A 139,008-nucleotide genomic window follows, 5' to 3' on the forward strand; every position below is an offset into this window, starting at 1 on the left:
AAGCAGAGCTATCCAACAAGTGTCTCAATGCTTCTGGGGCTTTTTCTATCATAAAAATCCCATCAGACTGCAATCCAAGGGAGGTCTCAATAGCAAGGACTTTGCAGACTGCTTAGTGAACAGACAGCTTTGTGATTTTCTTGCATCCAGAAGCAGTAGATGAGTGCCCTGTTTCTCAAGTTTGAAATATTTCTGCTCCAGGAAGCAGAAATTTAAATCTCAGCAGCACTGACTGAGCCCTCCATCCTGCAAGTGCAGATAGCATACAGTGTGGGGGTATCTTGACGTGAGGTGGATAGGGGTCCTGTTTGTTCAGTATGGAGGGAGAGACTACATGATACTTTTCATGGGATTAGGGATTTGTCCTCCCACCTTTTTAATTATTTTTAATTTAATTAACCACTGCTTCAGATGAACAACTGCTAAGTAACACTGCTTTAATATCCAATGGCATGTCTACATGTGCACTTAAATGCGTCTAAATTTAATGTGCATTAACTTACTGTGCATTACGAGGGTTGAGACAGGCATCTACATGTTCAGCCACTAAAGCGTATTACCGCTGTGTGTGTAGACTGACTTGGGACTAAAGTTAGTCCCAAATCAGGCTACATGCAGTGTTAATGCACTTTAATGGATTAACATTCATTAATACGCCTTAACTATTTGCACCTACATTTGATACCTGCATTTGCAGGTATCAAATTTAGGTATGAAGAGCCTAAATCTGCCATTTTAAAAGTGTATTAGGGGTGTGCATGTGTAGACACATGCCCTAATGCTCCTTAAATTTAAACTAATGCACTGTAAAGCGTCTCATGTAGATACGCCCTATGATAAGCAGCTGGAGACACTGCTGAATACCTAATTCTTCTTTGCCAAAGCTGCAGTGAGAGAAGTCCTGTTGTTTCCAGCACTAAGGGCTTTATCCTGGAAGATGTAGAACACTGCTTGTGAGATGCTAAGTGCCTCTGCTTCTATTCTTGTCTTCCTTCACCTCACAGAAGCAGGACTGAATATATAATGTGAGAGGTTTTATGTGGGTGATATCACGTATTGAACCAACCACATGATTGGGATAGACTTAGGGAAGCCTTTGAGTGAAGTCCATTCTTCTTTAGGTCCTAAGGACTTGAAGACATCACCCACAAAAATCCTTGCCTCTCACGCATTTCCTAGATCAGTGTTTCTCAGCCCATGGTATGTGTACCCCTAGGGGTATATGAGACATGGGCAGGGGGTATGCAGGTGCCGTGTTTTGAGTCTGGCCCTCCCCCCTGTTCGGGCTTGAAGTTCCAGCGACCTGTTGGCCTGTTCGGGCTTGAAGTTCCAGCGACCGCCCGTCCTGCTGCGACCGGTGCACCGGGGCTTTCACTCCCCAGCGCCAGTGTACTGGGGCACAGGGAGGGAGGGCCCCGCACAGGCTGCTTTGCCTCAGGCCGTGGTCTGCAAGGAAAATATGGGACTCGGCTCATGGCGGCAAAACCAGAAGTGCCACAGTGGGACTTCTGATTTCGCTTTTGCCACATTGATTGGCAGGTGGTACGTAAGGTACCAAAGGCTGAGAACCACTGCATCCTAGATCATAACAGCTACAACATCATTTAAACAGTACCACTGAATGTATATTTATTCATGGAATCAGGAGAATATGCCGTAGATGTTTCTGCTGATTTTCTGTTATTTCCAGGTATGATACATCAGTCTTCAAAATAAAGAAAGCTGGTGTGTATTTTTAGATTGGGTGCTTTACATCCATGTTGTTTTGAAGGCTAGATGGATCCAACAGCAGAGGGAGCTCTATGAGAGGAAGAAGAGAAAAGAAAATGGAAGTCTGCCAATGGCATTTTAGATATATGGCCTAGAGGATGAAAAGAGAGGACAAGGAAGTGGGGTGAGCAAAGTTGTTACGAAGAGCAACTGAAGCATCACCTAGAAAGTCTTTAGAAAGCCAAACAGACAAATAGAAAAAAGTAGAGGAAGGGAAGGGAGAAGTGCCAGCAATGCAGCCAACATATAAACAAATATATATTTTTAATTATTGAAACATATAAACAAAATTCCAAAAAAGGATTTTTATCAAGTAAAGTTAAAACCATGAAAGAAACCATGGGAGAGCAGTGCCAAGGTGTTACCACTCCAGTGAGGTAGAAAGGAGTCTTGAGTTGATGGAGGTATCAGAAGGTGTCTAGTTCAAAAAGAGAAAGAGTGATTTCCTAGTTTTGCAAGGAGCTGCTCTACTGTTTTTGTTCTGTTTAATGTTATAAATTTCAGTATTCATTTTTAAATGGTCCCTGCAATAAACAGCCACTTTTCCTCAGTACTAACAATACATTCACGCTTCATGGACTTTCACTATAAATCTGACATTTTAAAAAGATCATATGCTATAAGCATTCAAATCAAATATTTGAAGCACTGAATATGTGAGCACATTTATGTTCAAAGGCAACATAAATACATAAATGTTATAATTTATTGGTCAATTCTGCCCCAAACTAGATAAACCAACAAGGCTCACTTCTAATTCTCTCTTCTGCCAGCACTCTTTTTTAGCTCAAACAATAAATAGCGCTGTGCTTTTAAAGTAAGAAAATCTAAATTCTAGCCTTAGTGTCACTATGAAGTTCACACTGGGAATGGTCTTAAATCAGCGATTCTCAACCAGGGGCCCTTGAGATCCTTCAAGAGTGTTGCTGTTAGGTGTGCAAGAATGATTCACAAGATTAAACCCAGAGATGTCTAATAGGAATCCATACTGTTAAAAATATTCTGGCCTGTTGTTTTCTTTTTGAGCTCTTTACAACAAAAATGCTTTATTATTTTTCTATAGTTGAAAAACAAATGAAAACTAAGAGCTAGCATTTTCCAAGGGGTGCCTTGAATTTAAAAAGGTTGAAAATCTGTCTTAAATGGTTAGATATTAGTTATAGTTCTCTCAATTGTCTGTGTGATCCACAGGAAAATCTAGTGCCAATTTCTTTTTCTGATGTTTAAAAGCCTATTGTTAAGCTATAAAACCAAAATGTAACTTCTGGTTGCAGCATGATTCAATTTTTCTCATGCTACATTTTTCTTACAACAATAAAATAAATCAGGATACCATTTTTTCTTTTTGTTGATGCTTCTTTGCCTGTTGCTGCTTGTTGAGCTGACACTGTGCTCAGCACTTTGTAATATACAGAAATTAGGATAGTGCTTTCCCCAAACAGTTTCCATTCCAAAAACAGATATGCTGTAACATAGAGATGGAGGTCATTCCATTCCTGTCTTCATAAATTAACCCAATATAAATATACACACTCTTGTGTGTGTCACTGAAAGGAGGGGTACTGTTAAGTACACTGGGGGCCAACCTTTTTAGAAGGCTTGCAACAAATTAGTCCCACCCCCTCCACAGGTGCCACTCCCAACTTCTTGCCCTGCCTAAGTAGCTGCTCTGCTTTCTATTCTCTGCCCTGTGCTCCCTGACCAATCTGCTGCTCTGCTTTCTGCTCTGACAGATTTGCTGCTCTGTTTTCTGCTCCTTGCTCTATCTGCCTCTGCGTTGCCTTTCCCCTCCCTGGTCTGTTCTGTGCCACACAGAGGTTGCCTATGCCACTTGTGGCATAAGGCCTGCAGGTTGGTCACCCCTGGTTAAGAGGGTCATGATTGAAGAGACAGGGTGGTTTGACAAATGGGGATAGGGAATTATATGAATTTATAATAAACACTGTTAGGGGAAGAATGAATACAATACATATGCCAATTTACCAGTGGGTATTTCATTAGAGTAGCTCTAAGAATTTGAACACTGTTGTTTGTTGTTATTTGAACAAACACCAGGAAGAGGATTTATCTAGACTAATTATTTCCTTTCATTGCTGCAGTTTGCCTTGAGTAGAGACTCCAGAGTCAAGTCATGATTTTGTTTGATCTATAGTATGCACGCATAAAAAACAGAATGAACTGTGTCTTGGCACTAGATGATAATATTAATCTAGCCACACCAGATGAAGTTGACTTGTCTCAACAGATTTTAACTAAAAAAATAGCAAATTTAGGAATCTGCAGGCTTATGAATATAAAGTCAATAAATCCTGTTGAAGCTGTTAAGACATTGAAACAGGTGTTGTAGACTGTGGAGTCCTGAACTTCACAGCCTCCAAAGAAAGCCTCCCTCTTGCTAAATGAAGAATATTTGCTCTATGACCATGTACCATACTAGTTCTTTTGATTTTACTCTATCTTAAATGACAAATAGCAAGAAAGTCTGGGAGCTGCAGCATGTGAAAAAATAAATGATATTCTCCCTCCTTTTCCTGTGGCATTGTTTACTTGGACCTTTCTCTTTGGGCTCAGGCCTGCCCAAGTGGACTGTCCTCATGCTTAAAAAATTCACTGAGACACACTCAGCACCTTGCAAACTCCAAGTCATTGAATTTTGTTTGCAAATAGACCTTTACCTGCTCTTCCTCTTCACCCTGCTTTTTCTTGCTGCTCTGAAAGTGCTGCCCAGCTGTGCCTTTCATTACTTACTTGTGGCTGGGCTATTTTTAAACTTCCTTTAAAAAAAATATCAAATCAAGGGTGCTTTAATGATTATAATTTACCTGCTTAAAGCAAAAGTTGGTGGGAAGTAAAGGTTAAAAGCTAGCACAGCAGAGGTTAAGCACATTGGAAATCTACAGCTGGCTGACCATTTCTTTAAAAAACACTATTTCTCCTTAACAATGCAAGGCAATTTATTTGTGTGTCATATTTTTCGTACACAATGCCCCAAATACGTTATAAAGAAAGTCAATCATAAGCTGAAGAGGAAAGGTTTGAGGCAAGAACTGAAGAAGTGAACAACCGACTCCAAATTCTAAGGGGAAGGCAGGCAAGCTTCTTTGGGTAGATGTGATATCTTTTATTAGACATCTTTTATTCAGGGAAAGGCAGACAGGTGAAACCCCTTTATACATCACTTCACTGTAGCCATGACAGTGTTTAAATTTCATTCTTTGTTTAGCCTCTGTAAATGGTGTGTATTTGGATTGGGGTATTGGTGAAGGACTTCAAATGGTTACGATCTAGAAGATGGTACAGCTGTCAGTAGGTAAAATTGCATGATTAAAATGAGGTCCCAGTCAAGCCTGCTGCCATGGGGTGTTCGGCGTTCACAAATCCCTTTAACCTCAGTGGGATTTGAGAGTTCTCAGCCCCTCTTTGGTGGTATGCAACATGTCACGAGATCTGGCCTTTGGCAAACTGAGAGTGTGCGCCTTGGGGATGTGACCATGTACCAGATTCTGCACAAACAAAGAAAGAGCTTCTGCTTCAGATTGAAATACAGAAATCAAAACATTACTTCTCTTCCTTAGACAGAGTAACACCTCTTCATGGTTCACAAGGCAGCAAACAACAGGGGCAGCAGTGAAGAATGGGACAAAGACAAAGAAATGGTTTGCAACCTGTTGTCCTGCCATAACTCCTTCTCATGTCAGGTCACCATGTGGATTTTTTGGAATTTTTATCCTTTAATTGGTGAGTCTGGGACTTCAGTTATAAGGTCCTACAGGCAAAGGTAGGGTGTGTGTTGTGTGTGTATCTCATACTGTACAATCTCAATCCCATACATGGACCTCTAGCACAATTATTAGTAAATCATTCATCATTATCTTCAATATGCAAGCATATAGCCCAGCTAGTTAATTAGGGAAGAGTAAATTGGAAGCAGTATCTGGAGCTGATTACTGAAGAGAAATTCTCAACACATAGCCCCATTTCCTCAGGTGTACCAATCCACACTTGACCCTAAATTGAGTGTTGGTTAAAACTTGGAAGCAGGAAAGTACTAGAAATTATTTCTGTGAACAGGATTTTTTTTGCCTAGTATTATATCTGTCATTCATTTTCTCAAGTGCAGGATCAGCACCTAAACTTCTTTGACCTTTATTGGTATGAACAGGATTTATATTCTAGACTTATTTTGCATTGTACTGGTGGGGCCAGGGTTATTGTCACCTTTCACTTTCTTTGCATCAATAACAAAGCACAGGGTGTTTTATTAAGTAGTCAAGTAATTGTTAATCCATTGTAATTTATTCTTTAGCTTTCTGTGATTCTTTGCGTGAATGCTGTGCATCATAAGGTAGCATGAGGAACTTTGGAACTGTGTTTTTTTCATAGCTGTGGTTGTTCATTAACATAAGCTGACTTTCAAATGTATTCAGTTCACATTTCTTTCTTAAAAGAGAATGGCCAGTTGGTAATATGTTTCACAAATATTCATTACAACAAAAGTGAAAAATGATGAAACCTATTTGTTCTATATAACTAAGAACAGAGTAGATATATTTGCTTTCTGGCATCTCTAACTTCATTTGAAGGACTTTGCTACCAATTAATCCATATAAAAATAATTGTTTTGCCTCTTATTTTGGGAAAGATTTAAAAGTTAAATATTCATAATAGTGAAATTTCTCATTCCCAAAACTTTCATTACTTTTTCAAAATATTGGATTGCACATTGAGCATGAGGTTTTAAGTCCAGTTTAGAAAAAAAAGTGAGAGAACCTGTGGGTGTTTCACAGAGTCAAGGAAAAAATAGAGAAGATCTCACAAAATTAGGAGTAGAGACGATAATTTCTTTGAAATGGTCTTTATACCAGATTATGTTGTGGAGATGCTTACTCTTTTCAAGTACACGAAGGAGGTAGTGTGATATGTACTGTGTACATCTATGAGCTCTGAAGGAACTTTTTATTGGGCTTCTAAAAATATATGCCATTTCTGACTGATATTGGTTACTTTACCAATTATCCATTAGTAATTGCTGGAGGCTAGTACATGTTGTATCTGTCTTTTAAAAAGGCAGCAGTGTCATCATCCTGGAGATTACAGAACAGCGTGTCCTCCTTTACTGCAATGAAAATTGGTCAAAAGAAAGGTTAAAAAAATACAAAACAACTAGCTGGATGTGATGTGATAAAGACAAGCTGTCAGCATCTGTACAAAAGAACTTAGAAAGACCACAAGGTCACAATGTGCTTTTGTGATCCACCAGAATTCTGTGACTGCATCAGTAAAATAGTAGCTAAAGGAAAGCTGTTTGACCTAATTTAGTTGGTCTTTCTCAAAGCTCTAACAATGTATCACATTTACCAAGCAAGCTCTGCTCTAGAGCCTTTTTCCTCACTTTTGAATGCACCTCTAAATAAGAGGCCTGGATTCCTACCCATCTTAAAAGGTGGAACCCTGTAGTCTGACCACACTTAGGCTGAATCTCTCCATAGGAGCCCCACTGTTTCCCAATTTAGTGTACTAAATAAGTCTAATTGTGGTTGGCATCTATGTCCATTCTCTTTGGGAAGTTATCATTGTGCCAATTCAAGTGACCCAAAAGCAGCGTTTTAAAAACTAAACTTTACTTAGTACCCCAAAGGTACATATCATATAGTAAATGGTAAAAACAAAAGCCTATGTTGATATTTCCCCTACTTAAACAGTAATCTTTCTTCGCAAGCTCTGGCACATGCCCTTCATTTCAACTACAGTATTTACTTGAATAGAAGATGATCCTGATTATAAAATGACCCCTCAATAATTAGATTCTATATATGAAAAATGTATATATTTGTTATTTTCCAGGTGTAGAATCTAATTATTGGAGGTTTGCCTTGAATTTGTCCCTGTCCCACTGCTACAGCAGGGAAAATGCATTGGGTGGGGGGAGTGTTGTGATCAAGAATCCCTTTGCTTTCCATGTCCCACCATCTTTTACACTAGCAGCTCTTTCCCATCACTTTACTATCAGACCCTACTCTCCCTGCACACAGTGAGGAAAAAATTTAAAAACAATTACCTTGAAATTAAACAATGAATTTATGAAATTATAACAATATGCATACAGTACCCATAGAGTTGGTTCATCTAGAATTGATGCATGTTACCTTGTTTTGAAACTGGTGCTAGTTTTAGCACAGATGCTCCATAAACACATTTTTAAGCAACACTTTGTACCTACTTATATGTAGTACAAACTTTTATTTTTTGAAAAATATATCTATCTATATCTATTTATATATCTACACTCTTCATATCACACCACAAAAAGAAAAACCTTCACCTGTTACAAAAACTGCACCCGCGCACCTGTACAAAGGCTCGCTAGCCACCTGAACCCGTTACAATATCCACATTGCTCGCAACACACACAAAACAAACAAGCACATCCTGGTGCCTCAGACCAGGCAACTCTTCCTTTCCATCCCTGCTCCGCTTGTGGTGTTACATACTCAGTTTAAGTGTCCTCTCAATCTTTGTCACTCCAGCTCCTGCTGGAGGACCCACTGCTGCTGTCTCTGTCCTCTGTTCTGCTTGTCCCTTCCTCTTCTTAGCTGCCACTGCTCCCTTCTCCATTTGGGGGACGTTGGATGATTTGTGCCACATGTCTCTGTGCCAGGTGACTTCGGCCACGTCCTCTCCATCCTCCACTACTGCTTTTTGGTAGTAGGTATGGAGTTCACTCAGAGCCATTTTCACACAACCCACTACCTCTATGTCTGTGTGCTTGTACAACAGGAGGTTCCTGGCCTTCCACAAGACACTCCTGATGCAGGACGCAAACTCGTCAGAGCAGGGCAATGGGGTCCCTTGGTGTTTGGTGAGGTGCCCGTACAGCACTGCTCCTCTGGTTAGCCGGCTGACACCAGTCACTGCTTGGCAGAGCTGCTTCACCCTTTTCCATACCTCCTTGGTGCAGGTGCAGAGCCAGAGGAGGGTGATCAATTGTTTCAGTGGCCCTGTGGCAGTTGGGACATGGGCACCTGGGTCTCCCCAACTGGGTCTGTCTCCGGGCCCTTACTGGTAGAGCTTGGTGGGCTATGAGCCAGTTCAGGTCTTTGTGATCTTTGCACAAATCCTCGTGGTGGATGCACTCTCACATGGCATGGCATGCATTGCCTGGGAGCAGGTCCATGAGCAACGTGGTGTCCCTTAGTCTCACTGACTCCTGGATCTTCCTGTGGTTGTCCATGGTTGCTGGGCCTGTGCTCTGCAGGCCATACAGACTGCAGCACTGGTTCAGGGTCTCATAGAGCCATGGTGTACCCATGATCCACAGTCTATGGTTAGTCAGGGTGAATATCCCCCAGTGTCTCAGGATGTGCCCTGCAAAGTACCTCATGAGGCAAGTGGTTTTGGATTCTGTGTCCACCGTGAGCTTGCGGAGCAGGTTTGTATACTTGGCCCACAAAAACAGGAAGATGTCTGGCATGCCCTTGCCTCCAGCCTTCTTGTCTTTGTACAAGGTCTTCCAGGTGACTGTTTCCCATCTGGAGCCCCAGAAGAAGACACAAATGTCCCTCTGGATCCTGTGGGCAACACGCTCGGAGGGGGGGAAGGCCAGTGTGGTGTACAGAAGCACTAGTAACAACACCACCTTCACAAGCATGATGCATCCCCCCCATAGAGAGGGAACATGTGCGCCACAGCCCCAGTTTCTGTCTTCTCCCACACTGTCCTGCTGCTCAGCTCAGGGTCGAAATCTATCCCAACTATGCATGATATTAGTCCAAAGCTGCTTAGGATTTACCAAATAGTTTTTTGGTCTGGGATCCACCAGAGTCAACAGCATTTCGAGCCATGGTGACCCCACAGTTCAGCACTGCTTAGTATGCATATGTATTCCAGCTACCACCCCCCAGCACACAAAGAAGCCACGTGTTAATTAGCCCACACTCATGTCTGGAACCAGATGTTCTTTTCGAGAGCCCTGGGATGCTCTGGGGTCTAAAGCAGTTATATGCAGCTGTGGTGCAGGGCAACCTTGTCTGGCTTCACCTGGTGGAGAATGGGGCCACACTAATCATATATGTCAGGCTGAGAGATGGCACAACAGAAGGCTTCTGAGTGAGCTGTTTGGGTTCCTGTTTGGTGATATTTGCCAGGCATTTAAGGTTGGTGAAGAAACAGGGATCATTGGAAATGGGAAAGAAAGGCACAGCTCAGCTGTGGGAGTGAAGAGGAAATAAAAATGTATTCAATGTAGTGGCTTACTATGACTAGAAAAGAGTCAGTGGTGAGGAGGACTACTCTTAATGGGCACTACCATATGTTTTATTCAGAGGGGTTGCACTAACCTATTAATTCAGAATGGATTTGCCCTGGTTTGGCTTAAGTTACAAAATTACAAAAAAAAAAAAAGAGGAGGAAAAAGTGGTAGGTTTCCATCAGCATCTTGGCCTTTTTGGCTAAGATCAAATATAGCGTTTTTGGCACCAGGGGGAGGGTGCTGGCCTGGTATTAAAGTATCTGCAAGGCCAGTGCTCATTCCCTCCTGAGGGAGCAACTGCCTGTTTTTTTAAGAGCCACACACACAAAAACAGTTCCCATCCCAACTAGGGGAAAAACCTTTATCATGTATTCTGGTAAATATGGGACACGCATTTCTGTGGCTGTAGTAGTAGACTGCCCTGCTATGTTCTTTTCACCTTCTTCTGTCTCTTTTGACACCTCTTGCCTGGGTAGTTGTTTGATAACCCATTCAGCCATCCATTCCTCCCTCATGCAGCATCTCTAGGGTTTGAGCATCAGCTTTGATCCTAGCTTCTGCTGGAGTAAACTGCCAGCCTAGATGGAAGCAAGCCAGGGGTATCTCCCAATTAAAAGCTTCATCATTTTCCCAAGAACTCTTAGCTTTCTCTTTGAAAGCATCTTTTCCCTATTTTTATATTTTGGGTGGGTTTCCACCATATTCCATCCTTTCACTTAATTCTTTACAGCCAGTTGGGACCATGCCATGCAGTGCATTTAAAAAACAAAATGAAGCAAAACAGATATTTCATTCTTTCTCTATGCAGTGTCTGTTACAAGAGGCTCTGAAGGAGGTAAACAGTTTTTAGGTGAGAGGTAGAACATCGTAATGACTCAGAAACTAAGAATAAATAGTTAATTTTTAAACCTGGCAAAAGACAGAGTTCTGGAGGGCTTACATTTTAAAACTTATTTACTAATGATACTGGAATATTATACAAAGCAGAAGGACGCAGCGAGGAAGTAATTTTTGTGGATGGCACAAAATTATGCACATGGAAGTAGGCTTGAGAACCAGACTGATTAAATTGCAATTGTAAAATAAATGGAAAATAAACATTTTTATGCACTCTTATTTTATTGCTTGCTGTTCATTCATTAATTCATTATGAAACTCAGCAATCTGCAATGTCTCTTCTAGCCAGAGGTGCAAAATTGGTAAAATTCAACTACATTCTTGAACATAATGGGCCAGCTCCATTCCACTATGGAGTGTGAGTGGATGCAAATAGTGCCTCTTGTTTTGTTTCTTTGGACAGGCCTTCTTTACCTTGAAGGCTGCTCTAACTTCCACTTATGTTGCAGAGGCATTCTACTGTAGAATATTAACATAACTGGAGCGCAGGCTTGCCTGTCCAAACAGCCAAGTATCCCTTCCTGTCCACATATATCATCTACCTTTTCCTTCTCTCATTCACAATGCCCCACTTCTAGAGACAACACTGCCAGGTCTGCACACAGTATAAGGCAGTGGTTCTCAACCATTTTTAAAACTCAAGGCACCTCTTAAGAACAAGTCTTCTGTTACAAAGAACTCAGAAAGACCACAACAGGTCAGAAATGTTTTTAACAGTATGGATTCCTTTTTGAAATCTGGGTTTATCATATGAGTTACATGTAAGTGTTTGAGCAGCACATTGAGGCATCATCCTTAAAAGGACCTTGTGGCACCCTGGTTGAGAATCACTGGCATAAGAGCTCCTTATCTGGGAGTGGTGCCATAAAGCAAGGAGGAATCAAGCCCAAACCTTATAGTTCTGAAGGCAGAAGTTACACTGAAAACTAAGATAATTATATGACTTGCCATGACAGGAAAGTTTTAAAATATGAGAGGGAAAGAGAGGTTTTTTTTTAAGTTATTGTGGTGGTGAGACACCACACAGGCTCCCAAAGGGGAGAGGGCAGTCCCTGCAGGTCCCAAACCCCACAAACAGGCCCCCCGCGGAACCGCGGCCGGTGTTACACAGGGAACAGCTGAGCCAGTTGCAGCAGCCAGAACGGCTGCTGTGGGAAGATGTAAAAGCCCCACCAGAACCCAAGGGGCGGAGGAGGAGGAGAGGGAGTACACTGGCATAGAGCATACCAGATGTGCTGAGGCTCCTGCAGTAGAAAGGAGCAGCGCAGCTGGTTCAACGCCAGCAGGCAGAGCAGGAGAGACATTTGAGCCTCCTGTAGGAGGCTGGGGGAAAAGAGGCAACTCCACACCCCTCTCCTCCCCAGGGGACTATTATTTTTGAGAAAAAAAACAAAAACGAGAGAAGAGGCTTAAGATCAAAAGCACCCTACTCAGAGGTGCTGAAGTACGTGCCAGCCTATGCACGTATAGCTTGCCAGTCTCTAGGATGGGAAGGCTACTCATCGAAGTGGGTACAGCCTGACAAGTGCCAACAGAACCCACCCAGATATGGGGTCCCCCTCGAGGCAAGCTGAGGTAGATCAAGCATGATCGAACCACCATTGCTGGTGCCCATCTGGTTGGCGAGTGGACGGGGTGTAGGGGAGGTGGAGCCCCATGGAATATGGCACCCAAACTGTGAGTACTGCCATCCCTGGGTCCTGCCCCAGGAAGAAGATCTCCACTGAACCCTCTCTTTATATAATAACACCAAGTCATGGCAGGAAAGTTGAGGGGAGGGGCCCCACGACAGATGGATAGTGCATCACTCAGGGAACCCCACTTAAGGCACCTTCCATCACAGTGGTGCATTGGCTGGGAAGTTTTCAGCATTAGTGGGTCAGAGATCCCGACCTGGGGGCAAGCAGTGATACAACTGCCAGCGATAGCTCATGCAGAGCTACTCACACAGGCTATTCAGGCTATAGGGCAAGTGCTGGAGGTACAACGTTACAAGGGGCACACCAGCAAGAATGGATGCAGTGTAATGCCGCTCTCTTCAAGATGCTGCGTATGACACGGGAAGATGATCCTGAGGCATACATAGAATAATTTGAGAGGACTGCTATCCAGATGGTGTTGGATCGCAGTCAGTGGGGCTACCAGCTAGGCACCTTAGTGATAGATCAGGCCCAAGCCACCTACTGAGCCCTGTTGAGGTAGGACGCCCAAGATTATGATGCTGTCAAGGCAGCCATCCTCTATAGGCTAGAGATTTCCTCAGAAAGTTACAGACAGGCATTTTGAGCACAGAAGCCAAAAGAAGCTAAGCGGCCCAGTGGCTTGTTGCAGTCTCTTCGGGAGGCACTTAATAAATGGCTACCTGCCAGCTGGTTCGACTGGGAGGGGGTGAGGGACCAGGTCTTATTAGAATGATTTCTCTGGCACCTGGAAGAAGACACCCAGTGGTGGGTACGGAGACACCAACCTTGGACCAGCGAGGAGGCCCTCTGCCTGACTGAGGCCTTCACAAACTCAGAAAATGAGAGAGGGTATGGGCGAGGCCCCCGGGCCCCAAAGGAGAACCAGGCTAGTGAAGGGGAAAGGTGGACCAGTCCATGAAGAGGGGCATCAAGAAGTGTTGTTGTGTGCTATCGGCGTGGTCGAACTGAGCACATCTCCTGGGAATGCTGTCTGGGCCTGAGCGAGCTGGGCTGCGGGCCAGCTGTATACACTCTGGCCCGCGAGAGGGGAAAAGAGACGGAGGGGGAGAGCCCATGGACTGTAGTTTTGGGCTCATCACACAGGTGGGAGGATGGAACTGACCTGTGGTGACCGCCTGGATTGGGGGCAAGGCAGCCAGAGCAACCCTGGACACTGGATGTTCCCTGTCCCTACTCCACACAGATCTCACCCCGCGGACAGGGGGGAAAGAGGCCAGACCCTTAACGATGACATGTATACTGGGTGGTGAGATGCATTTTCAGAGTTGTTATCTGCATTTAGGGTGATGGACTTCTGTGACGAACTGCTGGTTGGATTGGCACCTGCCTTAGCCTGTGAAATGATCCTCAGAAGAGAATGGGAACTGTTCTACACGGTGCTCAAATGGGTATGAGCTATGGAGGAAGAAAGGAAGCAGCTCTGAAGGGAAGAAGACTGGGCTGGCGAGAGCCCACCTCACCAGAGGGAAGTGGTATTGGGCAGCATTAACCTGGGGCAGGTGGTTAGCACAGCACAGTTCCATCAGGCCCAACAAGAAGACCCGGAACTCCAGCAGCTATGGACCAAAGACCCCAGGGAAGGAACATTGCGGAGTCATTCCGACTTTGAGATAATTGGGGGTTTATTATATTGGGTCCAACGGGGCAAGGAGGGCACATCGAAAGGGAGACAGTTTAGTGGTCCCATCCTCACTCCACCACTTTATTTGGAGATTGGCTCATGACTCCCCAGTGGGAGGCCAGCTGGGACGCACGAAGACCCAGGCGAGGCTGGACCAAGAATTCTTTTGGCCACGTCTACAAGAGGATGTGGAAAGATGGGGGGCTGCTTGCCTGGAGTGCCAAGGAGCCCAGGAGTGGAGGCCACACAGGGTACCATTGCACCCCATGCTTATAATAGAGACGCTGTTCTCCAGAAATGTGCTGGACATAGTGGGTCCCCTCCTGAAGTCGCACAATGGTTATCAATATATGTTGTTTTTAGTGGATTATACCACCCGGTTCCCAGAGGCAGTCCCACTCAGGTCCATTATAGCAACGTGGGTAGCGGAAGAATAACTTAAATGGATAACACGGGTCGGCATACAACGCAAAATACTCACCGACCAGGGGACAAATTTCATGTCCAGTGTGATGAAAGCTCTGTGCAAAACCCTTGGTATCACCCAGTTGAAGACATCGGTGTACCATCCCCAGATGAATGGTCTAGTGGAAAGATTAAATGGGACGATCAAGTGGTTGCTCAGGCGGTGCTTGCAGTAAGACCCCCAGAGGTGGGATACCATCTTAACGCCGTTGCTGCTTGCCTTGAGGAATGCCCCCCAGGAGTTGACGCAGTATTCCCCATTCCAGTTAGTATACGGCCACAACCCTAGGGGGCTGTTACAGGTTGTCAGGGAAGAATGGGAATGACTCGTAGGGTTAGGAATATCTGTGGAAAGATAGCACCAAGAATTGCAGGACCGAATCGGCAAGGCCCAACAGATCACCGGCCAAAATTTGAGGGCCGCCCAAGAGCAACAAGAGGCCCAATATAATAAGAAAACAAGAACCTGGACCTTCCAGCCAGGAGATATAGTTTTGATTTCGTTCCCGGCATCCTTGAGCAAGCATCTCACAATGTGGCAAGGCCCGTTTACAGTAGTTCGTCAAGTGGGGCCAGTGGATTATGAATTGCTCAAGTCGGGCCACTGCTGGGAATGCCAAATTTATCATGTGAACCTTCTTAAGGAGTGGAAGAGACCACAGGGCTGGCTGGCGCAAAAAGAAGAGGTGGGGGAAGAACTGGGACTGCCTGTCCCGCTTTAAGTGAATCCACAGGGAAGGAGTCAGTGCAAATGGGAGAAGAGCTGGATAGCCAGCAACAACAGGAGCTGTTGGACTTAATAGAGCCTTCCGGGCAGTATTCCAAGAAACCCCGGGATGAGCGAGGAGAATTGAACATGAGATTAGAACTCCCCCTGGTGCGCTGGTTAGAGAAAGGTGGAGGCCGATACCCCAGTGTTGGCAGCAGGAAATACAACAGGAGATAAAAAAAAATGCAAAGACAGGGAATTATACAATTATCCCAGAGCCCCATTGTGCCAGTGGCCAAACCTGATGGATCACTGCATCTGTGTATAGACTTCAGGAAGCCAAATGCCTTGACGACCTTCAATGCCTTCCCTATGCCGCACATTACCCACCTCATTGAGAGGATCGGCGAAGCCCAGTACATATCTACCCTCAACTTTGCCAAAGGGTACTGGTAAATCCCGATGCACCCTGCAGATAGCGCCAAGACTGCTTTGGGACCCCTTGGGGGTTATTCAAGTTTATACGGATGCCCTTTGGGCTGAACACCACGGCAGCCACCTTCCAGAAGCTGATGGACACCCTGCTTGCACCACATGTGTCATATGTGGCAGCATATATAGATGACATCATTATCTTCATTCCCAGTTGGCACCAGCACCTTAAAGCCCTGAGGGCAGTTCTGAGAGAACTCCAAGCAGCGGGTTTGACTACCAATCCCAAGAAATTGAAGTTAGCAGGACGAAAAACTGCATACCTAGCGTTTCCGGTAGGCAGGGGAACAATACGCCCCCTGACAGACAAGATCAAAGCCATATGACGATTTCAGGAGCCACGTAACTGTAAACAGCTGTGCTCCTTCTTGGGACTCGTTAATTATTACCAGCAGTTCATACCACATTTTGCAAGCCTCTCTGCACCCCTGACAGATATGCTGGGAGGGGGACCAGCAGCGCTGCTGAAATGGACTCCAGAAATGAGAAAGAGCTTCAAGGAACTAAAGGAGGCGATACATCGTGATGTCTGAGTGCACATCCCTAATTTTGATGCCCTTTTTATATTGCAGATGGATGCATTAGGCAATGCCCTGGGGGTGGTATTACTTCAAAGATGCGGGGGCAAAGAGCGCCTGATTGCCTTTGCCAGTCGTAAGCTCAGCTGCACCGAGACCAGGTATGCCATGGTCAAGAGGGAGTGCCTGGCAATACATTGGGCAATAGAATTTTTTAAGTATTACCTGATAGGATGAGAATTCGTGGTAGTGACAGATCATGCCCCGCTGCAATGGCTAACCCAGAAATAAAGTGTTAAACGCCCGGATTACTCACTGGACCTTGGCGTTGCAGCCCTTTAAGTTTAAAATTGTGCACCGCCCAGGCAAAGATAATTTTGTAGCTGATTTTCTCTCCAGATGAGGTAGCCCAGACAAGTCGGCGGAGGAAGCACGCCACACTCATGAAGAGGAGAGGAGCATCAGGCTCTGCAAGAAGCCACACGAGGGGTCCAGACACCACAAGGCAACTTAATGGGGGAGGTCTGTGGTGGCGAGATGCCCCCACAGGCTCCCGAAGGGGAGAGGGCAGTCCCCGCAGCCCCAAAACCCACAAACAGCACCCCTCCACTGAACCCTCTCTTTATATAGTAACACCAAGTTGTGGCAGGTGAGTTGAGGGGAGGGGCCCCATGGCAGACGGATAATGCATCACTTAAGGAACCCATAGTTTCACAGTTTCATAGTTTGTAGGGTCGGAAGGGACCTGAGCAGATCATCAAATCCAACCCCCTGCCATGGCCGGAAAGAGTACTGGGGTCAAACGACTCCAACAACGTGATTGTCAAGCCTTGTCTTAAAGACCCCCAGGGTAGGAGCCAGCACCACTTCACTTGGAAGTTGGTTCCAGATCCTAGCCACTCTGACCATGAAGTAGTGCCTCCTGATGTCTAATCTAAATTTACCCTTTACCAGCTTGTGACCATTATTTCTAGTCACTCCTGGTAGTGCTCGGGGAAACAGCGACTCCCCCAATGCCTGCTGGTTCCCTCTGACTAGTTTGTAACAGGCCACTAGATCCCCCCTCAGCCTTCTGTTGTGGAGGCTGAACAGGTTCAGGTCCCGTAGCCTCTCCTCGTAGGGCCTGCCCTGCTGCCCTCTGATCATGCGAGTAGCCTCCTCTGGACCCTCTCCATGTTGTCCACACCCCTCTTGAAGTGCGGCGCCCAGAACTGGATGCAGTACTCCAGCTGCAGCCTGACCAGTGCCACATAGAGGGGGAGGATCACCTCCTAGGACCTGCTTGAGATGCATCTGTGGGTGCATGACAAGGTGCGGTTGGGCCTTCCTGACTGCATCCCCACACTGCCGGCCCATATTCATCTTGGCATCAGTGATGACTCCAAGATCCTTTTCTGCCTCTGTACTGATGAGAGAAGAATTCTTCCATCACAGTTATAGTTACCTTTGACTGTACGTGACTAATAGTGCTGTAGGAAGTGAGCCTCGCACATGTCAGACCTGGGTTATAATTGTAATTTTCTGGTTCTATGTGTTTCCTCACTCCTGTTCCTGGATCACATTTTTTTTGATCAAGATTCCCTTGATTTAACATTGAATTTTGTGTATCCAACTAGTTCTTAAAAATTCTGGCACCCTAAAAATCGTTTATTTTCCTTGGTTGAATTTCTCTGCCAGCTGCCTGCAATCATGATTTTCCAGCCTGACTCTTTTTATTATCTGTCTTCACTTCATTTGATGTTTACCAGCATGAGCTACTTTTATCTCTGCTAATCCTTCATGGGCATGGAGACCCAGTAGCAGAGACCCCACATAGCATAACCCCTGTGTCAGAACTAAATAATAAAATAAAACAAGTTACACTACCAAGGAAACACTTAGGAGACTTTTTAAATTGGCCAGAAATAACATAGGTGATGATGATCTAAGATAGAAAAATAACTCAAAGGCAGCCTAAATTTAGTCAAAACAAGACTTAAACTACAATTAAGAGAGCTTCTGTTTAGCATTATTAAAAACATAGCTGAAGTAACTTAAATTGATGAAAGCAGCAATGAAAGTGGTATACTGTTGGCTTGATTTTCCTCTGGTTTCTGGGGCTGGTGTTGCCAAGGAGGTTGTTCAGCAATAATTTTAAACATATACCTTAAAGGGCTTTAAACAGAGAAAGTCAAGTTAAAAAATAAAGTCTTAAAAGGCAAAAGTCTAGATCAATCAGTCATAAATGATTCATAAAGCAGCCTTAAGCAGGCAGTTGGGGGTCCCCAGTTGTACATTACCCCCTTCAAGCTTCTCCTGTCAATGAGTATGTGAGGGTGGATATAGTTTTGTAGGGGTGACCAGGCTGTGCAACAGCTCCTAGGGGTTGTTGTAAACCAGGGTTGTTCAACTGCAGAGCGGCTGAGTGCCACACAAGTCGTGGGGCCCTGGACCAGACCGCACAGGCTGTAGGTTGCAGTGGCCACACAGGCTCCGCAGCATCCCTGCTGTGTACAGCCCCCACTGCTGTGGCCACCAGTTCCCATCCCTCCTTCATGCCAGCACTCACCCCCCACTGCCACTGCTATGTGAGCAGCACAAGCCCCCTGTCCAAGCTCCTGTGCTGCCACCAGCATAAGCGATCTCCCCCCTTCCCCACTGCCACCACTGCACAGGCAACCCCCCACCACTGCTGCTGCATGAGAGGTGCAAGCCCCCTCTGCTCTGCCCCCTTGCTGTAACCACCTATCCTCCCCTGCTCCCCTGCTGCTGCTGCACAAGCAGCTTAAGTTCCCTGCTGGAGCTCCCCTACTGGTGTTGGCATGTGGGCAGCAAGCTTGCTAGACCTCCTGTGCTGGTGCCCTGCCAGAAATCCTGACTGTTGCCCCAAAAGCCAGAGCAATGGGAGCAGTGGGAACACAAGGGCTGCATGTTAACCATTCTCAGGCCAGATTCACCCAGCCAGCTAGACAGAGCTTCTGCAAACCAGCGTACATTAGAACAGCCCCTGAAAGCCTGGGGACTGGGGAAAGGACAATGGGAGCATAAAGTTACCTTGTGACCCTCTGGCTCTTGCTTGGACTTGAGCTGAGCACAGCATGGGTGGACCCAATGGATATTACTTTTGTGCAACTTAATCCTTTGGATTATTGCAATGGAAAGAACAGGAGAATTAAAATTCTGCTGTTCACATATTACCTTTCACTTCCCTTGGACCAGGTAAACAGCTGCTTGGTTTTGCTTACAGTTGTTTTGGTTTTGTGTCTGGCATAGAACAGGAGTGGGATGCCGATGTTTGGGCTGTAATGCCAAAGGAAACGTTCACCTCCAGGCAAAAAATCACCAACAGTGAAATCAGTTGTCTTTATAATATTTATTCCTTCATTTCCCTACCTCCAAGACTTAAATACTGAGCCTGGAGTTCCTGTCTGCATCTTGACAAACTGAGGGACCCCTGGAAAGTTGCCTAGGGTCAGGCCAACCTGTGCAGTAGACATCAAGAAAGTCCCTCAGAAAGGTTAATTTTTTAATTTTTTTTTAAGGAAACTTTTTCATGTCTCAAGCCAAACCACGCAAGCCAATTCCAAGTCCGTGAGTCACTCAAGGGCAAGCATCAACCACCCCTGCCTGGGCCTTCAGATGCTTCCAAATCCTTTGGCAGGCGTCCTGTGTGCAGACTCAAGCCCAGAGGCTTAGTGTTCAGACGCTCTTGAGTTTTGCTTGCCCTCAGCCCTATGGCTGCAGGAGCATGCTAGGGAGGAGTGTCCCACTTCCATGAAGTCGGCATGTATCTGAGATCTTCCCACTGGAAGTGAAAGCGGGAGGCTAACGATGCATTATCTTGGTTACCCCCTGCCATGTTTGTGGTTTTCACTTGTCAGTTGGAAAACCACCTTGGTGGTCCATGTATAGGCCTCAGCCCTGCAAACGCTTGTGGGGATATTTCACTTCTGACTGGTGGGTTCTTCCCATTGAAGTCAAACATTCCCAGTGAGATTATTCAGGCAGGGAGCCTTAAAAACCGGTGAGGTTCTGAGGGTGGCCATCACGGAGGATGCTACCCTCTACAGATAAGCCACCCGATGCCTTTATGCCCTCTCTTTTTCTCTTCGAGAGACATAAAGCTGTCTGGTTTCGCATCAAGACAGGACAGCTTAGTCTGGCCCAAACCTAGGGTGGGTGGCCATCATAGAAGACAGTCCAGTTGTCCTCTGTCCGCAAATGACAGCAAACCCAAAGCCTTTATGTCCTCTTTTTTTTGTCTTGAAGAGGAAAACAGAGGACCTACAGGCGTCGGGTTTCGTATCAATAATGACAAGAGTAGCAGAAAACCGGACTGTCCTCCACAACGGCCCCCCTAGGTTTGGGCCAGAGACTGAGCGCCTTCCCGCGAGGGTGGAGGGCAGGGGGAGCCGGCCTGCACGCTCTGCCGCGACCTCGGCTCCCAGGAGCGCCCCGCCGGCCTACCTCGGCGGCGGGCCTCGGCCGGAGGTGGCGCCAGCCGCGCATCACTGGGGCGGGGCGGGGCTGCCGAGGAAGCGGCGGGAGCGGCCAGGAGGAGGCGGCCCCGGCACCTGGCGCCACCTGCACGCAGCGCCGGGCAGTCACGTGGCGGCCGCGCCGCCGCCGCCGCGCCATGTGCGCCTAGCGCCGGCCTGTGCGCGGCTGCGGAGCGCGGCTGCACGGCGTCGCCACCCCGGGGAGCTCCGCCCGCCGCCCCCGCATGGCCGCGCCTGCCGAGTGACTGCGGGCGCAGCTCGGCCCTGCCCGCCGCCGCCCAGGTGCGTGGCCCCGCGGGGCCGGGGGGGCGGCGGCGGGAAGGCGCGGAACCGCCTCAGGCCGCTGTGCAGCTCGGAGCCGGCTGCGCTGCCCGCGCCGGCAGCTGCGCGCTTCAGCCCGGCCCGGCTCGGCCGCCGGCTCCGCGCGCGGCGGGGGCGGGGGCGGGTGCAGAGCACGGCACCGGGGGGGTGTTGGTTGCTGTGGAGAATAAACCGATTTGTCCAGAGAGGTTTTTCTCTTCAGCATCTCAGCTTCGAAGTGTGAGCGTGCAATAGTGCGTGTGTGTGCCTGTGTGCGAGTGTAATGGTGCGTTTGGAATAGCGTGCGTGTAATAGTGTATGCATGTGTGTGTATGTGTGTCATTGTGTGTGTTATCGTGTCACCCCCCCATCTTGTGAGCCCGTGTGTGCAGGTAATAGAGTGTGTGTGGAATAGTATACGTGTGTGTGTAAGGGCCTGTGACACTGGTGTGATCCCCAGCTGTGGAAGTGCAGTGGGGTTGATTCCCCTGGAAAAAGCAGAATGTTTTCCTTGAGTGTCCAGGGACTCAGCATTGCGCTGTTAAATCCACCTGTGTGGCTAATCCTTTGTGTTTCTTCTGGTCTGGGCTATCTTGGTGCTGCCTTGGGCAGTACCTTTTCTGGTGTAAGTCGGCATCCTTGCAGACCTCTAAATCTACTTTTTTCAAGAACCCTTGCGAAGAAGTGGCAACACAGCAGTGCTTTTGGAGTGTCTGTTTACTGAGGATCTCAAAGCACTGTATGCTTTGTCAGGCTTTGCAGCTCCTCTGTGAATTCATTTTATTAGCCTGACTGTAAATGTATGAATCAAAGCCCTGTGAGCCTGTGACTTGTCCAGCATCTGATAGGGAAGCAGCAGGGAAATGAGCAAGATGTAAATTTGTAATGCATTAGGTCCTGGTGGGGTGGGCTACCCCTGGAGACTGCTTTAGCACACAGTAATGGCAGTATGGCTTACTCTGGTGTAAGCAGCTGTGGCAAATTGACCTATTGTTTGAGAGAACTAAGTCTCAGGACTATTTTCTGTCACAGGGCTGAAAATGGGTATAGGAGCAGCTAAACCATTTTCAGCACTGGTTTAGAGTCCCTGTTGCTGATGACCATTGTCAGTGGTGGGGTTTTTATGTATGGACGTTTCCTTTTTTGCCATTCAAACAGCATTATATCTTTCAGCCATAATACACTGTCATGTAATTTCAGTTTCCTCCCTGTTCTTTGAATCTGAAGGGGAACTGTGAACCATGGGATAGAGGACTGCAGTGCCCTGTGAGGTGGAGGGAGGGAGAGGAAGCACTGAGTTTCTGGAAAACTTAAGCCCTTAAGTTTTGTCTCTTACCTTATAAGTTCGATGGTTGTTATTGCAAATCCATTAGCTGTTTTTCTGTTAACTGTGGGTCTCTGCACACTGTGTCCCTGGGCTTCAGCAGTAAGCAGCAACTGGGGTTATGTTTATTCATTCATTGTTGCAGTCTTGGATCGGTACAGCCAGTCTTGTTCTGAGGCCAGCAGTGAGATATCATGAGTTATATCAATTCTCAGCAATTTATATCTTGGCCGTAAACCTTTGGTTATTGAGTTAAATTTGATTTACAGGGTCTTGGCCTAGGACTAGTTACTCTCTCTCTTTGTTTCTGTGGTGTGAAGCAAATGTCTCAAAGGCAGTGCAGAAGATGTAAATGTTGATATTAAAAATCATCCAGTGCTTTGCCTTCATCTTGGATATCAGACTGCAGGTAACCGTCTTCCATGCAGGACAAAAAAAAGAACTTCTAAACAGATACTGTTACCTGCTATCAAGATTGCTTTGATAAGGAGCCAGAATTTACCGTGACAATACAGGCTAAGTTGGAGGATGGGGGAAAAATACAAGAAAGGATTATTTCATAAATCCAGGCTTAAATTTTACATATATGGTTCCAGTTCTAAAGCTCATTAAGTGGGGCAACATGTTCAGACTGCAACATGTTCAGACAGGGAGGAGATATTTTAAAGCAACAGCACTAATAATAACACTGCTTGCTGCTACCTCATGAGGATAATATTAATAGGAACGAGTCTTAGCAGTGCTCATGTTAAGAGCTAAGTAACACAAAGCTTAAATATCCATTGTATCACTTAAGTCATCTGAACGTTCCAAGTCTAATTCTTCCATTATTTCCCACTCCTTAGTCCTGCTAAACGTCCTCCTGCATGACGCATGCAACTTTGAAAATGCCAACATTACTGAGGGCACATCAAGTTCAATTTCCTATCACTCTGGGAGAGCCTTTCTATTAGAAGTAGGTAATATCCAGGAGATGGCCATACACAGGATGCAAAAGTTGGCATATCTCTCCTAATTCCATTTTGGGGAAGTCAGGAAATGCATAGGGTGTTGGGGACGTGCTTCTAAAGATTCTTCCCAGCAGCAGGAGAGTAAGAAGTCAAACATAAGGCAGTTATCAGAAGAAATGATACATACTGTAACCTTGAATAAACTGGTCCTCCCCTTGCTGTATTATGAGCCTCATCCAGGATCTACTGAAGTCAGGAGAAATTGATTTCATTTTTTGATTGGAGTCTGTGTCACTAGCTGATCTTTACTCTCTCCTGCTAGCATCAGTTGCTGTGTCATTTCCTCCTTTTGCTGTAGGGTAGTGGGTGGGTTCAAAAGTGCTGAGTCAGCACCCTATCCCAGTGCTTTCAAGCAGTCAGTCTTCCTGGTACTGCACCTCTGCTAGCCACAAGGGAATGTCTTGGTTTTAATCCAAAGCACACTGATCCACAGGACACTGGCTAATCGCCATGGATTAGTGAGTATTGTGAGGATGAAGGCATTTAACTAGAAACTAGGGCTTGCTGACAGCCATTTTGCTGAAAAATGGCATTGCTTGTGAAACAAGCAGTATAGGAACCCAGTGGCTCTAAATTGGTTTCCAAGCTGCATACAAACAAAAGAAAAACTTAAATTACTTGTTCAAAGTGTTTCCAATGTAAAATGCTAAATTGATAAGGTTTTCTTCTTCCTGACAAAGGAACAGCCTTTTTTTTGTTTGTTTGTTCTGATTTTTTTCAAAAAATGTTCCTTGTCATCATACCACTTTATGTAACACCACTTTACAAACCTCAACTGCTATTAGCATCACCAGTAAGGAACCCAAATGCTAACATTTAGAAAACAGCATTTCTGCTGTTTACATTTTGCTGTTTATTTCAACATTGAAACACCTTGGTTTTGCTTTTGTTCTTAATTTCACTTCCTGATTTTGCTGTTCACAATACCAGAAACTGCAGTGGGTTACATCTGAACACAGCTTTAAAAAATGCTCCCAGAAACTTTTGTACATAAACTCAACTTTAAAGTCCATAGAGGTATTTTGTTAATTAAAATCAGTAGTAAGGCAGGCTGAAAAGTGGGTCACAGTCTTTGGACCCAATACTGCAAAGACATGCACATGAGTAATTTTGTACATATACAGTCTCATAAGGCTGTTTACATTTATAAATCTTTCTTGGATCAGCTCTTTAGGACTGGATCCCAAAATTACTTGCTATTGGCCATAGTGCTTAGTTTTCAGGGACTTACATTTGTTAGTGTGTTTGCAAAAGTGGACTTTTAAGTTGCTCCTGTGTTGTCATAGCATAAATGACAGTTTTCCAACAAGATAATGGCCTCCAGCACTAGGTTCAGAAAAGTCAGTTGTAATTAGTCTTTTTAAATGAATATGTGCCACAATTTAGTCATGGTGACAAATGCTTCTTACTTTCTGTGGTGTAACTCCCTCCAGTCTTTCGGAGTTACATTAGGGATGCCTTTGACTCATAGTCTCCTGTTTTGAGCAAAATGGAGGAAGCTGTCTGCTAAACAGTTGAGGGGCAGGTGGGGGGGGGGAGGTGTGCTTTGCAATCAGTGACTACTTCTGTTGAGACTCCAAACAAATTTAGTAAAGAAAAGCTAGCTTTCCCAACCTTTAGCTTGTTGAGAATCATCTTGTTGTTTTTTTGGCATTTTAAAGAGCAGGCTGCATCACAAGTCAAGTTGGCACTTTCTAGCAGTCAGCAGCACGCATTTCCACATCATTAATTTTAACTCAATCTTTGTCTACAGCTCAAAGCTTCTTCCATGAAAAGCACCAAAGCTCTTTTGACGTATCTTTGTTTTGGTGACTATATTGTTATAGTCTTCCAAACTGGTTTCTCTTTTCCTTCAAAAAAATATCCAAAGAAGATTCTTTGAGGACCCACACCTGGCATCTCTGTGGCCTGAAAAGACGCTCTGAAGGATAGACTTTGTTTTTCAGAACCCAAAAAATAAGAAACCGATTTTATTCAATGTTAAGGAAAGGAAGAGATGATATTATTAAAGAGGTATCTCTTCATCAAGGACCTGCTTACTGTCAGTGCTCAAAGAGATTGTTTCACTTTACTCTTCTCTCATTTCACTCTTTGCCCACCTTTACTATCTGTATAAATGAGGCTATGCAAACATGGTTTGATGCACTTAAAACTGTTTTTACTCTTTCTACTTGAGCTTACCCCCCCAAGCTGGCCTGAAGAGCCATGTCATCTGGCTTGTGGAGCATTCCATGGGTGGGAAAATTAGGCAGTGGGGGAGTGGTGGCAGTGTTACTTGCCACAGCTGTGGAAGCTGTAGTGATTAAGGCTGCCATGGCTCCCCTACCATTAAATTTGCAGACCCATCAGGAGACCTGTGGGCTAGATAACATGGTGATGTGTGCTGGGTGACACTAATGCACGGGGCCAGGCTAATATGCATGAGGTCTCTCTGAGGCCAGATTCAGCTTTTATGGGGTTGCTCTCCAGCTGCATTTGGCATGTATGAGTTCGCTCTGTGGTCATATTTGCCAGCCCAGTTCCATGATGGATCTGGTGTGTAGACCATCCCTGCCTGCACATTCTGTCCTGCAAACTGACCCTCTACCACTTGTTCAGTCCATGGAGCTAGAAAATTCAGCACCTCTGCTCTAAGACACTAAAGTCTCCAGCCTGTACAGATGCATGGGATTGTTCTGTCCTAAGTGCAGAACTTTGCACTTGTCGTGATTGAACTTTATGAGAGATCTTTTGGTCCAATCCTCCAATTTGTATAGGTCTCTGAATCCTAGCCCTCCAGCATTTCTGCTAGTCCCCTCAGCTTGGTATCACCTGCAAACTTGCTGAAGGTGCACTCCTTCCCATCTTCCAGATCATTGATAAAGATATTGAATAAAAGCAGCCCCAGGACTGACCCCTGGGGCACTCCACTTGATACCAACTGCCAGCTAGACATCAAGCCATTGGTTACTATTAGAGGTGCACCGACTGATATATTGGTCCAATATTGGATCAGCACTGGTAAAAAGAAAATTGTATCAGAAATAGGCCTCATATGGCCGATAAATGGCCCATGTGTGTGCAGTTGTATGCAGCGCGTAAGCGGTGAGGAGCACAACCCGGCAGCTTGAAGAGTAGTATTCAGCTGGTAAGTCTGTTGTCGTGGGAGTGTGGGGAGGGAAGGGGCATAGGGGGACAGATCAAGGCTCCTGTGGTAAGGGAGGGAGCGGGGATGGAACTGGGGCAAGCTCTGCCCAGCTGGGGCGGGGTGGGTGCAGGATGGAGCCATGGCTCATTCAGGGTGCACTGGGGGGGATGGGGGTGCAGCTTCTGTCATTTCTTGTCTGTAAGCCACTTGTCCAGTGGCACATCTGGTGCTTGCCTGCTTGTCCGGTGACTCCTGCCACTGCTCGCTTGTCCCCCACATGCCCTCCTGGATATGTGCCCCCAGATCTGTGTGGGGTAGGTGGGGCCAGAGCTGTGCTGTGTGACAGTGGTGCTACGAGGGTGGGTTGGGGGGACTGCAGCCACCCCAAAATTTACCATAGCTCCCCACCTCCCATAGCCTTGCTCTAGCGGCTGCACTGCCTGCCCCAGCCACAGCCTGGTGCAGTCCTGGCTTGCCCGCCCTGCACAGATCTGGGGGCACACATGCCCCCCACCACCCCTCCTGGACGAGTGGTGGGAGCAGCAGCAGGAGCCGCCAGATGAGCAGGTGAGCAGCGGACAAGCAACTCCTGGATGAGTGGTGCGCAGCAGTGGGAGCTACCTCTGCACCCCCTGGACGAGCTGCAGCTCCGTCCTGTGCCTGACCCACTCTGGCTGGGCAGCGCTTGTCCCAGCCCCACTCCTTCCCTCACCATGGGAACCTTGATCTGCAACCCCAGGCCCCTTCCCTTCCTTTTCCCCTTCCACGACAACAGACTTACCAGCTGGACACTGCTCTTCAAGCTGCCAGACTGGTATCAGAAGTTGGATTGGTATTGGCTGATATGCCTCCTTAAAAATCAACTATTGGTATTGGCCCTAAAAATCTCTATAGGTACACCTCTAATTACTACGCCTTGAGCCTGATGATCCGATCATTTTTCTATTCACCTTACAGTTGATTCATCCAACCCATACTCCTTGGTTTGCTTGCAAGAGTGTTGTGGTAGACAAAGCCTTGCTAGTTAAGGTATATCATGTCCATTGCTCTCCCTGCATCCGTAGAACCAGTCATTTTGTCATATAAGGCAATCAGATTGGTCAGGCATGACTTGCCTTTGGTGAATTCATGCTGACTGTTCCTGATACCGTTCTTTTCCAAGTGCTTAGAAATGGTTTCCTTGAGGACCTGCTCCATGATTTTTCAAGGGACTGAGGTGAGGCTGTCTAGTCTGTAGTTCCCTAGATCCTCCCTCTTCCCTTTTTTAAAGATGGACACTGTATTTGCCCTTTTCCAACTGTCCAGGACCTCCCAATTGCCACAAGTTTTCAAAGATAAAACCCAGCGGCTCTGCAATCACATTGGCCAACTCCTTCAGCACCCTTGGGCGCCTTGTGTCCAGGCCCATGGGTTTGTATACGTCCGTCTTTTCTAAATGCTTCTTAACTTCTTTTGCCACTGAGGGCTGCTCACCTCCTCCCCAAACTGTGCTGCCAGGTGCAGTAGTCTGCGAGCTGACCTTGCCTGTGAAGACTGAGGTAAAAAAGGCATTGAGTACCTTTTCCACCTCATCTGTCACTAGGTTACCTCCCCCATTTGGTAAGGGACCCACACTTTCCTGATCTTCCTCTTGTCGCTAACATACTTGTAGAATCTACTCCGGCTACTTCTAAGCCGGCATCCTACATCATTCCCAGATTTGGGTTCATGAGTGGGAGTGAGTGGGAAGAGAATGCTTGATGGTATCAGTTCTGGATGCATAATGGAGACATTGTAGACATGTCCTTTGTGACCTTTCTTACTGCTTGTTGTTATAAAGAGGGCTTAGAAGGCTGAAGTGTTCTAGTTTTATGTTTTCATTTTTCTCTTGCAACTTTGTTTTTTTTTCTTATGCTGTAGGTGTTGGTTACACTTGGTTCTCCTCTGTCACTTGTCCCTTGGAAGATAGCGAAACTGATATAGGAAACTTTTTGGCCCTGATTCAGTGGGGAAGTGGGTGTTTGAAATATATATATTTTACCAAAGAGCTTCTCTTCCAGTTGTTTGTCATGCATTGGAATTAAAGAGCATGCACAAAAAGCTCAACAAAAGTTTTAAGCAGTCTCACTGAAAGTGGTCTGACTTGCTCAGGTTTCCACTGTCCCAGGATATGGCTGGACATGCATTCAAAATCTGGGCTCTGAATCCTGGAGCCCTTCACATTCAGTGTGTTTCAGCACTGTACAGATGTGTGCACCTTCCTCTTTTGCTACTCAAGTGCTTCAGAATGGCAGCAGAGGCAGTGTCACTGTTCTCCCTGTATGCATTCTGGCTTTAAGCCTCCAAAATAGTGGCTCTCAACCCTTTTAGGTTTGAGGCACCCCTCAGAAAATGCCAGCTCTTAGTTTTCACTTAATTTTAACACTGCAGATTCCTATTTGAAATCTTGGGTTTTATCTTGTGACTCATGTTTGCACACCTATCAGTGCTAACATTGTATGCCACCCCATGGCATCCTTAAAAGGATCTCAGGGTACCCCAGTGTATTGTGGCATTATGGTTGAGAATCACTGCTCCAGAGGTTACCAAGGATAGCATAGTGCACAGGAAAGTGCTCATTGGCTGTCAGTGATGGGTTAGAGTGGGATAGAGCAATGTGGGATGCAGGAGGACCACTGAAGCATGAAGACATTTCCAGAAGTCCTTCGAAATTTAAGCATTTCAGAGATGTTCATCCTTTTGAGGGTTGATTTTTTAAGTGCTACTTTAACCATGAACATCTGTTTTCTTGCTGTTTCGAGTGCTTCAAAGGTACCCAAGTACAGACAGTCAAAAAGCCAAGGGCTGAATCAGTTCAGTCTTTGCAAGTTAGTTTAAGAGAAACAACTGGACAGACATTCATTTTTGATTCAGGAAATGCAGACACATACCTGCAGTGGCTCAGGCAAGAAGCCAGGTGGGGGTGGGTGGGGTACTAGAGCATGGTTTTCTGGCCAGCCTGGGATGTGTGTTTGCTTCCTCTTCCTGATGCCTCTGAGGTCTCTGGGATTTTTAGTCCAGAACCATAGCAGCAGAACTCTGCAGGGTTGCTCATCACTTTCCTTTTCCTGCTTCCAGTTGCCTCTGGGATTTGTAGTCCACAGTCGCAGCCAGCAGTAAGTTTTCAGCAGGGCAGTTCTGTACTCCAGAAGGGAACTCCACTCCCTGGCCCCAGACCCCTGCTGTGGTTTGCCTGGGTGGCAGTCCCTGCCTCTCCCCCATCCCCAACCCTTCTCTGCTGCAGCAGACAGCACAGCCCAGTCCAGGGCTGGAAAGCATGCTAGAATGCTGGGGGACTGATTTAACTTGAACCAGGAAGGGGCCTGGGACAGAAGTTTCATAAACCTGTTTGACCCAAATCAGTTAAATCTGATACTGCATTCAACCAGGTTTATCTTAAATCAGTTTCAGCCATTTTGAAACTGGTTTATGTGCTTCTGTTCTGTTACAGGTTTAAACCAGTTTCCGATGACTTAAACTGCTTTATATGTAACTTCTGGCCCTAGCCTTTGAGCGCTTCAGACAGCACATCTGTCCAAGGCCTTAGTGATATTTTCTGTCACTTCTTAAGTCTATTGAGACCTAGCTTTCTTATGTAAAGAAACAAGCAGAGGGGGTAAAAAGCAAAACAAAAAAAATGGGCCTTTTTCTGCTAACATAAAGAAGCAAAAAATTCCCAAACCAAAACAAGCCCACAGACAATTGTCTCTTTCCCTTTTCTGATATTTGCAGGCCAGCATTAGGACAGGCTTCTAATTGCTTTTGGTATCTCTGCCCTAGCCTTGGCTGACCTCCTGCTACTGTTTCCAAGCTTGAGTAATGGCTGCACTTTTACATGCTCAGCTGCAGTAGTGTTGAGTCAGCATTATTGTTTTGATTCGATTTTGTTGCTTTAAGGATGTACCTTGAATGACTTCTGCAGTGACGGGAAAGTTTTATGTAGCAAATTTATGGTAATAAATAGAAAATGAATCACATGCGCACATGCATGCTTGTATGTCAGCTGTACTGTATATAACAGCTATTTTCCAGGGATGGAGTTAAAGGGGAGATTTTACATTAGTCGGAAGTGGAGCTGGATTGGGAGTAATAGACTTGGAGCAAAACAAATAAATGATTGGAAGATTGCTTGTGCAGACCTACTAAAACAAGGTATGTGTGTGAGCAATGTGAGTTTGTAAATGTCAGTGTCTCAAAGGAAGAAGAGGGTTGATAGCTCAGAGGAGTCCTTGAACATAGCTTTTGGGTATTTTATCAGATATTTATGTTAATAAACAGTGGGTTGAGAACTGCTTGTAGATTGTCTACATTGAGTACATTGATTAGCAAATATGTGGTCAGTTTGAGAGGTTTCCGCTGTGCATTTCAGTGTATTGTACAAAAATGTTAATAGACCATTTTGTCCTGCTTACAGTGCCTTCTATTGACATTACTTTTTGACAAATGTTTCTCTCTTTAGCTAGTCAATATAAATCTACTATGGTAATGCAAATTGTGGTGAATGATTAGAAAATATTCACTATATACTCAGTCTAGTTTTGCACAAATTGTCTAAAAGGAGAGTAAAAATTATTTGGGTCTGATAGTTTGTATGCAAAAAGGAGTGAAAAGTGGTTCACTGCCTTTCCTGTTTGCTTATTTTTCTCATTTGTATGGCTGCAAATAAGTTCTGCATGGATTACCAATAGACTTAATCAAACATACACAGAGAAACCCATCTTAATGCTTAATCTAATTGCGATTTAAAAATACAAAACCAGAAATCTGCATGCAGAGTTCTTCCTTCCAGAAATTTTCATGGAAAAAAAAAATCCTAATCTGTCTCAATTTAAAAGGACTAAAACAAGGGATATGACATTTTTTGCTCATTTATAAAACTTGCAAAATCATCTGTATCAGACTTATTTCATGCAACTAAATTGCATAGGTAGTAGTGGAAGACAGAGGATGGGCTTGACAGTACTGTTTCTCCTACTTCCCTGTCTCCTTTCCCTTTCCCACTGCAAAAATAATCCATTTCATATTTGAAGGAAGGGAATGGGGGATGTAGAAGCATACACACTGAATTGTGTTACACAAGTCATGTACTTAATTTCACTTACAGTGGAAGCTGCTAAAAGAGTGTAAGGACACTTAAACTTGTGTGATGAATTTGATAAGGGATTAATTGCGTCTGCATCAGGAGCGATTGTTTTAAGGAACTGTTAAATTTAATATGTCCATGTAAGGGCCTTTCATTGGTTTAGCTAATTTTTTTAATAAGTCTCTGTGAAATCAATTCAGTGCTTGTCTGCAAATCAATCCTGAGTTACTGAAACACAAGAATAGTATATAATGTGATGCATCTAGTAAATAAAGATAGGCACACCATTAAAAAAAATGAACTCAGAATCTAATATGGCCAATGAGAATCTGGCAGGATATGTGGATAAATCTAGAACTAAATCACAAATGGTTAGATCTTGCCATTCTGTAAGGGGAAGTTTTGGTCTTTGGACTGAACTAACATCATCATTGGAGATAAGGGGCCACTGTCTTAGGAGTAATCTAAACCTGCAAGGTTTTAGGGTTTTAAAAACATTAAAAAACCCAAACTGAATTAAGGTAATGCAAGCCCACGTGTTGATATACACATTGATTTAAAACAGATTATATTTGTTTAGCTTGTGCCTGTAAATTTACTGATGCAAGCTAAATCTGTCAGGTTTAAACTGAATTAGGTGTCAACTTGGCATTTTGCACTTGTTTAACTACATTAGTTTAGTTTAAAATTGCACATTCAGTTAAACAAGTGCAAGTGTGTAGGTATGTCTTGGTCAAAATACTGTTGAGGCAATGTGAAGAAACAGGAAGTGCTGCTACTCCTCTGTTTCTTCTGTGTATAAACAGAGGGTTGCAGAGCTCAGAACTTAAGGGTTGTTAGCTGTAGCGGAGTTGCCGCCAGTCTGGCTCTGCTGGGAGAGTCTCCTTTGTGGAGATAGAGTTTTTCTGCCAGCACAGCTACACCAACTTTACAAATGGCATAAGCTAAGCCAAAAAAGCCTTCCTCTGTCACACTCAACAGCCTCCTCAGAGGTGTTTGTAAAAGGGTGTTATCTTTCTCACATGCACAGTTATGCCAGCAAAACTCTGGAGAATAGGCCTGGGATGTCCCTCTCATGGGCACCTTGTTCATTTTTTTTTTTTTTTTTATCAGCTTCATAACTGAAAATGATGCATTTGTCTGAAAACTATCTGCTTGTTGACCAGGGACTTGCATTCAGCCAGTCTTGTTCTGTTTAGATGTAGCATGGTAACAAAGCAAGAAGGAAAATAAGCATCCCCTGGCATCAGGTTCGCAGAGCTAGCACCCGATACCACCATAGTAATTGTCTCTAAGTCACTGAACCGGTTAATAATGGATGTTAAAAACCTTCCAACATAAAAGTACCACACTTCTCAGCTCTACTCAGACTTGTAGCATGGTTTATCCTGTTAGCACCCTGAATGTCTTAGTTATTGCTGACCATGCTTATATGACCAACTTACTGTTCCTGGCAATGGTACCATTGAGCATTCCATACTGCTTTACACTGGCTGTCTCCTAAACTGGAATTAGTGTAGTTGTGTCTGAGCAGTGCCTAAGGAAGGCTAATTGGCATGTGAATCAGCAATACTAATTAGATTATCCAAAGTGATGTTCAAATGCAGCTATGCTGTTTTCAGTTTAGGAGCAGCCTGTCTCAGGCAGCACAGTATGCTTGCCAATTTCACTACTGATATGAGAGGAAATTGAGAACTCTGATACAGGGTGGAAGGGGAAAAGGAGTGTATGTAGAGCCCTCAATATGGGGGAGGGAGTTGCTGAAAGTCCTTGAAATAGAGGGGAGTAGAAGGTTGTCACACAGAAGCTAGCCCTCGGTAACAGAGACTTCCAGGGAGTTCCTGATATGCATGGTGAGCTTGGTTCACAAAGTATGCAGATCACCAAATTGCAGAGTATACATGCATCATACATCAGAGTGTTGAAGAGTGGGTGTTGTTCTGGTTTGCTTATGCTATGCATTTGGTAAGTGTATTTATAATAGTTTTATTGCTTCCTCTGGACAGTCGGTTTTCCTTGTCTGTGTAAATCGGTGGTTCTCAACTTTGTTAGGCTCAAGGCAACCCTCGGAAAAAGCCAGCTCTTACTTTTCATTTATTTTTTGACTACATAAAAATAATAGAGCAGTTCTTCTATTGCGAAGAACTCAGAAAGACCACAACAGACGGAATGTATTTGACACTGTATATTCCTCTTTGAAATCTTTGGGTTTATCTTCCAATCATGTTTGTAAATCTAATTATGCTAACATTGCATGGCACTCCTGAAAGGGTCTTATGGCACCCCAGGGGACCTGAGCACCCTGGTTGAGAATCACTGGTATAAATTTTTCATGGAGTGAGAGAGAGGGACTGCATTTAGAACTTGATTGTGAAGTCACTAATGTTGGTTGGGGCCTTGCAGAGAGAGAGACCTGAGAGTTTTTACATGCTGAAACTTGCTTTTGAATTAGTGTTACTTTTATAAAATATTTTTGGAATGTCATTCCTTTCACTGGAAATGAAATGTTTCTTCACTTCTGTCTCCTAAAATGGCTTTATTTATATTACAAAATCCGTTCTTACACCTGTATAGCAATTGTTAGTACCGGTTGTTACACAGTAAACAAAACAGAAATAGAAGCGTTTTTGATGGGGGCGGGGACACAAAAATCCCAAACCAAGTCACTATCTCCCAAAGAAGATAAGGAGGCAGGCAGTTTTGTAAAGGACACTGTCATTTGGAGATGGCTTGTTTCATGCCTGAAGCACTGGAGGTCTGGATGTGTTTCAGATAAATTTTCTGATGCAGTTACACTAGGACAAATATGAAAAACCTTCTCAGTGTTGAGAGGACCTGAGAAAGCAGGGAAAGGAATAAAGGGAAAAAAAGTCGGAATGAGAGCTCAAAGAAGTTGAATATATGTACTTCTTATTTAGTGATCCTTGTGCTAGCTATGTGAAATACACTGGTTTTGCAGAGTTAGTATTGTGTACAGGTTTCTGTTGATTTATGCGAGTTCAGTTTATGTAAATTTACTCTTATGTGATGACCCTTTTGTACCTGAAATTCATTATATGCAAGGTAAATTCACATATATGTGATTGGCATAGACTGATCTTATGCGATCAGGATAGGTGTGCTCTGCCCTTCCCCAAGCAGGTAAGTCTGAGTTTGTGAGGGGAGGGGAGGGGAAAGGGCTGTGCGGCCAGGCCCCACTCACCTGCCCTTGAAGAGCCTGGTGCTGCTGTTGGCCTGAGTTTGCAGTGGGTGCTGGCCCCAGCTTGCTGTCATCCTGCTGCAGGTAACTGCCCACGTGCTGCAGCCCTGGCAGCGGCATGCAGCCGCTAGGCAGCACCGTGCCCTGAACCCCCGGCATGGTGAAGCCCAGCAGCTACAAGGAGGCAGCTCCCAGGGCTGCAGCAGGGGCTGCAGCAGGGGCAGGAAGCTGCCTGCAGCCAGACAAGAGCTCGGGCTGCAGGCTTGGGCTGGCGGCTATACCAGGCTCTTCCTAGTGCTCGGGGTAGGGTGAGTGGGGCTGCTGAGTCTGCTTGTAGCTTCCAGGCTCTGCCACGCCAGGAGGTTTGGGGCATGGTGCCCACGGTGCCTCAGCTGCCAGCAGCTGCTGGGCTCCTCTGTCCCCAGCCTGCTTTTGTCCTGCTGCAGGAGGCTGCCCTCTGCTGCTGAAGCCCTGGGAGTGGTGGATGCTGCCTGTTTGCAGCCGCTGGGCTCTGCCATGCTGCGGGGTTTGGGGCATGGGGCCCCGGAGGAAGCAGAGCCTTGCGGGGCTTGGGGCACAGTGCTGCCCAGCGGCTGCAAGCTAGCAGCGCCTCCCACTCCCAGGGCTGCAGCAGGGGTGGGCAGCCGCCAGCAGCAGGATGAGAGCAGGCTGGGGATAGTGGCTGTGGCAGGTTTAGGCCTGCGCTTTTGGTGGGGTGAGTGGGGCTGCTGCCCACCCCGAGCATCATGAAGAGCTGGGTGCTGCCCCTGCTGCAGCCCCGGGAGGGGCAGATGCCACCTGCTTGCAGCCACCATGCCCCTTTCCTCATCTCTTTCCTAGCCCCAGCCTCACTCCCTCCCTCCTTCACTGCCCTGAGAAAGCATCCCTATCTGTTTCATTGTAAAATGGGTTCGCTTTATGCGAATTTGATTTATGTGCTGCTCCCTGGGAACACATCTACTGCAGAAATTGAGGGAAACCTGTATTTCACTTATTGCAGTGGGGAGTTATATAAGTAAGACATTATGTTTTGATTTATTTACACAAAGCAGTTACCCATTGATTAAAATGGAGTAGGGAAGAGAACAGAAGAGTTTGATGGAGAGGAGGGTTCAAATAAAATTTGAAATAAGAGTCTTGAGATTAAGGAATCCAGGAGTGTATTTATGAATGGCAAGAACTACAGGGAAAGCTTGTGTACCAAGATTTGGCTCCTAAACTGATGCAAACACATGAGAATTTTGGTTTGTCTTTGTTTTAAAAAACAAGTAATAAAACCAAACCAGTTCTCCTTTGAACGACTGTCTTTGTGTATGTTCTACAGTAGTTGTGTGTGCATTTCATGCTCTAGCTCCTGGGCCCTGCCTGTCCTTATGTCTTGCCCAAAGAGCAGAGAAGTGGTGTACACCTACTGTGCCTCAGCTTCTCTTGGCTTGAGGCAGAATTTGTGCTGTCAGCTACAGGTTGCAGAAAACTCCTTACTATTTAGAAAGTTTAGGTAATTCTCTTAGTTATGTCATAGGATCATAGGAAGGTGGGGCTGGAAGAGTCCATGGGAGGTCACTTGGTGCAGCTCTCTGCTCAAGGCAGGATCATCCACAAGCAAACCATCCCAATCATATCTGTCTCGCCTGCCCTTGACGATTTCGGAGGGTGGAGATTCCATTACTTCTTTAGGGAGCCGGTTCTAATGCTTGACCGCCCTCATAGTTAAAAAGTTCTTTCTAATCTCCATACTTCCTCTGTTGGAGTCTGAGGTTATTGCTCCTGTTCTTGTCCCCTGTAGCCACAGGAAAGTCTATCTCCATCCTTTTTATAATTGCCCTTTGGGTATTTGAAACTATTTTCAGATTCCCCCTTCTTTCTTCTTCAGACTAATCCTAGTTTTTTCATGTCACCCTCTAGCCATTTTTGTTGCTTTCTGCTGGACTCTTTCCAGTATGTCCACATCTTTTTTTTGAAGTCAGTGGGGATAATGTCCATTGGCAGCCGGTATTTTGAAAGAATAGGAAAGAGAAGAAAACAAACAAACTGATGCAGAATGCCTCCTGTAGTCATCTGTCTCCTGGCATGCCTCCTATAGTCATCTGTCATGAACCAAAGCACCTCCTTCTGCAAATTCAGGACCACTATCCTCCCTGAAGCTCCTTATATCACACAGCCTGGACAATGAATGGCTCTTGGAGGTAGAGTGAATGGTCCTACTTCTCACTACACCAGGTATTGGTAACACATGACTTACAAGCTGTATCCGGTCCACAAAGCCACTGGATCTGGCCTGCCCAGCTGGAAGACTCTGCTTTGCCTGCACCTGTGCTGGGCAGCAAGGCTGTGCCTGCATTGCTGCTGCTTCTCCCCACCTCCTGCTCCCCAGCTGGTGGGGGATGGATCTGGGGCCTGGAAGCTTTCAGTTGCGTCTGAGCTAAAGCTGGAAGGAGTGGTGCATGGAGAACTGGCAGTATTGTGGGCACAGTTTTCAGCTGCCCAGCTCCTCCACAGCTCCCCCTTGGGTGGAGGTGCCCAGGCAGGGGGAGTGATGGCAGCTGCATGGATGATGCAGTTCCCAGCTGCCTGTCTCTGGCACAGCTCCCCAGAACTGAAAGCTGCTCTTTCAGCTCAGCCAGGGGTTTAGAAAAGTGGTGCTGGCTCCAGCACAGCTCCCAGCTTCTTGGCTCTGACACAGGTGCAGGCAACATCCCCCCCTTGCACTTCCCTTGCTTCTGATCCACCTCCAAGGCCACCCGGCTGGCACCAGACCAGAGCCAGGTTGTTCCAGCCCATGGTTTGAAAAGGTTGCTGGCCCCTGTCCTAGTAGGAAAACCTCAGTGAGACAGGCTTGCTTGCAAAATGGACAAGATGTTCTTCCTGATACAATACAAGGATCTAAAACTATAAAAGAGATTAATATGTGGGCCTTAGCAGAGAAGAATGAAGGAGTTGTCTTTTCCACCCACCATTTACCAAATGTGTCTCTGATTGTTAGGATAGGCTAAGGTATAGACCCAGGTGCTTACAAGAGCACATTCTGCTATAGCTGAAGCAATGCTTGCACCTTTGATGGAAGCAATCCATGGTAAGCATTGGCAAAGTGAAGACAAATATTTGCCAGGCATTATGCCATCTCTGAAGTCTCTAGTTGCATGCTGCATTAGTCAAAGCAGGGCTTTAGTTGCTCTTCTCCTAGGACTCCTAGATCTCCCTTTTTGAAACAACTGCTGCTTTGGAGTCATCTTAGTAGAACGGGCATATAGAGCAGGGGTGAGCAAAATGGCAGATCGGGCCTGTGGCAAACTCCATTTCCCAGCAGCCCATGTCTGCATTGCTGTGGCTAGTTTCCATGGAAATCCCAGAAGTGGCAGAGCCTGATGGCACAGGCCAAGGTTTCCATGGGGAGCTGCTCTGGGGCCGGGGCTGGGATCGTGCAGCAGCGATGGGGTGGTCCAGAGCCGCAGCAGAGCTGTGATCGGCTGCCTGTGCGCCCCTGCCTGGAGCCTATGGGCAGCAGATTGCAGCTCTGCTGCATCTCTGGACCACGCTGTCACCGCTGTAAGATCCTGGGCCTGGAGCAGCTCCCTGCCCTGCCACATGCCCTGCCAGCACTGCTGGGGTTGGTCTCCATGGATACCCTGGCCCTGGCTTTTTTGGGGTTTCCAGGGAAACCAGCCACAGCGACAAGAGCAGGGGCTGCTGTGAAGTGGAGTCGGCGGTGGGGAGGGCAGACTTTGTCCACCCCAATATAGCCCATGGCTGGAAGGAGAAAGGGAAGTTGGGAGCAGCTGGAGTTCTTGGAGATGAGCTGCCGGGCCCTTGTACCCTGCTCTCCATTCTCTCTCGAAGTCCTGTGCACGGGGGTTTCCTTGGCCAGGGGACACGGAGGTGCAGCAGCTCTGCCAGGGTGTAGAGGGCGTGAGCAGCGGCAGAGACCGCATGCCCTGTCCTGGCAGCAGCAGCCGGTGTGTGCAGCCCCCAACTCCAACCCGAGGCAGACAAAGCAGCCGCTCCTTCCTGGCCGAGGTGGGGTGAAGCATCTCAGTGCACTGAGAGGGCCTGAAAATGAGAGGACTAAAAGCACAACATAGGCACAAGCCGAAGAGATTGTGATTGTCAGGGTACCTTTTCCTTGGGTTTTTCCCTCCGTGGTTCGAGCTGGGGATACGGGGAAGGTGGTGAACGAGGAGCTCAGACTGGAACAAACGCCGGGCAAAGAAAAGGCGAGGAGTGGGCGCACTTAGAGATGCAGAAGCGGGACTTGGGACCGGAGAGGCCCAGCAGTGGCTGCCCCGGAGTAGCCGTGGCTGACCCGGCGGACAGGCAGGGCACGAAGGCGGGCGCCCACAACGCCGCTCACTCGGGGCCAGGCCGGGCAGGAGCGCGGGGCCCCGCGGACGAGCCGAGGGCAGCGGGTCTCGCAGCGGCGCTGCGCTGGGAGGCGACAAGGGCTGGGGGCAGCGCCGGGCCAGGGCTTCGTTCCTCCTGGCGGAGCCGATTGTGCAACGCGCCCGGGCCGGGGCGGGGCCGGGCTGCGACTGCTGTCCCTGCGCATCCTGCTGCCGCGGGGGCGGCGCCGCGCGGAGCCGGGCGCGCCGCGCTGCGCTGCGCTGCGACTCGGCTCCTTGCCGCCGCCGCCGCCCTTTGTTCCCGCAGCCTCCTAGCGCCGCGAGCGGCGGCTCGGATGGCTCGGAGCGGAGCCGGGCAGCGTCGCGGCCGCCTCCGCGGGCGCGGCAGTAAGTGACCTGGGGACAGGGGGACCGCGGGGCTGGTGCCGCGGGGCGGGGCGGGCAGGGGTCGTTCCGCCGCTCGCCCGGCCGAGGAACCGGCGTGTCCCCGCGCGGTTTCTGCAGCGCTTGGGGAGCCCAGGGGTGGCACAGCCCGGCGTTTGGCTGCCGGGAAGGAGAAGAGCCCGGTTCCCTCCTGTCCTAGCAAACAACCCACCAGAAGAGCCAGTCGAGGGGCACATGAAATGTGGGGGGGTGACTTGCTTTTCTGGATGGAAAGTGTGTCTGTTGCTAGCCTGGTTGCTGTATGATAGTGGAATTGTATGTGGCATCTCTCTATCCATGTGCTTTGTGTATTGGAGGCCATGACTGCAATGCATGTTTGTTGCTGTTACACGTGTTGGGGTGTGGAGAGGGGGCTCTGGGTGTTCTCCTTGAGCTGACTCATCACTTTGCAGACTGCCTGCCTTTCCTAAATGACGCTGGAGTAAACCACCAGCCCACAGTCTTCATTTGTGGAAACGCTGGGAAGAAGCAAGCAATGAAGATGATGCCTCTCATAGCCTAGTAGTCACATCGCTAGGTCACGCGTGGCCTTTGATTAGGTGTTCCTCCAGGGCATTTTATGAGGTTTAACAGGATTAACTCATCAGCTGTTTTAAAAGGTTGGGTTGTGCAGTGCTGTATAGATGCAGTCAAGACAGTTGTGCAGGACACTTGAAATGCTGGAACTTGCATGAAGGTGCGGTTTGTTGTTTTGTTGTTAGTATAATTCACCTGCAGTCTATCAGTTGTGGTTAAAGCAGAAAGATGGAGTGCACAAGAGGAGGTACGCTAGAAATGAGTATTGAGCATGGATTTGTAAGGAGCTTGGTGGTATGCATTATGGATTATGTACCAGGTTTATTGTAATTATTGTTGGATTTCTCCTGTTTGAATAAGGGTAGAGCCTAGATTATTGGAATCCTTAAAATACCATATTTTCTTGCATATATCTGTACCTTTCCCCTGAAACCAGCTGGGGAAAATTGGTATGCATGTTATGGGTTGAAGAAAAAGACTTCTCGCTGGTTTGGAAGTTTGGGAGGGAGGGGTGGAGCAGCAGTAGTGTTAATTGCCATGGCTCTGGGAACCAAGGCAGTTAATGCTGCCACCACTCCCTGCTTGTGCCCCCTCACCAAATTTCTGGACCTGCGAGGAGTCCCCCTCCCAGTCACTTACTGGATTGGGACTGTGCGCAGGGTTGATCTATAGCTGGACTCTGCATCTAACCCAGCATGTGGCATGGGTCGGTTCCAGAGCCAGTGAACAGTCCAAGTCTGGGACCATGAGTAGCCCTGGAGGCAGTGTGCAGAACTGAACCAGGTACACAGACCTGGAGCCTGCATACTGGATCAGGCCCCACCAGGCAGTATAGCCCAGCACTGGTGTGCCAAATTGGGGCCCTGCCACAGTGTGCTGGGTTAGGACCCACCCCAGAGACCCCAGACCTCTGGTACTTACCCAAACTGCAGGGTAAGATTTTTTTTGTTTGTTTGTTTCTCCACTTCTTGGGGCCTCCCAAAATTATTTGGAGGCATATTATACACAAGAAAATATAGTAAGTAGAAGGACAGCAGCAGAAGAGGTTGTGCAGGGTGTTGACAGTGTGTTTAATTTGCTGCAGAATGGCTTTCCAGACAGCTGTGATATGTTGACACCCAGGTTTTCAGAAGTTTATTTTCTTTACTTTCACACAGGAAGAGCCCAGTTGTCTGCAAGGCTGGCCAACATGAGAGACTGATTTTCAGCAGCTGGATTTGCATCTCCCTGCTCCCAAAGCCTGTTGAAGCCCACGCCAGGTCCAACTGAAGCCAGAGGAGGAAAGTGTACAGCCTGATCAGGTACAGAGTGCCTTGGGGAAAGAAAAATTGTCTGGTTTTCAGATGCTGAAAACCTTCAGTGCCTGTTTGAATCCTGCAACCACTTTTATGCATATAGTTTTTTCTATGGAATTGTTGCTGTCCATAGCCTTAAATATAAAGCTATGAAGTATTCTGGTGTGTAGATCTCTAGTTTTTGAAGAAGTATCTTATTAAATCCACAATGAGGTTTTTTCCCCCCATTCCATATGGTGGGGGAAAAAAACCCTTGTATTCAAGTACAAGGGGGAGATGGGGGCAGGCAGCTGCTACGCTTCAGCTTCAGCCCTGAGCTCGGGTAAGAGCATGGGCGACTGCTGCCTCCAGATCCTCGGGGTGGGGGTGGGCATGAGTGGCCAAAAGCTTTTGAGGTGCCACAAAACACGTGTGCACATTTGTCTGGATGCACCCTATATGTGGCGAATTATAACAAATGTATACTTTTTTCCATATGTAGAATCTATTAATTGGGGTGGGGGAGGATCATCTGTAGATTTGTATAAAAATGGTATTTGCTCTGTGTGCATGTGTGTGAATCTGTCGATATCAATATATATAGATATATGTTTTTTTAGAAGGGGTCCTATACCTAATAATATTTTTGGTCTTGTGTACTTTTTCTATGGTTTTCCGAGTATGTTTTAAACATTTCGGTGTCTATTTTTTCATTTATGGATTTGTTTGTTGTGAACATCTATGTTCTATTTGTCAAAGACTAACCCTTATGTTTTCAGTTTAATTTACTCTTAAATATAATTATTATACTTGCGTGTATAGGGACAGAGAGGCAAACTTCTTTCTAGTCTGCATTGAGGAGACTTACTGGAAAGAAATGGAGAAAGCTTGATTAATTTAATTGGTGAATTATGAACCAGCATTCATTTGATTCAATGATTAGTTTTCTGCCTTTAAAGGGAAGAAATAATTGCTAATTCTCTTAGAAGGGTTTCTCCTGTGGAGGGCCTTTGTTATGGAATCTGAAGGAAGCTAGTAGCTCTTTGTAAAATAGGTGCATAGTAGGATGAAGGGGATTACTGAAGCATTACTAGAAAATGTATGTCTATAGTTAAGGCCTTATGTACTCAGCAGACAAGCTGACCTAAATTTTGCAGCAATGAACCCTAGTTTCTACAAATTGAAAATTCTGTAGCAGATTTGGGTAAAAAAATTGAGATTAATGTTGAAAGATGTTTAGTAATGCAGCTTATGTATTGATTTTTTTTCATATAAAAATCAGTTGATTTTACTCTGTCCTTACATTTTCCATTTTAAGATATACAAGTTATTGTATAGATTAAGGGGTTCTGCATTATGGAACCTGTCACTGGAAAAGCATGAAGCTTTTGATGCTAGATGAGCAATACTTAGCTCTTCTTACACCTGAGTAAATTTGGGATTATATTTATTAACATGTTTTGTTTGTTAATTATTGCACTGGTCATATTTTTTTTTAACAGTGTTGATACTTAGTTCTTACATCCAAAACCCACATTTTAATAGCCTGTTGAGATGAGTGGATTTGGGAAGACTGTGTGCAGTGACAAATGTGATGCAAGAATCCAAATACTCAATTGGTTTATACTGTTTCATAGTTGTGCTGGTCTTATACAGATTTTTTTTTTTTGTACTGGTTTATCTGTTTCAAGTGAGAGTGTGATTTCTTATCGCATGGTTACACTGGCACAACGAAGTGTGGTTCTAGTTATACTAGTGCTGATTTATTCCTTTTCACATAGTGAAATAAACTACTGATTCAAACCCTTATTCTGGAGATACCATTAATATTTAAAATAGCATTCTTTTGCTGGTATTCGCTTAAACAAGTGAACTGAATATAATAAGCTATACTGGCAAAAGAACTACAAAACAGCACCGAAAGTAAACATTTGCTGGTATGCCTGTGTCATTTGGTTGCTAGGCAAAAATCATACCTCCACTGGTATAGTTCTGCCAGCAATGCTGTTTAAGTACAGACCTAGCCTTATGCTGATACAAATGATCTGAGTGGGACAGGAAGGAAGGGAATGGATATTATTGATATAACTATATTAATATAGCAGTGATATAAAATGGTAAAACATGGATATATAGATGAGACGGCGGGAGGTTTTTCCTGTAAGCATACAGGCTAGAAGTGCATATTTGTTTAAAAAGAGCTTCTGTGGCTGTAGAATTGTGAAACTCCAGTGGAAATAGTAATATATTCAAACTTAGGCATATTTTAATTGATACCACCTTTTAGTGATGGTCTCTTTTAATATGGCTTACAAAAAAAAAAAAGGAGCTACCCAGACAAATCTATATGAGTCATTTGTTTTTATTTCTTATTTTCCCATTTTTTTCTATTGTGACTTCAATGAAGCCAGTATGCAAGTAGTTCCTTGTTTGTTTGGTTTTTTCGTGGCATTTTATTGTCAAAATGTTATTGTTCCTGCCAAGGAGAAAAATAAAACCTAATAGATAGATCTGCTGGTTCATCTGCTATTTCCACCAGTCAGGCATAAAAGCTTATCTATAACCAACTTGAAGTAACTGGTATTCTGAGTCAGCCTCATGTAATCTGTTTATGTAATACCAGTTTTAGTATTGATGGGCTATTTTATTTCATGTGCTTGAGCCATGTGAATTTATGGCTGCATGGAAGAGTGGAAAAAAAAAAGTGACTGTCATTTGTGTTGGGGTGTTTTGCTTGGAAAAAAAACAAAACTAAACTAAAAACTACTGTCCTTGGTGGTGTTGATGCCAGCTGTCAATGAGAGGGAGAGGTAGCAGTGTTAAAGATGCGTGGACTTAAAAGTAAAGTTTCTCTTAATCCCTGGAAAAACATGTAGTATATCCTGAATAGATTGCAAATGGCATTTTTTTAGACTCCTCAGGCACTGGTGGACTTTTCATGTTGAAACAGGACTGTGATGTAAATTCAAGTTGCTTTGAAACTGGCTTTGCCTTTACCTGATGTAAAAGACCCACAAAATTATGCAAGATAGCTAGTACCTCTGGTGTAAAATCCTAGTGAAAACTTTACACTGAGTTGTAGCTGTGTCAATGTAAAAGTATCATTTTTAAAATAATACGTAACTACTTTCTGTCATGATAAAATATAACATTTGTTAAATGGAATTTATCTGTGTTCCTGTTGTTAAACAGAGTTGAACTGTGGCTACTAGGGGTGCACTGATAGATATTTTTTTGGGCCGATACCAACGGGCAGTTTTTAATGAGCCGTATTGGCCAATACGCATCTGATTGCTGATATGCAGCCGGGCAGCTTAGAGAGCAGCCTCCGGCTGGTAAGTCTGTTGTGGAGGAAGGGGCCAATGGGAGGGAAGGGGGGTGAGTGTGGGGGGCAGATTGAGGCCCCCCCATGGTGAGGGAGAAAGTGGGGCTAGGGCAGTGCAGAGGCAGGCGCTGCACAGCCAGGGTGGGACGGAGGACTGAGCTGTGAGCAGCTTGTCTGGGCAGCACGGGGAGAGGTGGGTGGCTCCTGCCACTGCACTTACCCCGGGATGGCATGGGGGACATGTACCCCTGGATCTGTGCTCAGAGCGGGTGAAGGTGGCCTGCTGCTGTGGGCTGGGTCTGGGGTGGTTCCAGGTTGGGCTGTGCTCTGGGTGGGTGGTGGTGGTGCAGAGAGAAGGGCTATGGGGCAGGGCTGCAGCCACCCCAAAATTAGCTGTAGCCCCCCTCCCAGTGCTGCTGCCACCTGCTCCAAGTGTGGCTCAGGCCCAACCCCACCTCTAGGAAGAGGCTGGCACCACTGCAGCAGCCCGCCTTCACCCTGTCTGCAGATCTGGGGGCACCCTCCCTCCACCATGCCCTTCCAGGGTGTATGCCGCAGTGGGAGCTGCATCCCCTGGACAAGCCATTTGCAGCTCTGTCCCACGCTCTGCTCTGGCTGTGCTGCCCCGTCCCACTCCCTCCCTCAATGTGGGGGCCTCAATCTGCCCCTCCCCCCCATACACACACATGCCCCTTCCCTCACAACAGACTTACCAGCCAGACCTGCCTGTTCTGCATGCTGCTGGGCTCGGCTTCTGACTGCCTACATGCTGCGCTACGGCTGCATGCGTGGACGGGGCATTTATTGATGACATCAGCAAAAAAAGCTGATTGTTGATAGTGTCAATATTCCTTATATCAGCGCTGATCTGATACGGCAGTGGTTCCCAACCTTTTTTTTCCTGTGGACTGACACGAGCAGGATGGGGTGCATGGAGCCGGCTGCCTCCCTCCTGGAGGCTGCCCTGCTCCTCAGCTTTAACCCCACATGCCCCAGAAGCTGCTCACCTGGGCAGACAGATGGGGGTCTGAGCAGGGGGCTTGTGCTGCAACCCAGCAGCCAACTGTTTACGGCCTGGTGGAGGCTGTGGCCTGCTGGTTGGGAACTTCTCCAATATGGGACCGATGTATTGGTGCACCTCTAGTGGCTACTTGTTTTTTGTTTTGTTTTGTGTTTTTCTTTCTGATGCCTCTTTGGATAATTGAAAATTCATAAGTATTTTCATGACAAAGTTGACAGATCCCATGCTTAAGAAGGTAGATATAACCTTCACCATTTTCTCTCGATTTGCCCATCATATCTGCCTAATTAGTCTTATCTGAGCTGAGCTTTATCCAGGCAGCTAGTTCTTTATGTCTAGATTTGGGTCAACCGCTGGGAAACTATACTGACTACAGCATGAGATGAGACAGGAACATAACTGTCATCAGCAAACTGACGGTGTCATGTCAGCATGTGCTGTGAATCAAAATGTGTCAGTTCTCCATCTTTACTTGCATATAACACACCCCTTATATTTGAACAGCAGAATGAAGAAGAAAAAAGTCCTTGAAGATACTGGTATATATATTATTTTCACAGGGCAAATGCAGGCAGCTGCAGTTGTGGGGGAGCAAAACTCTGTGGCTACTCCGTTCCCATGTAGTGCAGGATACCACCAGTGCTCCTGGCTGAGCCAAAAATACCTAACCTCTATTCTCTTTTTGAGCTTAGCTGCGTGGGCAGCCAGCTGTGCCTGTCAGCTTCTGAAACATGAGCTTCTGCCAGAGTAAAATAAAAGTGTTCATAGTCAGCAGCTAGGGAGCCCCCTATGCAGCACATTCAGTGGTACTTTCTCTTTTCCCCAGCAGAAGAGAATGTGCAATAACTACTGTTACTGTAATTTTTCATTTAAAATGTTCATCCTTATTTCTAGCATCTGATTTTTGGGGACAAGTTGCCCGTTGTATGTAAGAAAAAATACAGTAATTCTACCAGTGTAATTGTGTGGGGAGCCCTTCAAAATGTGCCTGTTCACCCCTAATCCTCAGCGTGATATAGTTTTAAAAAAATAGGTATAACAAAGGATGTCAAAATGTGGTAATTCTTTCAAATTTTGCTCCTGGTATCAAGAAATGTATTATAGGGTATGGGGGCCATCAGAATGTGTCCTCTTTGAGGCCAGAAGTGAAAATTCTGGGGCAAATTTTGATGGACTCCCCATACTTGTCAACATGAAGCCTTCTCAGGGCCTGATTTATGATGGCTGAAATAGAGGGCAAAAGGCAGGATAAGAGCAGGGGACTCTCAGGGTATGTCCAGATGAGCGCGCACATGCCTCTTGCCCTGCCTCAAACCCCTTTGAGGCAGAGCAACTGGCATGTGCGGGAACGAAAAAATGTTCCCCACGCTGCAAACTTGCAGTGTGGGGAGAAAATTAGACCCCTGGATATTCAGGGGTTTAAAAAAATAGAAGTTAAAAAAAGTGAAGTGGACCGTGCCCTGAGGCAACTGGAGGCTAGGTCCTCCATTGAGATGCTCTGGCTGCCAGAGCATCTCTGTGGTTGGCCCTTGCCCAGGTGCTGAAACATGTGGCGGGCCAAGCCACATGTTTCAGCACCAGGGCTCCAGTGCTGGTGAGTAAGGGGTTGGGGGGCTGGAGAAGGGGGGGAGGGGACCATGGTCGGGACCTCCGATGGCCCAGCCCCCCAACCCCCTGCTGGAGCTGGCCCCTCCTGGTCCCCCTGACCCCTGCTGGGGCTGGCCTTTCCCCCTGCCCCCCCCCCCCCCCCCCGCTTAAAAAAACTCCGGCACTTACTTGTAGTTCAGCTATGGTGTGGCTGCCTGGGGCTCCCCCCACACAGTGCGGGGCAGGCTGACAGCCCCAGTGGCTGCAGCCTGGGCCCTGCTGCCCCCCCTGTTGCCCTGTGATGCCTGGGGTGCTCTATCAGGAGTTCCCGGAGACCCCTCACCCCTGCTTCAATGGTAAGCAGAGGCTTTTTTCCACCATTTTTTCCTGTTTATTTTCTCTCAGTTTTATGATGATGTCTGAAGTTGTGGGGTTAGTCATGGGGGGCTGGGGGTGCGATGGCTGCCCAAATATTGGGCAGGGAGCACACATGTAGTACCGTACAGAGGCCAACCCTGCAACCACAGTTCACTGGCTGCTGGCCCAGAGGGGCAGATGCCTCTACTGGCTCTGCAGTCCTCATCTGAGTCTGGCTGGTGCACAGCAGGTCACAGCCAGGCAGCAGCCCCCACTGCTGCAGTGGGGAAAGGGTGCAGGGAACTCTCAGGGCTGCTTCAGCAGTCCAGCTGGCACAAAGTGTAGTGTCCCCAGGTACCAATTGGCTGGGCCCCAGAAGCTCCTGATAGCTGGTAGCCCTGAGCTACTTGCCAGGGTGGGTTTTTATACTGCTGGGGCCAGGACAGGGCAGCTTTTTATACTGCTGGGGACAGCACAGGTTCTGGCCCCAGGCTCTAGCTCCCCCTGGCTGATGATCCGGGAGGAGCCAGGCAGGGTTATTTTGCCCCCAGTGGCACAATTTGCTCCGCAACAAAGTGCACGTCCAAGCATGTGCGCTGAGGCAAAAAGCCCCGGCTCAAATTTGCACTTCTATTTGAGCTGCTTACAAGTGCACGTGCTTGAATGTGTGGATGCACTCTCAGAGGTTTCTTTGTGCATGGGCACATTCAAAGGGATTAAGTTTGCGTGTATTCTTTAGCAAGGGAGGCATGTTGTGATTTGAAAAATGAGGGGATTGGGAAACTATTGTGGATTTTTTGTTTTTAGGTAGCAGGCTAGCATAGTTTTTAAAAGAATATTTTGATGATGTTGGAATTCTGTTATAGTATTATGTATTTAATATATTTAGAACCATGTTACAGGAAACTCTTAAACATTAATTTAATGAACATGCTTTTCTCCCTTTTTATTTATTACTTGAAGTGCTAGTATTTTTTTTATTGCAACATTGTGCAGCCTGAAGCAGTTTTGATGCTCGTAATCATTTATCTGAACTCTTAAGTGCTTAACAGTCACAGTGTCCATGTCTTAATTTGTGAAATATCAAGTCAGATAAACAAAAGATCTCTCTTACGTGATGTTTTACTAAATGTTTATAACACTGACTTCTAGGACCGTTAAAGTTTTACATTGGTCTAATCAATTAGTTCCTTTTTCTATCGCTTTCCTTCAGCTCACTACTTTCTATAGAGTTCAGAGTTAAAATAAGTTATGGTGTGTTCAATTTCTGCCACCTTTCATGTTCAAAATGTGATGCCATTCAAACTAAGAATCAGAAAGACATATTTGCAGACACAGTATGTTAATCATCATTATGATTACTTCTCAGTAAAGCATTCTCTACTTGAAACTTCATAAAAGCTAGAGAGGCCTGTTCTGAAACTCTCAGCAGTTAAAGAAAAACCTGTCTGTTCTATATGGAAATCACTCTGCAGGAATAGCAAATTTAAAGGCACAAGCGTTTTGGGGGCTTGAGCGGAAAAGCAAAAAAGAAGAGAAAATTAGATCTGTTTGAAATGGCTATCAAGTATGTGGATGCTAGATTCACCAGACAGGAACAACTATTATATTCCTGGTTTCAGTGCTTTCACTTAATCCAGTGTCCTTCTGATTTAAATAAAATTATTATTATTATTATTATCATCATCATCATCATCACCATTGTTGCTGCTACTATACTGCCACTTCAGTGGTTTACTTGCAGGACAGCCAGTGATATTTTAAACACACACATAGATATTCTTTTTTAAAAAATCATTTGCTGTAATGCAAACTTTGAAATGATCTTTCTCTGTGAGCTGTTCCCTGTATACATGTGGCACTATACTGGCATTGGGATCCACCCAGATGTAGCTTGTTGCAGAGTGAAGGCTTTATTAACTATCCTCCCTGTTGAATGAGGCATACAGATTATACTAGTTTGTTGTCAGAAACTTTTTACACTACAGTAAGTTATTTTAGCCTTCTAGAGGTCATTTACACATTCACAGTGAGGGAAGCTAGTGCAGAACTGGAGTGGTTGTATGTTCTTCTCTAAGCATTCTCAAAACTGTTTAGAACTTCTCCATTTTTTATGGACATTACCTGTAATTTATGTTGTGCTCTGCCCTCTTAATACAGCTACCTGAAGCTGTTGAAGCATGGCCTTTAGTGAATATTCTTGTCTTTATTATCGATATCTGCAGCTCTGGCGAGTGCATCGTCTCTCTGGATATAGTTACTGCAGCTTAAATTGAAGGGAGGGTATGTGTGTGAAAAAATGTTACTTTTGCTAATACAATTGTATGCATTAGGTTATTGATTCCCAAAGGGGATGCGGTAGTATGCTAGTGTGTCATCAGTGATGGAAGTGTGCTGAGAGATCCCCCTGTGGGTGAATGTAAATTCTCTCCTTCCCCATCTGGCGTGGTGTGCCTACCCTAGCTACTCCAGGAGCACCTGCGGCTGTTCCTTTGGGGGCTGCCAGTGCTGCTTCTGCCTTTCCCTGCCCCTAGGCATCCCCTGTTCCTCCTTTGTCCTTTTCTCCTCCCCTGCCACGCTCCTGGCGTCATGTTAGCTTGCAAGCAGACTTGCATACAGAACTCAGTTTGTTGCCTCCGCTCGTCCCGTATTCTCAGGGCTGGCAGTAGGGGCCACAAGGGTTGTTGGCAGTATGAGAAACCCTGTTGGAGTAGTCTCGGCGAAAGGGCTGCATATGTGCCCTGAGGTGCAGACCACGGGTCAGGAGGGGCAGACAGTGGAAAGAGCAGGGCACAGCAGGGTGAGTTCCTGGCCTTGTTGCCTTTAAGTGGCATCTAAAATAGTGATTCTCAACTTTTTTAGCCTCTGCGCCCCCTCCATATCTTTTCTAAATTTAGATTTATCTAGTAATTTTCACCCAGGGTGCCACAAAACTGAGAAAAGTTATGGAGGAGGCCTTGAGGCTGAAAAGGTTGAAAACAACTGGCTTAGAGACTAATTCTTTGTTTAAAGAAAGATGTATTTGGTGCCATTTGTAACAGTACATCTCACCACTGGTATGATTTCCTTTGGCAGGGGAGTGGAATATAATCTATGTATTGAAAAATAGGAAAATAAGTAGGGTTGAAAGGCAGCTCATGATCTATTCCTCAGCCCCCTACTTGAGGCAGGATCATCTCTGAATAAACCATCCCAGCCACATGTCCTTCTGATCTGGTTTTGAAAACTTCCAAGGATGAAGATTCCATAATTTCTGTAGGTGGCCTGTTCCAATGCTTGACTGCCCTGATAGTCCGAAAGGTTGCCTAATCTCCAACCTACATTTTCCCTGCTGAAGCTTGAGGCTATTGTTCCTAGTCCTGTCCTCTGTGGTCATAGAGAAAAGCCAATCTCCATCTTCTCTGTAATTGCCCTTGATGGATTTGAAGGCTCTTATCAAATTCCCCCTCAGACTCCTTTCTCCAGGCTAAATAATGCTGGTTCTTTCAGCCTTTCTTCGTAAGTCTTGCTTTCTAGGCCCCTAAACATTTTTGTTACTCTTCACTGGACTTCTTTCTAGACTGTCCATGTCCTTGAAGTGTGGGGCTCAGAACTGGACACAGTATTGCAGGCAAGGCCTCACCACCCTTGAATTGTACAAAAACAATCACTTCCCTAGATTTGCAAATGGCACTCCTGTTTGCCAATACCATACTGGATTGTATTTTTTGCAACAAGAGCATACAGTACTGTTGATTTGTATTCAGCTTATGGTCTACTATAAATCCCAGGTCCTTTTCTACAGTACTGCAGTTTAGCTAGTCTCGCTCAACATAATATTTATACACCCTTCCCCCACCACTTTCTGGATGTAAGAGTGAACTATGCAGCCAGTTGTAATGCAGAGAAATGTGTCTCAGGTATCAAAAGTTTGGGAAACACTGTTATGCTGTGTAAGGGAGTAGAAGAGCTCTCATTGTTAAATCAGGCTTGTAATGATGAATGTTAGAGATGCTGTTTCTACCTTTCTGTTAAAGGAACCTGTTCTGTTAAACCTTCCATCTGAAATGTTAGCTAAATTTGTTACAAGCAACAATTAAGAGGTTTGCTGAAAGAAAAAGCATTTTCTTTTTTTTCCCTTTCCATTTTGATACCTTTATGTATAGTATATTGGACTGGCTTTTTTTTGCAGTATTCCATTTCCATTGTTTTTATGGGCCTTTTCACTAAGCACTGTGGTAAGGAGAAAGGAAAATATGAGGAGGAAGGAACTTTTTTTTTGTTTATTATTTTGTGCTTGTTCTGTGATATACAGAATGACCTTATTGCAGACTCCAAGCCTGTCTGTGATGTGAATGTTTAATAATAATAAACCACAGAAAACTGGCAAAGAAGCTTTGTGGGCAGGTGTAATGCATGAAATAACTTCTAATTCATTCTTTGGGATTGACTAGATTTCAAGGTGATAGTGTTCCTTTCAGTTTTAGTTCAGATATTTGCAATCAAAATGGCATTTTATGCTAATATGTGTTACTAAACATCCAACATTTACTGTTACTTGATCCATGTTTTCTGTACATTAATGCTGCATATGTTCTTCATGCATACATTTATTTGTTTTTAAATATTAATATAATTTAAAATAAACCCCAGTCATAGTCCTAATTCCTTTAGGAATGTTAATCTCAATTTACACCCAGAAATGCTGTAGCAGAAAAAGGTCTGTAGCCTGGTGAAAGAGAGAGCTGCCCGTAATTAAGGACTTGTATAAGATGGTGTGGGGAAAAAACAGTTATCAGAACTTGACAGTGATTCTTAAACTGTTCAACAAAACAGTTTCCTTCCTTTTCTCTGAATAGGTGACTTATATATTCATTATATATTCTAAAATTGTAATGCCTGCCTCAAGTGGCCTTGAGGGGATGAGGGGATTCTTGGCTTTTGAGGTTTATTAATCAGAGTTGATGGAACTAAGCACAGCTGTAGGGTCATGGATTTTTTAAAGAGAGAACCTGTTAACTATAATCTAGATGACCTTTTCTTCAGTTCTGGTTGACCTTAAGATAAGCTATTTCAAGTGATCTTCTGCCAGTGAAACCAATTATTTTTGCACTTTAAATAGAGTGGGCATGGATTGATGTATTGAGGGTTAAAAGATTGTGTGCAAGTATGTGCTGGCTGAAAATGTTTTTTAAAATTTGAATGATTTAATAGCTTATTGTTACCAGAGTTTCCTTCATGTCTCTTGATGTATCATCTGCCATATTAAAGTGTACATAGGGGGTCTTTCTTCATTTGGTAGCATTGTACGGCACACAAGGAATATACAGCTTGTTTTCAGAACAGGCCATTGCTGTCTGCAGTAGCTGACTCATGGCTGTTTTGCAAGCAGACTTGCCTGTTCTTTCATGCGGTTCTGTTTTTCTTGGGTTTTTTGTTTTTGATTTTGTTTTTTTCTGAATTCTTGTTAATTTGGGTGTTTCCTTGAGTTGTACGGTGCTTTGGTGACAAAAACTGGTTTGTTTGGGTAGTGTCTAATCTCTTATGCATGGTTGGTATTCAGCCTAATTTGATATCATTAAGCATGTAATATTTGCTTGCTTTGTTCCTTTTTTCTTTGTGCCACTTGTTTATAAGGTAAAGTGTTGTGCATGAACACTTCTCTACAACTACTGTTTTGCAAAGTTCATAATATTTGGGGCTTTTTAGTTAGTTAGTTATTTTTGTTATTTGGTTAACTTTTTCTGGTTTTGTCAGCTTCTCCTTTATTATGCACAAATTGCAAAATATTTGATTATCACCTATGTTGGAGGTTAATTGACTTAGGTTTTTCATTTTGCATCTTACCCATATCATTCCTCCAGTGATTCGGGGAAAGCTGTAGAATGGGGTTTGAAACTGTGTGCGTGGGGAAGAGCTCAGAAAAGGAAAAATTAAAAGCACAGTCCCTAGAGTTTGCAGGACTCTATGCGTATTTTTTCATAATAACATTATTTGCCCATTTCTAATACAGCACTTCCCGAATTGTAAAACTGGAATTCTAGTACAGGGTTTTAAAATCCAGGTTTACAATTTGATAACACCTGGTCTTTGGATGGAATGTATATCCCTGTGATCAACTGGTCTATTAATCCCAAAGCCTGTAATTTATACTCTTTAACATTGCTTTAATACAGGCTTTAAAACTTCATTTGCATGGCTTTGACTTTCCTTTTCATCCAAAAAAAAAAAAAAATCTGGGGGTCTGATTGTGAAAATAAATTTTCAAACATGCTCTGGATTGTAATTCACTACAGGTATCTTGACTGTGCAGATGTCTGGTACTTCTGCTCTGCTGTGTCTTCTAGCTTGTAAAAGCAGAGCAAAATTAGTAAATTTGGTTAGTTTCAGTGATGTTATTGAGAATGTTAGGGGCAGCTGTGAAGCCAACAAGAATTGTTTAATTTCGTGCTGTTGCTTGAGAAAGCTATAAGTAGCAATAGGGACAGATGCTAAACTTGTTTACAGGAAACCTATGAACTAAAAAACCTGATAAAGAAACCTAGCAGTGGCCAATCTTCTCCTGCTTCTCACCTTTACCTATATCTACAAAGTGGAGAAGGTAGTAATAACAAGTATTGGAGACCACTGTCTCATGAGAGAGACTATAAAAGAGGGGTGACATAATGCTGTCTCTTTCCTTCCTCACCTCTTCCTTTCCTTTCTTGTAGCAGTGGCTTAACTACAATAGGGTGACTAGGGTAGCTATGACTTAGGGTGGGGCAGGGAGAGAAGATAAAAAAAAAACAGTTGCCATCACAGCCACATGATCATATCATTGATGCCTGGAAGTTGCTGCTGCCCCTGTGTGTGGTGTAACAGGACCTGTGCCCCAGTGGTGGCTGCAACACCCCCTGCTGGCTGCTGCACTTAGTAACCAAATTTCTAACCTAGTGCTTTATGAATTGATTCATAGATTTCATAGACATTAGGGCTGGAAGGGACCTTGGGAGATCATCGAGTCCAGCCCCCTGCCCAAAGGGCAGGAAGTCAGCTGGGGTCATAGGATCCCAGCAAGATAAGCATCCAATTTACTCTTGAAGGTGTTCAATGTAGGTGCTTGAACCACCTCCGCTGGCAGACTGTTCCAGACCTTGCGGGCTCGGACAGTAAAGAAATTCTTCCTTATGTCCAGCCTGAAACGGTCTTGCAGGAGTTTGTGACCGTTTGACCTAGTCATCCCTTGGGGCGCTCTGGTGAACAAACGTTCCCCCAGATCCTGGTGGTCACCCCTGATAAACTTATAGGTGGCCACCAGATCACCCCTGAGCCTGCACTTTTCCAGGCTAAAGAGTCCCATGGCTCTCAGCCTGTCATCGTAAGGCCTGTTTTCCTGACCTCTGATCATGCGCGTGGCTCTTCTTTGGACTCTCTCAAGCTTCTCCACATCCTTTTTGAATTGTGGAGCCCAAAACTGGACGCAGTACTCCAGCTGCGGCCTCACCAAGGCCGAGTACAAGGGGAGAATGACGTCCCGGGATTTGCTCAAGAAGCATCTATGGATGCACGCCAGCATTTTGGTCACTTTACTAGCCGCAGCATCGCATTGCAGACTCATGTTCATCTTGTGGTCAATGATGACCCCCAAGTCTTTTTCTTCTGTAGTGCTAACCAACGTAGCACTGCTGAGCCTATACGGGTGCTGCAGGTTTTTCCTCCCAAGGTGGAGAACCTTGCATTTTTCGGTGTTAAACACCATCAGGTTCTCGTCTGCCCATTTGCTGAGCTTGTCCAGGTCAGCCTGGATCACCCGCCTATCTTCTGGCATGGATGCTTTGCCCCAAAGTTTGGTGTCATCGGCGAACTTGGCCAGTCCACTCCTGACTCCAATGTCCACATCGTTAATGAAGATGTTGAACAGTATGGGTCCCAGGACAGAGCCTTGAGAGACCCCACTGGTCACAGGGCACCACGATGAGTGACTGCCATCAATCACAACCCTCTGGGTCCGACCACGAAGCCAATTTCCCAGCCAGGGGATCGTGGTGGAGCCAAGGCCACAACTGGGCAGTTTTTGCCCAAGAGGTGATCATGGGATACCAGATCAAAAGCTTTTTTGAAGTCAAGATATATGACATCAATCTCTTCTCCCTTGTCCAGGTGATAGGTCACCTGGTCATAGAAGGAAATGAGATTGGTCAAACAAGACCTATCCGTAACAAACCCGTGCTGGCTATCCCTTAGAATGTTAGCCTGGGCCAGTCCCTCAAGGATGGCCTCCTTAATAAACTTTTCTAGGATCTTCCCCAGGATAGAAGTCAGGCTAATGGGCCTGTAGTTAGCCGGATCCACTCTCCTCCCTTTCTTCAAGATCGGCACCACATTGGCCTTCTTCCAGTCTTCGGGCAATACACCAGAGCGCCAGGAGTTTTCAAAGATCCGTGCCAGGGCCTGGGCTATGACACTCGCCAGCTCCTTGAGTACCCTGGGGTGCAGATTGTCAGGGCCAGCTGACTTGAAGATATCCAGCTTCTCAAGATGTTCCTTCACGAGGTCAGCATTGATGGAGGGTAGGGGATTCCCCTCACCCAGATTTCCCTGTCCCATAGCAGGCATGGGCATCCCGTGTGACTGATGAAAGACTGACGCAAAGTACCTGTTTAATAGGTTGGCTTTTTCCTGCGCGTCAGTTGTCAGTTGCCCCATCTGGTTTAGCAGGGGTCCAACATTGCCCTTGCTTTTCCTCCGGCTCCCCACATATCTGAAAGGACTTTTTGTTGTCCTTGATGCCTGAAGCTAGTTGGAGTTCAGTTGCAGCCTTGGCTTTCCTGGTTTGCTCCCTGCAGGACCGGACCAGCGCGGAGTAATCCTCCTTGGAGGTGAATCCCGTCCTCCATCCTTTGTAGGCTTTCCTTTTTAGCCACAGTAGGTCCGCTAGGTCTCTGGAGAGCCAGGGGGGCTGCTGTGCCTTCTTGCTGCCTTTCCTCCGTGTTGGAATAGATTTAGCTTGTGCACTGAGGATTGCTTCCTTGAGAAGCAACCACTCTTCTTGAACTCCCATCTCCCTGGGGTCATGGTCCCTGAGGGCCTGACCGACTAGCCTCTTGAGCTTGTCAAAGTCGGCTTTTCTGAAGTCAAGGACTTCTGTGTTGCTGACTGACTTGCCAGCTTTACGGCGGATGGTGAAGGTGATCAGCTCGTGGTCGCTGTCACCCAACTTCCCATCAATCACTAGGTCACCGATTAGGTCGTCCCCCGTAGCCAGTACCAGGTCAAGCAGCGCTTTGCCTCTCGTTGGCCCATAGACTTCTTGGGTCAGGTAGAGGTCATCCACGCACGAGAGAAAGCTTTGCGCCCGCTCAGATTTAGCTGAGTGATCTTCCCACGAGATGTCCGGGTAATTGAAGTCACCCATGACAACCAAGGTCCTGGAGCAAGCGGCCTCAGTCAGTTCCCGTGCAAACTCCTGGTCAAGCTCAGGACTTTGAGAGGGAGGTCTGTAGTAGACTCCCACCGTTGTGTCCCCTGTGCCGAATTCCCCACGAATTTTTACCCAGAGGGTCTCTAGCTGTCCATGCCGGTCGCCAACATCAGCTTGCAGGGACATGTAGCTTTCCTTGACATAGAGAGCTACACCCCCGCCCCTTTTGTCAACAAGATCCCTCCTGTATAGGGTTTAGCCCTCTATCCCCGTGGTCCAGTCATGGGTGGAGTCCCACCAGGTCTCCGTTATCCCAATGACATCATATTTCTTTGCACTGAGCAGGAGGACGAGCTCATCCTGGTTGTTGCCCAGGCTCCTGGCATTAGTGTACAGGCAGGCAAGTGTGCCCTTGGGGGCTCTTGCCTTGCCCACAGATTGTGCCAGGGCTGGGGCAGGGGTGAGCTCCCTTAAGTGCCCCCTTATGTGCCTTGGTCCGCTGGCTTTGCAAGGGCCATTCAGCAGGCCAGCAGGGGCAGTAGTCCCCCCATCCCCCAGCAGGCTTAGTTTAAAGCCCGGTGGAGCAGGTCAGCCAGCCTGGCTGAGAAGAGCCTCCTCCCCAGGGGAGAGAGGTGGAGGCCATCTCTTCCCAGCAGCTCGCTGCCTCTCTCTCCAAAGAGTGGGCTGTGGTCATGGAAACCAAAACCTTCCCGATAACACCAGCGCCGCAGTCTTTGGTTACCGTGTGGATCCTCCTCTCCCTCTGCCCATAGCCCGAGACTGGGAGGATTGACGAAAACACCACCTGAGCTCCCAGACCCCTAAGCCCCACTCCCAACTCCCTGTAGCGCCTCATGACCTGGCTGGGGGTGCTCCAAGCCGTGTCATTGGTGCCCACATGAATAAGGAGCATGGGGTAGTGGTCTGTGGGCCGGAGGAGCTGCGGGATCCTCTCCGCAATGTCTCGGATGCAGGCCCCCGGGAAGCAGCAGACTTCCCGGGCTAAGGGGTCGGGGCGGCAGATTGCCCCCTCAGTGCCCCGCAGGATGGAGTCTCCCACAACAAACACCTTACGCTTTGTCTTGGGGAGAGCGGGGCCAGTAGCTGCGGTCGAGCCTGGGTTGCCTGCGGGAGCTGGCAACTGCGCGGGCTCTGCTGGGGCTGCAAGAGGTGCGAACCTGTTGCTAAGCTCCGGCGGGGCAGCGGTCTTGGTGCGGCGGGCCTTGGGGCCCTTGACCACCTTGGTCCATGCCCCTGACTGGGCAGAGCGGGAGGTCCCAGAGTCCTCCTTAGTCGCGGAGGGAGACGGAGGTCTCCCCTGCGGCTCCCGGGGGAGAAAGACTCCTACTGCCAGGCCCATCTCCTGCTCACAGTCCCTAATGGCACGCAGTCTCTGGACTGTGGCCTGGAGCTCCTCCAGTTGATGCAACACTCGGTTTATTAATAGCAGAAAGGCTTGTTTTAATAACTACCAACATGTTACAAAACTAAATAACAGAAAAAGACTCTTTCCCAATATAAATTAAGCTATTAGTCCTTAGTATTATTTTGGCTGCACAGAGATCTTTACCCAATGGAGGCAGGAAACAGTTCTTGTACAGACTCAAAATGTGGATCCTTCAGCTGTCAGCTGGGTGGCAGGATGGCTTGGTCTGGACTGCACACGCTTTGCTGGCTGGCAGTTCTCTCTGGTTCTTATATGGTTTAATTGTATAGCTTCAAAGCATTTTTCCTTGATGGTTAATCAATTAGTGTAGGAACAAACAAGGAGGAAAAAGTTGGTTATCATAACACAAGTGTTAATTCCCTGGCTCCTGTGTTGGATTTGTCTAGGTGTGAAAACTGTTTTTTTTTTCCCCTGCAGCCCCTGCAATTATAGGTTAATTTACGGGTTATGGGTCTCAGTGGTCCACTAGGATCCTTAGAGGTGTCATCAAATCTGTCTTTGGGTATTTGCATATCAGTGGGGCAAATTTGCAGTGGTTTATAGTGGTGATTAGTCTGTTTACAGAACTTCAGTGAATGATTGAAACATTGTAACACCTTAGAGTGACTTGGATGCCTGTGTTGAGAAAAATAAGGATGTCACGTAGGGAACATCCTCCTCATTCCTCCATATTCAGTGCGTCTTTTACAGGTTTCTTTTGAGATGCATATTTAGCCTTTTATCTTTAGCCGCTAGGTCAGTTGACATGCATATGTAGTTTCCTTGCCTTCACTGGCCCAGCTTTTTTTGGGCTCTTTTAGCTTGGAAATGCACATGCGATGAGCATGTCAGGACTCTGCCAATAGTTTTAACTACTTTTATTATTTTATGGCATGGGTCTGCTATCTGGTACTGCAAGCTCCACTGTCTCAATGCCTAATGGGTATTGTCTCAACTGTCTCAATCCCTCTGGGCATCCAGAAACCCAAATCAGACAGAACTCAAAATCATCCTGACCCCAGGGTTAATGAGGCAAAGTAAAAGGAAAGGAGGCTCTGGTTTCACAGTAGGGCTTTCCTTACTATGCCCAGGAGGTCCTTGATGAGACTGACTGCTGGCCTGAGGGTGGCTGTCTTATACTCTTTAAGTCCTGCCTCCCCTGGCCAGTTCACCCTATTGCACTGCACACACCCAAGGTTCTCTCATTCAGGGGCTCTGATGTACCTGCTGCACAGCCACTGGTGGCTGTGGAAACCCTGTTTCCACTATATTGTCTCTGCTTGCAGTTTCACCTCTCTGAGCCACAAGGACTCTCCCCTTTAAAGCGTCTTTGCATGTCCTACCTGTACCCCATCTTTTCCCCAGTAACAGAGTGAGGGTTCCCTGCTACATGTGGCTGCTCACCTGGGCACCTAGCTGTGTCCTTACACCTGCCTCCTAACATGCAGAAAAGGGCAGGGTAATCATGACTTTTTCATAGTGGAGCAGCTGTGAAGCTGTAGTGAGGGCAGAAACAACAATAAGCTCCTTGTTTCCTGGGTAAATTTTCCTAATTAACACCTGGCAGTAAACTGATAGAAGGGCAGCATCCTGGTAGAAGCTGCAACCCTTCTAGCAGCAGCTGGTCAGGAAAAATAACTTCAGGCTGGGTGTTGCTACTGGATATTGGAGGTGTGGAGTGTTTCACCCGTTCATTTAGCATTTACATTTGGTTTGTGTCTTCAAGTTGTCCTCTTGCTACTGAGAAAAATAACCAGTGTGGGACGTATCTGAATGCTAGAACTTATTTGCCTAATTTTAGTGCAGGAAATGAGAAAGTTGCTGTCACAGCTTTCCAAAATTGGGCTCCAGTCCTGCAGCTTTATTCATCTCAGTAATCATATTGTCTCAAGACTGTTCTTAGAAGTATGAGCTTACAAGATCAGGCCCTTTAATTAAAAAAATCTTTAATCAAGGCAGGCATTATTGAGGCGAAATCCTTAAAATCGATGACCCTGTCTTAGTGAGGGTAACAATTTTAGGTCCTTAGTTACCCACAAGGGACTAACAACAGTTCCAGTGAGATGAAGAAATCATCCTATCCCTTTCTGTGGTCCATTGTGTCATCGGGAAAGTACAGCCTTCTGCCTTGTGACTGGTGATGCTACAAATCACTGTTAAGGTGGAATTTTTCTGCTTGTGCTGTTACTAAAAAATATTGAATTACAATACTACTTTGATTTATAGCTTAGTGTGTGTATGCACATGTTGGTTGGAGGGGGGGTATGCTCACTGGTAATGCAGGATTTTATTAAAATAAAATGAAGCTGCTTTTTTCACCCTGAGGGTTAAATATTAGTCTCAAGGGTGTCATGGTGGTTGAAATATAGCCCTTTTATACTAGTAGACTTTGGTAAAGCTAGTGACTCATCAGAGGAAGTTAGACAGATGAACAGCTTCATTAATAATTAATAGAAAAAAACCAAGAAATCTTCTACCTGTGACATGTTCCAGTTTCCAAGGGTTCAAACTATCATCAGAGCTGTACATTTTGAGTAATAGTGGCATGCTCATGTTTTCTCTTAAGTTGCAAATGTTGCTTTCTCCATGTATGTGTTTATATATGATAAGGACATAAAAGTTGGGTTTGGTTTTGCAGTGCTTTGAAGGTGGTATTATAGTGTTTTTAAATAATTGACTTATTCTTACTTGATAGAATGGTTAAGTTATATTTCAGGTGTTAGCTTCTTGTCTCTTACTGGTTCCAATTCATATATTGACAAATTGCTCAAATTACTGACACAATCATTCATTCTAATGTACTTTCTTGTTGAGCATATGTTTTACTGGCAGTCTGGAAAACCCGTATGTTCTAGTCTTCTTTCGCTTTTAAGAGCAGGTAAAAGAGGAGTGAAAATTTGTAATGTTTTTAATATGGGGTGGTTTCAGCATTTGTGAAGTTGCTTATATTTTCTGATTTGGCTGGCCCTTGAGTTGCTAGCTCATGAATTAAATTATGGCCAAGCAGGTTTCATGATAAGGTATGTCGATAAGGAGCTGGCTGTCTGATATTTTGCACAGTAATGTAATTGCAACCTTGCAGTATTTGTATTTATGGCATCACATCTTGTCAGTTGCACAAGAGTGCATCATCCAAACCTTGCACTCTTTGAGGGCTCAGACTTATGAAGAACTGCCTGAATCATCTGGGTTGGAGACGGAGATGCACTTTGCCCTACTTTAACCCTGACCTTTTATTTACCTTCGTTCACAATTTTAGATTTAGCTGCAGTGTAGTATGAATTCTTTATTAAGGCATTGCTGGCGTTGACGGACAACTGCTATTATTAATGGTGATGGGCCTGTAAGATCACTTTGTGAACCTAAAACAGTAGTTATATCTGGATGGTATTGTCAAAGTAATTATTTTTCTCTTTGACTGAAATAGAATCATAAAGAAATAGGGCTAGAACTCCAGAGGTCATCTAGTCCAACCCTGTGTCCAAAGCAGGATCAGCCCTATCTAAACCATCCTATACAAACCGTAATCTAAACTCGACATAACCCTAACATGGCACAGACCTAGAACCCTAACCTGCCACAGGTAAAGCAGGGGAACCACAGCAGCCAACATCTTTCTTCTATGAAATGTCAGTATCCACTTGAGATCCCAGGTAGAGGGCCATGCCATGCCCCCTGCTACAGAGGAAGGGAACCTCCCCCCACCCCACCCCAATCTATACCAAACTGACTATTTAAAAGGAAAAATAATTTAAGGCACCATTATAGTACTGCTGTAGATCCTCTGTAATGTAACTTTTACTGACTAGCCCTGACTTGGTTCCTGTGCATTGTAGAGTTGTTTATATGTTCAGAGTATGCCGGTGGCAAGGAGAAACAGGAACATCTTTAATTTGATGCAGCTTGATGTTTACTGGAGGAGGCCTTAAGTTTGCACGGAGACCACATCTTTATTGTCTCCTATATACCTCGCCTCCTGTTCAGAGTTGTTTAGTGTTCTGGGGATATTATGATACTTGCTTGGAAAGTTAAGAGTAAGGTATTTTGCACTTTCCATGTTATTAAAAACATTGAAGTTCATTTTTATAATGTGCTATTGTTACTTTATATGATTGTCTGTTGAGTAGTAGAAGTCTTTAGCCTTCTCCAGACCTACCCAGTTCCAGCTACCCCTTCAGGCCTGTGTTTTTCCTCTGCAGTGAAACAACAAAAAGTAACCAGAACTATATATAAGCCTTTTTATTTTATTAAAATAAACCATCCTACTTCCATTTTTACTGCTTTTGTTTTGTTTGTTTTTTAAAGTAAAAAATAAACATCTTTTTACTCCATTCCCAAACTTTTGGTGGACAGAGAGAGATGTTTGTGCTTGATTTGCTTTTAAAGAGCATGCATTGAATCAGATCATTACCTTGTGGAATCTAAAATAAACTTCTTGTTTCAGCCACAGTCCTTTCTCTTCCTAGTATTGCTAAAGAGTCCCAAACATTCTTATGGTCTTCTTCCTACAGTTCAGTATACAGTATTGATTTGTGGTCACATAAATTGCCATTTGATTTCACATCATTGAGCTTGTACAGTTATTTACCAGAATTTGAGTTTTTACTTAGTTGGGGGGGTGGGGGGGCCTGGCTTACCAAGGGATGCTCAGGGAAAGTGAATCCAGATTAATAGAAAATGAGAATTTAAAGGGGCTTAATTAAACTGCCTTAAACTACTATGTGTTTACTTTTGAATCAGTGTGGGCTTAATTTGATTTAGCTTGGAGATGAGGCAAGCTACATCAAAGTAAACTAAACTGAACCAAGGGTGCTTTGTTCCTATTTGTCTTAAACCTTTTTAAGGAGTAAGGCACTCTATTTTAGAATAACTATGTTCACACATGCAGTTATTTGGGAATATATTGCATTTTATATATTCCTCTTTTAACTGGATTTATCTTTCCAGTGCAGACAGTCCCTGAGTAAACTGACACAGTGGTTTCCAATCTGGTACAGGTACCACCAGTGGTATGCAGATAGCCTGCCAGTGGCATCAGATTTATTATAATTACTTTTATATGACAAATATTTGCTGGTGGTACTTAAGGTTGTATTGTTTTAAATTGGTGGTGTGCAATCTGTCAGAGTTTGGGAAGTACTGAACTAACGTGTTTACTTCAGAGTAGACAATCTCCAGATGGTCTGAAACAATAGCTGGAAGAACAATAGAGAAAGGTATGGACTTGACAGGCTCTTCTCACTGAGTTAATGCTGGAATCCTGTGATGACACTGATGTAAGCATTAATGTGCCTAACCTTTGAGTTAGAGATGGTGGCCAAATTTAGGGTAGATATAGTGGGCCAACTCATTCCTTCTGCTTTTGCCCTGCAACTCTTGAAAAGATTCCCAAAAAATTGTAATAATCTGTTTGGGCCTGAAAGGAGGTTTTTCCCACCGTGTATTAAAGATCTTTTTAGATAAGATGTTGGGGAGGACTTGCATGTTTCATAGGTGCTAGGAGAAAGGTGGAGGTTTTGATAGTTGAGGCCTTGGCAGCTTTTGCAGTACTCTCTGCAGTCTGAGGCACTGAAACCTCAAAATTTTGACAGTGTAAAATGACACAAAGAATATTATATATGGATTTGGGCAGTTTGAATATTTCTGGATTCTTGCTACATAATATAGGTATAATGTGATGCATAAGACAGTTTTGCCTGTAAATTTGCTTTATTTATTTTATTAAAATAAACCATCCTACCTACATTTTTACTGCTTTCTTTGTTTTTTAAAAAAGGTAAGAAGTAAATATCTAAAAAAAAAATACACAGTTTTAATCATATAAAGTTTTGCACAAAACAAAGCTACAGATTTCTTGATGAACAGTGTGTTCCAGAGAGTTGTCTTAAGCCTGTACATTTTCTCTCAAGTTTTTTGCTGAAGTTTAATAAATATAAGTTGTATATCATGGTTTTTGGCCTTGATCCTGCAATTACATGCATATAGGTGTATCCTGCCAAGGTGCCACTGACTGGCACGAGCCTTTAGCTATGTGGAGGAGACAATCAGTGTAGACTGAATTTGAGGATCAGGGCTATAGCTTTTCTAGGTTGAGTCTTTTTGTGGAATGCTGTGTATAATTTGTTTAGTGGGTTTATTGTCCTGTGAAAGATTCAGCCCTTGATTCAAAAAGATAAGTCCCTATTTCTGCATAGAGCAGGACTCCTATCTGATTAGAGAGGAAAGTGTTTGCAGAGTGTGTCTTTTGAGTTGTTTGGCTTCTCTGCTGAGAACTCTGAATAGCGTTGGGGTTTTTGTGAAGTTGCCACATTAGGCACAGAACTGAGAGCATTCATTTTGCCTGATTCATCAAACAAGCAGCAGATGGTCAGCAGCTTGCGCGCACTCCTAACTGGCCTAGAATCAAGCTGGTGAACAGGAGCCTGAATGTCTTCATTGTCCAAGCTGGCTGACTCAGGCAATGGGTGACTGTGAAATGCCACAAATATATTTCTTTTATTACCTTTCCACTAAAGGAGGGAAAAAAACAAACTAGCAATATTTTTTTCAGCTCCCTCTTAAAAACCTGGAGTGGCTAATCAACAGGTATAGTAGTTGCTGGAGGCAAACAAGCCTTTCTTTATATTTCTTGGACGTCTATTTTTGTCCAAGGCGAAGGTGTGGGTGTTCAGTGCCTTTCTCACTTTAGTGCCTTTGTACAGGGCACCACTCATGTTAGATCTACAGGTGAGGTAATTATTTGCAACTGCTTTATGATAGCAAAAAGTTGATTCAGCCTTGGACTGGAAGTTGGTGTTTGCTCAGTGTGCAGAGATCATGACCTCATTACATTTAATCTGGGCAAGTACAGGGAGGGTCTCAAACTAATACATATTTGGTATTTCAGAAGAGAGAACCTCTGAAGCTGAGGAAAAGTTAGGAGTGAATTTTGACTTGCAAAAAATAATAGAAAAATATGAATAAAAATTGGGGATTCTGTAAGAGGAGTTTGAGATGCCTGTGGAGGCACAACTTCCCAATCCAGAAAGAGGACAACAAAATGCATGTCTGGTGACCAGGCTGAAGGTAGCCATCAGAGATTTAAGGAAAAAAATGTTATTTCTAACAAATAGGAATCAACATAATTTAGAGGTGGTGAAATGTAGAAATTTGGTAAAGGAAGGGAAAGACTGCAGACAATACAGAGCTAAAATAAACAAAAGAAATGTAACATTAGTATAGGCCTGTTAGTTGATGGAGTTGGTAAAATAGTTAATTATGCGGAAAAGTATTCAACATGTTTCTGTTCTGTATTTGTAAGGAATGATATAAACATTATGTGAAGATACAGAAGTATTTTTAATTTATTGGTAAATAATGACTATGATAACTACTAGGGATAGACCGTTTTAAATTAGCAGGGCCATACAAGTTGTAGTTGAGTTATAACGGTTAGCTAAAGAAACATTTGGCCTGCTAATGTTGATGTTTAACAGAACAGGGAAATTCCAGAAAACACGTATGTTGTGCCACTGTCCGGAGAAAGCAGATAGGGTGGCAATGAGTAACTGCTTACCTTGAAATCAGTCCTGAGCCAAGAAAACAAAGAAAAAGTTGCTATGGAATTCATTAGCTAAAGGATTAAATAATAAAAATACAGTAAAGCCATACTGCGTAGTTTTCTGACTAATAGACTGTATCAAACAAACGTAATATCAATTTTTGGGATTATAAATGTACTTGGTAAAGGTAATAGTGTAGATATAATTTTCTTAGATTTTGTAAGTGATTTGAATTAACACTGAAGGATATTGTATTCAAAATTTTGCACTACAGAGGATCTTTTGGTAAGCCATATGCAGTCAAACAATTCATTTTAATGGAGTCCCATGAAAGATCATACATTGAAGAATAAGGAATGCTGGCATGCTGTGTGGTTCTGGTTGCAGCATCTTAAGACGGAAGCTAAAAAGCTGGAAAGATTTCTTAGAGAAATCTTAAGACCCCCAAAAGATCTGAGAGCTAGAGAAAATACTTTGAAATAAGAGATGTGAAAACTGGGTGTGTTCAGTGTATCAAAAAGTTGATTTAGAGGTGACTTGATTATAGTGTGTGTACTGGATACAAAGAGGCACTCCAGTCCAGAGGAAAAATGTGTAACATGAGCCAGTGGCTGGATGCTGACATTTCAAATTAGTTTTAAGCACACATTTGTAAGTGTGCTGCTCATTAACCACTGGAACAAATGGCCAAGGAAAGTTATGGATTCTAACTTTTGATGTCTTGGAGACTAGATGCAGATTATATTTTAGCCAAATACAAAGGATGCTTCAGTCTTAACTCCACTTACTGGAATAAGTATAGGGGCAGTTGGGTGAAGTCTAATGTCCTGATAGATTTAGAGGTGACTTTAGGGTCCCTTCTGGCATTCACCTTTGTAAATCAGGGGTGTCAGTCTTGCCCCAGGCCTCAGGCTGGATTGGGACTTCTTGGCTCGTCCTGGGTTAGATCTGCAGCACCAGTGTTAGCTGTAGTAGGCCTGGTGGCAGTCTCAAGGGTCTGGGGATAGCAGAAGGGGATATGGCAGTCACAGATGAGTGAAAGCTTTACCTGCACAGCCCTTGCTTGCTGTCCTGCCACTGACAGCCATGTCTATCAGGGCTCAGTGGCCTTGAATTCTGTGACAGGCCATGCCCCTAGTCCCATCCCCAACTTCTGGTGGGCTGGATAAAATGACTTTCTGGGCCGGATCTGACATGTGGCCTATGTGTTTGGCACCCCTGTATGACCTTGTTTCTTTATCCAATGTTGTAGTCCCTGATAAAGTTTCTGACCTTGCTCAAAATGTCCAATGTTTCAATTTTACTTGAAGCAGATTATTTCTTATATCTGAAAGGTTTCTGCTTTCAGTAATATCGTGATAGGCATATCCTCCATCGTTACAAGAGTATGGGGGGTGGGACAGGGGCTGGGGTGATGGTGATAATGATGTAACAGCTTTTATAACATAGACCTGTCTTTCAAGGCCAGCAAAACAGAAAGTATATCAGATATATTGCAGTGAATAGTTCAGCACAAATCTTCTTCTGATTAGAGTATATAGCAACATGCTACAAAAAGCCTGTAACATGATGGTACTGCTGCTTAGCTTGGGATACTGAATTCAGTTCTTGTTGACCCATTTCAAGAGATATCTCAGAAACCAGAGTCCAGAGGCAGCTGCCAAAAATCATTCAGGATATATGATCATTCAGATGTACGGGAAAGCTGCTATATGTGGAGAGAGTGAAAAGCCTCAAACTGTTTAATGTGACAAGGCCAGATAGGATAGGATGTGATGGAGTCGTTTATAATAATGAATGGTATAAAGAAGATACTTTATTTAATCAATTAGATGATGAGGCTTCCCTGCATTTTAACATGGGGACAAAGGCACAATTAGCCTCTGGAATTCTCTGCTACAGTATCATAAAAGAGGTTAGACTTCACAAATGGGTTACACATTTTAATAAATGAAAAAGATCTGTAGTTAGTATAAAAATAAGGAGATAAACCCTCCCTTATTAATAGAGTTAGGAAGTAGCTGACCTTGTGGGACAAAGTATTCCTTAATTGTCTAGGAGGAAGCTGCTTTTGAAATATTGGGTAGTGGTTATTTTCTGAGACAAATTGGTGGATCATTAGTTTAAGCCAGCATGCAAATAGGTTCTTAAATGTAAAACATAGAAGAACTTTTGCTCATGGTATTTCAACAGCTTAAAAATAAACATTCACTTTGTCCTCTTTGCAGTTTTTCTGTTGACTTGTGCACATTCTGACTGTGGCAACACAAAACATTATTATATCAAAGAATCAAATCTATTATATCAAATATTGTAAATTTGCCAGTGATATAAGAAATTAAGATAGATGGGCGTTGTTAATTGGACAAGAGAACTGTTAATTTGCTCTGTCAGCTGGGTATTAGTGTCATTGAAGCAACAAACAAAATATAGGGTTTGGAAAAAAATAGTTCTAATTTTACAACATTTTCTCACATACTGCTCATAACTTTTCTCCAAAAACCAACCCTTTTTCCTTTCTCCCAAATTGGGGTCTCTCTCAAACGAGGAAGCTGATTTTTCTGCCTAGACTAGAAGTACCCTGCTTCAGTTCCTGCTCCAAAACCAACTACCTAGCAGCAGCAGTGGCATTTCTTCAGGCAGCTGGGAGGACTGAACTGCTGAAACACTTATTGTTCTTCACTCCCCAGGCATTAACAATCATCTCTTCTTTGTAATGGTCTTGATTTTCTACTAATCCACCTAATCTTTCTTTTGGGAACGTTGCTGTCTGCTCGCTACTCCTGATGTCTGCAAGGCCACAAAATAGAAAAAGAAACCTTTTAGCTCTATGCAGGCGTAACTCTGCCTTTTGAAAAGCAAGTTGTGTATCTCATTCTGAAGCATGCAAGAAACAATAGAAGTTCTACCAAAACTGAAAGGTGTCTTCACGTTTTTGTCATATCAGAGTTTTACACCCTCTTAAATTTTACTTGGGAAACACCTTTTTTGGGGGAAGAAGTGAGACTAGAACTTTTGTTTTCTAGTTTGCCAGTTACTAGTTATTTCCTTATACAGAAGAGTATGTTGATAAGAACATAGTCTGCTTGCAGAATTTAAAAAAGGAAAAAATGAAACGAAGTGCTTTATTTGAAACTGAGTGTATTCCTGTGCTGAGCCCCCCGCATGCCTAGAAGGGGCAACACTTAGTCGGACCTAGGTTGCTCAATGTCTGTATAGATCAGGTGCTTTAGTGGGACTTTATATCTAATTGCTGATTGAATCAGCCTTAGCTAAAAGCATCAGAAGTCCTGCTGAAGTGCCCGAACTATACAGCTGCTGCAGAGCTGGGTCGAAATAATTTGTGGCAGTTTCCAGTAAAGCACAGTTTGGGTTTTTATTTATTTGTTTTAAGGTGTGCAAGCAGCCATGTTGTTTGTGTCGCTTTTGGAGATGCTACTCTGAAGTAGTAAGCTAGAAATTAAGCAGCAGATTCAGCAGGTCCTTGAGGACATGTGCAGTCTGTTAGGGTGAGTCTGAATTTTGAGCAATTATTATCTAAACACTACAGAGTATGTACAAATTATGTCTTTCTGTTGCATGGAATTTGGCCCAATCTGCACAGGTTTTCTCAGAGAGAAGGTGAAGCACTTTTCTGGTGTTGGGCCAAGCCAGTCCCAGCTGTGATTGCATTTTACCTTCCACTTCAACACTTTGAGGACCTGTTTAAAAAATATAGTTTTAAAATGCTCCATAAAATATTAAACCAAATGGACACTTTTTTCTTGCTAACTTCATTTACAAAAATGATCAACTTTCACTGAACTTTTTGAAAAACCTAGTCCAATCTGACAGGGATAGAGAGTATGAGCCATAGAAGTACTATTGAACATGGTTAGAAGCTACTGAAAACAGAGGGTTACAAGGAAAGATGGTGAGACAGTCTTACTTTACTCTGTGTGTAGTCTTTTACTAAGAAAAATGGGTTATAAAATGAGTTAGTCTCAGTACTTTTTTTCTTTCTTTCCCAGTACAAACAGATGTGGGAAATACTACTTCATTGAAATTGGGGTAGGGGCTTTTAAAGCCTTTCAGAGCAATGTGTAGTTAAATGGTAGCAAAAATGCTTCTGATGCTCATGCTTACAACATTGGCAGGGCCAGTGCGGAAGCCCTGACTTGGCTTGCATAGTAGGCCTGTGCAAAGTGGCTACTATTTGCTTCAGATTCGGATTCGGCCAGTTCAGGGGACAGTGATTCAATCTGGTGATTCGAATCCCTGTCCTTTAAGAAAAAAACAAAACAAAAAAACCCCTAGACTCGCTGCTCCTGCCAGCAGAGAATGACCCTTGCTGCCCCCCCCCATTGCCCTGTGCCACGTGATAGGCTGTGCACAAAGCCCCAAGGCCGCTGCAGGAGCGGTGAGTCCTGGGGCTTTTCTTGTGTGTTTGTTTTTTGTTTTTTTTTAAGGGCCAGAGCTGGCCCAGGGAGGGTACCCATGGGGGGCCAGGGGAGCAAGGTGGGGGGTTGGGGGGCTCGTGTTGCAGCATGGAGTAGTGGGGGCAGTGGGGATTGCTCCTCTGCCTGGCAGCACCCAATGAGCAGTGGGGCTGCTTTTTTTTTAAAGTACTGAGCTGGGGTGGGCAGGGGCAGCCATGTGGGAGACTGGGGGGTGGAGAGGACTGGGGGTTGGGGGGGCTGGTAGGGGTCTTCCCATGGTCACCTCCCCCATGCCTACTTACCAGCTCGGAGTCGGCTGCAGCTCCCTGCTGCAGCCATCAGGGACTGCCCAAATCATCAAAGCTCTTCAAAGCTTTTCCGAAGAGCTTTGAATCAATTCTGGCCTTTAAATTGGTCCCCAGATTTGATTTGGATTCGGCCACCGAGTCTCCTCCAAATCAGATAACCACATGAAGCTTTGCACAGGACTGCTGCATAGCTGTACCTTGAAGAGTCTTGTCTAGGCCAGAATTTTGGCATTGCTTCCCCCAAGCCAATAGCAATACAGTACTATATAAAACTTAGTGTGAAAGCCTTCACACTCCCTTTGGATCTAGCTAAACTTTGTGCCTAGACTTGGATTTCCTGCATTACTGCTTTGCCACTGTAGTGTCTCCCTTACTCACCCTTGGCCTTTTTCCCCCCTCCTTTACGTGCTTCACCTTTTTTGTTTCTTGGAGTCTCAGAACAACAGAGACTCCTTATGCCTGAAGAAGGGTGATTGGGCCCAAAAGCTTGCTAAGAACTTTTTTCCAACTACTCAGTTTGTCTAATAAAAGGCATCACATCTACTCAAAGAACCTTGCAACGAGCACGCACAAACACTGAGGCACTCGGGTTTCAGCCGTTTAACTAATATGGACTCTTTTCACTTGGGCTTAGCCATTCTTAGCTTGAATTTTGTCTCAGTTAAATTGAATGTCTCCAGGATTTTTTTTAAATTACTAAAGGTCACTGTTCTTTTGGGCTAGTACTTAGATCTACTGACTGCCTTGTCCCAGAGAGAGATGAGCTGTTTTTGTATACAGAAAAAAAATAAAATGGTACATTATATATGTATTCTTTTTACTGCTCTTGGATAAGGAATTTGGACCACAAGGCCAATTTTTGATAACATTTGGGTGCAGTATGGACAATCAGAATTAAAAGGTGTTCAGGGACTTGTGGCAAAACTTCATCTAAAGAATATCTGGTACCAAGATGAAATAATTTACATATGAATTCTGGTGTCCTAAAGTCACCTTTCCTCAAGCTTGATTTTTTTTTTTATGACTAACTGCTAATAAAAATACTATTCTCCTTATATATATATATTATAAAATCTAATTGTGTGTGTATATATATGTGTATGTGTAATATGAGTATAACACCTAGAATGCTAGTTTGGGACCAGGCCTCTTCTGTGCAAGTTGGATAAATGCAGAACAAAATATGGTCTCTGACCCATGGGGTTCCTAATCTAGGTGCTGGGAAAGGAGGAAGATGTCTGAAACAGTGAGATGGACAGATAAAAGAAATTCCTTCATGTGCTCAGAAGGAATCACTAGAATGGCCTAGGATGTTTCTAAACTAGATAAATCTGTAAAATATACCATAAGTCCTAGTGGAACAAGGCTGCAATTTCCCATGATTCCTAAAAGAAATCCCCCAAAAGACAGTTATTTTTTTGTGACCAGGTGTTGAGAAGGTTCTCCTTTGCCCAGCTGCAGACTAAAAATAACATCGGGATATATTCACCTACATATGTCAGGACAGTATCCAACTTTGATAATCCTAATGAGGCTGTGAGATCCAGAGCCAAAGTCATTGCAGTCAACATGGATATTGCAGTTGCTTGGGACCAAAACTGTTAACCCAGATACAAAACTCCTGGTGCACTAGCATACACTGTACGCAAGTTTGTTTCATCAGTTTGCTTCTATATATTCAGACACTAAACTTTGGGATTGTGTATTTTCTTGAACCTTACATCAGATTTCCTATTCCTGCACTCTCAGTTTCTGAACCCAAGTATCTGTCTGGGGAAAGAGAAGCTGATGAAGGACATAGATGATAAAATCTAATTATGTTTGTTTGTGCTCTTCAGTCTAAACAACAGTTACTGCTTTCTGGGATTTGATAACCGTGCTTGTACAAAAAAGTTACTTGAGCCATAATTTGATGTGCAGGTTCTCAGTCAAAGATAGAGGGGCTGTTGCAAGACTTTAGTTAAATCAAACATACTATTTTGTCTTTGTTTTTGTCTGCTTTTTGTACAGCATGACAAAATCTAAACTTTTAAAAGGAAGGTTTATAGGAACTTAGTCATACATATAAAATTTCTGCACGCCCACATTTGCAGGCATTAGTCCAAAATGTGTAGATGAGATGATGATAATAACATAAGCAAGTAGCTGGCTAGATTTATTTTAAATCTCATTTCAAGATTAGATCCTTATCAAAATGAAGCCAGTCCAGTTTACAAATAGAGGGAATGTATGCTAGGTGAACGAGGTTAAAAGCAAGTAGATACTTTGCAACCATTGCATGAGATGCTTTTGTGTTTGTTGGGAGCTTGCCTTAACTTTATTTAATGTTCCAAGAGCTCACCGAGTTGTTTCTCCTGGGCTGGGGACAGACATTCAAAAAGCTGGAGCCTGAGTTGATTCAATCTTTGCAGGTTAGTCTAACCTGCAGAGAGTGAATGGGTTTGCAAGTGGATAGATATTCGGCATATGCTTTCAGTGGCTCAGGCCAGAAGCCCAGGGGCTCTAGAGCAGCTTTGAACAGGAAAGCTGAGCTGATTGGGGGGAGGCCACAGCAGGCCTGAGTTAGACTGAGGAGGATTTTAAACCCCTACCTTGGCTTGCAGGATTCAGAGGGTGGGGGAAGAGGGAGTGTCTGCTGAGGGGTGGAGGGGAAGAGGCAGTGACAGTACTGTGGGTCTCAAGCGTCCAGGGGCCAGTACTTTCATTTGTGCCTCCCCTGTCCTTGTAGCTATACTTATGTGGTAAGAACTCTGAAGGGCTCAGCTGGTGCCCTCCACCAGGCCGGGGCCCAGGAGCCATAGCCCCTTCCTCCTACCTCGGTCTGCCACTGGGAGGAGGGGAGACCTCTGCCTGCCACTGCAGCTCCCTGACAGCTGGGAGCAATTCCAGCATTGGGGGCTGGCCAGCCCCAGAGGGGAACTCTTTACACTCCTCCCCCTCCCCCACCGCTGCAGGGCAGGGAGGGAGCCTCATTTTGGTGTGTGTGTGTGGGGGGGGGGGCTCTTCCCTGCTCTTCTTCCTCCTCCCTGCTCCCCTCCCCCCCGCCACTGTGGGGTAGGGTGGGGGGCACTGCAATGCTGCTCAGTCCTGGACAGGGACTCTTCCCCCTGCTTCTCCCCCACCACCGAGAGGTGAGGAGGGGTTGCTCCACACAATGCTGCCTGGCCCCAGATGGGGACTCTTCCCCAACCCCCTCCACCCCCCATAGTGCGGGGAGGGGGGCTCTGTTCCACTCTGGGGGGTACTCTTCTCCCTCTGTCCCCACCCCTGTTGCTGAAGGGTGGTAAGGGTGGCTCTGTGCAGGCTGCCTGGCCCCAGCCCCAGAGGGGGGCGGAGGTGCATTGTTCAGTGCTTGGGGGAGCGGGGTGGAGTCTTTCCTCTCCTCTTCTTTCCCCTGCCCCCACCCCTCAGCAGCAGGGGTGCCCAGCCCCAGAAGGGGACACTTCCCCTCCCCAGAGGGTGGGGGCTCTGTTCAGTGCTGGGTGGGGACTCGTGCTCCTTCTCCTCCTCCCGCCCCCTGTCACCACAGGGCAGGGAGGAGAGGCTCTTGTGGTGCTCCGTGGCCCAGCCAGAGCACAGGAAGCAGCTTTAGTGGAGCTGCAGCTGCCAGGGATGGCTAAGGCAGCTGCTTGGTGGGGCTGGGCCAGATTGTGGGGGTGGGCCACCCCCAGTGGGTACAGCTCAGTGACAGGGAGACACAGTTGGGCAATTGCTTCCCCTGTCAATGAGCGCAGACTGGCATGCGTGACCAGCAGCTGGCTGGGCAGGGGCTTATCTGGGCCCACACGGAGGCACCGTGGGGACTCGGGTCTCGGTGAGCCTCTGTGGTGAGAAACTGCTGGGCTCTGGGCCCATGGTGCCTCTGAGCGGGCCCAGATAAGCTGCTGCCTGGTCAGCTGCTGGCCACACGCACAGGCTGCGCTCACTGACAGAGGAAGCAACTACATTGCTGCGCTTGCCCCGTCACTGAGCTGCACCCACTCAGGGTGGCACCGCCCCTCGGCCCAGCACCACCAAACGGGTGCCTTAGCCAGGGCTGAGCAAGGCAAGGCTGGGCCGCAGGGCCGGAGCCACTCCTGGCAGCTGCAGCTCTGTTAAAGCCGCTTCCCGTGCCTGGCCTCTCCGCCCCATGGCAGTGGGGAGTGGAAGGAGGAGGAGGGAGAAGAGTTTCCTTCCTCCTCCCCAGCACTGAACAGAGCATCCCCCTGCCCCCAGCCCTGCCAGAAGGGAAGTGTCCCCTTCCGGGGCTGGGCAGCATGCACAGAGCTTCCCTCCCCACCCCTTGGTGGTGGAGGATGAGAAGGGCGAAGATGGGAGGGGGGCTGTATGCAAGGGTGCTGGGCTTGGCCTCAGGCCTGGACGGGGACTCATTCCCCTGCTCCTCTCCCCCCATGGGGTGAGAGGGGGCTGTGTGCAGCACTGCCTGGCCAGGGCTCGGTGAATGGCTGGAACAACCACAGCCACGGGGTGAAGAGCAGGGGAAGATTCCTTCTCTGGGGCTGGGCAGCCTCGCACAGAGCCCCTCCCCACCCCTCCCACCTTGGGGGGATGGGGAGGAGGAGTAGTCCCCCTCCAGTGCCCCACAGAGCCCCCCTTCCCCACCCTGAGGGGGGAAGAGTCCCCCCAGCACAGAACGGAGCCCCACTCCCTGCCCTGCAGGACAACCATCTGGCATGGCACTGTAAAGGTGAAGGGAGTAGGAAGAAGGGTTAATTTCTCCCTCTGTCCCTTCTGGTCCCTTCTGCCTGCAGCCCCTGGCTGTGGTGGGGGAGGAGGGGAAGGAGGGAACAATTAATCTTCTCCCTGCCCACTTCGCCTTAATGGGGGCATGCTGCCCGGTGTCTCGCTGTGTCCAGTCCCTGCTGCCTAGAGAGCAGGGGGGAGGGGCCAGCTCAGCTCTGGGGCAGAACAGAGCCCAGCCCAGAGAGCTTGCTGGGATGCTGGGGGACTCTGGTTTATCTTAAACCAGCAAGGGGTCTGGGACAGACATTGCATAAATCAGTTTGACTGAAGTCCCAGTCTGTCTTCAAGGCAATTAATTGCAAGGAGCCAATGCCTTGTGTCAGGGGTTTATCTAGAATAGCCATTCCAGCTGCTCTGTTGGGGACAAAGCAACCAAGGTCTTGCCCCCTATAGAGGGGAGAAGATGTAATAGCTCAGCAGAGGCTGCTTTCTTTCCTCCCTTGTTATACCTGTTTGAAACCCTTGGTTAAAGGGAGAAAGGAGTCGCTCCCTACCTCATATCCCCGTGCAGGCCTCTGTGCAATGGGCCAGGATCTGACCCAAAGCATATTCCATTGCAGAAATGTAATTGAAATAATGTTAAGAAAAATGAAACCTTGTGTTAAGATGCAACTAAGATCTTAACCTTATCCTACCACATCAGAACACCAGTGCAGCAGGGTGTACCATAATACCTGTATAGCTTTCTGAAGCCTCTCTAAATATTAAGAGATGAGGACACAAGAGAAATGATGGTTCTGAAATTCTGGGCTTCGTGGTTTTGCCCTGTATTGAAACCTTTGGACACATTGGCAAAATTATGTTCCAGGGCTGAAAAAACTAAAATATTGATTTAAAAGAAAGTGACTTTCTTCACCCAGTTACTTAGATGTCCAAGTTCCTTCATGCCTGCTGGTTGAGCAGGAAGCCAAACACTTTTGTAGGTCCTATTTCAGCCTGGTTTTTAGTATATATACAGATTACATGTTTGGTTACTGTTGAAACAAAAAAATAATTGCCTTGTTTTCTTTTCAAGAAGTGCTCTCCTTTCTGTTAGTGGTTAGGGGTGGGATACGGTAATACTCTCCTGACCTAAATAAATGGTGTGAAACTTGCAAGGACAGTTCCAAACATGTTGTGCACAGGGGAAAAATGTATTGCCTACAGAAGTAGTTAACCATATGCCCCTCTGGTCCCATTTTCTGTCTGCCTAGCTAAGCAGGCGCCAGCATGGTTGTGAAAGACAGTGAAATGAGTGCCTTGTGGAAAGGTTGCTTTTAGTGCGTTAAGTTAAGGCTCTTGTAATCTTGACAGAAATGATAAGAATCTAGAAAAAATCAGCAGTGCCAGTAGGGAAATTCTTCAGGCATGAATTTCATGCTTTTCAGTCGCTGCTGATTAGAGCATAAAACTGGATGAGTGCTAGGGAAATGTCTGTCCAGAGATGAGATTACATAAGATTCCTTTTCTCAGTATCCTTTGTTTTACGTCTTTGTGATCTGGACTTCAGCAGATATTTAGAATTCTTTATCTCTGCTTAAAACAAACTTGACTAGAAAAAGGTTGGTTTAAAGAATTTAGAAGTTGTTTTAAGCTTCTTTTCTGTGAAAGACTTTTATAAGTTCAGCGGAAAGATCATGGCTAAGTATGTAGGAATGTTGTAACTGTAAAAGGATTTACCCAGCCATTATGTCAAACCTCTTCAAAGATAACTGTGCATGGGAAAGTTAAATTAGATTCTGCTCTTGATCACTTTGTTATCCCACTTTTCTTTTGCACTTTGATCATTCCTTGCTTGGTCATGTTGCAGTGATGGGGCATTGGCGGTGCCTTCACCCCCTGGTTTACCTTTGGCGGATTAGGATGTTCTTGATGTCTTCGGACTATGTGCCTTGTAGTTATGCAACAAAGTTGTTTCTATAGTTTTAGGAATAGGTTAGATGTGCTCTTTTTGGGAAAATTTTGGATAGGGATGGTCCGGTCTTGAGCAGGGGGTTGGACTAGATGACCTCCTAAGGTTCCTTCCAGCTCTGTTTCTTTGTATTACATAATACTAAGCACAATGCCATTTCTTAACCAATACTTGATTTTAGGATGTGAAGCCTTTTGGGGAAAAGATTTTTTGCTTTCTAAAGCTGTATAACAGCCAGTGTAATGATCCCAATTGGGATCTTTAGGCCAAATAAGACTACTAATTTACTGTTGCTACTTTTGAATTTTTTAATTGGACTCTGTGGGTGCGTTCTGACAAGTGTGCATGTGCAGGGTGCACATTTGCTGTGGGACAAAAAGCAGCTGCACATATTTGTGCCATTGCTATTTTTTGTTGGGCATGCCCCTCTACATATGCTCTGGTGTGTGGCAGAGTGACCCAGGTGTGGTAGGGGAGGCTGGGGCCAGCACCTGTGTTGGCCTCAGCAGCCCTAGTTGGGGTCCTGGAGGCCCCCTGGAGCAGCAGCGGTGCAAAGCCAGCTGCTTGGAATCTGGTCAGCAGCCAGAGCATGGCTCTGGCTGGCTAGGCTCCCTTTCTGGCGGCTCACGCTACTGACACGTGTGCCACACTGTTGTTTTTTGGTGGTGGGTACTTTTTTGGCACCACAGTCTCCCGGGCTACAAATGGGTGCATGTACACTGCATGCGGTTTGCAGTGCCACAAACCTCAAGTGCACGCTCACGAGGATGTGCCCCTGTGGGTGCAGACAGATGCAACACCTGAACTGTTTCAAGAATGTCACAGATTATGTTAATAATGGTCAAGAATGTCACAGATTATGTTAATAATGGTCTGGGGTCAGACGTGCTGGCACATACCCTGCCGAGGATTCCAAGTAGAAGTCCCCTTTTAGGTGCTGTAGTGCTATCAAACCACCACCAGGTGTGGTAGTGAGTACCCAGCCCAGTTGTAGTTTTCTGTCCCCTCTTCTTACTAATACTGAGTTCAGCAAAGACCCATTCCTGCACTATTCTGAAATATGTAGTGGTACTTGACTATGAGTGCTTGGGTGTGTGTATAGGCCTAGAAGCTGCTTGGATCTCTGCTTCGGACTTCCCAGGGGCTGGGTTCTTTGGAGCTGCTAGAGCTTTCTCCATATTTAAAGAGCATTTTTCCTCAAGCCAATCACCAGTTTACTCCAGTTCCTGGGAACTGACCATGGTTTGGTTCATCCTAGGCTGAACTGGGGACATAAGGGTGGCCAGGGAGAAGGGTCACTGCTTAGACCCCTGTTTCTGTGCTCCTGGGAGCTCATATAGCTGGACAATTCTAGTTTAAACCAGTCTAAATATTATGTCTGTCTGCATCCTATGTGTCTGTCCACATCCTACCAAATCAGGAAGGTGGAAAATCACTGAAGGGAGATTACTTTGTTCTTTCTGGGTACTGTTAAAGCCATCAATACCTATGTTTAGAGGGTCTCTTACACCAGTACGTGATGCACCCTCATGAACCTTGTTCAGTTAGCTGTGTTAATCTGAAGGCAGGCAGAAAGCAAAGCAGGGTTGCATTTTAGATACTAACTTGTCCATTTATGGCATCTAATGAAGTTGGTTGTAATCTGCAAAAGTTCATGCCTCTCGGCAAGTTAGTCTATAAGGTGCCACCCTGCTCTGCGTTCTTCTTTATTCACAGGGATAGAGGCATCTTGCATCTTGAAGCATGGATTAGGGCTAAAGGAGGCTGCAGACTCGGGAAGGAAAGCAAGTCTGTTGGAATAGTTTTCTCCTGTTTTGTGTCCACTTTTGGACAAGTCTTCAGGAAATGGAGCCTAAGAGCAAAGCTGTCATGATCTGCATATGTCAGCAAAAGGCCAAGATACAGACAACCTCTAGGATACGTGTACAATGAGCATTATCTATTATTTTATATTTGAATACAGAACAGAGCACACCTAGTCTACCCAACAAGGGTATGTAGTGAATGTCAAGAATATGAAGAAACACCATTCGGTAACTCTTGGAGAGAACAGTATTTCTCATTAAGTGTATGAGAGGAAAAAAATCTAGTTAACTTAAAAAAATCTTTCAGATACAGATGATTTTGATTTGCTTTAAGGCCCCCTTTATATTGCTGTGACTGAGAGCCTTTAAGACTAAATTTATGTGCATTTTAAAGTATTTAATGTGGCAGGATAAGAAGTTGATCTTTGTTAACTTTTTCTAAGTTTCTAGGCACATTACTCTTTTTCCTAACAGTAATTTGTGTTCATTTTCAATTAATAAGGTATAAGCAGATATAGTGATTACAGCTGTCACTACAAGTGCCCAGACAGCTGTGATGCTCTCATCCTCAAGGCTTTTGCTCTCTGTGAGAAACATTGTTTTGCTTTTCATTCTGCATAGATAACCCACCTTCTGCCACATAGAGCTATCAATTTCACTATATTTAACTAAAGGCACTTGTGTTCTGCTTTTGGTTCTGTTGACATCAAGCTTACGCACTGAAAGTTCCAGGTTCAGGGGCACTAGTATCTTCAGGAAGGGAGGGAAAGTCTCGTATCTACTGAAAATAGATTACTTTGACCATTAAATAAATCTCCTTCTATTCTGAAGTTAATTAAGGTTAGAAATAGAAATTTTAAATCTAGATCCCTAGTTTTATTTATTTTTTAAAGACTGAAGTAAGATGAGTTTATCCCTCCCAAATTATGAGGTTTCCGTTTGCTCTTTTAATTGATTTTTTGCACCCCACCCTTCCTTAAATGGAGTTAATGACTCTAACACAGTCTTTCCCAACCAGTGTGCTGCAGTGCAATGGTGTGCCATCAGAAATGAACAGGTGTGCCATGAAATTTTACCGTGGCAATGAGCTGCAATAGGTATGAGGATGGGGTGTGCCTTAACAGCTGTGCTGCAGAAATTTTTTATTAATGTAAGTGTGTCTTGGGCTAGAAAAGCTTGGGAAACACTGTTCTAACATCTATGGTAGCAGTATATTATATTTTAGAGAACTGGACTTAAAAACATCAACCCAGCAGTTCCAGTTCTGGCCCATTTCTTGCCACTTTAGAAGTTACCACAATTCTGATGGATTCCGTAAGGCAGAATACCATTAGGCAGAAACTGGAGAGGAATATTTTTCAAAGCAATGAGATGGGTTACTGAGAGCAGTTTTAGTTTGAGTTGAGACTATTTCAAGTAGGAAGCTTCTGGCTCTGTGAATGGAAAGTAAAACTAACACACAGACACATCAGGGATTAGGATTCTGAAAATTCCAGGGATTTCAGCATTTCTCAGATTTGCAAATTAATTATGAAATATTCATATACATAGTCATATACCTACATTTTTCCTTTTCTGTGATGTGACTTTTGTTGTGGCTTTTTTAATGACCTGCTTCTTTAAGTGAAACTCAATTTTAGTGTCTTAAGAAATAAATACTAGAAATTATGGTGCTTATGAGACCCATGTTTGTTTTAGGGCCTTGAACCTTGGTAAAAACCCAAGACGTGCCATTCATAGTGAAGCAGAAGGCTGCATGCTTGATGTTTGCAATCCGTTCCTGTACTCGAGAGTGGTTACAAAAACACACTGCAGAAATTTTGTCAGAGACACAAATAGTAATTTTTGAAATGGCAAACAGATTGAATGTTTAAGTGGTATCCAACTCCAAATCAATTTAGAGTTTATCAAATGGTGGAGCATTAAATTAAATTGTATACTTAGCTAGTGTAGATTAAATCCAATAACAAGTGTTTTTAAAGGCGCAGTACCCATTTAAATAGCAAGGTGTTTCATACAAATCCCTGGCTTCTGCATGCTGATGAGACTCTTTACCTCCTGTTCCGGTGTTTTGCAAGAAACTGTGGGATGGGATTCAAATTGTATACCCACACTCTCAGTATAGTCTAATGATATATAGTTTCAAGTATTTCCCGTATAAATCTGTCACTTAAATTTGATGCTGTTGCTGTTAATCAGATCTTAGGGCACCTGTACATGTGCAGAGATGGTGCTCTCACGCTGTAATTTCAATGCGTTGGCACATGGTAATTACCACCCTTCAGCAGACTCCAGGATCATGTGTATCGGCATCCCTGTGCTGAAAAATGGTGGCAGGGGTACTTTAACTAAAGCTCGCTTGACAAGCTTTAGTTAAAGCACCCCCACCACCATTTTCAGTGTGGGGATACTGATGCGCATGATGCTCCAGGCACCTTAATTTAGAGCGGCTCTTGGAGCCACCCTAATTAATGCTCCCCCTCCCCTCCTCTCCCCCCCCCCCCCCCCCGACTCCTCGGAGCATGTCTGTAACTGCCCTTAGTTTCTGTAGTAACATTTGAGCTGTTTCTTGTGTGGATGAAGTACATTCTAGCAGTAGTCTGAGGTGAGGCTGGCACCATGTATACGTAAGTGCCAGTGCACTGTCTCAATCTGCAGTACTAGTCTGGTCCAGGATTTCTGTTCAGTATAAACTGACATTTATGCCAGGAAGGACTCAATGCAAACACAAACAGCAGGATCCAAGAGTATGATATAAAGTAGTACACAAACGGAATAGACCAGTGTTGAAGGATAAAGAATTTTTGAGGGAGGAAGGGAAGAAAGCAAATAGTTTCTCTTGAGCAATAGTCTGACATTTGGTCGCAAAACAAATCTCATTGCTTTTGCAAATCTGTTGAAGTCTAAAGTTTTTATACAGTGGTGTATATGAAGAGTAGCAGAAAAGGACCGGGTTTGTTGATTGCACTGCCAACTTTCTCTGTGCTTGCAGAAAGAGGAAGAAATGCTTCATGCCTGGGGAAGCTAAGCCAGGCAGATGATTCATTTCCTGCCTGATGTAGGTCCAGTCTTGTGGTAGTGCAGTCACTGTTTCATATGCTGGGTATATGGAATCACACTAATTAGTCATTCTCTAATTCAGTCCTCAAGTACAAACTATATTAGCAGATAGTATAACCCTTTGTAGTTTTTTTAGAATGAAACTCATTCCTAGTTTTGAATTGCTTCTCACTCCCTTTGGAAATCCATTCTTTCTAACCCAATGAGAAATATCTCCTTTTGTTCACTTAACATTTTCTTGATTATTGGGTTTGTGAAGCCTATCAATGAATTCTTAAGCTGTTGTTAATCACATTTCTCAGGGGAATGTGCTAATACAGACTTCTCAAAAACTAATTAAGGGGCATTTAATTGGGCAGGTAATACAATTTATGCAAAACTGGTTACATTTGCTGATTTAAATAAATAGTAATTTAGTACTATTATCTTTTCATCGGTACATACGTAATTGCAGTGGGTTCTTGTTCTACTCTGATTGTTTCAAATGCAAGTAGTTTTAGTCTTTAAAGTGACTCCTAAGTGAAAGTGAGGCTTAAGCAGGAGCACACATGCATTATATTCAGATTATTTTGGAGCTTTTTCTTCATAAATTAAAATGTTTTCAATTTTGGATCTTCATCTTTGTTTGACACTAAGAGGCAAGTCAGTGCACTTGTACTGCCAAGATTTATAAATTGCATCCTAAAAGTTTGGGCAGAAATGAGAGCAAAATTGAAGCTTTTAATCAAGGTAACTAACTTTTTACTGAGAACAGAGAATCCACACAGAAAATGGTTTTCTGCTGAGGGATAATGATCCTAAGAGACTAAAATATACTTATACCATCTCCACTCCTGTACATTGATTGAGCAAGTGATTGGGATTAGGAAGTGTGAGTAGGAGACAATTCACCAAAATACACTGTTTCCCCTTACATGGCTAACTGGGTACTCCAGCTCATTTATTTAGGTACGTTGTAATAAAGATGAGTCAATTAGTGGGTTGTAAATAAAGTATCTTTAAGATGAGCTCAGGGTGTAGGTTTTCAATCCTCATTTTGTCTCAAAGAACCAGGGCTTTCCAGTTTAAATCATGTACTGTTGTGCCAAAAAAACAGTGGTTTGACTGAGGGTGTGGCACCATTTGTTCAGTGCCTTGTGAACTGTAAGGGCTTAGAACAGGGGCGGGCAATTATTTCTGGTGGAGGGCTGCTTACTGAGTTTTGGCAAGCCATTGAGGGCCTCATGACAGACAGCCAGGGGCAGATAAATATTAATTTTCTAAATTTTTAGGGGCCCCGAGGGCTGGATAGAATGTCCTGGCGGGCTACATCTGGCCCATGGGCTGCATGTTGCCAACCCCTGGCTTAGAAGCAAATGTTCCCCAGCAAATGTGTTCCTTGGCTTTCCAGTGGAATGGTACAGTGTCTTCTCCAGGGCTCTAAGACACTAACCTAGGGCATGGACATATACAGCTGAACTGTTCCAAAATGTCACTAATTGGAAACTGGTTCACAATTGTGTGAAGTGCTGAAGCTCTGACAACAGTATATTTTTTCCAGAAGAAAGCCTTTTGTTCTGGGATCTCACAGATGTCCATTGTCCCACTTTAAGTATCTGTGAAGTATGAGGGTGCGGGCAGTCATAACACTTGAACTAATCCAAGAATATCATTAGGAACTCGTTCACAACTGTCCCACTTTGGAGGTGGGGGGCCTACTGTACACTGCCAAAGACTGTAAGTAGAACAGTCACCTTTTAGAGATGTCAGTGCTGTCAAATCACCACAGGGGAGAAGGGTTAGGATATACCCAACTCAGCATGCCTTCCACTGGCAAGTGCCCCAGTTTTCCCAGTATTGCCTAGGCAGGGGAGGAAATCCCAATTGGCTGGACACCAAGGAAGAAGACAATGCCTGTTGCCCACAACTGTAATTTTCTGATCTACCTTCTCACTAATACTGAGTTCAACAAAGACCATTCCTGTACTTTACCAAATCTGTGTGGTGATAACCTAATTGGGGTGCCAGGGTATGTGTATGGGTAGGGGGATGCTGCTTAAACCCCAGATGCTGGGTTCCTGTGAGCTGGGTGCTCTGGGACTGTCAGAGATTTTGTAGCTTTCAGAAAACACTTTCCCCCAAGCCACTTATCAGTTTATTTCAATTCCTGGCAATGTATTGGGTCTTAGTGCATCACATGCTGATTTGAGGGTGAAGTGGGTAGCCAGTTGCTGTAGTTGCAGTGGGAAGGTAGGCCCAATGTTTCTGGCTTAGACTACTACAAGAAGACTTTCTCTAAGGGTGGCCAGGTGGGAGGGTGCCTGGGTCTTTGATTCTGGGTTCCTGGGGAGCTGGGTATTCTGGGGCTGTCCAAAGTCACTGCTGGTTTTAAACAGCATTTCCCCCCAAGCTACATATCAATTTTATTCCATTTGTGGCAGTTGAGCAGGTTGGGGGTTATCCTAGGCTGATTTGGGATGGGAGGAGCAGGGGGAGCCAGGTGAGCAGGATGCTGGGTGCTCTGAGGGACAACCCAAGGTCTCCACGTCAGTTTCCAGGAATGGAATGAAATTAACCGGTGGCTTGGGGGAAAGTGCGGTGTGGGCAATGGGGGGTGTGTTTGTGTTGGGATGGGGGGATACTTATATCAACCTGGGATGGCAATGGTATGGGTCCAGTGCAGGCAGTATACCAGTAGTTTGAGACACTAAAATTCTGACTGTGTACCAAAGTAGGCAGTTGCTGTGCAGTGCCTGGGGGAGGGTATGAGGAACAATGCAGTATGGGATGACTGGAGGACCAACCAAGCACTCAAGGAACACTGGTTCAAAGTGGTACCTGATTACCCCAGGGATACTTCTGAAATGTTCCAGGAAGTTTAATCCATTCTAAGATGGCTCAAACGTTTGGTCTCTTGCAGTTGAACAACATTTAAAATAGTTTTGTGTTATACCCTGAGAGAGAAAATGTGCTAACACTTTTTCCTTTGGAAAGTGCCATGTATGGTCTGTAAGTTAATAGCATCCTGTTCAAGTTAATTGCCAGTCATTCCAGGCACAAGCATGTCAGGCTGTGTGCTCTCTTTGGCCACTGAACAGCACTGCAGGTTGGAAGGACTGTGTGTGCGAATAGCTGTACTGCTCCTCATTTGTCTCAGGTTTTGACTTGGATTAGAACTGCCTCAAATAAGATGTCTGTTTATAGCCCAAGAGTTTGTATTCCTGGTTCTGTAGCTGCAAACTAGAAATCCAAATTTAAAATATAAACATGCCTGATCTGCTGTTCAGTCCGATTTATTTTTCACCCCCAAGGGAAGGTGAAAAATTACTTATGAAAGAAACTGCTTTCCAGCTTATTGAAGAGTTACTGCAAAGAATAGAACTAAAAACAAGTTAAAAGTGTTTGTGTTTACAGTTGGCATAAAATAGTCATTACAACAGGGGCTTGTATTTGGCAATTTGTGATTTCCTCTTAAATGTCAAGTCATCCTAGTCTTTAGCAGGTGAAATGCAGAGTCTTGACACTGAAACATAGATCAACTTTCTATGGTTAAAAGATTAGTGAATTCAAGGGCAAAGAAACCTGAAGACAGTGACTGATTGTTTCATGTATCCACTTAATTTTCATCTTGTTAATCTTATCTTACTGTATAGGTATAGGTTTTTGTTCTGTTTTTTTAAGTGAGAACTCCTAAATCTTTTAGGGGTGAGGAAAAGAGAATTTCTTTTGTTTCACAAATCCAATCTGTTAACTAACAGAGATCTGCCTCTCTCTTTATAGTATGCTAAATTTTTGAGTAATACCAGAGAGGTTTCTTTTTGTTTTTAACTGCTGATCTCTTCTGAAACAGCAGTTCTTCTGTGTGTGTCAGTAACTTGAAAGAAAAGACATATTCAGAGAGCTGAATGTTGTAGTTCTTGTAAGCTTTTGTTATATCATGCTGGCTGAAGCCTACTGTAAGAAGATTACAGTGGCGAACTTTACAAAAACTTTTAAAATTAATTTTTGTGCTCAACAAAGAGGTCAGATACAGAATTTGTTTGAACTTCTGTGCTTTTCCTCTTTTCTTGTTTTTCTCAATCAGCCTGCAAAGGTCACTTCACTTACCGATGATAGTAACCATGTCCATGCTGCTTGGATTTTAACACTTATAAAAGTGCTCTTGTGGCAAAAGTTATCCATGTAATCAATCCCTTACTGGCTATGGCTTTAACAAACAAGTTAGGGAAGGTGCAGTGAAATCGGTGTTTGTATGGTTAACTTTTTCTCAAGGTAAGGATTATGGTAAGGAAACAGCTGTAGAGTAGACTGGCTGTGGTTACTTTAACTACTGGCATCAGACCCCATCCAGAATGTCTAACTAACAAAATGGGTACAACACCATTTACAGCAGATGGCTTGTCTCATTATTGCTACCACCCGTTAAGGGGCAGCGGAAGTGCTCTGGTAGAGTCTTTTTATTTAAAAAAAAATATATATATATAAATATTATATAAGCCTAAGTCTGTCTGTCTCTCTGCCCATAATGCTTTATGTGCACTCTGATTGGCTGACAAACAGCCAATCAGAGTGCAAACAATCCTTCGAGCAGGAGCTGGCAGCAGTGGAGTGCTGCCATTATGGTGGGGATGGAACGGGAGGTAGGGGCCAGCGCTGGTGGCCTCCCTCGCTTCCTGCAGGTGGCAATGATGGGTGGGTGGGTGAGGCCATCAGAGCAGGGGCGAGATGCCACGGGGAGGGGGTGAGGCCACTGGCGCTGGCCCTTCTGTCGTTGCTGCCTGCAGGGCCGAGGTGGTGGTGGTAGTGGTAGTGGGCCCAATGTGGGCTGAGGGAATAGTGGGTGTGCCGTGGGGGGGAGGAATGGGCCTGGGCCCAACATGGGCTGGGAGGAGGACCAAGCCCGAGCCAGAGGAGAAGCCGGCCCGCTGCGGCAGTGGTGGGGCAGAAGCGGGCCTGGCCCGGCGTGGCAGTGGCAGGTGGAAGGGAGGAGTGAGCCTCCTGCCCCACCCCTTTCCCGTGTCAAATCCGAGCCTGCTTCTCCCATTCCCCCCACCGCCGCTGAGTCGGCCCAGGCCCATTGCTGCTTCCACCACACTGGCCCAGCTTCTCCTCCCTCTCAGGCCTGGGCCCACTCCTCCCCTCCCCCTGCCACTGGGGTGGACTGATAAAGCCTTTTTTGGCCAATACCAATGGTCAGTTATTAACCAGCCATATTGGCTGATATGCAGCTCCCTGCCAATAAGTCTGTGGGAGGGTAAGGAGTGTTGGGGGGGGGCAGATCAAGGCCCCCGTGATGAGGGAGGGAATGGGGTTGGGGCTGGGGCAGGGGCAGGCTCTGCCCGGCTTGGGTGAAGAATGCAGCCCCAGGAGCAGGACAGAGTTGCTGTGGGTGGCTCCCCGCTGCTGTGCACACCCCTGTGGGAGGCATAGGGAATATGTGCCCCCACAGATTTGTGTGCAGGGTCAGGGTGAGCTGACTGCTGTGGGCTTAGGGCCAGGGGTTGCACTGGCCTTTTCCTGGCGGGGGGGGGAAGGGGGTCAGGTCTGTTCTTGGGGCAGGGCGGTGTGGACGATGGTGGTACTCTGAGGGGTGGCTGTGGGTGGGCTACAGTCACCCCAGAATTCACTAGCCACCCCTCCCAGCCCAGGCCCCCACTGGGAAGAGGCTGGTGCAGCCCCTGGTCCCAAGCCCACAGCAGGCAGCTCTCCCTTACTCTGTGCACAGATCTCAGGGGCACATGCCCCCATGCCTCCGCAGGGGTGCATGCGGCATCAGGGAGCTGCCCACTTATGTCCCCTGGACAACCCACCTATGGCTCTGCCCCGCTTTTGGTAGGGTTGCATTTACTGCCCTGGCTGGGCAACACCTGTCCCAGCCCCACTCCCTCTGGGGCCTCGACCTGCCTCTCTCATGCTCCTCCCCACCACGGAAGGCAGTGTCCAGTTGGTAACTCTAAGCTGCCCAGCTGCATTCCTGGCCGTGTGCATGCTGCAGCTGTGCAGATGCACATGGCATTTATTGGTGAGGTTATTGGCTATACCAGATTTAAAAAAAAAAAAAGTTGATTGCAATGATGTTAACTTTCTTTTTATCAGTGCTGATACAATATGTCAGCAGTATATTGGTGCACCTCTAGCAAAAAAGCCATTTTGCTGTGATCCACTGTATTTTAATAACCCTTTGACTAAATTCTGGCTTTTCTTGAAAGGTTTTCTGCTCATTTGGGGTGAAAAGGTGGATTTTTTTTTTTTTTTTTTTTTTTTTAGTGCAAGCAGGTGTTCTAATGGGACGTAGCCAGTTTGAGATCTGTGCACAGACTTGTATAAGAGGCATCTGTTGAATTGCCTTATTTGACCTGTGACAAATCAAGCAGGATATATTTTTAATACAGTGCTATCACAGATTCTCTCAACTGAAAATGAGTTTATTTGCTGTAGGAAGAAATATAGTTTGAGAGCTAAGAAAATGGTCATGTACTGTACATGTGCATTTTGTGATTTTTAGCCCTCTAAGGGAGTTTATAGACATGCCCTTTATTTAGTGCAGCTCTGAGAGCCACACTAATTAAAAGCACCCAGAGCATCATGTATATCAGCAACCCTGTGCTGAAAAATGGCGGCTGGGCACTTTGAACTAAAGCTTGTTGAATGAGCTTTAGTTTAAAGCACTGCACCACCATTTTTCAGTGCAGGGACGCTGATGCATGTGACACTGGAGTCTGCTGAAGCACAGTAACTATGACACTCCAGTACACTCGATTAATTTAGTCTGCTCCGATGCAGTGTAATTACAGCATGTTGGAGCAGCTTCCTTGCCCTAAGTCTCTCTGTAGAGAAGAGCTGTACAAATAAAGTGTATATCAAGATAAAAATAATAAACCCAAGTGGTCCATCATAACATTGGTTGCTTTGGAGCCTCTTAATATTCTGGCTGGTAGTCTCCTTTGTAGCTGAACATATTACATGATGCACATTTCATGTGTCATTACATATTTTACGTTAACAATGACAAACTTCAGTCGTGGATACAGTAGCTACCTGATATGTGTACCACATCCTGCTTGCAGCAGCTTATTCTTTGAAGAAACAGAATTGTGTTCAACCTTCCACATTTCATAATAATAAAAGGAAAGCAGAGCTATTTGATGCACTGTAAACTGTGAAAGGAGTAAGTTTTGATTATCATTCAGTATGTCAGTTCTGATTCAAGATGGATAAAATTTCATTAAAAAAACCCCCTTGAAAACAGCTTGCTATATAGAACTAGTTTTCATGTTCTGTAGTTGCCAGATTTCTGTGACAAGCTTGGGGGAGATGTCTATTATGCAATGATTTCTTGTTTATTTTAAAATGTTCATTATCTGAGAGAGGAGAGATTTTCTTTAAAATACTTTCTCTGGAAAATGGAGTTTGTAAGTACTTCACTAGAAAATGAATAAATAACATAAGGGAAAATTGATTTTTTTATTTTTTGGGGGGGGGCATGGATGCCTTGTACAATAGCTGCAGCATTAACACTGCTCATATATAGTACTTGACGGTACTTAAGGAAAAGACAGATACATCTGGCAGCCAGTGTGAATACTGAATTGCAAGCAATGAGATTTATTGACATTCTAGCCTATTTGAAACAGTAGAAATAAGAGATTCTGCTGTTGTTGCAAGAGGCCTTAAAATGTGCTCCATGATGAATTGTGCAAAGCTTTTTGCAATTTTTTTCCTGCTTATTTTGCTTGAAATGAAAATATTTTTAAGTAGTTGACACTGACACATCATGTCACATCTTTTCAAAGTGGTGTACAGTCTATAGAATCTGATAGAAGGTATAATAATTTGCTATTGAATTATATAAAATATATTAACAATAGCACTTTACAATTCAGATATTTACATCATGGAATCATAGAAAATTAGGGTTAGAAGGGACCTTGGGAGGTCAAGTGGTCCAACCCCCTGCTGAAAGCAAGACCATCCCCAACTATATCATCCCACCTAAGGCTTTGTCCAGCTGGGTCTTAAAAACCGCCAAGGATTGTACAGTGTAGATCTTAGGTGCTGCTCAATGTGACAAACCACTGTATATATATCAAGCAAGAAACTGTTATTACAGTGCTAAGGGGTGCCTTACCACAGATATCCTTGCAAGGATCTTGTCTGGGTAAGTGCCACAGAATGGATTGGTGGACAGTAGCACACACATTTAACATAATGCACAAAGCAATAGAAAACTTTTGAAGTTCCTTATGTCATGGGGTCATGTTGGTTATTCATCAGTAAAATAATATGTATCCAGTTTATTAGCAGCAAATAATTTATGTATATATATTTTTTTTCTGTTACAGGAATGTTTACCCTTACGGAAGTTGCATCGCTTAATGACATACAGCCAACCTATCGTATCCTGAAACCATGGTGGGATGTATTTATGGATTATCTAGCTGTTGTTATGCTAATGGTTGCCATCTTTGCTGGAACGATGCAGCTGACCAAAGACCAGGTGGTCTGCTTGCCGGTGTTGCAGTCCGTTGTAAGTTCAAAAGCACAACCCGGCACATCAGGGAATGCTGACTTCATACCAACAACTGCTGAAGCAACCACTGCCCAAGCTGAAGAAATGTCAATGCAAACAGAATCTTCTGAAGATGCACCTACCATAATACCACACATACCTCTGAGCAGAGTCACCTCTTCTCAGTTGCGACCTACTGTATCAAATCAGGAGCAAAAAGATTCATTAGGGCGAAAAACCAATTTGGATTTTCAACAATATGTATTTATTAATCAGATGTGTTATCATTTGGCCCTTCCTTGGTATTCAAAGTACTTTCCCTACCTTGCGCTCATACATACTATTATTTTAATAGTCAGTAGCAACTTCTGGTTTAAATATCCGAAGACATGCTCAAAAATTGAACATTTTGTGTCCATATTGGGAAAGTGCTTTGAGTCCCCTTGGACTACAAAAGCATTATCTGAAACAGCGTGTGAGGACTCTGAGGAGAACAAACAGAGACTCACAGGTGCCCAGTCCTTGCCAAAGCACGTTTCCACTAGCAGTGATGAAGGAAGTCCCAGTGCCAGTACTCCCATGATAACCAAGTCTGGCTTCAAGTTTTCAGCTGAAAAGCCAGTCATTGAGGTCCCCAGCATGACTATTTTGGATAAAAAAGATGGAGAGCAAGCCAAAGCCCTGTTTGAGAAAGTTAGAAAATTTCGGGCTCATGTGGAGGACAGTGACTTGATTTATAAACTGTATGTTGTCCAGACAGTCATCAAGACAGTCAAGTTTATATTTATTCTTTGCTACACTGCTAACTTTGTAAATGCAATTAGTTTTGAACACAGATGCAAGCCAAAAGTAGAGCATCTGATTGGGTATAAGGAGTTTGAGTGTACACACAATATGGCTTACATGTTGAAGAAGCTCCTTATCAGCTATATTTCTCTTATTTGTGTCTACGGTTTTATCTGTTTGTATACACTCTTCTGGCTGTTTAGAATACCCTTAAAAGAGTATTCCTTTGAGAAGGTCAGAGAAGAGAGCAGCTTCAGTGATATTCCTGATGTGAAAAATGATTTTGCGTTTCTTTTGCATATGGTAGATCAGTATGACCAGTTATATTCTAAGCGATTTGGTGTCTTTTTATCAGAGGTAAGTGAAAACAAGCTGCGAGAAATTAGTTTAAATCATGAATGGACATTTGAAAAACTTAGACAGCATGTTTCTCGCAATGCACAAGATAAGCAAGAGCTGCATCTCTTCATGCTCTCAGGGGTCCCTGATGCAGTGTTTGATCTGACAGATCTGGATGTGCTGAAACTGGAGCTGATTCCTGAAGCAAAAATTCCAGCTAAAATCTCACAAATGACAAATCTTCAGGAGCTCCATCTCTGCCACTGCCCTGCAAAGGTTGAGCAGACTGCTTTCAGCTTCCTCCGTGACCACTTGAGATGCCTTCATGTGAAATTCACAGACGTTGCAGAAATTCCTGCTTGGGTGTATCTGCTTAAAAATCTCCGTGAATTGTACTTGATAGGCAACTTGAACTCTGAAAACAATAAAATGATAGGACTTGAATCTCTCAGAGAGTTAAGACATCTTAAAATTCTCCATGTGAAGAGTAATTTGACCAAAATCCCTTCCAATATCACAGATGTGGCACCTCATCTAACAAAGCTTGTAATTCATAATGATGGCACCAAGCTTGTGGTACTGAATAGCCTTAAGAAAATGATGAATGTAGCTGAATTGGAACTACAGAACTGTGAACTGGAGAGAATTCCACATGCCATTTTTAGTCTAACTAACTTACAGGAACTGGATTTAAAATCAAACAGTATACGCACAATTGAAGAGATCATCAGCTTCCAGCACTTGAAAAGACTGACCTGTTTAAAGTTGTGGCACAATAAAATAGTCAACATTCCTCCCTCCATTTCCTGTGTAAAGAACTTGGAGTCACTTTATTTCTCCAATAACAAACTCGAGTCTTTACCAGCTGCAGTGTTCAATTTGCAGAAACTCAGATGTTTAGATGTAAGCTACAACTCAATTACAGTGATTCCAGTGGAAATTTGGTCACTTCAAAATTTGCAGCATTTTCATATAACAGGAAACAAAGTGGAGAGTTTGCCAAAGTCATTGTTTAAATGCGTAAAATTGAGGACTTTGAGTCTGGGGCAAAACTGTATTACCTCAATCCCAGATAAAATTGGCCAGCTGTTGCAGCTAACTCATCTGGAACTGAAGGGAAACTGCTTAGATCGTCTACCAATTACGCTGGGGCAGTGTCGGCTTCTCAGGAAAAGCGGGCTTGTGGTGGAAGATCACCTCTTTGATGTTTTGCCTTCGGAAGTCAAAGAACTGTTGAATCAAGACACGAGCATTACTTTTGCTAATGGGATTTAGATTGACGTGCACTGACTGACTTCTAAGCAGCAAATTCTACAGTATGAGTTATTGCAATGATTGTGCATCTTAGAAATACAGGAGTTCTTTGTGAGGAAGAACTACTAGCAGGATAAGAGATGTAACTGAGTATTCTGTGTTTTGTAGTGTTTTAAAAGATCATTTCAAAATTTTTGAAGGGCAGGAGAACCTTAATAATCTCAATTCTTTTCTTTTGAATTGTTTGTAACTTGGATGCTGCCGCTTTTGAATGTTTACAGATTGCTTGCTTGCTTAAAGTAAATGATTAAATTGGTGACTTTTCTTACTATACAAGGTACTCGTTAATGCCTGAACTTATTTTAGTGCACTACTGGGGAAAACCAAGGACAAGTATTTTTCTTATAACAAGATTCTAGAAGTGCTTGGAGTGCATGCTTGTGTGCAATTGAGTGTGAATGCTCAATTTTTAAGAAAAAAAATTAGAGTTGTTGCTAAGCAAACTGCAGCAGTACATCTGCACCTTGACGTGCGGGACTGCTGCTTCAAAACTTCCATTTGTTTTACGGAAGGGTTCGTGGCTTGTTTGAGGGAGGTGTGACCATTTTTATAAAATCTTTCTCATTATAAAATGCAGCAATGCTATTCCTCTGCCTACAGTGCAGTTACTGTTAAATGGTGAATGCCTCTCCCATTCCAGAGCTAATCCTCCTAGACCAGTCAACTGATTTGGGGATGCAATAGGGCGTGGACATGTGACACGTTAATATATTGTAGGTTAACATTACTATATAGAAAAACAAAGCAGACACCCAAAACACAGTCCTCCTGCACAGTATATCATTCAAATCCAGGCTGAAGTTACTCCTAGAGAAATGTGTAATCATTTTGTTGTGTGGATTGTGTTGCATGTTCACTCTCATAATCAAGTCTGTCTTGAGAAACCACTTGCTCAATGGAAACTGGCTTTCTTGCCACCTTATCCACTCCTTACCACTTCTGTGGAGTCAGGCAGAAGGAAGGGCAGGGGGATTGTCTCTCATCAGGGTGGAGTAAAATCCACGATCAGTTACTTCATAACTATGTTGTGTATCTACACTCGGAAATGGTGAAACTTGGCTGTGTAGCACTGACACCGAGTTGTTTTTGGATAGTATAAAGTTCTTTATGTAAAGAAATGATTTTTAAGAACTTCATTAATGACTCGTTTATTAAGTAACAGCTTCAATATTTAAAGATCTATTTAATCCCCTAAAATTATAAAGACAAATATTTTCTATTAACAGTAGTAGCATAAATCAAATTAATGTTCACAGAAACCTTGTATTCTTTTTCTCTCTTCCTTTCAGTCTCTGACAGTTCCTTTATGTTTCTGTCAATGTTAAAGATAACATGTTTTTTACTGCTCCTGATCTTCTTTCCAGGGCCTTCCATCCATGGATATCCATACCATGTGTAAGCATCAGTGAGTGTTGTCTTACCATGTCTGAATGTGTCTTAGCTTGTTTTCTAGATGAGAGATGAGGCACGGAGGTGTTGCAACTTGTTCAGACTCTAAGGCCAACTAGCAGTTGAGTAACAAAACTGATTCTACTCCCAGGCATGTGCCTTAACTCATGGGATCTTGCTGCTCCCCACTAACCTGAGGTTTTTAGTGTAGCTTGAGTATTGAAGAGATTAGCACAAAGACCTATAAATGTTTGCCAAATGGGGCATGAAAAAAGCAGGCAGCAAAATGTATTATTTTTCTACTGAAGTTGCATTGCCAGGATCACTACAGAAGTTTAATATACTAAATTACAAAATCATGGGTTGTAAACATGGTCATTTTGGTTCTGCCTCCCCACAAAATAATTGCTGTGCTGGGAGATCTGATTACATGTTAGACTCCTGTCCTGGTTAAAACACAATCCTCTATTGTAGTGTGGTTAGTACTGAAAAGATGACAGACATGCTAATTTTCAAGGACTTGTGTTTTTTGTGTGTTTTTTTTTTTTTTTTTTTTTTTGCACAGTAGTCTTACAGCTGTGTAACTCCTGTGACTTCAGTGTAAAAAAGAGGAAAATCGTGGCAGTGGTGCAGCTCTGAACAATGAGAACACTGGTCTATTGCACATTGCAAGACACTGGGAAGTACCATATTGTAACTTGAGTCCCCGTGGCTTATCTGTCGCAGTGTACACCTGCAGTATGTTTCCATAAACCAAGAAACCAGTTTAAGCAATGATTTCCAGTGTACGTGGGAGATTAAAAGCAATATCATTAAGCTTCTTATACATACCATTTATAATGTAATAAGTCTAGAGAATTCCAGTTCCCAGAATACCAAACCGTACTTCTGGCAGAACAGTCTGAGTTCTTAACTTGCCTGTACTCTTAAACTTAGTGTTCACTTTTACAGTCAGTAAAGGAAAAGTGTTAAGACTTGTAGTGAATATTTGTCAATACATTCTTCTCTTTATTTCAAATGTTTGCATTCATATCACTTTAAATTACTGTGCCATGAATCTTAGCAAAAATCAAACACTATATTATTGGAATGAATATGTTCTGCATTTGCCAATGACCCGTTTCAGCTGCTATGAAATGTTAGTGGTGAGTGAAATCAATAGAAATGCTTAGAATATAAGAAGTTTTTTAATATTCAGTTGCTTATACTGGCTGAAGCATGCACAAATGCATAGATCCCTTGTCAAACAGCTGTTTAGTTATCTCCAGTCTTTTCACTGCTGCAGCTTGAAAATGACCACTGGTTTGACTTAGGTGAAAAAAAGAATCACCCCTAACTGTACTTCTCCAGCTAACTTCCTCTGAAATAGGCTTTCATTCTTATGGGAGGTGATTTTTAGTCCAGTTGAGCATAACATCTGTTTTTAATCTTTGGGGAACCGTTTGAGGTTGGAGAAAAAAGCCAATCTTCTCTTCTGCCTCCTATCCTTCAGTATCATCTGGAACTGGTTTAATTTTCATATTAGGTTCTGATGTCTAATCTGACCGTTTTGGAAATTCAACTTTTCCCCCAAAATAAGATTTTAGAAAGACATAAATCATCATCACCAACATGATCTGTAGTAGTAGTATTATTTAAAGTGTGTGTGTGTGGGGGGGTTGGGAAATAATACAAAACTCTCATTGTCCATTCTGTTAGGGGGAAGACTAACAAAATCTCCGTATTTCAAATGTTTTGTCCTTAGAGAATGTTTCACTGTTTCTAAATACAGAAGATGAATGGCATTCACTCTTAGTGTAGGCTCAGGTATGCCCCTTTGCTATGAAGTAGCATAAAAAAGTGGGAAACATCCTGATGATAAACAAGGACTTTCAAATCTCTTATTGTGGAATACTTGGCACAAGGCAGGTTGTAGTTCGTACACTGTAGCATGAGTGTTTCACTTTTATTTCAACCTCCCTCTGGCTTTGAGTTGTCCTTACGGTCTAGTATCTGTCTTGATATTTTTATTACATTGTAAGTCATTTTCCAGGTCTAGAAAGCATTTCTGCAGCATTCTGTTGGGGGCAGGGTGGAAAATAGTATTTCCCTTCTTTTATCTTCATTGTTAATCATGGGTATCTTTGAACGAAGGGAATTTTTTATGCACTTGTGTTCATTCTGTCACTATAACATATTCATGTTAAGGAATTTTATTTTCTCACTAGAATACCCTGCCAAAAGCTACACCATGAGATGCAAAGGAAACTAATGTTTTTCTGTGCTGCCACTTTTTGTAATCTGTCAAAAATTCTGCTAGTAGTGATGGCAGGAGCATTTGGTTGATGCACAGGTCATAACTGATGATTTTCCAGTCTCAAGTCATTTTTGCTTAAACAGGCCATCTTCTGGGCAAAACTGTCCTTTACTTTTATCCATGCATCAATTTAATTGTATGAAAACAGCAGGCTGTATTGTGATCCCTTTGTTTGGAACTCGTACACCCACATTCTTAGGAAAGTTAATCCATTAACATGGATTAATTTAAATTGCATAAAACTACTATGCAGATGCTCCTGTTAACAATACAAGTGGCCTTGTTTTGATTTATTGTGTAGCATTAGTATCTTTCCAGGAATTGAATGTTTAACTAATTAGCTTTAAAGTAACACATTTAGTTCAAGTCAGTGTAAATGTATATCCTTGGGTAGACTTGGTCTCATGCTGGTTGGCAGTTAGCGATGGAAGTGAGGAAGAAAGGATTTATAGTCCCTGTGTTAGGAGATTGAGGCAATGGAAAGAAACTTGCTTTAAAGTAGTTGCTTAGCTAGAAAGTTGTTCCCATTCATTGCCCTTTTTTTGTGTTACATATTTCCACTTCTGGAAGAAGCTTTTGCTTTTCTTAGAAGTTGAGCTCCCGTCTGTGGCTCTGCAGTCCCAATCTCTCCCAGTGACTGCGGGTTGTTGTTTTCTAATTTTGCTAGTTTTTCTTCCCCAGTTCCAGTATGGTTTATGTTTGGAGTTGGCCACAAAAATCAGAGCAGGTTTCAAGAGTCTTGGGTTGTGTTACTAATAGCAGTAGCTTATCAGTTCTCAAAGACAGATGTCTCACTGTAGACCCATGTCTTCCATGGCTCCCAATGCTCCTAGCTAGTCACCTTCCAACATTATACCTTATGCATGTAGGAAGGTAGGAAATGGGCTCTGTTTGGTATATATTGTACTTGTTTTCAAATACTTGCTTTTAAACGTAGTTCTGCTATGGGAATAGCATCAAGTCAGTGGAAGGGAAGTTGTCTTTTCTTCTGAAAGTTTGGATGAGAGTGGGTATCCTGATCTTTTCCAGGAGCAACCTGGAGATTTCATTTCCACTCGTTTGCCAAGGGAACATGTTGCTCATGTGCAAAAGTTTCATTGTTGACAGTACTTGTGCTCTGGGTCTGAGGGAATAGAGAAGCTCTGATCATGTAGAATGAGATGGTTCCTTCAGTCTGTCCCATGAGACATAATCCAAAGGAGTATTTGAAATATGAGGACTAAATTTGAATTTGTTCAGGTATCCCAGTACAGAATGCAGAGCAGGGACATGAACGATCTATAGCACTCTTGTGTTGGTAATCTGACAAATAGCTATCCTGCACTGATTGTATAGCTTTGAGCCCAGGCTCAGAGAAGTTCAGCAGTAGATCTCTGAAGACCATGGATTTGTGGCGAAACCCAAATCAAGGTACAAAGCTCAGCCTACAGGAGCACTGGATTCTGAGACTCGGAAGACCTGAGTTTATTTTCTGGCTCAGCCACAGGATTCCTTTATCTTGGCGCAATGGGTCTTTCTGATGCCTAAATTCCACCTGTAAAATAGGGGTGTTGATGTTCCATAATAGCCCTGTTTGTTGAGGTAGAATCCATCAATGATTCGCCAGCAATGAGGCCACATAGATACCTACACCAAGAAATCTGGGGGACCAGTCACTTTTGTTGGCCTCAGATCAGTGGTATCAACCAGGGTATCGTGACGCCCTGGTCTGCTTTGAAAGCAATGTGAGGTGCTTTCAAGAGTGCTGCACAATATTAACCCTGTTAGGTGTGCAAACATAATAAACCCAGAGATTTCAAATTGTTTGTTGACACTACAGATTTCTTTCTAGCCTATTGTGTGATCTGAAGTTTTTGCAACACAAGAATTGCTCTGTTTCTGTAGTCAAAAATAAAAGAGAACTAAAAAGCTGGAATTTTCCAGGGGGTGTTGAGTCCAAAGAGGTTGAGGACCACCACCCTAGATGGATGACCGTCCATTAATACAAATGCATTTGCAGTTTAGTTGAGGTCAAGTAGGTCTGATTTTTGTGCAAGCCAAGAAACAATTTAGCACAAACAAAGCAGGTCAAACACTGTAATAGACTTGCTTAACATCCTGCTTTGACCACCCCAAATGATTAGAACCTTGATACTGCAGAAGGACAGAAGCCTTGCTGGTTGAGACCTCAGTTACTTGGCTAAAATCCAAGAGAAGATGTTTGCATGTCCAATAAGACTGCTGCACAAGCCCTTGTTGCAGGTAACTCTGAAGGGTAGACTAGAGAGAGAATTCTTGCCATTTTTCTTAGTTTTTCTTTAGTTTTGACTGGACTGTCCAAACTGCTGAACATTTTAATGGTTTGTCTATCTTGTGCTACCCAAGATTTACCAGCTGATGCTTATAAAATCTCTCCTGGGTTCTTATATCAAGGAGTAAAACATTTGTAAATATTGCTAAAACTGAATGCATACACCAACCCCATCTCAAATCACCTTCAACAGCTATAGGCAAACAGCTATGTTGTAACTAGGGTTCCTGGAGTGGCTGAGTTTGTAATAGAGGTGGGAAGGGGTGGGGGGAATACTTTTTATAAATGCACATTCCAGTATGAAATGGATATTAAATTTAAATTAATCTTTGCTGTCTCCCTCATGAAGTGCAGCCAGTTTTGGGTGTAATTGTAGTAGTTCTTTTGACAGTGCATACTAATGGAAATCTTTTAGACAAGTAGTGAAGAACATGCTGTTTAAAACCTCAGGTGGAATGTTAGGCAGTGAGAATATATCTACATACAGTGGAATTTTGCCAGGCTACATCTTTCACCTCCTACCCTTCCCCTCCTTTTAGGTGTGAATAATTTTGGAAGATCATTAATGACTGCAAGAGGAGAGGACCTCCATGAGTGACTAGGAGAAGGCCATCTTATGAATTACTACCCCAGTGTCCTATAGCAGGTCACACTCTCAGGTGTTTTGCTCTGCTTAATTTGAAACTGATTAGATAAATTGCATCTATTAAAGGCTTTACTTAGGGTTTTTCTATTCGAAAATAAAGATGTGTGGATGAATCACTGTTTTAACACACAATTCTGTATGTTTCTATTAGAATTCAAATGTACATTTTTTTAACTAGCATTTCTTTTGCTTGTTGTGCTACTACTGCACTGTGATGACATGGAGGGACCCACATTGTCATACTGTTCCAGGTGCTGCAGCTGATCTTGATATGGAAAGGGGGATTTTGTTGTGCTTCAGCCTTTGCTTTAATCGCTCTCCTGATTGCCCCCTCTAGTGGTGCCTGACAGATTTGTTCGGTGCAGGGATGCTGTTGAGGATACTCTTATTTCAGTGATTTTCAACCTTTTTTCATTTGTGGATCCCTAAAAATGTTAAGTGAGGTGTGAACCCCTTTAGAAATTTTGCATGGAGGTGCGGACCCCTTTGAATTGTAAGTGTGGGTATTCGCATACTTTTGATTGATCATGGTCTTTTTTGTGGACCCTTTAAATATAGTCTTCAGACCCCCGGGGGTCCATGGACCATAGATTGAAAACCACTGCCTATCTCGTATATCTGTAAGGTAGAAATCAGCACAAGTCTCAGAAACCATACAACAAAAAGGGGATTAGACAATTAATGCTCTACAGCTAGTGTGAAGTTCTTAAGTTTTTTGAAGAATGACTTAAGACTCAAATGTCAGCCCCTGCTCTGAGGACAGTTACCAAGAAGTGCACCTCCAACCCCTGCTCTGCAGCAAGATCAAGTATACCTAAACCATCTGGGAAATACACTTGCATAACCTATTTTTGAAAACCTCCAGTAATGGCAATTCTATAACATCCCCCTAGGTAGCATGATCCAGTGCTTTGCTACCCTTATAGTTATAAACTATGTCTTTAATACTGAAGGACTCTATGCTTCAAATTAAGCAAATTTCTTTTGGTCCATAACCAGTGATCATGAAAAACAGTTGGTCACTATCTTCTCTATATAACAAGCATATTTCCAAAGGCTGTTTTCTTATCTCCATGCAGTCCTTTCAAGACTAAATAAATCCAGTTCTTTCAATCTTTCTCAGAGGCCACGTTTTCTAATCTTTTTATTCTTCTTGTGCTTGTTTGTGCTCTCCAATTTGTGTACATTTTTCTTAAAGTGGAATATCCAAAACCAGATATAGTATTTCAGCTGAAGATTCCCAGCCTTATCCCTACTCCATAAAATTATAGGCTGACCAAAAGGGGACTAATGGAAGGAAGGTTCACTTGACATGGAATTAATTATTAAGAAAAAAAGTGACAACAGTGCTGAATTTTGCTATTTGATTCCTATAATATGTAAGTAGGATTGAATTGTATATTAATGAGATAATTGTTACCCTTTTTCTTTTTTTCCCACACTGCTGTTTCAGGGTCACTGGACTCTACCAGTCCTTTCTTTCATCTGTAGTGACAACCTACATATCAGGTGCACCACGACTCAAGACAAGCATCCAAAGCTTTTTAGTTGCCAAGGCCCTAGGTTTTTGCATGTCATGAATTGCAAGAAAAACTACTCATTGTTTCCAGCTGCCACACACTCTTCTCAAGGTCCTGCAGACACCCTGGCTCACTTTCCAGCAACTGTCCTTCTCATCTGTCCCTGCTAGCCTTCATCTCCTGAGTTCCATGGCAAGAGAGAAGGGAAGCAGATTCATCAGTTAGCAGACTGAATGCTCAGCCTTCTTTAAGCAATTGAGGTTCCTGGACTGCACCATAGCCCCACATATGTACAAGTACTGAATCATCTCGTCTTGCTCCTGAAAACTTCCTCTTGAGTCCATTTGAGTTTGCTAGAAGTAAGCATGACTTTAACAAACTGATTCTCTTGCACCTTGTCCTATCTGTAAATGGTAGGAAAAATTGTAAAACATAAACACTATAGTGAACAGAGAATGCTGTTTTGGTGTGTGTTTTGCTCTTCCACTTTCTACAGATGTGGATGCCTATTTTGGGTAAAAAGCTAAAGGAAATAACAAAGGTGAGCTATGTTGTTACATGAGGCCTTGACAGTGTAGATATGTCTTATTTAAAGATATAAAAAATTACCAAAGTTAATTGACTTCATGAAAATATACAAACAAGACTTAAAAAAACACCTACTAGGAAACTGCTCTAGCTTAACTAAATTAGTTTGAAATTTTTTCAGTTGAACTGATGCAAACCCATAATCTAAACCAACTCCATATCTGCTTGTGTCAATTTACCTTAATACCTTTATACCTGACCAAAATGAGAAAGTTGTATCTAGTTTTGGTTGTTTGTGATTTTAGTTTTAAATTTAACTGAAATCCAACTTAACTGAAATAATTTGTATGATGCAGTCTTAAACAAGGGTAAATATCCACACAAGTTCTGTAGATTTGAATTAAATGAATGCCTAGACCAGTTTAAATAAAAGGATACAACCTTATCAACTAGAAAAAACCTAATGCACCTGTTAAATGGTGTATATAGATGGGGAAGCTATTGTAGAATAAACTAGGGTGTAATTTGAAAGAACAAGCAATTCCATTCTCCCCATTCGTGTGGATCCTTCTATTTCTCTTGCCTTTTGCAGCAGCTAACCCATCAAATAGGAGCTCTTAGGAATAAATCCATCCGTGTGGGCTATTTCCTCATATTAAAAAAGGCCTTGGTGATTTTGGGTCTTTGTTTATCTCCCTACTTTTGACTGTTTTGTTCTAAACAGTGTATTTAGCTCAGAATAATTTGTGTAATTGAATGTTTTTAACATCCATTATTAGGCCACTAATTGCTGACTCGTTCACTGGAGCACAAAAGCAGAAAATGTGAAGTGTGTAACAACTGCAAGTGTCGGACACTTGGTGCTGGGAAATCCAGAAGATCAAAGCTAATGTGAGGATAAAGTAGTTTGTTCTGTCCCAGCAAAATTCACTAAGGGATGCATCTACTGAAACTGAAAAGTCAGAAACTGTTATCTTCAGGGCTAGTACAGAATCCTGGCTTATATCAGAGGTTGGGAGAGAAGTTTGGGTCATCCTATGAGAGTGACATCTCCCCATATCCTGAGACATTTGGATATTGGAAAGGAGTTCAGGCTTCCAGAAGGACAGGGATCCCTACCAATTAGCATACATGGGACAGTGAAAGGTGACCATATCCCTAATTTATCCTACGTACACTGCCTCCCACCTTCCCTTTCCTACTCTTCCTACTCTCCACTTCTGTCCCCTGGTCTGAACCATTTACCACTCTCGCATTCCCCCAGTCATCCTCAATAGAGCCCTGAGCCTCTCTGGTCCATCAGCCCCTAACTCCCCTTCCCCTCCTGGCAAGTATTTGCATATGTAATTACTGATACCTTCTTTTCCAAAATAGTTTAAGTCCCTTCTGAGTTTTCTGTTATATTCAAATTGTATTTCACCCATCTCTCACCACCTCCTTAAGAAACACTTTGATAAGGTCAGCTTATAGCAATATGCCTGTTCTTATTTATTTGATTGTTTGTTTTACGATTTTGACCAAGGATTGGATATAAAACAGGGTAGGCATGCCTGTTCAAGCTACCTTGTTTAGGTGATGGCTGCTAGATCCTCTCCGTGCATTCTGTCTGCACATATGCAGTAGAATCTGTTTGGCTTCTAACTACACATACCTATTCAGAGAGTGAAATTCTCTCTCAAATACTGTTTTCTTAAGTTTGCTTCCCCAAAGGGTTACTGAGTGCCAAATACAAATTGAGTAAATGTGGAGTATTATGAAAATGTGGAGTGTTACAAAATCAGAGGCAGGTATGATCCCTGGTGTGCAGATTGGTACAGGTTTTCAACCCTCAAGAAATTCTGCTGCTGTGTCCCCATGGTGTTCTGAATCTTGGGAGATCTAGGCACGAATGATCCCAAATTTGGGTGTGTAGCCTTACCCTGAAGCCCTGTGTGGCACACCAAGTATCTGTGCAAAACACATGGGTTTTAGAGTACTTAGAAAAAATGACTTCCAAACAGAGAAGAGTTCCCAGTTTGATCAGAGAGTAGTTAGTGCTTCACTATAAGGGTTCCTGTCTTTTTTGACAGGCTGCTGTTTTGTTTCTGTGTTAATGTATATACAGGCAGTCCTCAACTTACAACATTTCCAGTTACAGCGTTTATAAATTGACACCCTGTTTCAACTTTATGATGTTAGTTTCAACTTTACAACGCTTGATCCAATGTGACGCCATGCCAGCGAACAAGTTTACTGCATCGCTCATCTCCCTGGAGAACATCTGTCCAAACTTCCTTGGACACTTCCTTTAAGAAAGCAGACAAAACTCTAGAAAAACCTGCAGCCAACGCTCCTGAGAAGACTCCAGCCAAGAACCCTTCAAAACGACCAACAAAGAGGCCTTCAAAAAGTCCAGCCAAGTCACCTCAAAGAAGTCCTTCCAGATCAATATGATTGCTATTTACAATATAAATACATTACTGAAGCTTTATTACTCATCTCTAATTGATCACATAAAAAATTCTGGGGTGTTTTTGGTGAAAATAGGTGTATTGGGCCTTGGTTCAGGAACCAATACCCCATTTATAACATTGTTTCTTATGAGAAAATTGGTTTTGAGTTGCAACGTTTCAACTTAAGATGCCGTTTTCAGGAACCAGTTGTGTCATAAGTCCGAAGATTGCCTGTACATTTCACCCACATGGTGCAGTGGATAACTATCCATCCTGCTAGGTCTAAAGAAAAATCTCATTCCCTGTTTTTCTAATGTTAAAAAGTTAAAAACTTTTTCAGGCTGATGCTAAGGATGCTTGGATCTGGCCCTAATACAAATAAACATTAAATCCAGCAGTGCTCAAGAGTCTAAAATACTATGTGCATGGCTGTTTTGGAGTCTACTCTGGCACAGTATGTTTGAAGCTCTCTGGCATATAAGGCATGCAATTAAATGAGCTCTATTGTCTCAATCTTCCAAGAAACCTAGAATGTTTCTTAGAATTTGATCAACAGCTGGGATTCAGTAGTGAAATATAATAGCTCCTCCCTTTTTAATGTTTTTTCTTTTGTTTCTAGGGCTGCTGCTTTGACTTTGCAATCCCAGCTAAAAGGATCTTTTTTTTTAATTCCCAGATGCCCCTTTTGAAATCCATACACTTGAACCATTGTGCACAGCAGCTCCTATTTCAACCTGTTAAACATTTGACAACACATGAACTGCTCTTTCAGAAGTCTCTGTATTCCAGCCCCACTTCCCCTCCTTAATTTTGTTTTTTCTTGCAAAGGTTTCTTTGTCACAGTTAGGTTAACTGCCATCTGTGAGATCTTTGTTAGATAAAAGAAAAGAAGGCAGCTGGAGTGGCCTTCTATTGCTTTCTGAGTTCCAATTATTTCCCCTTTGAGAAACTCCATGCTACCCCAGGGTTGCTGAAATAAATCACCCGCCATTGTGTCTCATTTTTATACTTGAGAGAGACCAAGCCTAGGGCTGAGATGGCAGTTCATTCTCTGTTCAATCTGTTTTGTAGCAGTTGGAAATAAAAGTGCCTGCTAGTGCCATTGTTGATTGAGGTTTCATAGTTTGTAGGGTCGGAAGGGACCTGAGCAGATCATCGAGTCTGACCCCCTGCCATGGCCGGAAAGAGTACTGGGTTCTGGGAGCTCATTTCAATTTAGCATGCCACTGTCCAGTTTGTAAATGATAAGAAAATGTAGTAGCTTGTGATCTGGTGGCCTGTGCTTAGACAGGGTCAGGCCTTTATTTCTGACATAAAGCCACTTATTGCTTATGCCGAAGGCCTGGAAAAGTGCTAATCATCTCCTTTGTTTAAGAGAAACGCTGGTGTAGCACTAGCAATGTGGCTCGATGCCATTCCTGCCTTAACTCCTGCACCCCTTCCACTGTCCACCCCGTTTTTGAAGTGTGTCAGAAACGATGCTGAACTGGTAGATTGGTCCTTAAGCTTTGGTTGTTGCCAGTTTAGTTTAGAGTAGTTGGAGGTTTCTTTCCCTCAGAGCCAAACCAACCTCCACCTACCACATGAAATAGGGTTCTCAAAAGTAGATTTAAATCCTTTTCCTCTTACTCCCCTCAAATCAGATGTAAAGATCTGATCTCAAATTCCAAATTCTGTTACCAGCCCCTTCAGCTCTCCCGTTCCACATTTCATGGCACTGCATTTTCAATTGCTCAAATTACCAGGATTTCTGCTCTTGCCATTTTAGGTTGCATCTTCACAGAAAAATGAAAGTGGCTTAGGCTATCAGTCATTTAGCTAACACAGGTAACAATAATAGTAGAGATGGGGTGACATGAACTTTGTTGCAAGAGCTCTCTTTGTATTCTCACTCAGGATTCTGGTCCTTGCTGGTATCTATGTTGCCAGGTCTCTGACCTAAGTATGCGTACCTGTGCTATAATTCTGTATTTGCAGTATGGATGTACTCTAAGACGCTTGCTATTTTAGCTCAAATAAATTTTGCAAATCTTTTGTGTAGCTTGGATGGAAGTGGTATTTTGTTCTTCCATGGGTGTAAATTTGCCAGTGTGCTTTGGAGAGTCTGTCCATCTTAGAGTTACGCAAACAGCAGAAGGAAGTCAGTAATGCCCAAAAAAAGGAAGTGAATGAAGCACAAAAGATTGGAGCTTTCCAAGGCTAACAACTGAAACGTTTTTTTTCTGTAAAAAATAAAAATCAGCTCCCGTTGTTTTGAGCACATTGTTGGAAAGTCCTAACCTTAACCATGATCTCAACGGGGGAGAGGAAGGGGGGGTATTGTCAGGGAGTTCTTTATCAGCTTGCATTCCAAAAGGAAGCCCACATCAGGGAGGTATTCCAGGCTTTGGAATTTTACTGTAGGAATGTGATCTCAGGAACTAGGGGCACGAATCAGGTCTGAGGAGAAAAGCAGGCACACTTGGCAAGGGGAGAAATTCCCAGGGGTTGCAAAGAAATAAGTAGCTGAAGAAAAGAAATTTGATTGATGAAAGACTAAGAACGATCATAATCAAGGTGGGGGAGGGGTCATTATGCCTATAATACAGGAGTGGGCAATTATTTTGGGGGGGGGGGGGGCGCTGAGGTTTGGCAAGCCATCAAGGGCCACAGGGGATACCCTGCCACTTGATGGGGGCCCTACCCCTTGGTCACCATCTTGGGATGAAGTCCCGCCCCCTAACTCCTGACCTTTGCCACCACAAGTACTCCTTTCAGCAAGTTTTGCCATCTCTGAACCACAAAAATCCCAAATTATATTCTAAAAATCAAACGTACTATAACATCCATTAATTCCATCTAAAAACCCATTTTTATAGATTCATAGACACTAGTGCTGAAGGGACCTTGGAAGATCATCGAGTCCAGCCCCCTGCCCCAGGGGCAGGAAGTCAGCAGGGATCATAGGATCCCAGCAAGACAAGCATCCAAAATGTCTCTTGAAAGTGTTCAAAGTAGGTGCTTGACCTCCGGCGGCAGTCTATTCCAAACCTTGAGGGCTCGGACAGTAAAGAAGTTCTTCCTTATGTCCAGCCTGAAACAGTCATGGAGGAGTTCGTGACCATTTGACCTTGTCATCCCTTGGGGTGCTCTGGTGAGCAAACATTTCCCCAGATCCTGGTAAGCACTCCTGATAAACTTACAGGTGGCCATCAGATCACCCCTGAGCCTAAGCTTTTCCAGGCTGAAGAGTCCCATGGCTCTCAGCCTCTCATCATAAGGTCTGTTTTCCTGACCTCTGATCATGTGTGTGGCTGTCCTCTGGACTCTCTCAAGTTTCTCCACATCCTTTTTGAATTGTGGAGCCCAAAATGATGCACTACTCCAGCTGCGGCCTCACCAAGGCCAAGTACAACAGGAGAATAACATCCTGAGATTTGCTTGAGAAGCATCTATAGATGCAAGCCAGCATTTTGCTTGCTTTACTAGCCACAGCATCACATTAAAGGCTTATGTTCATCTTGTGCTCAGTCATGACCCCCAAGTCCCTTTCATCCGCAGTGCTAACCAGTGCTGAGCCTATAAGGATGTTGCAGGTTTTTCGTCCCAAGGTGGAGAACCTTGCATTTTTTTGGTGACACCATCAGGTTCTCATCCACCCATTTCCTGAGCCTGTCAAGGTCTGCTTGGATCACCCTTCTGTCCTCAGGTGTGGATGCTTTACCCCAGAGTTTGGTATTGCGGGCAAACTTGGACAGTCGCTTCTGACACCAATGTCTACATCATTAATGAAGATGTTAAGTAGCATAGGCCCTTCGACAGAGCTTTGAGGGACCCTACTGGTCACAGCTCACCACAACAATTGACTTCCATCAACCACCACCCTCTGGGTCCTGCCACAGAGCCAGTTCCCCAGCCAGTGGATCGTGGTGTGGCCGAGGCTGCAGTTAGCCAGTTTTGCCAAAAGGTGATCATGGGATATCAGATCGAAGGCTTTTTTAAAGTCAAGTTATATGACATCAATCTCTTCCCCATATCCAGGTGATAGGTCACCTGGTCGTAAAAGGGAATGAGATTGGTCAAGCATGACCTACCTGCAACAAACCCATGCTGGCTATCCCTGGGGATGTTGCCATCAGCCATTCTGTTAAGGATGGCCTCTTTGATAATCTTTTCCAAGACCTTCCCCGGGATAGAGATCAGGCTGATGGGCCTGTAGTTTGCCAGATCTACTTTCCTCCCTTTCTTGAAGATACGCATGACATTGGCCTTCTTCCAATCTCCAGGCACTTCACCAGAGCACCAGGAGTTCTCGAAGAACTGAGCCAGAGGCTGGGCTATGATGCTTGCCAGCTCCTTGAGTACCCTTGGGTGTAAACTGTCAGGGCTGGCTGACTTGAATGTATCCAACCTGTCAAGGTGTTCCTTCACAAGGTCAGCTTTGATGGAGGGTAAGGACTGTCCCTCATTTGGGCTCTCCTGTCCCGTAGTGGGCGGGGGCGTCCCATGGGACTGGTGGAAAAACTAATGCAAAGTACCCATTTAGCAAGTTGGCTTTTTCCTGGGCATCAGTTGTCAATTGTCCCATCTGGTTTAGCAGGGGTCCAATGTTGCCCTTGCTTTTCCTTCAGTTCCCCACATATCTAAAAAAGGACTTTTTATTGTCCTTGATATTTGTAGCTAGCTGGAGTTCCGTTGCAGCCTTGGCTTTCCTGGCTTACATGTGTTGATGTAGTATACATAGAGGTGATAGTATAATAGCTTAAAATGAAGTCTTACTCTCATATATGGTGGTGGGGGGAGTGGGTAGGAGGGTGGGTATAGCTTTGTGGCTTTGTGGGATGGGGGAGGGTGTGTGTGTGAGATTTATGGGAGGGGTGGATAGGTGTGGGTGGGTATGGGGTTTGTGTGAGGGGGAAGGTGGCTGGGCAGGTTTGTAGCTTGTGTGGAGTGGGAGGGGTTGCCCGTAGCCTGCCCCCTCTGCAGCAGGCAGAGCCCCCACCAGCACTCCTGCAAGCCCAGGCTCTGCACTCCTGGCCCTGGGGCACTGGTGCGGGCCCCGTGATCCCCTGTCTGCTGCCCTTCTGCTACTTCTCCCAACCCCCCCCACCCCCCACTGGTCACTCCAGCACCATGTCCCAGCAGCTCCTGTGGTCATAGTTTCATAGTTTCATAGTAGCTAGAGTCGGAAGGGACCTAGGTAGATCATCTAGTCCGACCCCCTGCCTTAGCAGGAAAGAGCACCGGGGTCAGATGACCCCGGCAAGGTGCTCATCTAACTTCCTTTTAAAAATCCCCAGGCTAGGAGCCTGCACCACTTCCCCTGGAAGCTGGTTCCAGGCCCTAGCCGCCCTGACTGTGAAGTAGCGCCTCCTAATATCTAATCTAAACTTACCCTCCGCCAGTTTGTGACCGTTATTCCTGGTCACTCCTGGCAGCGCACGGGGGAACAGGGACTCCCCCAATACCTGCTGATCCCCCCTGACCAGTTTGTAGCAGGCCACAAGGTCCCCCCTTAACCTTCTCTTGTGGAGGCTAAACAGGTTCAGGTCCCATAGCCTATCCTCATAAGGCCTGCCCTGCTGACCCCTGATCATACGAGTGGCCCTCCTCTGAACTCTTTCCATATTGTCCACGTCCCTCTTGAAGTGTGGCGCCCAGAACTGGACACAGTACTCCAGCTGCGGCCTGACCAGTGCCGCATAGAGGGGGAGGATCACCTCCCTGGACCTGCTCGAGATGCATCTGTGGATGCATGACAGGGTACGATTGGCCTTCTTGACTGCCTCCCCACACTGCCGGCCCATGTTCATCGTGGAGTCAATGACGACTCCAAGATCCTTTTCCGTCTCCGTGCTGGCAAGAGGGGAGTTCCCCAACCTGTAAGTGTGGTGCCGGTTCTTCCTCCCCATGTGCAACACCTTGCACTTATCAGTGTTAAACCCCATCCTATTCTCATCCGCCCACCGTTGCAACCTGTCAAGGTCAGTTTGTAGCCTATTGCACCCTTCTAGTGCACCCACATCCCCCCACATCTTAGTGTCATCAGCAAACTTGAACAGGGTGCTTTCTACCCCCTCATCCAAGTCACTGATGAAGATGTTGAACAGTGCAGGCCCGAGGACCGAGCCCTGCGGAACCCCACTGCCCACATCCTTCCAGGTCCTTCCAGCGCTGCAGCTGGGAACCATGTGATGCCAGAGTGCGGCAGGCAGGGGGGAGTGGGGAATGGCTGTGAGAGGCTATGGGGAAGGGGCAGGAAGCAGGCACAGAGCGCAGCAACGGCCGGGTGGGAATATGGGGCCTGCGCCAGGGTCAGAGTGGGGCAGCAGGAGCACAGCACTAGGCTGCCAGGGGCTCTATGGAGCCAGGATGTGCTGCTTAAGCAGGGATTTCATAGATTTCATAGACATTAGGGCTGGAAGAGACCTTGGGAGATCGAGTCCAGCCCCCTGCCCAAAGGGCAGGAAGTCAGCTGGAGTCATAGGATCCCAGCAAGATAAGCATCCAATTTGCTCTTGAAGGTGTTCAATGTAGGTGCTTGAACCACCTCCGCTGGCAGACTGTTCCAGACCTTGGGGGTTCGGACAGTAAAGAAATTCTTCCTTATGTCCAGCCTGAAACGGTCTTGCAGGAGTTTGTGACCGTTTGACCTAGTCATCCCTTGGGGCGCTCTGGTGAACAGACGTTCCCCCAGATCCTGGTGGTCACCCCTGATAAACTTATAGGTGGCCATCAGATCACCCCTGAGCCTGCACTTTTCCAGGCTAAAGAGTCCCATGGCTCTCAGCCTGTCATTGTAAGGTCTGTTTTCCTGACCTCTGATCATGCGCGTGGCTCTCCTCTGGAGTCTCTCAAGCTTCTCCACATCCTTTTTGAATTGTGGAGCCCAAAACTGGACGCAGTACTCCAGCTGCGGCCTCACCAAGGCCGAGTACAAGGGGAGAATGACGTCCCGGGATTTGCTCGAGAAGCATCTATGGATGCACGCCAGCATTTTGGTTGCTTTACAAGCCGCAGCATCGCATTGCAGGCTCATGTTCATCTTGTGGTCAATGATGACCCCCAAGTCTCTTTCTTCTGTAGTGCTAACCAACGTAGCACTGCTGAGCCTATACGGGTGCTGCAGGTTTTTCCTCCCAAGGTGGAGAACCTTGCATTTTTCGGTGTTAAACACCATCAGGTTCTCGTCTGCCCATTTGCTGAGCTTGTCCAGGTCAGCCTGGATCACCCGCCTATCTTCTGGCGTGGATGCTTTGCCCCAAAGTTTGGTGTCATCGGCGAACTTGGCCAGTCCACTCCTGACTCCAATGTCCACATCGTTAATGAAGATGTTGAACAGTATGGGTCCCAGGACAGAGCCTTGAGAGACCTTAGAATGTTAGCCTGGGCCAGTCCCTCAAGGATGGCCTCCTTAATAAACTTTTCTAGGATCTTCCCCAGGATAGAAGTCAGGCTAATGGGCCTGTAGTTAGCCGGATCCACTCTCCTCCCTTTCTTGAAGATCGGCACCACATTGGCCTTCTTCCAGTCTTCGGGCACTACACCAGAGTGCCAGGAGTTTTCAAAGATTCGTGCCAGGGGCTGGGCTATGACACTCGCCAGCTCCTTGAGTACCCTGGGGTGCAGATTATCAGGGCCAGCTGACTTGAAGGTATCCAGCTTCTCAAGGTGTTCCTTCATGAGGTCAGCATTGATGGAGGGTAGGGGATCCCCCTCACCCAGATTTCCCTGTCCCATAGCAGGCATGGGCATCCCGTGTGACTGATGAAAGACTGACGCAAAGTACCTATTTAATAGGTTGGCTTTTTCCTGGGCGTCAGTTGTCAGTTGCCCCATCTGGTTTAGCAGGGGTCCAACATTGCCCTTGCTTTTCCTCCGGCTCCCCACATATCTGAAAAAGGACTTTTTGTTGTCCTTGATGCCTGAAGCTAGTTGGAGTTCAGTTGCAGCCTTGGCTTTCCTGGTTTGGTCCCTGCAGGACCGGACTAGTGCGGAGTAATCCTCCTTGGAGGTGAATCCCGTCCTCCATCCTTTGTAGGCTTTCCTTTTTAGCCACAGGAGGTCCGCTACGTCTCTGGAGAGCCAGGGGGGCTGCTGTGCCTTCTTGCTGCCTTTCCTCCATGTTGGAATAGAAGAGGGAGAGGAGGGACCCAGCCTGGCTTCATAGCCCCAGGTAGCCTGGCCCTGCATTCCTTCCACCCTGCTCTGGGCCCCACCAGCACTGGTCCTGGTGCAGGTCCTGGGCTCCCACCCGGATGTAGCTGTACTCTGTGTACCTACTCACTGCCCCTTACCTTGCCTGCCACAGCCATTTCTCTGCTCACCCTCTGCTCGCCCACCTGTCAGCACCACGTGGTTCCTGGCTGCAGTGCCAGGACCATAGGAACCAGCCTGGCCAGCCCTGAGGACTGAGATGATCACCCATGGTCCTCCCCTCCCTTATCTGTATTTCCTTCAGCACAGGGAGGCAGGAACAGTCCCAGGCCAGAACCTTTTGCTAGGCAAAGGCTTCTGGCTGGGGCTTAGGGTGGGGGAGTCCAAGGCGGGGGAAGGCTGGGCTAGACTTGCTGCTGTGGCTGTTTAGTTCTGCTACTGGCTCCCCCTGGGTCCTACTGCCCCTGGCTCCAGTCATCTCTGAGAGGTAGCCAGGAGCAGATAAAGATGAATTTTCTAAATTTTTTAGGGACCCTGTGGACTGGATTTTGCCCACCCCTGCTATAATGTAAAGGAAGAATTTCAGGAATCAGGCAGATTATGCTATGTCATAAAGTTAATATTAGTGTTACCAAAACATCTGATGAACTATGCATTTTGGGGGAACCTATTGCAGAATCATTGGTTCAGAACTCTGAATCCTGATTTTTTAAGACTATAGCACAAGAATAAAAATCCTCTGTTTATTTTATAGATGCAATGAGTATAAAGTTCTGTTTGGTTTTAATACACACCAGTTTATGTATGATGCAACCACCCAAGGATCTCTAATCACACAAAAATTACATGACTTTGTTCTAATTTTAGGTTTTACACATCACATATGAATAGGGAACTACTGAACTTGAGGTAGCTGCCGGCTAGTTTCACAGTCGGATCATGGGGTCAAGCCATTTTCGTGGGCTAAGTGCAGCAGGCCTGCCCCATGCCTCTGGCCGAGGGGCCCCATCTCTTGTTGCTAATTGGCTGCAAGGGCTTTCTGTCGTATGGTACTGCTCCCTGCCAATGATTGGCTGAGGACTGTTTGTGCAGTCCTGCCCCTCACTGCTGATTGGTGGAGAAGAGCAGGGCCTTATGATGGACAGCCTTGCAGCCAATCAGTGCTAAGGGGTGGTAGTGGCAGCTATCTTTCCATACTGGCAGCCTCCCTCCCTGCTTCCCTCCCAGGTGGGCTGTGCAGCTGGGCCTCAGCAGCTATGAAGATTGCTGGCTCCCCAGAGGGAGCCAGTTCATTTTTGGTTAAGTTTTCTTTTTTCAGAGGGGCCACCAAAAGTGTGGAGCCTGAACTTTTTTGCAGAGCCCACACAAAGTTGTGGTGTCTGCAAAAATTGTGAAATCACAATTTTGATCGGTCCATGCATATGAGTCCTAATCTACAGAGGACAGCATAGAGTGCATAGTGCTATGATATACCTGAAATTTATCATGTGAGCTCCTATTTTGTGCCTAATGCTTTGATGATACTTTGTTTTTTGTCAGGAAAGTCATATGCATATACTCACCTGTATTCTTATTGCCAAAGACATCATAGCCAAATGATGCGATCGGTTTGCCATATGTTCGCACATATGGAGATTACCCTAGAAATCTACATGTGTGTGAGAGAGCATGTTGATATGCCCCAGTTCCAAGGGCTGGTATATATTATATATATTGTTATTTGTATGTATTTTATTAGTGACACAAGCCTGAAGTCTAATTAGTGACAATGCTGTCAGTGGAAAGTCTCCTATAAATTTCAATGCTCTACCAACTTTGGTGAATGGATATGTATCTGTTCAAAAACTCTTTTCATTTCAAATTTATCAGTACAGGGAGATAGTTGGCTGTGCTGGTCTAAAGTCAGGCAGAAGGCAAGGCATGGTGGCACTTTTAGTGATTATCTGATACAAAGGCATAAGCTTTCATATGTGACAGCTTACTTTGCCAGATGCTGTGAAAGTTTGTGCCTCTCTGAGCCAGTTAGTCTCTAAGGTGCTGCTCTGCCCTGCTTTTTATTTCCAGAGAAGGAATGGTTTGCATAGAATGACAAGGCATTTTTTCTTCTTGGTGGCTCTTTGCAGATAAAGATATTAGGAAAGTAACTGCTTATGCTGGTCGCAGGCCAGCTGCTGACTAATCAGTCCAGTTGCAGAGAGGCAAATCCTGCTGCAACGGTTACACGTGTATGGCTGATTGCTGCTAGATGAAGGTGCATCTTTCCTTATGCTTCTCTTCTCAATGCTGTCTCTGCTGACATTCAAAAAAGGTTGTTGTCTTTTTGATTTGGAGCTGCCAGGCAACATAATCTACAGCCCGTTTCCTACAGATCATAGTCAATACCGCAGGCAGAAAAGGACCTCTTCAGAGTGTCCTTGAAGCGCTTGTGTGGGGCCCCTATGTCACATTTCCTTGTCATCAGTTCCCCATACAGCATGACCTTTGGTAAGCAGTTGTCATCCATCCAGGCCATGTGGCTTGGCCCCCACAGCTGAATGTGCAGGAGAATCACCTCAGTACTGGTGGTATTGGCTCCTTATAGCACCTCCACGTTGGTGACATAATCCTGCCAGCAGATCTTGAGAATGGTGCAAAGGCAGCGCTGATGAAAGCACTCAAGGTGGTATACATGGTGGTGATATAAGACCCATGACCCAGCACCATATAATAAGGTGGAGATAACAGCTCTGTACACCTTGACTTTGGTCTGTGCCTGTAAGCTGTGACTATTCCAGACCTGTTTGTAGAGTCTGCTGAAGGCACAGCTAGCTTTTGAGAGTGTTGTCTACCTCCTTGTCGATCATAGTGTCATACGAGATGACACAGGTAGGTGAACTGCTTGACAGCATTTAACTCAGTTCCTTTGATAGTAATCTTTGGTGGCATATAAGCTTGGTGTGGAACCAGCTGATGAAGAACTTCAGTCTTCCTCAGGCTGATGGTAAGTTTGAAGTGTTGTGCTGCAGTAGCAAGCAAGTGGTCATGTACTGCAAATCGGGGGGGGAGGGGAGGGGGGGCACCAGGGCACAATCATCTGCAAACAGAAGTTCACAGATGAGCTCTTGTGGGGTCTTTGTGTGAGGCTATAGTCATCTGAGACTGAAGAGGTTTCAGTCTGCCTGGAACCATATGTAAACACCTTCCTCACCTTCCTCTAGATTGTCCTATGCTTGCTGCAGCATCATGGTGAAGAAAATGGTGAACAAAGTAGGGGCAAGTACATAGCCTTGGTTAACTCCATTGGAGATTAGGAAGGGACTTGAGAGGTTGCTGCTGTATGTGACTTGTCCAGTCTGGCTGTTGTGGAGTTGCCTGACCATGGTGTGGAACTTAGGTGGGCATCCAAGCTTCTCAAGAATCTTCCAGGGGCCATTTTGGCTTATGGTGTTAAATGCTTTAGTAAGGTCAATGAAAATGATGTACAGCCCCTTGTTCTGCTTCCAGCATTTTTCCTGTATTTGAGCACAAATACCATATCTATCATGCCTCTGTTTGCTCTGAAGCCACATGACTCTTTGGGAGGACCTCTTCTGCTATGGCAGGTACCAGCCTGTTAATGAGAATTCTAGCTAAGATGCAGGGGTGACGCGTAGGGGGAGCATGCAGGTGCACATGCACCCCCTGAGCATGGTGGTGCACCCCCTGCAAAAATGCACCGCTAACACTGTTGGTGGCGCCTGTGGGCGGTTGCCGCTTGCCACCCCTCTGCTGACACTGCTGGCAGTGTCGGTGGGTGGTCTGCGATTCCTGCTGGCTGCTGCCAATGCTGCCACCGGCAGCTGCAGGAGCTCCCCACTTACCACCACCATGCCCCCCCAGCCGCCGAGGACATGCACTGTTCATGCTAAGATAGACAGAAGGGTAGTTGGACAGTCTGACTTGTCACCTTTATTCTTGTATGGGGTGATGTTTACAGCATCATGAAAATCTTGTAGAATTTTCCCATTTCCACCAGGCTATAAAGAGTTAATGGAGCTTGAAGTGTAGGGCGAGACTGCCATATGTCAGGGCCTCAGCTGGAATTTCATCAATTCCAGGGGCTTTGTTGCTTTTTTATCTGGTCAATAGTAGTGAAGGTTTCTTCCCGTGTAGGATGCTCATCTAGTTCCTCCTTAACAGGCAGTTTCTTGACTCGATGGCAGACTCATGTACTGTGTGTTCAGTGCTAAAGAGAGTTTGAAAGTGCTCAGACTATCGGTCTATGGCAGTTTTTGTCAATGTGTTGGGTCTGGTCATCATAGCTCCTCAGTGGGCTTTGGATCAGGAAGGTGGGGCCATAGACAGATTCAGTGTTTTGTAGAAGCTTCTGGTGTCTCTGTTATCAGCATATAGTTGCATTCTTTCCACAAGATTAGCCCATCATTCATTTTGGATGTCGCACAGTTTCCGCTGAAGGGTGTTATGTGCCTGGCGGAAAGCCACCTTTCTCTCTTAAGCAGTAGGAAACCAGAAAATTTCTAGTTAACTTTCAGGCCTTAGCCATGGATTGAAGAGGAATTATGCCAGCTACCAGACAACTATGGCTGTTGCTAGTCTGGTTCTAACTTGCTTTTCCTCAGTGGTATAGGCATGGATATTTTGTGAGTGAGAACTATTTTGTAAGCTACCGTATTTACTCAAATCTGAGACAAGGTTTATTTTCCCCAGTCAGCAACTTGAGACTGTTGCTCCTTGTTCTGTCATCTTCCACAACCAAGAACAGTCTAATTCTTTTGAACCTCACTTCGGGTAGTTTGAAGGCTGCTATTAAATCTATTTTCAGTCTTCTCTTCTCTAGACTAAGTAAGCCCAGTTCCCTCAGCCTGTCCTCAGAAGTCACGTGTTCCAGCCCCCAAACCATTTTTGTTGCCTTCTGCTGGACTCTCTCCAATTTGTCCACATCCTTTCTGTAGTGGTGGGCCCCAAACTGAACACAGTACTCCAGATGTGGCCTCACCAGTGCGAATAGAGAGGAAAATCACTTCCCTTGTCCTGCTGGCAACACACCAACCAATGCAGCCCAGTATGCCATTAGCCTTCTTGGCAACAAGGGCACACCATTGGTTCATATTCAGTTTATTGTCCACTGTAACCCCCAGGTCCTTTTCTGCACAGCTGCTGCCCAGCCAGTCAGCCCCCAGCCTGTACCAGTGCATGGGAATCTTCTGTCTTAAGTTCAGGACTTTGCGTTTGTCTATGTTGAACCTCATAAGATTCCTTTTGGCCCAATCCTCCAATTTTTCTAGGTCACTCTGAATCCTAGCCCTACCCTCCAGCATACTACTCTCCCCTGGAATGGTGTCATCTGCAAACTTGTTAAGGATACACTCTATGCTATCTTCCAGGTCATTAATGAAGATATTGAACAAAACCAGCCCCAGGACTGACCTTTGGGGCACTCCATGTGATACTGGCTGTCAACTAGACACCTAGCCATTGACTACTGCCCTCTGAGCCTAATGCTCCAGCCAGTTTTCTATCCACCTTACAGTCCATTCATCCAGCCGATACTTCCTTAGCTTGCCTGAGAGAATATTGTGGAAGATTGTATCAAAAGACTTGCTAAAATCAAGGTATGGTGCATCCACTGGCTTCCCCATATCCACAGAGCCAGTCATATCATCATAGAAGGCCATCAGGTGGGTCAGACATGACTTGCCCTTGGTGAGTCCATGCTGACTGTTCCTAATCACCTTCTTCTCCAAGGGCTCAGAAATGGATTCCTTGAGGATCTGCTCCACGATTTCTGCTGATATCCATGAGTTTTCCAAGATGATGGCCAGTGGCTCTGCAATCACATTAGCCAAGTCTCTCAGCACCCTCAGGTGCATCCCATCTGGCCCCATGAACTTTTATATGTCCAGCTTTTCAAAACTGTCCCTAACCTGTTCTTTCACCACTGAGGGCTGCTCACCTCCTCCTGAAACTGTGCTGCCTTAGTGCAGTAGTCTGGGAGGTGACCTTGCCTGTGAAGACTGAGGTGAAAAAGGCATTGATCACTTCAGCCTTTTCTGCATCTTCTGTCACTAGGTTGCCTCCCTCATTCAGTAAGAGACCCACATTTTTCCTTATCTTCCTCTTGCTACAGACCTACTTATAGAAACCCTTCTTGTTACCCTTCACGTCTCTTGCTAGCTGCAACTCCAATTGTGCTTTGGCCTTCATGACTTTATTCCCCCTCTGCCCACTGGCTGTGCCCCACTGGTGCCCCCCAGACTCAGAAGGCACCAGCTGCTCATGTGGGCAAGTTTCCACTTCTTATAAGCTTCCCTTTTGCAATTTAGTTTACTGAAGAGTTCCCTGCTAAGCCACACTGGTTTTCTGCCATACTTGCTAGTCTTTCTGCACATTGGGAACTTTCTTCCTGCACTCTCAGTAAGGCTTCTTTAAAGTACGGCCAGCTCTCCTGGACTCCTGTCCCCCTCAGACTGGCTTCCCAGGGGATTCTATGCATAAGTTCCCTGAGTAAGTTGAAACCTGCTTTTCTGAAGTCCACGGTCCTTACTCTGCTGCTCTCCATCCTTCCTTTCCTCAGGATCCTGAACTCAGCCATCTTGTGGTCACTGTTGCCCAAGTTGCCATCTACTGCCAAGTTGCCACCAATTCTTCCCTGTTTGTGAGCAGCAGGTCAAGAAGAGTATGGCCCTTAGTTGGCTGATCCGTTTGCACCAGAAGCTCCAGCACTTGAACCAGTAAGATCTGGAAAAAGAACCACAGAACAGATCTTCAGTCTTAAAATCATGTGCAAAACTGACCACCACAAAGAACTCATCATAATTTCATAGACTTTAACAAAACTTTTGACAGGGTGTGGTGAAAAGCACTTTGGCTGACAATGAAGAAGCATTACATCAGTCCCACACTGATAAGTTTTATAGAAGAACTCTACAACAATAAAAGTAGTGGAGTTCAAGGTTGTCTTCTCTCACCATGCTTATTTAATTTATACCTGGAACAGTGTCAGTTGGAGGATGAGAAATTAACCTTCATTTTGCTGATGATATTAAGCATTGATCTAATAGCCAGAACTGCAGAAGTGCTTAAGGAAGCAACAGAAAGGCTGGATAAAATTACAAAGAGATATGGAATGGAAATGAGTGCAGAGAAGAGCAAAGTAATGATAACTTCAGCCAAAAGCAAAGTAATGATAACACTGGCCAAGAGTAATGATAATGCATCGGTAAAAATTGGTAATGAGAAGCTAGAAAAAGCTTTAAATCCCGTGGAGCAACCATCACAGAAGATGCTACATCAGAAAAAAAAGTAAAAACAAGAATAGCCATTGCCATTGGACAACTAGAAAAAACTGAATAAAATCTGGACTAGCAGCAACATCACAATGCAAATGAAATGCCACTTACTATATTCTGTTGTCATATCAACAACTCTATGGCTGCAAGAACTGGACTCTCACTAGGGCACTGGAAAAGTGAAATGAGACCTTTGAAATGTGATGCTTCAGAAGACTTCTACACATACCCTACCCTGCCCATAAAACAGAACAAATTAATCTGTGAAAGATCAAATGAGACAAGAAGTCAGCAAATACAAGCCTTTTCTTAAAATCATAAGAAGAAAGATGCAATGGTTTGGACGTGTAACAAAAAGGACCGGCACCCTGGCCAACACCACCCTGCAGGGTGCTGTGGATTGACAAAGAGGAAGACCTAGGACAAGATGTATCACCAACTTCAAAAACTGGACAGGATTAAAACTGACTGATTGTACAAGGATTGCAGAAGGCTGGGAAGAATGGAGGAAAGTTATTGCTGCATAAAGGTGCCCCAACAGTTGGTGCAGTCTCAGGACTGACTGACTGAACAATAAATCTATTGCTTGTGTAGGGGGGTTAGACTACAGTATGGTATAACTTGACCTTTGCTTCTTTTGGCCTTTTTTGGAACGCCCAATACATTTGATTGGTTGGTTGCTTTCTTCTCGTGTGGTTAAGTTAATGTGTATTTTATGAAAGGGTTGCCCTGGCCGCCCTGTGCTCTTCCGGACTTTGGAACTGTGGGCTCTGGGATGTATTTTGAGGCTCATTGCTGATGTTCTCTAGCACAGACATCAGAGAGAGTCCTGTATCACCACACACTGACTTTTTAATTATGGTTTATCTATAACTTACACACATTAAAGTTATCTTCTCTCCCCTCAGGCAAAGTGGGCAGGTAGGGGTGAAGTGCTGACATGCCATGTTGGGACCATGTGGTTAAGCCTGTACAGTACATGCCTGTGCTAGTTCAGGTCAAGCAAATATTATTCTCTTAGGGGGAACGTTTCTGCTGACAACTACGGCAGATTTTGTGTATTCACGTTATGTTATCTGCAGCAACCATTGCATGAACCAGGCTGCACTGCCATTCTGCAATTAAGGTAATGCTGCCTTTTGTTGCTTGGCTATATGGCATAAAAGTGTTTTGAAATGAGAGGGCTGTATTTTAGTTAGATTTCACATGCCACATGGCTCTTCTCCCATAGGGTACGCATTCTGGATTCTTTGTGTTGCTTGTGTGGAATTCCTGCTGGAGGGCAATGGAATTCTGGTCAAGTGAAAATTCCCTTAATTCACTTGTTTTATTCCATCATTCATTTTTGTTTTTTGTGAGCCAGCCAGCGGCATTTTTCACAGTGCTTTCAAGTAGTATGGAGGAAGCTTTGGCAAATACTGTGATCCTCATAGTTGATTCATATTGAAAAGGCTGCAGATTTTGTCCCAGGACTTCAGAACCAGGGCAATAAAGACACTTGAAAAGGAAGAGGAGGCTGCCATTGAGTTGCTTCTATGTCTTTCTTTGGATTCCCTCAGTGGGTTTTGGACTCAGCCAATTAGCATGCCTTGGTGGGACAGGAGTGTGCTGCAGGTCTTGGGTGGCGCCCCCTGCCGACCCCTGCACAGCCGGAGGTAAGCGGCTCGTGGTGGGAAGGGGTTAACTCCTTGCTTGCTGGGAGGAGGCCGCTGCCTGGTGCCGGGCCGGGTCAAGCCCCCACCCAGACCCCTACTTGGCCTGGCCCCCCGGGGAGCCCGGCCACTGGAGCCACGCGAACAGGCTGCGTAAACAGGTGCTTGAGTTAGCGCAGAGTTCGCGCAGGGGAGGGCGTGGGAGGGCACGAGACCCTGCCTGCGACCCCCCTCCAGCCATAGCCAGCCCCAGCCATAGCCAGCCTACCAGAGGCATGACACGGATGGGCACGCGCCGCACCCCGAGGGTCCCCTCGGGCTCTGCGGCCCCTCCACTGGGCACCTCAGAGACGGCCACCCAGACGGAGCCCATTGTTCCAGGCTCCACGCAGTCGGAGCCCCTGGCTCTTGGCTGTGGGGGCTGCCTGTCCCTTTTTCAGGCTCTGGGGGCCGGGAGCATGGCCCCCTCCCCTCGCGGGGTCTGCACCCTGCTGGGGTCTCTGGCGCAGCAGCTGGAGGAGCTCCAGGCCACAGTCCAGAGACTGCGTACCATCAGGGACTGTGAGCAGGAGATAGACTCCTACTGCCAGGCCCTTCTCCCCCGGGAGCCGCAGGGGAGAGCTCCGTCTCCCTCCGCGACTAAGGAGGACTCTGAGACCTCCCGCTCTGCCCAGTCAGGGGCATGGACCAAGGTGGTCAAGGGCCCCAAGGCCCGCCGCACCAAGGCCGCTGCCCCGCCGGAGCTTAGCAACAGGTTCGCACCTCTTGCAGCCCCAGCAGAGCCCATGCAGTTGCCAGCTCCCGCAGGCAACCCAGGCTCGACCGCAGCTACTGGCCCCGCTCTCCCCAAGACAAAGCGTAAGGTGTTTGTTGTGGGAGACTCCATCCTGAGGGGCACTGAGGGGGCAATCTGCCGCCCCGACCCCTTAGCCCGGGAAGTCTGCTGCTTCCCGGGGGCCCGCATCCGAGACATTGCGGAGAGGATCCCGCAGCTCCTCCAGCCCACAGACCACTACCCCATGCTCCTTATTCATGTGGGCACCAATGACACGGCTCGGAGCACCCCCAGCCAGGTCATGAGGCACTACAGGGAGTTGGGAGCAGGGCTTAGGGTTCAGGGAGCTCAGGTAGTGTTTTCCTCGATCCTCCCAGTCTCGGGCTACGGGCAGAGGAGGGAGAGGAGGATCCACGCGGTGAACCAAAGACTGCGGCGCTGGTGTTATCGGGAAGGCTTTGGCTTCCATGACCACAGCCCGCTCTTTGGAGAGAGAGGCAGCGAGCTGCTGGGAAGACATGGCCTCCACCTCTCTCCCCTGGGGAGGAGGCTCTTCTCAGCCAGGCTGGCTGACCTGCTCCACCGGGCTTTAAACTAAGCCCGCTGGGGGATGGGGGGATTACTGCCCCTGCTGGCCTGCTGAATGGCCCTTGCAAAGCCAGCGGACCAAGGCACTTAAGGGGGCACTTAAGGGAGCTCACCCCTGCCCCAGCCCTGGCACAATCTGTGGGCAAGGCAAGAGCCCCCAAGGGCACACTTGCCTGCCTGTACACTAATGCCAGGAGCCTGGGCAACAAGCAGGATGAGCTCGTCCTCCTGCTCAGTGCAAAGAAATATGATGTCACTGGGATAACGGAGACCTGGTGGGACTCCACCCATGACTGGACCACGGGTATAGAGGGCTATACCCTATACAGGAGGGATCGTGTTGACAAAAGGGGCGGGGGTGTAGCTCTCTATGTCAAGGAAAGCTACATGTCCCTGCAAGCTGATGTTGGCGACCGGCATGGACAGCTAGAGACCCTCTGGGTAAAAATTCATGGGGAATTCGGCACAGGGGACACAACGGTGGGAGTCTACTACAGACCTCCCACTCAAAGTTCTGAGCTTGACCAGGAGTTCGCCCGGGAACTGACTGAGGCCGCTTGCTCCAGGACCTTGGTTGTCATGGGTGACTTCAATTACCCGGACATCTCGTGGGAAGATCACTCAGCTAAATCTGAGCGGGCGCAAAGCTTTCTCTCGTCCGTGGATGACCTCTACCTGACCCAAGAAGTCTATGGGCCAACGAGAGGCAAAGCGCTGCTTGACCTGGTACTGGCTACGGGGGACGACCTAATCGGCGACCTAGTGATTGATGGGGAGTTGGGTGACAGCGACCACGAGCTGATCACCTTCACCATCCGCCGTAAAGCTGGCAAGTCAGTCAGCAACACAGAAGTCCTTGACTTCAGAAAAGCCGACTTTGACAAGCTCAAGAGGCTAGTCGGTCAGGCCCTCAGGGACCATGACCCCAGGGAGATGGGAGTTCAAGAAGAGTGGTGCTTCTCAAGGAAGCGATCCTCAGTGCACAAGCTAAATCTATTCCAACACGGAGGAAAGGCAGCAAGAAGGCACAGCAGCCCCCCTGGCTCTCCAGAGACCTAGCGGACCTCCTGTGGCTAAAAAGGAAAGCCTACAAAGGATGGAGGACGGGATTCACCTCCAAGGAGGATTACTCTGCGCTGGTCCGGTCCTGCAGGGACCAAACCAGGAAAGCCAAGGCTGCATCTGAACTCCAAGTAGCTTCAGGCATCAAGGACAACAAAAAGTTCTTTTTCAGGTATGTGGGGAGCCAGAGGAAAAGCAAGGGCAATGTTGGACCCCTGCTAAACCAGATGGGGCAACTGACAACTGACGCCCAGGAAAAGGCAACCTATTAAATAGGTACTTTGCGTCAGTCTTTCATCAGTCACACGGGATGCCCATGCCTGCTATGGGACAGGGAAATCTGGGTGAGGGGAATCCCCTACCCTCCATCAATGCTGACCTCGTGAAGAAACACCTTGAGAAGCTGGATACCTTCCAGTCAGCCAGCCCTGACAACCTGCACCCCAGGGTACTCAAGGAGCTGGCGAGCGTCATAGCCCAGCCCCTGGCACGGATCTTTGAAAACTCCTGGCGCTCTGGTGTAGTGCCCGAAGACTGGAAGAAGGCCAATGTGGTGCCGGTCTTCAAGAAAGGGAGGAGAGTGGATCCGGCTAACTACAGGCCCATTAGCCTGACTTCTATCCTGGGGAAGATCTTAGAAAAGTTTATTAAGGAGGGCATCCTTGAGGGACTGGCCCAGGCTAACATTCTAAGGGACAGCCAGCACGGGTTTGTTGCGGGTAGGTCTTGTTTGACCAATCTCATTTCCTTCTATGACCAGGTGACCTATCACCTGGACAAGGGAGAAGAGATTGATGTCATATATCTTGACTTCAAAAAAGCTTTTGATCTGGTATCCCATGATCACCTCTTGGCCAAACTGCCCAGTTGTGGCTTTGGCTCCACCACGATCCGCTGGCTGGGAAATTGGCTTCATGGTCGGACCCAGAGGGTTGTGATTGATGGCAGTCACTCATCATGGTGCCCTGTAACAAGTGGGGTCCCTCAAGGCTCTGTCCTGGGACCCATACTGTTCAACATCTTCATTAATGATGTGGACATTGGAGTTAGGAGTGGACTGGCCAAGTTTGCCGATGACACCAAACTTTGGGGCAAAGCATCCACGCCAGAAGATAGGCGGGTGATCCAGGCTGACCTGGACAAGCTCAGCAAATGGGCAGACGAGAACCTCATGGTGTTTAACACCGAAAAATGCAAGGTTCTCCACCTTGGGAGGAAAAACCTGCAGCATCCTTATAGGCTCGGCAGTGCTACGTTGGTTAGCACTACAGAAGAAAAAGACTTGGGGGTCATCATTGACCACAAGACGAACATGAGCCTGCAATGTGATGCTGCGGCTAGTAAAGCGACCAAAATGCTGGCGTGCATCCATAGATGCTTCTCGAGCAAATCCCGGGATGTCATTCTCCCCTTGTACTCGGCCTTGGCGAGGCCGCAGCTGGAGTACTGCATCCAGTTTTGGGCTCCACAATTCAAAAAGGATGTGGAGAAGCTTGAGAGACTCCAGAGGAGAGCCACGCGCATGATCAGAGGTCAGGAAAACAGGTCTTACGATGACAGGCTGAGAGCCATGGGACTCTTTAGCCTGGAAAAGCGCAGGCTCAGGGGTGATCTGATGGCCACCTATAAGTTTATCAGGGGTGACCACTAGGATCTGGGGGAACGTCTGTTCACCAGAGCGCCCCAAGGGATGACGAGGTCGAACGGTCACAAACTCCTGCAAGACCGTTTCAGGCTGGACATAAGGAAGAATTTCTTTACTGTCCGAGCCCCCAAGGTCTGGAACAGTCTGCCAGCGGAGGTGGTTCAAGCACCTACATTGAACACCTTCAAGAGTAAATTGGATGCTTATCTTGCTGGGATTCTATGACCCCAGCTGACTTCCTGCCCTTTGGGCAGGGGGCTGGACTCCATGATCTCCCGAGGTCCCTTCCAGCCCTAATGTCTATGAAATCTATGAAGATCTATGCATTTTTTGGTGTTAAACACAATCAGGTTCTTGTCCGACCATTTGCTGAGCCTGTCTAGGTCAGCCTGGATCACCTGCCTGCCTTCTGGTGTGGATGCTTTGCCCCAAAGTTTGGTGTCATCGGCGAACTTGGCCAGTCCGCTTCTGACTTCAAGGTCCACATTATTAATGAAGATATTGAACAATATGGGCCCACGGACAGAGCCTTGGGGGACCCCACTAGTCACAGGACACCATGATGAGTGACTTCCATCAATTACTACCCTCTGGGTCTGACCACGGAGCCAATTTTCCAGCCAGTGGATCATGGTGGATCCAAGGCCACAACTGGCCAGTTTTGCCAAGAGGTGATCATGGGATACCAGATCGAAAGCTTTTCTGAAGTCAAGATATATGACATCAATCTCTTCTCCCATGTCCAGGTGATAGGTCACCTGGTTGTAGAAGGAAATGAGATTGGTCAAGCAAGACCTACCTGCAACGAACCCATGCTGGCTATCCCTTAGTATGTTGGTGTCCGCCAGTCCATTAAGGATGGCCTCTTTAATAAACTTTTCTAAGATCTTCCCCGGGATAGAAGTCAGGCTGATAAGCCTATAGTTAGCCGGATCCACTTTCCTCCCTTTCTTGAAGATAGGCACCACATTGGCCACCTTCTGGTCTTCAGACACTACACCAGAGCACCAGGAGTTTTCAAAGAACCATGCCAGAGGCTGGGCTATGATGCTCGCCAGCTTCTTGAGTACCCTGGGGTTGTAGATTGTCAGGGCCAGCTGACTTGAAGGTATCCAGCTTCTCAAGCTGTTCCTTCACAAAGTCAACATTAATGGAGGGCAGGGGATCTCCATCACCCGGACCTCCCTGTCCTGTAGTGGGCATTGGCGTCCCATGGGACTGATGAAAGACGGACGCAAGGTACCCATTTAATAGGTTGGCTTTTTCCTGGGTGTCATCTGTCAGTTGCCCCATCTGGTTCAGCAGGGGTCCAATGTTGCCCTTGCTTTTCCTCTGGCTCCCCACATATCTGAGAAAAGGACTTTTTATCATCCTTGATGCTTGAAGCTAGCTGGAGTTCAGTTGCAGCCTTGGCTTTCCTGGTTTGCTCCTGCAGGACCGGACCAATGCAGAACAATCCTCCTTGGAGGTGAATGCCATCCTCCATCCTTTGTAGGCCTTTCTTTTTAGCCTCAGAAGGTCTGCTAGGTCTCTGGAGAGCCAGGGGGGCTACTGTGCCCTCTTGCTGCCTTTCCTCCAAGATGGAATAGACTTAGCTTGTGCATTAAGGATTGCTCCCTTGAGGAGCAACCACTGTTCTTGAACTCCTCTCTCCCTGGGGGTCATGGTCTCTTAGAGCCTGACTGAGAAGCCTCCTGAGCTTGTCAAAGTTGGCTTTCCTGAAGTCAAGGACTTCCATGTTACTGACTGACTTGCCAGCTTTACAGCGGATGGTGAAGGTGATCAGCTCATGGTTGCTGTCACCCAGGTTCCCATCGATCACTAGGTCGCCGATTAGGTCATCCCCAGTAGCCAGTACCAGGTTGAGCAGCGCTTTACCTCTCGTTGGCCCATAGACTTCTTGAGTCAGGTAAAGGTCACCCACGGATGAGAAGAAGCTTTGTGAACGCTTAGATTTTGCTGACTGATCCTCCCATGAGATGTCCGGGTAACTGAAGTCACCCATGACAACCATGGTCCTGGAGCATGTGGCCTCAGACAGTTCCTGGGCGAACTCCTAGTCAAGCTCAGGACTTTGGGTGGGAGGTCTGTAGTAGACTCCCACTGCTGTGTCCCCTGTGCCATGTTCCCCACGAATTTTAACCCAGAGGGTCTCCAGTCGTCCACCCTGGTCGCCAATATCAGCTTGCAGGGATGCGTAGCTTTCCTTAACATAGAGAGCTACACCCCCACCCCTTTTGTCTACACAATCCCTCCTGGAGAGGGTATAGCCACCTATACCTGTGGTCCAGTCATGGGTGGAGTCCCACCAGGTCTCCATTATCCCTATGACATCATAATTATTTGCATTAAGCAGGAGGACGAGCTCCTCCTGCTTATTCCCCAAGCTTCTGGCATTTGTGTGTAGGCAGGCAAGTGTCCCCTTGGGGGCTCTTGCCTTGCCCACAGATTGTACCAGGGGTGGGCCCTTAAGTGGCGGTAGTCTGCCCATCCCCCAGTGGGCTTAGTTTAAAGCCTAGTGAAGCAGGTCAGCCAGTCTGGCTGAGAAGAGCCTCCTCCCCCACAGAGAGAGGTGGAGGCCATCTCTTCCCAGCAGCTTGCTGCCTTTCTCGCCAAAGAGTGGGCTGTGGTCATGGAAGCCATGACCTGATGACACCAGCGCTGCAGTCTCCCTCCCTCCTCAGCCCATACCCCGAGACTGGGAGGATCGACGAGAACGCCACCTGTGCCCCCAGATCCTTTAGCCCCATTCCCAAATCCCTGTAGCGCCTCATGACCTGGCTGGGAGCACTCCAAGCCATGTCATTGGTGCCCACATGAATAAGGAGCATGGGATAGTGGTCTGTGGGCTGGAGGAGCTTAGGGGTCCTCTCTGCAATGTCCCGGATGCAGGCCCCCGAGAAGCAGCAGATCTCCCGGGCTAAGGGGTCAGGGCGGTAGATTGCCCCTCAGTCCCCCTCAGGATGGAGTCTCCTACAACAAACACCTTATGTTTTGTCTTGGGGAGAGCGGGGGCGGTAGTTGTAGTTTGGCCTGTGTTGCCTGCAAGAGCTGGCAACTCAGCAGGCTCCGCTGGAGGGCAGGGGCCTTGGTGCAGTGGGCCTTAGGGCCCTTGACCACCTTGGTCTATGCCCCTGACTGGACAGAGTGGGAGGTCCCTGAGTCCTCCTTTGTCCTGGAGGGAGACTGGTCTACCCTCCAGCTCCTGGGGGAGAAGGGCCTGGCAGTAGGAGTCAATCTCGTGCTTGCAGTCCCTGATGGCATGCAGTCTCTGGACTGCGACCTGGAGCTCCTTCAGCTGGCGTGCCAGAGACCCCAAAAGGGAGCAGACCCCACACAGGGAGGTGGCCACGCTCCCGGGCCCCAAAGGCTGAAAAAGGGACACGCAGCCCCTGCAGCTGAGAGCTGAGAGCTGTGTCTGCATGGAGCCTGGAACCATGGGCTCTGTCTGGGTGGATGTCTCTGAGGTGCTGGGGGGGGCCCGCAGACCCTGAGGGGACCCTTGGGGTGCGGTGCGTGCCCACCCGTGTCATGCCTCTGGTAGGCTGGCTACGGCTGGGACTGTCTACCCTGGGGTGTTCACGGGCAGGGTCTCAGGCCCTCCTGTGCGAGCTCCGCGCGAACTCACGCGCCAGCAGACAAGCATGCCTGTTTGTGCAGCCTGTTCGCGTGGCTCTCTGGGGGGCTGGGCGAAGTAGGGGACTGGCCCGGCTCCACTCAGTCGCCTCCTCCCACTCACTAAGGGGTTAACCCCCTCTCACCATGGGCCCTGCTTGCCTCCAGCTGTGCTGGGGGTTGGTGGGGGGCTCCGCAGTTGCTGGGGGAGTTTTGGGGGACTTTGGGGGAGCAGGGGCGCAGCGAGCTTTCACCCGTGCATCTCTCACTGCTCTGGAGCCTAACTGGGAAAAGTTTGGGATTTGCAAACTTTTTTGTGAGGGTGTTAGGAAATTGATGCTACGCATTTCAGCAAATGGTCCAAGACTCAGAACCATGATTGCAAAGGCAGGCTATTGATTTCACATGCACCTCTGTGGTCCAGAAATGCAACTGTTTTGTTCTTTTATTTTCTTCATGTGCTGTGTGTCCTGCAAACATATTTCTGGGGAATCCTTATGCTGCTGCCATTTTTGTTTAGGAATGCTAGGAGAGTTGACTGAGTAAGAAATTGTAATAATTTTCTTCCTATAATAAATTTCAGAGAACTCTACCTATTTTTTTTTTCAAATGAATGTGTTGATACCTCCTATAAGATGTAGTTGATTTGCCAATAAGTAATTATATACAAGCTTAAATATGTATACTAACCACTGCACATAACACCACAAATTTGGCAGGGTCAGATGACAATTTCTCTCTATAGCTGCAAAAAGTCTCTTCTGCAAGCCATCTCTAGCAGTGTGACTTACCAGGGGTCATGCAAGTTACTGGTGAATAAGAGAGACCACATATTCTCTTGGCAGGAGGTAAATTATCATATTAAAATTGTTCCAGGGACAGGAGATTAAGTGGAAAGATATTAGAGAGTGTGGCATGTTCCCACTGTTACCAAGCCTCATGATTTTATCAGGAGTCCTGTTATTTTGGTATACTACTTAGCACCTGAGCTGCTAGTATTAAGAGATTTGCAGGACAATCTCAGTTTTAAAAAGATAAGATGAGGTTACAGCTCTGATGCAGGGAAAAGCTTGAGAAGATGGTTGGAAAGGAAAGGCTCAGAAATTGAATGCAAATGAAAATAACCCCACCTTTAAAAAAACAACAAATAAACAAACCAAAAAAACTTTGATTTTAAACCAATTTAATGACTGGGAAGGGGGAAATGGAGAAGCAAAACGGAGGTCAATTCATGACTTTTGAAAAATTATGGCTGGCAAGCCTATGTCCCAATTACTTTTGAACCTGGGCCAATATGGAAGAATAATTGTAATTGGGAGTGATGGCTAGAGAGCAGGGTTAGGAGTTATGATTTTGCTCTTTCCCCTACATCTGGAAAAATAGCAATGGGGCTGCTACCATGTACTATTGAATTGGTGGAGAAATGTGGAACAGCAGAGTGAGCAAGGCAGTCTATAATAAGTTGCTTCTGCTCTACCCAGACTGACAGGCATAGAAAAACTGCCTTTAATTTAAAGGCCTTAAACATGGAACTGGCTGCTTACCTTCTTACAATGGTTCTATATGTGCTGATTCCATATCTTGCTGAACATAGATAGGATCTTCAGTACCAAAACCAGGAGCCTATTACTTAAGCTAAATAAGTAGCTTCACCAATTAGGGGTAGAGAGAAAAGACTTATCCTCAATGCTGATCAGCACTAATAGGAAGCGGGATCTCACCTACCTATTCAGTGCATTTGAAGCTACCATCATGGGGGTATATTGTTGTATCCTATCCAATATTTCCTTTTTTTTTAAAAAGGGAAAACTGTGTAAACAAACCATGAAGCTTCAAAATAATACTAAGCAGTCCAACTACTCTGGCAGCAAATTACTTCCAAGATTTATTTTTCTTTGGACATTCTTTGGAATGTTTCAGGTGTCAATGGTCTCATAAAATCTATAAATATTCATTCTATCCAAGAAACTTTTCAGCAAAGATATCCTTTTAAATTGCAGGTTATATGCAAAAGAAAAATAAACATTTGTGTACCCTTAATAATGTATAAACAAGGCCTGGACAGATATTTATGCTGAATGCATTTTACTTATACATTTAACTGCTTTTGTTTGCTTTTTGGGGGGAGATGGGAGAAGGAAACAAAGACACCTCCTATATATGACTAAGCAGATACTATAATATCCAGCTGACGGAGTAAGTGATATGAGGCATTTGGGTATCTGGTAGGAAGAGGAGTAAAGACCAGTAACAGGATATTCAACATTTTGCTCCTGCTTATGGCAGCAGTGTGGCTTTGGGCCCTTTTATTCAGGACTCTGCCTGGCTAGGGAGCAAGTATTGTTCAAAGCATGCAGACCAGAAAGATTCCCATGCATCTGAAGCTGCACTTCCATGTATAGATTAGACAACTGCTGCAGTTGGAATCCAATGAGCAGAGTTAAAGCCAGTTATAAATCTAAAGAGGCATAAGCATAATTGTTCATAAAGTATTTGCATGAAAGAGAAGCAAAGCACTTCACTGGTAATTTGCCAGTTACTAATATGGTACTCTGCAGAGATTTCTCCGCCCCCTTTGGGACACAAGACCAGTAAGTCTCTCTCCTCTGAGTGAATTTCCAGACAGACACTGGAAATCATGCCAAAAGTGAACTGGAGAATAAAATGGATTTTTATTCTGTTGCCCTCATATGTTGCACAAAGGATGCATCTACATGTGCTGATTTAAGGCACATTATCCATTTTTAAGGCACATTAAGGGTATGGGTCTACAGATGCACACCCTTAATGCGCCTTAGAAATGACAATTTTAGGCTATTCGTGCCTAAATTGGATACTTGCAAAAAGCAGGTATCCAGTTTAGCAGCGAACAGCTAAAGTGCCTTAACACATGTATAGACGCACTAAGGCCGATTAATGCTGTGTATGTTGACTGACTTGGGACTGCTGTAGTCCCAAAGTAAGTTTGCACACTGCATAAATTTGCCTTAGTGCATGCACGTGTAGATGCGTGCCTAAAGGCAAATGCGCGTTAAGTTTAGGTGCACATAAAAGCACATGTAGACATGTCCTATGATCAGTTAAGATGTTAAATCAAATATTCTGCTTACAGTAGTACTTGTGCCTGGCAAAGGTCTGCTGTCGGGGAAGGAGCAGGGAATGAAATGAAAGTTCCAGGAATGGCGCATCTATGAAATATGGATCCCTGCGTTCTATTGGTTTGAAGGCCCCTAAGCCTCCTGTGAGGGGAGCACATGAAGAAGCAGCTTGTGAAATTCATACAACCCTCTTTTGGCTGCTGTGGGTTGAATGCCCAATGTAGCAGTCTTCATATCACAGAGTGATTTTGTATGCCCAATGTAGCAGTCTTCATATCACAGAGTGATTTTGATACCTTCTCCTTAGTTGAGGTTCTGAATGATTGTTTTGGATGTACTGCAGTGCAAGGTACTAAGTAATACAGCAGTCTTGGGAACTATGACTTTACCCCACCCTCTGATCTTACGTACATGGGTACAAAAGTCCACTGATATTAAGGTGGCTCTGTATGGTTACTGTGTCTGCTTTGGGTCAAACTGAAGGATCAAGATCCTTGTTTGTATTTAATGGATAAACTGAAGGATTAGATTCACATTCTAGAAATTGAACTCTTGGAATTACAGGAGAATCTGGATTTTTCATATCGGGATGGTTCACAAACCATTCTCGGCAGGTTGCTAAATTTAAGAGTGATCTGTGCAACTCTTTGCTGTGGCTTTTACTTCAAAAGGTGCCACTTCTTTGATAAGCTGGAGTTTAGTCATGGTCCACACAGCTGTTTGCTGTGGCCCTATCTACCTTCAGTTGGTTCACAAACCCTCTTTTTTGTAGGGGGGTTAGACCCGAATCTTGTGAAGAATCTTGGTTCTCCTGTACTCTTCTGAAATTCCAGGATACAAACCAATGGTTAATTCCCCAGATGTGTTAGGTGAAGGTAGGGTCTTGTGCCTTCCAAAAATCTCCCACTACTGTTAATGTTGGCTCCATAGAACAGGTAATTGCAGCGTTGGGTGTTTGGTCTAGGCGCCCCCTGGAGTTTTAAACAGTGTGTCAGTCAAACCTGTTCAAACTAGTTAGATGACATAGGGCTTTGTTTCAAAACTCAGGAAAATGAGAAGAAAGCCCTCATTGTCTTCAGTGGGTTTTGGATTTGGCTCCTAGTACTTAAAGGTCTGATAGCCTGTTGACATTAGGCCTCCTAGCATTCCTTGTACAAGGGGGGGCTGAACCATTATTTTCAAAAAAATTACCACTATTGCAATACTTCTTCAGTTTGTAGCCAATGTTTTAAATGTACAAGGAATGAGAGAAAACCTGGCACTTGGGGGGGTGTAGAGGGGAGGGGGTGTCAGGAGAATGTGGGTGGTGATACTAACATGCTACAAAAGAGGTATACAGTATTTTATAATAGTCTCAGTGCTGCTGGTGTTTTGAATAAGTGATTGTTCTCTTGCTCTTGGATTGCTCAAAAGAATTTACAAAGACCCCAGCAAAATAAATCTAAAGAGGCAGCAGAACGTGAATTCAAGAGCAGGTCAAGATTTCTGAGGAACTTTCTGAACTGAGCTAAACCATTCATGTTTTGGATCATCAAGAATTCAGTACAATACAATACTGTTCTGTTCCTTCTCCCTTTTATGTGTTCATTTTTGTTTTGCTTTGCTTTTCACTTTTGGGAGTCCTGCAGAGAGAGAAAGAAGGAGCCTTTGTTTGAAAAAGCTTCAAACCAACAGTGACCCATTGATCATAACTAAGGCTAAAATAATATGCGTTCGCTAGCCTATTTGCCTTGAATCAAAAAACTCTTACGTTACACCTGCTTTATCTTCAGCTTGCTCACAAGTCCAGTTCCTTGCCACACCCTTTTGCCTTTGAGTTCTCAAACAGCAGCTCATAATGACCAAAGCAGATATGTCGTTATTCTGTGAGTTACTGCTGGTACATATAAAGGTATCCCTGCTCCTGACTGGTGTGTAATGTGCTTATTTGCACTGGAGCAAGTCTTTCATAACTGAATGAGCCCCCAGCCCCAATCACGCCACAAATTAACCCTAGGAAACACAAGTTCTCTAAGGTGCTCTGAAGTGGAGCACCTTAATCTGATTCCTTATTTAATGATGGTTACTTTATTGTGTGATCATCTATTTTAAAAGTGCTCTGCAGCCATTCACGTGTTGTGGCATAGCTGTGGAGCGCTTTCAGGGGGCTGATCATGTGAAAACATAGCTTCTATCTGCGCCCACTGTTTCTTTTGGGGTAAAATGTTCAATACAGCTGATCCAGATTTAATCATGTTAAGTTCAACAGCTAACAAATAGGGACTATTCAGTGGAGACTGCTGAATGAAGAAGTGATAGAAAATGGAGAAGGAAGTTAATAGAGAACAGAACTAGGTGAACACTGCAGATGTATTACAGTAAATAGTGCGCTGCATCTGCCTTGACAGCATTCTTTGCTAAGGAACTTATCCTGAAGAATGGGTTGGGTTCCTCAGACGAAGATGAAGTTCTGCACTTCAGGTATTCCAGAGCTTTCATGCTGCACATGTATATTTTGTCTTTTGTATGCTTAAGTAATAGTGCACACATTTTCTTTCATGAATTACGTGTGCAAAGGGATGGGTGCATTAACAAACTGTGTGCTGAGATGCTGGCTATATGAAAACATTACTTTGCCCAAGTACAATGTATCTTTGGCTGAGAGTTTTTTAATGGAGCCAAAGAAGGCTCCAGTTGAACAGAAAATTTCCATCCACACATATTGCACCAATCTGCACATATTGATCCAATCCTGATGGGGTAAGAAAAGACATTATGTCTTAAAACAGGACTCTACCAAAAAAAAAAAGGGTATTGCATATGTCCCCTTAATTCACAGAATCATTCAAAATTAGGATTGGATGGGACCTCAAGAGGTCATCTAGTCCAACCCCCTACTCAAAGCAGGACCATTTGCAAATAGATCATCCCAGGCAAGGTTTTGTCAAGCCAGGCCTTAAAAACCTTGAAGGATGGAGATTCTACCACGACTCTAGGTAACCTGTTCTAGTGCTTCACCACCCTCCTAACGAGAGAGTTTTTCCTAATATTCAACCTAAACCTCCCTTGCTGCAACTTGAAACCATTGCTCCTTATTCTGTCATCTGTCACCACTGAGAACAGTCTAGCCCCATCCTCATTGGAACCACTCTTGGGGTAGTTAAAGGCTGCTATCAAATCTCCTGTCAGTCTTCTCTTTTGCAGACTAAATAAGCCCGGTTCCCTCAGCCTCTTCTTAAAAGTCGTGTGTCCCATCCCCCAAACCATTTTTATTACCCTCTGCTGGTCTCTCTCCAATTTGTCCACATCCTTTCCATAGTGGGGGCCCCAAAACTGGACACGGTAATCCAGATGTGGCTTCACCAGTGCAGAATAGAGGGGAATAATTATTTCCCTTGACCTGCTGGCAATGCTTCTACTAATGTAGCCCAGTATGCCGTAAGCCTTCAATGGCAACAATGGTACATTGCCAACTCATATCCATCTTGGGGCATTTTTACATGTGCTCCTGATGCAGCACCCGTCACTATGTTGGGACCAGGTATATAAGTGGCGCAGTGCCTATCAGCACTGAGAAAATGGAACATTGAATGTGTTTTAGTTCAAAGTGCACCGCTGCCATTTTCTCTATGCTGACGCATACCGCGCTGCTGATACATGTGAAGCTGCCGGGGCACGTCGATTTACGTGCTCAAGTAGACTTGATTGATCAAGTCCATTCTGATGCACTGGATTTTGAAGCAGACTTCCCGCATATGTGTAACTGCCTTTACTGTCCACCCCTAGGTCCTTTTCTACAGAGCTGCCAGTCAGTCACCAAGCTGTAGCAATGCATAGGATTCTTTCATCTTAAGTGCGGGACTTTGCATTAGTCCTTATTGAACCTCATGAGATTTCTTTTGGCACAATCCTCCAATTTGTCTGTCACTCCAAATCCTAGCACTGCCCTTCAGTATATCTACTACATCCCCCAGCTTGGTGTCATTGGTGAATTTGCTGAGCGTACAATTCATCCCATCTTCCAGCTCGTTAATGAAGATATTGAATAAAATCAGCCCCCGGCCCAAACCCTGGGTCACTCCACTTGATACCAGCTAGACACTGAGCAACTGATTACTACCTGTTGAGCCAGACAATCCAGTCAGCTTTCTATCTACTTTACAGTCCATTCATCCAATCCAAAGTTCCTCACTTTGCTTGCAAGAATGCTGTAGGAAACAGTATCAAAAGCCTTGCTAAAATCAAGGTATATTATGTCATAGAATCAGAGAATCAATGACTGGAAGGGACCTGTAAGATCAAGGCTGGTCCCCTGCCATAGGCAGGTTGTTATTGAGTTCAATGAGGTACTCATCCAGTCTCCTCTTGAACACCTCTGAGGATGGCAACCACACCACCTGTGCTGGGAGTGTGTTCCAGCTTCTAGTTACCCTTACAGAAAGGAAGTTCTTCCTTATGTTCAGCCTAAACCTTTTCTTTATTAGTTTGTGCCCACTCATCCTCATCCTTCCAAGGGGTGCCTTCCTGAAAAGTTGCTCCCCCAGATCTTGGTGCTCACCCCTGAGGTACTTGTAGGCAGCTATCAAGTCACCTCTCAGCCTTCTCTTACTCAGACCGAACAAGTCCAGCTCCTGGAGTCTCTCCTCATAAAGTTTATCCTCCATGTCCCTAATCATTGCAGGTGGCCCTTCTCTGCACCCTCTCAAGCTTCCCCACGTTTTTCCTGAAGTGCGGTGCCCAAAAGTAGGCACAGTGCTCCAGTTGTGGCCTCACCAATGCTGAATAGAGAGGGAGAAGCACCTCCTTGGATCTATTGGCAACACATCCCTTTGATGGGTACCATGTTGGCCCTCTTCCAGTCATCCAGGACCACCCCTGAGTTCCACAACTTTTCAAATATCTTCGCCAAAGGTCCTGCTATGAGTTCAGCCAGTTCTTTCAGGACTCTTGGATGTAGGTTGTCTGGCCCAGCAGACTTCAAAATGTCCAATTGTTCTAAGAGGACCATCACCTGTTTGGGACTGATTTAATGTGGTCTGTTGACTTCCCCATATTTCCTGGGCCTCTGGACAGGTGGATAGCTCCTACTAGCTTTCTGGAATATCTGGATATGAAGTATGTGTGAAGCTTTCTGGAATACCGGTGATGTGAAGTATATATTTAGGAGCTCTGCCTTTTCATTGGAATTAACTGTGGGCTGCCCTTCTGTATCCAGTAGGAGGCCCACAGTGGAGCTTGATTTTTTTTTTTTCTTTTCTTGCTCCACACTACTACATGGTCCCCACGAGCTGCTGTTGCTGCTGCAGCAGCTTAGCAGACAGGCTCAAGTAGCTCTCTGTAGTGGGATCCTCTGGACTTCCAGGCTCCCAAGCAGCTGGAGGTTTCCCTGGGTCCCCAGATCTCACCATGGAGTGGGGGGAGGGTTGGTCCCTTGTCCCCTTTACTTATGATCCAATGCTGGAGGACTATCCTTCGGCATGTAGGGCTTCAGCTGTCCGGGGGCACCACAGGCATGGGGTGTAATGTGCATCGCCATGGGGGGGGTGCTTGTGGAAGTGAGAGTGCCTGCCAGTGCCGCATCCTGCGTGAACTCCCGTACCGGGTCCAGAGCGTGCCTGTTTGCACAGCTTCCTAGGGGCATGGGCCAAGTAGGAGCTATGGGCGGGGTGTGATCCTCCTCGGCTCCTCAGCAGCCCCCCCCCCCACCTAGTCCCCACCCACCATGGGCCCCACTTACCTCCTGGCTCCATGCTGGGGGTCAGGTCAGGGGTGCAGCAGGCTTACACCCACACATCTCGCACCAGAGCTGGGCCCAAGTTATTTTGTCACTGAAGGCAATCAGGTTGGCCAGGCATGACTTGCCCTTGGTGAATCCATGCCAACTGTCCTGAATCACCTTCTTCGCCTCCACTTAGAAATGGATTCCTTGAGGATCTGCTCCATTATTTTTCCAGGGACTGAGGTGAGGCTGTAGTTCCCTGACCCAGGCTATATAAGAAGTGGCGGACTGTTAGTTTTTAGTTTACTGTAAAAAAAGGGTCCCTGTCTTGGTTGGATCTCATCTGCTTCTCCTGAAATTATTTTTGATAGTGATTAGCGAGTTGGGGGCTTAGCATTTTGTTTCTGCTGACAGGGGACAGTAGTCAGACATGTTTGATGCAATCTGACCTATCTATAAATAAAATGCGTAAGATCTTGCATCGCAGACCACAGGAGCAGTTAAATGCAAAAGAAATAGCATCTTCATGCAGAGCTACCTTTCTCTGTCACTGTTCCCAGGGCCTCAACTGTTGCATCAGATGCTTCCTTGCTGACATCTCCCCCCTTCCCTGATATTTCTGCTGCTTTTTCACAAATGCAGAGTCCTTTGCAAGACAACAACCAGAGCAACTTCTCTGCACATATGCATTTTCAGTGCACCTTTTGGGGCAGTGATGTGTGCTTTTGTTTGGAGTGCAGATTGCTGCTGATCAGCTCTAGGCTACAAAAAGGAATTTAGTGTCTTTGCACAATTGGCTTAATGAAGGGCAGTAGCTGCCTGTTTTCGAGAAGTTTAACCAAGCTCCTTACAAGTAACTGGGTTTCCTATGGGAGTGGTCCTTATGATTCCCTTTCTTTTGGGATGAAATGTTCTGCACTTAAATTATAAAGAGGTGTTAAATGTGAGGTTGAGTCAGGGCTGTGGGGTGAGGGGAGGAGAGCAGGGGCGAGGTTTCCTCACCCGTGGGAAGGAGGGAAGAGGCCCTGTCTGGTCACTGCAGGACCAGC

The 139,008-nt window shown here is 45.3% G+C and overlaps 1 protein-coding gene across 5 annotated transcripts; it reads left to right on the forward strand.

Moving 5' to 3' along the window:
• The first annotated feature begins 20,939 nt into the window (after positions 1–20,939).
• Positions 20,940–106,462, forward strand: LRRC8D (leucine rich repeat containing 8 VRAC subunit D). Of its 5 annotated transcripts, none has more exons than XR_016442512.1 (4): positions 20,940–21,183; positions 41,417–41,560; positions 90,716–102,881; positions 104,169–106,462. XR_016442512.1 is itself a non-coding variant. In XM_090048458.1 (3 exons), exon 3 carries the CDS (start codon positions 90,718–90,720, stop codon positions 93,280–93,282), a length of 2,565 nt encoding a protein of 854 aa, XP_089904584.1. In that variant the 5' UTR covers positions 20,940–21,183; positions 41,417–41,560; positions 90,716–90,717; the 3' UTR covers positions 93,283–106,462. The 5 variants fall into 5 exon arrangements, 2 of the variants coding, with proteins under 2 accessions (XP_089904584.1, XP_089904585.1); XR_016442511.1 differs by having other exon boundaries at positions 90,716–101,821; positions 102,770–106,462; XR_016442510.1 differs by having other exon boundaries at positions 90,716–99,955; positions 101,396–106,462.
• Positions 106,463–139,008: the final 32,546 nt, after the last annotated feature.

Source organism: Crocodylus siamensis, chromosome 5, assembly GCF_052110815.1.
Source record: "Crocodylus siamensis isolate JL-2025a chromosome 5, ASM5211081v1, whole genome shotgun sequence".
In the NCBI taxonomy this organism is placed as follows: Eukaryota; Metazoa; Chordata; order Crocodylia; family Crocodylidae; genus Crocodylus; species Crocodylus siamensis.

Excerpts from the sequence above, each read along its gene's own strand:
- LRRC8D (XM_090048458.1), top strand. The coding sequence starts at position 90,718 with ATGTTTACCCTTACGGAAGTTGCATCGCTTAATGACATACAGCCAACC.